The sequence below is a fragment of the Oncorhynchus kisutch genome, linkage group LG25 (genome assembly GCF_002021735.2).
Source record: "Oncorhynchus kisutch isolate 150728-3 linkage group LG25, Okis_V2, whole genome shotgun sequence".
Classification (NCBI taxonomy): Eukaryota; Metazoa; Chordata; class Actinopteri; order Salmoniformes; family Salmonidae; genus Oncorhynchus; species Oncorhynchus kisutch.
Window position 1 is genome coordinate 12,445,185 of NC_034198.2, and position 144,179 is coordinate 12,589,363.

Consider the following 144,179-nt stretch of genomic DNA (forward strand, 5'->3'; position numbering starts at 1 on the left):
CTGAGGTGCACCGCTTGTTGGGAGCAATCTGTTCCTTGCATGTCTCCCCCACTGTGGAGCTGGGACAAGAGAGGTGGGGATCAAAGTTAAGGGTTCATCATCGAGCGAACACTCACCATAACGTTACTCACATTTACCCTTTCACACACACACACGCACACAACACCACCTCTGATGAATGCCAAACAACTAAAAAGCAACTACGTGGAAGCAGTTAACAGTTACCATGTAACACCTCAACAAAATCACAACTCGCCAGTGATAATCTATGGCTGGCGCCAGTGGTCTGAGATTCATGTAATGTTGACGAATACATTCAGTGCCTCAAGTCAATGAAAAGAAAAGACATCTGCAGAGTTTCAGAATGAATCGCACCATGATTCCAGGAATCTAAGCAGAGGCTGAGAGCTTGTTATTTGCCTGGGTGCTTGCCCACTTAGGCATTTGCCAAGGTGTGTACTGTGCTTGGTTTTCACCGTAGAGGAGGCTGTTTATCAGAATTACACTGGGAGGCTAGTCACGTTGTGTGGTTCTTTAATATCAAACTGATATTAAAACTGTCTGCTTGCCTAAGGACCACTAGTCCGCCGGCCCCTGCAACAACACATTGCATGTGTCTCCAGCTGCACGATGGGACGGACACGGGCTCCAGAGTGTTGTAGTCACGTACAGAGGCCGCGGCCAACAGGTCTGTCTTTAGTTAAGTCCTTCTCCTTACACCATTGCGACATAGTAATAATGAACACATTGCACTATGAAAGGCCTTTTGAACATGAATTAATGCTCTAAGTTAACAAGAGCAAAAGAAGGAAGACGCCAGCCCTCGGCCAACTGGAGAGAGAGAGAGAGAGAGAGAGAGAGAGAGAGAGAGAGAGAGAGAGAGAGAGAGAGAGAGAGAGAGAGAGAGAGAGAGAGAGAGAGAGAGTGAGAGAGAGAGAGAGAGAGAGAGAGAGAGAGAGAGTGAGAGAGAGAGAGAGAGAGAGAGAGAGAGAGAGAGTGAGAGAGAGAGAGTGAGAGAGAGAGAGAGAGAGAGAGAGTGAGCATGAGAGAATGAGAGAAAGCTTGTGGGACAGTGTAGTTACATGTCTACCAGAATCACTGTTCAAACAAACAGAACGAACACGTTCTCCATGGACAGTTGCCTACGAACAGTGGTGGATAAGTACTCAATTGTCATACTTGAGTAAAAGTAAGGATACCGCAATAGAAAATAACCAATAAAATACTACTTGAGTAAAAGTCTAAAAGTATTTGGTTTAAAATATACTTAAGTATCAAAAGTAAATTGAATTGCTAAAATGTACTTAAGTATCAAAAGTAAAAGTATAAATAATTTCAAATACCTTATATTAAGCAAACAAACATCACATTTATCGTTTGTTTTTTTATTGACGCATAACCTGGGGCACTCTGCAACACTCAGACATAATTTACGAACAAAGCACTTGTGTTTAGTGAGTCTGCCAGTTCAGAGGCAGTAGTGATGACCAGGGATGTTCTGTGTTTAGTGAGTCTGTCAGATCAGAGGCAGTAGGGATGACCAGGGATGTTCTGTGTTTAGTGAGTCTGCCAGTTCAGAGGCAGTAGTGATGACCAGGGATGTTCTGTGTTTAGTGAGTCTGCCAGTTCAGAGGCAGTAGGGATGACCAGGGATGTTCTGTGTTTAGTGAGTCTGCCAGTTCAGAGGCAGTAGTGATGACCAGGGATGTTCTGTGTTTAGTGAGTCTGTCAGATCAGAGGCAGTAGTGATGACCAGGGATGTTCTGTGTTTAGTGAGTCTGCCAGTTCAGAGGCAGTAGTGATGACCAGGGATGTTCTCTTGATACGTGTGTGAATTGGACCATTTTCCTGTCAACATGTAACGAGTACTTTTGGTTGTCAGGGAAAATGTATGGAGTAAAAAAGTACATTATTTTACTTAGGAATGTAGTAAACTAAAAGTTGTCACAAATATAAACAGTAAAGTACATATATTAAAAAAACGACTAAAGTAGTCATTTATATGATTTTACTTAAGTACTTAACACCACTGTCTATGAATTCCCTCCACTTGAATGGACATAAAACGAAACTTACGCCTGAAGACTCCCACTTTGAGCCCTATGTGATCTTTACCTGGAGAAAAAGGTCATAACAAACCTATGGTAGGGAAGAATCTGAGCAGGATCTTAGCTGCACTGTAGCAATACCCAGTACAGCACTGTCTTCAGGAGCTGGTACTCACAGGCAGCAAAGACCCTGGAGAATATTTTTATTTAACCTTTATTTAACTAGGAAAGTCAGTTAAGAACAAATTATTATTTACAATGACGGCCTACCCCGGCCAAACCCTAACCCGGATGACGCTGGGCCAATTGTAAGCCGCCCTATGGGACTCCCAATCACAGCCGGTTGTGATACAGCCTGGAATTAAACCAGGGTCTGTAGTAATGCCTCTAGTACTCAGATGCAGTGCCTTAGAGCGCTGTGCCACTCGGGAGCCAGAGAAGGCCGTAGACAACCAACTGTGTGAGTTATGACTCGAATAGGGTGTCATTTAAGTTTGACATTACTCTAAGGGTGGTACTAGCACCTAGCAGCTACCTGGGTGAGCTTAAGGTCTCGTGGAGGAGTTCAAAGGGTAAGTGTCTAAGGTAGATGAAACATGTCAACGCAGTCACCCGGGTAAAGCTCCAGCCATCGTTTACATGCTCTCTGAAGACTGGTTTCGTTACACTGAACCTCACAGAAAAATAAGCAAACACACACTCACACAGATCTGCACAAAAACATATATCAACATGCACACAAATCAAATGTCACAGAAACAACAACAGACAAACATGGATGGACACACAATTCAGACAGCAGTGTACACGCTGAGGAAAAGTAGCAGGAGCTCTTCAGGTATTCCACAACAACCACAAGTACTCTTGATGGAGAATCGTATTTGAAAAGCAAAAATGATGACCACAAATGGGTCATAATGCCACTTAGCACCTGTTTACGGTTATAATCTTTCCTTTTTTGCTTTTCAAGCAATGGACATGTGTTTGAGGAGATTTGGCTCCCCCTACTGTATACTTTTTGAGAAGCAACTTGTTTACCCATATCTACCCCAGTTTACCTTGCAGGTACAGTGGAAGAGCTGATCTTATTTATCATCTCCGTTAGGCACCTGTCAATCACAAATGTATTGTCTGTCACCTCCGTTATAGACCATAATACATTTCTGCTCTATTTAGGGTCTTTAAGTGACCGGGTGCAGTGGTGCCTGGAAAAGTGGGTATACTATAATTTTGCACAAAAAAAAAAAAACATTCAGTCACACTCTGAATGACTTGAAATGATAAATCCCATATTGATCTTTCACAGTTAGGCCAACCCAAGCGGTACTGTGCAAGTAGACTAATAGTAGGCCCTACTATTGGAACAGGTAAACGAGGCTGTCAACCGAGTCAGAAATTCACAGGTTTTAGATTTTTCTGGGTTTTGCTCTCAAAGTCACACTTTGTTAATAGAACAACAAAACTGGATATTGTAAATCCATAACAATGCTTAAACCACATCAAATCTAATATATCTAATATAACTCATCTAATCTAATCTATATATATATATACACTCATGTTCAAAAGTTTGGGGTCACTTAGAAATGTCCTTGTTTTTGAAAGAAAAGCATATCTTTTGGTCCATTAAAAATAACATCAAACTGACCAGAAATACAGTGTAGACATGGTTAATGTTGTAAATGACTACTGAAGCTGGAAACGGCAGATTTTTAATGGAATATCTACTTAGGCATACAGAGGCCCATTATCAGCAACCATCACTCCTGTGTTCCAATGGCACGTTGTGTTAGCTAATCCAAGTTTATCATTTTAAAAGGCTAATTGATCACTAGAAAACCCTTTTGTAATTATGTTAGCACAGCTGAAAACTGTTGTGCTGATTAAAGAAGTAATAAATCTGGAGCATCAGCATTTGTGGGTTCGATTAAAGGCACAAACTGGCCAGAAACAAAGTAATTTCTTCTGATACTCGTCAATCTATTCTTGTTCTGAGAAATAAGGGCTCTTCCATGCAAGAAATTGCCAAGAAACTGAAGATCTCGTACAATGCTGTGTACTGCTCACAGAACAGAACAGCGCAAACAGTCTCTAACCAGAATAGAAAGAGGAGTGGGAGGCCCCGGTGCTCAAATGAGCAAGAGGACAAGTACATTAGAGTGTCTAGTTTGACAAACAGATGCCTCACAAGTCCTCAACTGGCAGCTTCATTAAATAGTACCCGCAAAACACCAGTCTCAATGTCTACAGTGAAGAGGCGACTCCAGGATGCTGGCCTTCTAGGCAGAGTTTCTCTGTCCAGTGTCTGTGTTCTTTTGCCCATCTTAATCTTTTATTTTTATTGGCCAGTCTGAGATATGGCTTTTTCTTTGCAACTCTTCCTAGAAGGCCAGCATCCCGGAGTCGCCTCTTCACTGTTGACGTTGAGACCTCCATATAGATATTCCATAAAAAATCAGCCGTTTCCAGCTACAATAGTCATTTACAATATTAATAATGTCTACACTATATTTCTGATCAGTTTGATGTTATTTTAATGGACCAAAAAATTGCTTTTCTTTCAAAAACAAGGACATTTCTAAGCAACCCCAAACTTTTGAACAGAATGTGTATATATATATTTTTGGTGTGTAGTTACCCTTTAATTCAAGCGCACATGCACGAAGCACTGTTGTTTAGTTAGAGGTGTTTCTGTAGCATATGAGGTGGAGCAAAACAAAATGGTCACTGGATTGATGCAAATAATAATGATATAATTCTGCCAAGTAGGCATAGGCTACGTTGTAGCTAGTTCAAATTTGATTGAGAAGGGTATCTACCAGAGTACGGTTAGGCCTATCATTAGCATCTCAATATTTTTTCTGTTCCTTAATCGTTTGAAACCGGGGCTTTTTACGTAATATTACAGTGGCGACCTGTCGTTCAGGGCAGGTGAGCCCCACCTGTTTAGTTTTTAAAAAAGTCAGATGAGAGCAGATACAAATTCATTGCTTTAACTAATTATGACAAACGTTAAGAAAATATTGAGCAAAATCAAGCAGTCATCATGAATCACGTCGACAATCTACTGGCAAATCTTTTTCAATCCTTGTCATATGAAGAGAAATGATAGATAAAGAGTATCGGTACTCATTGGCAATTGGACATGAACATTGCACAACAAGGTGTAAATTGCAAATTCAACAATGAGTGGTTTGGAAGGAATGAATGGTTAACTGCAGGCGTTGCAAAGCAATCACTAGCCTGCTATACAGTGGAGTGGGCGTGTGGTCCAAGTCTGGGTTTAAGGGTCTCTTTTCCAAGCTTAAAAGGATAAACATTCTTGCTGTCAATCCAGCATGACTTCTGCCGCGTTCAAAACACCTGGGAACTCTGAACTGGGAAATCTCATACTTCAGTGAGTTCAAGACAACTGGGGGGAAAAAACTCCGAAGCTCCGACTGGGAAAATACGTTTTAAACAGTCATTCAACTCGGAATTCCAAGTCGGGAACTCTGGCCTCTTTCTAGAGCTCCGACCTGAAGATCACTGACGTCATGATTCAACCTTGTTTTTTCAGAGTTTCCAGCTGTCTTGAAAGCAGCATGAATCCAAAGAATGCCAGACTTTGATGACAAAGTTTGATTACAAAATTTGCCCACAAGGACCTACGTGCCACCTTCCTGTTCAAATGAGCACAGCACAACAAGGTGATTCCAAAAAATGTATTGTATGCTGCTGCATAAATGATGTAATATGCTAGGGAGATACAGTATGTATACTGTAGCTAAGAAAGTAATAATAAGTGCATGTTGTGTAGTAAGCTGTTAGTAGCCCATGTGCCTTACCCTAATAATTTGGTCCCCTTCCCCCTTATAATTTATTCTACTGTTCTGACTTGGTGGTGCACATGTAGCCTATAACCTGTTTTGGAGAAATGCAATCATTGACTATTGTAAGAGCTTTCATTGTCCGCTTATATGCCCCCTTTATTTATCCTAAAGTTCTGACTTGGTGTACAGGAAGAATACTGTAAGAACTCCTGTGTTCTGAATTATATGGCTGTACATTTCAAAAGTGCTGAACAAATAGTTATATTGACTATGTCCATCTTAGCTGGCTCATTAATGTCTTAATCGTAATTGTGGATTATCCGTTCGTCATCCCCTTCTGCCATAGTTTGTGCATCTCAATTACCAGTAGAGGCCACATTTGTTTAAACAAGTCAGCCATATCAGCTATGTTTTTAAAAAAGTCAGTAAATAGGGCTGAATTAATTGTTTCGCTGCCAGACAAGGCTCCGCTCATAGCCAGGTGTAGTGGTGGTAAGGATTCACTCCATGGTGCTGAAAAGAAAGCGCTGCTGTTGGGACAGTTTTATGTAGGCCGTAGACAGTTTGTGGGCACCGCTTGTCACCGTTATAGTGCAATGTATTGTTTAATGTTATAGTGGCTTTTCTGGCATGCAACAAAAATGTGAGATTGCTCCACCAAGATTTACATGCTAAAATTGCCACTGTAATATTATGGAGCATGTTTTACCTTTCTTCAAAGTAGCCTAAATCCCACCAAAGAAACGTGGAGGCAATTATTTTATAAAGACTTCCTCATATGCTTTCTCCTGTTCTATTGGGTTTATTTCTCTCCTTGTCTAGCTGGGAAAGTCATTGTGCTATTCATATTAGCAACCCATGATAGTTGTTGCATCTTTAATCCCACCTCTTTCTAATTGTCTTACGGACATTTCTATCTCTGTCCATGAAACCACTCCCATGTGCGGTGCTCGTTTTAGAAAGGTGTTTTCCCGTAAATTGCATTTTTAAACATTTGCGCATAGGCCCTACCGCCGTGTGCGTGCGCATTGCTGAGCCTGAAATGTTAAGAAATAGTCCCTACTATTTGAGGCTAAATATACTGATCTGTTCCATCAGCCTTATTAATTGATACGGCATCTACTGTACCTCCACTACACTACTTTGGTTGTCACGTGTGCTCCCTCTCCGGCCTCTAGGTTACCAGTCTGCTCGTCATGGCGCACACTTGTCACCGTCGTAACGCGTAATTGCGCATTATGACACTCACCTGGACTCCATCACCTCCTTGATTACCTGCCCTATAATTGTTACTCTATGTGTAATTCTTCCCCAGTCGTCATTGTATCTGTATCATGTCGGTGCGTTTGGGTCATTAATTAATTAATTAATTATATATATGTATTCGCTCCCGGAACTTGCTTCCCGACTCTCAGCGCACATTGTGGCAAAAATGTTGTGTGTATACTCAATTCTAACTGAAAAAAACAAGTGGGTGGAAGGCGTATACCCTCCGCTACACCACTGACTGGGTGGGACTCTTGTATGGGCGTTTATGATTTCAGCTTGAAAGATCTTACAGTACATTCCAGGACAAGCTGGGGAAACATGGGCAAGTTTGACATGGATTCATCCAACTGAGGTCAGTCCCACAAGAGATGGGGTGTATTCTGGAGGCATCCTAGTATAAGTTACAAAATGAGTTATCCAATCTGACATCACTTTATACAAGCAGGGGAAAAGTTAATCCCTGTACCTCGACCTTGTTTTTGTTGAAAATAGGATTTATTTGTTTTTGGTTGAGTAATTGCCTGTGTTTACAAGCCACAGCATTGTTTACAGTGCGGAGTTCCTCCCAAACAGTGTTGCTGGACAGTCAAGTATAGTGAAGATCAAACCTGTAACTTGGTGACCCACACGCTTGCACATATTTGTTCTAACCCAGTACTAGCTTGTCAGATTCAACTCTCATCAAGCACTTGATTAGTTGAATCAGGTGATTCAGTGTGACTGTGTGATTTGTCACTCCCACTCTTACCACTGTCACTCCTAGGGGTTTACCAGGAATAGTGTGTTGCGGTAGTCTGGCTCCTCATGGAGAGGTGTGGCAGGGCCATGGCAGAGAGCACCCCCTCTCCCCGGTGTTCAGGAAATGCCTCTGGGTTATAGGTCCCGACGGCCAAGGAGAGGGCTGGGGGAAACCACAAGCTTAACAGTCTGACCATTAATTTCATTCATCGGTTATCAGTATACTGTTTGAGCGATTTATGGGTACATGAACTGAAATTGAACCAAATGGGAAACCCGTATGGGTTGTCAATAGGAGTTAGGATTTAATTTAACTCTCCTGCTGTGTTCCGGTCGAATTGGAATGATTGGACTGATTTACAAGTTTTCTCTCTGAAAAATATAGTTAATTGAATCTGTCATAAGGTTCCATGACTTTGTCCACACAGGGGATCTGAACACACAAAATATATTTTGATGATTTTCATAACAGTTTGTACACTTGTGGTGTTCCTGGTCAAAAATTACCGGTCATTAGAAATTAATGGGTGAGACTACAATTAGTGTATAAAATTAAGTTCAGGCACATGCCCATTCATCAGGTGGACACACTTCCTCTCCCAGACCCCCACATACATGCATGTGTTTGAGCACACACACCTCACTCCCCTTCTTAGCTTCCATGGCATCCCCCACAGGAACCTTAACCCAATAGAATCCCCCACGGGAACCACACCTGTTAGCTTTCTCAAACAATCGCAACAATGTTTCAATATATATAACTTTTTTCAAAGCTCTGGTACATGAAGCTTTTTTGAGGCCTTGCTCACAACTCATTCTGTGGCAGCACAATGACCAAACGATATACTGTATGTGAGGCTCTTGATCATATCTTTGATCATGACTCTGGTGAGGAGAGAGTCCTTGATAAACTTTGACACAAAGTCGTCTGTGATAAATTAGCACAATGTCTCATCTGAGTATTTGTTAATGTCAAAATCAATCATTATACATTATGCTTTTTTATACTCATGAGTTGCATGAGCTCAGGTCAAGGAGGCCTACAGGCCATAAATTGCAAATAGAAGTTCAAAACTTGTAATGTTCTCAAGAACTTAAGTCGATCAAAAGATCTAACACAACATTAGGTGATATGGATTTATAATCCGCTATAATGGGGCGGTCATTTTGGACCGGGAACACAGAAGGAATTAAAATGAAACGAACACAACAGGAGTGTTAATGTCCCCAACGAAAAATGTATGTTATGGGTGCTGGTGGCATCTTTCACAGATGTCTGTCCCCCCCCCCCCCCCCCCCCAATTCTGTTTGTCCCTGCTCGAGTTGCTGCTGCCTGGTCGACTGTGTGATTTGTCACTCCCACTCTTACCACTGTCTGGTCCATGCAAGAACAAACGTATGCTACAATTATGGCAGAAGTAATCAGATGATATAGATATGCACACAACAAACACATACAACAAAGATATAAATAAGGCAGTGATGAAAAATAACCCTTTATATATTTAACAAGACAACACTTATTGGTTGGATTTACTGAATGAGAAAATGAAACCAATATACTGGGGGAGAACAAAGCCAATAACCTAATCACCTCTGTCCTTGCAGAAGGGACTGACAAAAATTGTCTATCCTCATAGAAAATGAATTCCGGATTGTCACTATAACACACATTTCCTCAAAATGTTATCAGAGGATAAGTATTTGGCACTAACTCCTGTGACTCGGGCCATGTCTGTCTGCCACACCAGATAGGCCCGATGATAGGACGCAGAGACATTCGGACTCTAATACTGTTATCTCCAACGCACCAGCACAGATAGTTTTTTTTCTCGATTGCTTGGTTTGTCCAAACAGAATCAACTTTTTCAAAACGAGTAACGCGCAGCCCTGAACTGAAACACGTTGGTCAAAATGACACATTTAATTTGCAAAATGCATTAAGACTCTCAACATTTAAAAACATCACACAACTACCTCCACCAGAATATACAACTTGTTATCTAATGAAAAGCTATTTCAATCAATCGGTACACAATGGCCCAATAAATACTAGCTACAGCTATCAATATACCCGAGCAGTGTCTGTGGCATTTTGTTGATACTATAATTATGCACCATAAAAGGGCAAGTAAACATATCACAACATGGGCTGTATTATTTGACCAAAGATGACCAATGCAGAAAGAATGTCACTCGAGCATGAATATCTGTCAACAAAAGGCTTTATTTGACCTTTGTAACAGAGCTGAACTATTGACAATCGTCCTCTACGGGCCCCTCTCTCCCTCTCCTTTCCCTCTTGCCTCTTACTTGGTCCATTCTTGCAAACAGCAATCTCAGAGGTGACCTCTTTTTATGCATGAATAAGGACTGATTGCTGATTGAACAATTGTGCAAAGAAGTTTAGCACACGTGCGGAAGAGGTTCACAGTCATGGGAGTAATTTGTATCAGCTGTGACAATTTTTTTTAATGTAGATTTTTTTTGTGTGATTTACTCAACTGAACTTCGCACCTTTTGTAGAGCGTCGTGTTTACTGTTTTGCAAAAATGTGCATTGTGTGTGAAACCACTGAGAAATGACTTACAGTTGTGCTCATTAGGTTATCAAATCAAATCAAATCAAATGTTATTTGTCACATACACATGGTTAGCAGATGTTAATGCGAGTGTAGCGAAATGCTTGTGCTTCTAGTTCCGACAATGCAGTAATAACCAACAAGTAATCTAACTAACAATTTCAAAACTACTGTCTTATACACAGTGTAAGGGGATAAAGAATATGTACATAAGGATATATGAATGAGTGATGGTACAGAGCAGCATAGGCAAGATACAGTAGATGGTATCGAGTACAGTATATACATATGAGATGAGTATGTAAACAAAGTGGCATAGTTAAAGTAAAGTCGATGATATAGAGTACAGTATATACGTATGCATATGAGATGAATAATGTAGGGTAAGTAACATTATATAAGGTAGCATTGTTTAAAGTGGCTAGTGATATATTTACATTTCCCATCAATTCCCATTATTAAAGTGGCTGGAGTTGAGTCAGTGTCAGTGTCAGTGTGTTGGCAGCAGCCACTCAATGTTAGTGGTGGCTGTTTAACAGTCTGATGGCCTTGAGATAGAAGCTGTTTTTCAGTCTCTCGGTCCCAGCTTTGATGCACCTGTACTGACCTCGCCTTCTGGATGATAGCGGGGTGAACAGGCAGTGGCTTGGGTGGTTGATGTCCTTGATGGCCTTCCTGTAACATCGGGTGATGTAGGTGTCCTGGAGGGCAGGTAGTTTGCCCCCGGTGATGCGTTGTGCAGACCTCACTACCCTCTGGAGAGCCTTACGGTTGAGGGCGGAGCAGTTGCCGTACCAGGCGGTGATACAGCCCGCCAGGATGCTCTCGATTGTGCATCTGTAGAAGTTTGTGAGTGCTTTTGGTGACAAGCCGAATTTCTTCAGCCTCCTGAGGTTGAAGAGGCGCTGCTGCGCCTTCTTCACGATGCTGTCTGTGTGAGTGGACCAATTCAGTTTGTCTGTGATGTGTATGCCAAGGAACTTAAAACTTGCTACCCTCTCCATTACTGTTCCATCAATGTGGATAGGGGGGTGTTTCCTCTGCTGTTTCCTGAAGTCCACAATCATCTCCTTAGTTTTGTTGACGTTGAGTGTGAGGTTATTTTCCTGACACCACACTCCGAGGGCCCTCACCTCCTCCCTGTAGGCCGTCTCGTCGTTGTTGGTAATCAAGCCTACCACTGTTGTGTCGTCCACAAACTTGATGATTGAGTTGGAGGCGTGCGTGGCCACGCAGTCGTGGGTGAACAGGGAGTACAGGAGAGGGCTCAGAACGCACCCTTGTGGGGCCCCAGTGTTGAGGATCAGCGGGGAGGAGATGTTGTTGCCTACCCTCACCACCTGGGGGCGGCCCGTCAGGAAGTCCAGTACCCAGTTGCACAGGGCGGGGTCGAGACCCAGGGTCTCGAGCTTGATGATGAGCTTGGAGGGTATTATGGTGTTGAATGCCGAGCTGTAGTCGATGAACAGCATTCTCACATAGGTATTCCTCTTGTCCAGATGGGTTAGGGCAGTGTGCAGTGTGGTTGAGATTGCATCGTCTGTGGACCTATTTGGGCGGTAAGCAAATTGGAGTGGGTCTAGGGTGTCAGGTAGGGTGGAGGATATGGTCCTTGACTAGTCTCTCAAAGCACTTCATGATGACGGAAGTGAGTGCTACGGGGCGGTAGTCGTTTAGCTCAGTTACCTTAGCTTTCTTGGGAACAGGAACAATGGTGGCCCTCTTGAAGCATGTGGGAACAGCAGACTGGTATAGGGATTGATTGAATATGTCCGTAAACACACCGACCAGCTGGTCTGCGCATGCTCTGAGGGCGCGGCTGGGGATGCCGTCTGGGCCTGCAGCCTTGCGAGGGTTAACACGTTTAAATGTCTTACTCACCTCGGCTGCAGTGAAGGAGAGACCACATGTTTTCGTTGCAGGCCGTGTCAGTGGCACTGTATTGTCCTCAAAGCGGGCAAAAAAGTTATTTAGTCTGCCTGGGAGCAAGACATCCTGGTCCGTGACTGGGCTGGATTTCTTCCTGTAGTCCGTGATTGACTGTAGACCCTGCCACATGCCTCTTGTGTCTGAGCCGTTGAATTGAGATTCTACTTTGTCTCTGTACTGACGCTTAGCTTGTTTGATAGCCTTGCGGAGGGAATAGCTGCACTGTTTGTATTCGGTCATGTTACCAGACACCTTGCCCTGATTAAAAGCAGTGGTTAGTGCTTTCAGTTTCACGCGAATGCTGCCATCAATCCACGGTTTCTGGTTAGGGAATGTTTTAATCGTTGCTATGGGAACGACATCTTCAACGCACGTTCTAATGAACTCGCACACCGAATCAGCGTATTTGTCAATATTGTTATCTGACGCAATATGAAACATATCCCAGTCCACGTGATGGAAGCAGTCTTGGAGTGTGGAGTCAGCTTGGTCGGACCAGCGTTGGACAGACCTCAGCGTGGGAGCCTCTTGTTTTAGTTTCTGTCTGTAGGCAGGGATCAACAAAATGGAGTCGTGGTCAGCTTTTCCGAAAGGGGGGCGGGGCAGGGCCTTTATATGCGTCGCGGAAGTTAGAGTAACAATGATCCAAGGTCTTTCCACCCCTGGTTGCGCAATTGATATGCTTATAAAATTTAGGGAGTCTTGTTTTCAGATTAGCCTTGTTAAAATCCCCAGCTACAATGAATGCAGCCTCCGGATAAATGGTTTCCAGTTTGCAAAGAGTTAAATAAAGTTAGTTCAGAGCCATCGATGTGTCTGCTTGGGGGGGGGTATATACGGCTGTGATTATAATCGAAGAGAATTCTCTTGGTAGATAATGCGGTCTACATTTGATTGTGAGGAATTCTAAATCAGGTGAACAGAAGGATTTGAGTTCCTGTATGTTTCTTTCATCACACCATGTCTTGTTAGCGATAAGGCATACGCCCCCGCCCCTCTTCTTACCAGAAAGATGTTTGTTTCTGTCGGCGCGATGCGTGGAGAAAACCGTTGGCTGCACCGCCTCGGATAGCGTCTCTCCAGTGAGCCATGTTTCCGTGAAGCAAAGAACGTTACAGTCTCTGATGTCCCTCTGGAATGCTACCCTTGCTCGGATTTCATCAACCTTGTTGTCAAGAGACTGGACATTGGCAAGAAGAATGCTAGGGAGTGGTGCACGGTGTGCACGGTGTGCCCGTCTCCGGAGTCTGACCAGAAGACCGCCTCGTTTCCCTCTTTTTCGGAGTCGTTTTTTTGGGTCGCTGCATGGGATCCACTCCGTTGTCTTGTTTGTAAGGCAGAACACAGAACATCCGCGTCGCGAAAAACATATTATTGGTCGTACTGATGGTGAGTTGACGCTGCTCTTATATTCAGTAGTTCTTCTCGACTGTATGTAATGAAACCTAAGATGACCTGGGGTACTAATGTAAGAAATAACACGTAAAAAAAACAAAAAACTGCATAGTTTCCTAGGAACGCGAAGCGAGGCGGCCATCTCTGTCGGCGCCGGAAGTCTTAAAGTTATGGTTATGATGGAGATCAAGTGGCAAAGTCAGTAAGAGATGCTGTACTCGGATAAACTCTGCAGAGATACTGTACTCGGATAAACTCTGCAGAGATGCTGTACTCGGATAAACTCTGCAGAGATGCTGTACTCGGATAAACTCTGGTAGATGGGGGGGGGGGGCATTTAAGCGCCACACCTGCACTGTCCTGAAGGCTCCTTGCCCTCTTCTGCCTGGCTGACATGTAGAGGTGACTCAGGGTGCCTGACTCGATGAGATGAGGGCAGTGCAGCTCCCACTGGCTCCCCAGGCACTCCAACACCACGCCAGACAACCCATTGACCATAAAAAGACCGACAACACACTGAGCCAGGCGAGTTGTTGTTTACGTTTCCTGACAGCTCCCACTGCTACGGTATCATGACCTTTCATGGCACATTTTTCCACTGGGGGTCGTCAACCTTTCAGTGAGGCAGCACCCTCCAAGCATTTTGTTGCTGGACTTTCAACACTGTAAATATTTAACTTCATTAAAAGGAGCAAAAGGTGAGCCTAATAAATGAAAAACGCATTCGGGGAGAGAGAGAGCCAGAGAGAGAGCCAGAGAGAGTAGAAAGAGAGAACAGAAGGATGGACGGACAAATAAAAACCTGGTTGGTTGTTATGGACAACCCTTCGCGACAGGAGGTAGAACAGGTCCTCTGGAGTAGCCTTGCTGGGATGACCCGGCACACAACACATACAAAGAAAGAAACATAAGCACACACATGCTAATTGAAAACTCAACTGTAGACACTTATTTCATGTAAACACTGTGTGTGTGTGTGAGAACTCTTGTCTGTGACTTGAAAAAACAAACAAACAAACAAGGTGAGCACTTCAGAACACAACCACCGTAAATCCCCCCTCCTGTCCAGCCCAAATGCTCCAAGCGTGACCATCTCATTAACTCTACAGGTGGCTCTGCCCCCTTTTATGGTGGCCATTGTACTCCACACAAAAGCAGACCGAATGAAAGATAATCATGTTCCAATGTGGCAAGCAGCCTGCTCCATACTGGTTGCATGCAGCTGGCAGCAGGCCCATAGTGGGAGATGTGTCCCAAATGTCTGATCAACTGTCCTCCCTCTGTCTCTGCTTCTCTATGGTTGTCAGTGTGTGGGCCTGGCAGCGTACCAGCGTCTGGGGCTGCCGGGCAGGCTGGTGCCCGCTGGGAGGGTAAGCTGTGGTAGGGGGGGGGCTCATCATGCGTGCGGGACTGTGAAGAGTCAGCTGGAAAAACAGACAGACGGAGGAGGAGGTGTGGTGAGGAGGGTGGTGATGCACAGTGGGGTTTGGACTCAACAGTAACATTGCTACTGTGACAGTAACAATGGCAAACTTTCATTTTAAGTTCAGAGGTGAAATTATGGATTTGCATTGAAATTGTGATAATGTAAAAGCCCCCGAATTACCCGTGTTTAAAAACTTCTCATTTCAACTTGATCTGGTATTCTGTATCCCAATGGAACCTTTTGCAACATATTCATAATAGTTTCCAATCGTTTCCCCTGTGACTCTTCTCTGCTCCTCACAGATTCGCACAGCGTATCTGGAACTGGTCAAAGGCCTAGTTGTCTCTGGGATGGCACTGCCAGTCTCGTTGGGAAAAGCCTGCTGTCAGATCTCTCCAGGTGCCAATCTCCACAACTTTGCCAGTTTCTCAACACCAGGTTGGCGTGGTTGGCATCGATCGTGTCTAGCATCCCTCCTGTTACGCACGGCTCTTGGCTGGGGTACACTGACTTTGGCCCTCCCGGACACAGCATGCTACGTAAAGATTTCTGCTGGCTAAGAACTCTGGGATAACATAGGAGGAGTACCTCAAAGAACCCTGGGCCCTCTGCCAACCTGAACTAATCTCCATACTGTGCCCTTCAAAACCACCTTAGGATAAGAAATGCCAACACTTCTGTTACACAGACATTGGTGACCGCCACAGACACACACACCTGTCCTTATGGTCGTGATGGATATGTCGATGTCCACTCTCACGCCTCTCTCAGCTTATCGCTTGCCCCAGCAGGTCACTGCCAAGCGGGTGACACAGTTTGTGTGGCCTGCTCGTCTCTGACAACCCGTATGTGACAAGGCAGACGGTTGGACACACGTAACCAGTCAAAATCGATTAGATGGATAGAAGAAGAAACAAAATGAGGACCACATGGTTATGATAGAAATGTTAGGCCGCACATCCCTATTCACCCCCAGTCCGCCAACTAGCTACCCCTGTAGTCCTACTTAGGAGTCAAAAAATAAATAAATGACAGAAGTAACTATCAGCACTGGTAAGGATAACACGGTGCTACAACATGTCTCTTACTGTTCCCTCCGGGGACAGACCACCTCAGAATGCCTTGAGAGGAGCCCTCAACACTGACCTTATGAACAACATGATCAGGAATGTGTATTCAGTAACGTAACATTAATAACATCCAATCACAGGGTTCTGTGTGTGTGTGTGTGTGTGTGTGTGTGTGTGTGTGTGTGTGTGTGTGTGTGTGTGTGTGTGTGTGTGTGTCCCTGACTTACATGGACTGAAACCATACGTTACACCCTTATGAGATAAAGGGTTTCCGAAGATTTTTTTTCTCCCATGGAGTTGCATGAGCTGCATCTACACTCTCTCACACACACACACACACACACCCATTGGCAATATATGTGTCATCGTCGTCGCCCTAAGGATTCCCCTTCACACCAGCGATAGGAAAAAAAGGACTGTTTGAAAGTATGACTTGGATGACAAAAATATTTATGTTTAAAACATACTCGGCTGCCCACATGACCATAAACAAACATTTAAAAAAATGACACTGACTGTTTTTTTTCCCAGAGGAATGATACTCTGACAAGGTATCTGGGGACGTATGTTCTGGTGGGATGTGTAATTTAATGGAACTGGTCCATCAAACTATGCCTCTCCATAAAACCATCACTTATTTCATTGTAGGCCAATAGACTTCTCTAGGACAGGTGGACACATTTTCATCTACTTTATGGTAGACTGTCTTTTACGTTAGAATGCACTTTATTTTGGGCTAATTTGTGTCTATTGATAGGGTCTTCATGTGTTGTTCCCCTCCTTGTCACTGTAGGCTAATTGTTACTTTGGGATCTAGGCCAGCACCTAGTCAAAAGTGCCATATAAATGTAATTTGATTATTTCTTTCAGTACCAAATTTCACTACAGTTCCCATACTTATTTCATTCCACTAGCTTCGATGACACCCCCCAAAGAGGACACCTCTCACCAACAGTCCAATGGCCCTTGCTATCCAGAATCATTGGGACATCCCTACCCCATTGAAGTTCAAATTTAAAATGGTTAGGGTAAGGGTTAAAGGTCCAACGCTGTATCAAATATCAAATCAATATCAAATCATTTCTGGGTAACAATTAAGTAACTTAATGTGATTGTTTGCAATTAAAATAGTCAAAAATAGCTTCTTAGCAAAGAGTAATTTCTGAAGCAACAATTTTGCTTGGTCTGTCTGGGGATAACCTAATGTGGTAGTCAAAAAATAAATGTCTGAAACTTGATCCCCTACATACTGGTCTTGACCTTCTCTTCTGCGCTATTCAACCAATCCAGTAAATGTGGAGGAGGAGCTAAGATGGAGTGTTTCCAAAAGCAGAAGTTGTGTCACAGGCTCTCTTTCCATTTCTCCTGAAAACCAGAACATCCAGTTATTGGGGACTCCTCTGTGATGTACCAGGCAGGCCAAAACTATGATGTCACCAAAACAGGCAAAAATGTAAGGTGGTATATTCAAACAGCTCTTATAAATGGCATTATCATTTTCACAGTAGCCTATTATTCCAAACTCACTCAAAATCAAGTTGTTGACTGCACTGGGCCTTTAAGGTTCGGGTTAGGTAAGGGAAAGGGTTAGGGTAGGAGTTAGTGTTTAGGGTAGGGACGTCCCAAGGATCCTGGAGAGCACTTTCCATAGTCCAATGAAATAAAAAGTTGTCCAGGTGTGCTCGGCTTTCGAACCAATCACAAGGAAGAATAGTGCTTCGCAGCGATAGTTCTCCGTCACATTCAAATATCTCTCTTCCTGATTGGACCAGACTGTACTTGCAGTGACGTGACAGTGAGAGGGTTCGATTAATCTCGTCCGGACGTGCGTGTTTGCTAGGTTTGCACCGGCTGAAAGTTGATTTCATTCGATTTGGAAATGGGCTGCCTCCCGGCCGTGATCCAGGTACCCCGCTCTGTACGACGGTGAATTGGGCTCAAAACAAAAGTGACGTATTTAAGTACGTGTAGTAATCAGTATGATTCTGTGTTTTCTCATGCAAAAGGGATTTGCTTAGACAAAAACGCTTTGTCTGCTTTCCCAATAAAAAAATGTTTGAAAATTCCAACATTTATTTTATGGAAAAGATGCACCATGCTGGCTTGTTGACAACATGACGGAGTGGCGCAGATTACTGTTTGATTAAGAGGGCGCTACCGTTTAAGCCCGATGACGTGACGGGCCATTGACCGGTTCAAGCTGAGACAGGGTAAAATAACTCCCTCAATGCCGTTGGAAGCAAAAAGACGAGGGAGGGGGAACTCGAATGGAAGGCGTCGGTGCAACACAGAGGAGACAATCGAGTTTGATAGAGCTTTAAAAAATGAATATATCAGACGTAAAACCAACATTATCAAAATAACATTGTTACCCAGGATACACGGGACTTTTTACAGTATTTGACTGTCCCATATATGTCATTACTACAGGCAGTTGAGCCTTGTTTATATTGTTTTGCAAGCGAGCTTTGAACAGGGTCGGGAGGCCCAATCTGGTGCGGGAAGCGGCCGCCTTCTTCGGAGTGTGTTGTTGAGTGGTTCGGTCTTTTCGCGCACCAAGTAAGTGAGGCAGTTGTATATTCAATGCATTTTTTATGAAATATACAGAGATTTTCAAACCACTTGAAACCTTAAAATCAATGTGAGAATTGGATGTCATCTAATCATGTTGCGTCTGTTAGCTTGAGCCAGCTAGCTAACGTAAGCTAGCTAGCTACTAGCCAAGTAGTTAACGTAAGCTAGCTAGTTACTGTAACTGGCTGCATTATTTTTGATTTTTTTTTGCGAGAATTGTTTACGTTATGTGGCTAGTTAGGTAGCCAGCCTCGACTGTGTCACCCGAAGCTAGTGGCTAGTTAGTTAGTGAACATTAGCTATCTAGCTAATTGATCTAGGTAGCTAACATCGTAACTAGCTAGCCATATGGGTCTGTTTTGGTTGTTGAACACTGAAATACTAACGTTAGCTAGTAGTATGTAGCTACTATATTATCCCAGCTAACGTTAGACACACTATTGTTTCTTTAATACCGTTAGCTGATTGATTTAGTTGATGTTTACCTAATGTTATAGTGTCTAAGTTAATGGGGATGTATTGCACTTAACTGCACGTTGCGTTAGCCACTTCCAGAGCAGTCGGAGCCTCAGTTTGCTGAACCTGAAAATGAAGGATCACACGGTAGAAAAAAAACTGTGGTGAAATGACAGCTTCCAAATAACCCCGTAGTCCAGATTTATTACATGAAAACATTACAGTAGACGTAATTGTTTTGATGAGAAATGGCATATGATGACTGCAAATAATGCATTTCATATTTTGTACTCATCGCAGAGAATATGAAACAGGTGTCACGATGACGTCCAGATTTGGTAAAACCTACAGCCGTAAGGGAGGCGACGGCTCATCATCCAAGTTCGACGAGGTCCTGTCCAACAAGAGAGCCACGCTCAGCACCAAATGGGGCGAGACGACATACAAGGCCAAGGTGAGTTCCAAGCGCCCCGGCCCGAAGACTGAGGTGGCAGAGCAGCCCAAGAGGCCCAAACTCTCCAACGAGAGCTCCGAGGACCCCTTTGGGTTTGACAGTGATGAGGAGTCCAAGACGGTCACCTCTCGCGTCCCACAGGCAAAAGCCTCCCCAGTCAAGCCAGCATCCACAGAACTGCCCCTGACAGGGAGGCCAGGCTTGTCCCTGGTGTCCAGCAGCAGAACCAGCCTTGCTCCAAGTAGAGCAACCTCTAGTCTGGGGATTGATAGAACCCAACTGAGGGTCACCGAGGACACAGCCAGGTTCTTCAACACCACCCCCACAACAGGTAGGAGGACACTCATGTTGCAAAGTGTACTAATAATACATTGTAGAATGCTCGATGGGGCCAGAAGACTTTGGCTTCCAGAGGGTGTAGGGTCGAACACATCTAAATATTGTGCATGCATGGAATTTACCTCTGCCTTGCGATTTGGTAGTTTTTATTTGTTAGAGCTTCTCTGGTGCTTTTGTAGACTTTTTAGCCAGTACTGAAAGTAGTGTTTACCTGCCAAAAGTGGTCCCCTAAAATTGCTTATAGTCTCATATGTGCCCCAAGTCATTGCTGTCTCTCCCTCTGACGTGTGCATCTTGCTAGTTGTCACTCAAATGACAAGGGGCTGATGCTCATTAGCAAGAACCTCAAATTGCTAGGGGTTGGCCCACGAGGGGGAAAATGGCGCAGCACAGCTTCCAGAAAAAGCCACTTTCAAACAAGGGATAATTGCAGCTAATTGAGAAGACAGTAATTCTGCTCATAGGTTATGCATGTATGAACTACACATTGACACACCGAGCCCAAATACTGAGTTGTCACAAGTTCTGGAGCATGTCTTTAAGATGAAATATTGTGTGCCAAGTCAGCCATCCCTAGTTACAATTATTGAAACAGATTGATTTCCTGTAATTCATTAAATGCAAATGAATACAAGGTAATTATAGGTACTAAATATTTTGATTGACCTTAGATTTAGTGATCCAATCCTGAGCAGTAAAGAAGACAGTTCTTCTAGTGAGGTTACAAAATAATATGCATAGTTATTAATTTAGGATGCAATTGTCTCTTCATTTCAGACCATATGTCATCCACCCATCTGATTTAGTCATCGGATTGGTAGCTGACCTCATGATTCAGACGAGTGGACATTTTTTAATGCAACACCCTGCCTTGTAACAATTTACCACTTTGCAAACACTGTTAGCTTTTGACTTTGGAAAAGTTTCCCAACTCTTGGAACAGACAAACCTCTAATCTGTGTCTTTGGAGCAGGCTTCAACAGGCTCCCATGAGTGAGTTTAGCTCACCCTTTGGACTGGTATATTGGGGACAAACTGTCAGCCTGGCAGGCTCTCGTGGATTACTTCCAAAGTGCGTTCGCCGGGGAGATGCAAACCCATCAGAATGTGCAGTCTTTATGTTGACTCGCTTCACTAATATAAAACAAGTCCACCTGACAGGGGTAGCCTCGTTTTTAGAAGGCCGGCATCTCTGTGACAGGTGGTTATGATTGTATTCAGCATTGCTAAAGGTGCCCGCATATTAGGTTGTTTGCCCCTAGCAGAACTCGGGTAGGCGATGCAAACGTCTGTGCCTCGCATACTCCCTAAAGACCTTTCACTTGAGAAACAAAAAGGGGCAATATTGCTGTTTGTCCCTCTTGAGCAACCATAGCAACAACAATAGCCAGAAACCCTTCCTCAAAATGAATCCAAGATAAATCAAGAAATCTGTCATTTTGTTTTTACTGAGGTCTTAGTCGTGCAATTTTACATCTACCTAAGATGTTTGGTACAGTATTTCTCAAGTGAAAAAATGTCTCTCGTTGGATGACAACCGCTTCACTGAAGAATCCCGTACATAGTTCCCACTCCTACTATGCGCCGTAGTACTGTTGGCCAATCACAGACGTAGGGATGCAGGCTTCGCCTACCAAACTTCTAAATAAAACCTGCTGAACACCAACGGACGACTACTATAAATTTCGTCGTAATATATGCGCCAACTGTTTCGACTTGGACGCATGGAACAGGCTTAAGTAGACACGCTGAATGTAATATGCTGCATCAAGGCAGCAACTTGTTGCTCTAATTACGGGCCCGCTTCAATGCAATGCTGCTTGCTGGTGTGTGCCTTGTCCACCACAAAACAGTATCGCATAATTTTACATCCCTGCATATTTGCTGTATGCCCTACAGTTAATTCCCAAAATAATAAGGGATACAAAGTATATTGAAAGCTGGTGCTTCCACACGGGTGGGTGATTCTCATGAAACCAGTTTTTAAAATGTCTGTCAGATTGAGTTGCAAAACCATTATGCATTTTTAAAAATCAACTGTCATCATTCAGGACTGAGATGTAGGTTTTGGAAGTGTCTAATTTTAAATACATTTTCACCCCATTCTCATTACCGAAATGGGTCAAAATCCTTCAGCAAAACAACTTTTGAATAAAACAATGTTGCTGTAGTTTGTCCATAAATCATAAAAATGGTATACTAGTTGAAGTTTACATTTTAAACTCTAATATTAATTACATAGTGTTTGTGGACATGTCATTAAGTAACACTTTCTCACGTTCCTGTAAACTCCAGTCAGTTAAAAAATATATATTTTTATTCACCTATGATGCATCGTCTAGATCAAGTATTCCAAAACTGGGGTATGCGCAATGATGTCGGGGGTACGCCAAATAAAATAAAAAGTCTTTTTTTCAAACAGTCCATTTATATTTTCCAACGGGCTATACATTTGGGTGAGGTTGCCTCGTCTCACTGCCAAAAATAACATTAACCATCTAGTGTAGAGTGAAATAACACAATGTAAATTACCGGTAGCCTAGTCAAATAATTAACATCCAATCACGTTAACTGTTACTCTCTCATGGGAATTCCACTAATAGTTCGGATGTAGCCGAACGTAGCTGCTGCTAATTCCGCTTTAAAATGGATAAATGGTTAAAAAGGTAAGGCCATAGAGACATACCAGTGTTACTGTTAGTACTGCTACTACCAGCAGTACTGCACCTGTCGGTGACAAGTTCAGCTTCCATGAGTACATCCAATGCTATCAGCAGTAATTCTACATTTGTTGTTAGCCCAGCCAGCATGGACACTGACAGTTGTGAATCTGATGCAGACCCCTACTGCCCCCTTACCCGGGAAAGCACAGAACAAGAGACAGGGACGTTGGACCATCGAAGAGGGGCAAATATGATGAACTACATTGATTTGGGGTTCACTTATTAGGAGTAGTGCCTTTCCTCAGCCACCGTGTGTTTATATGTGCAAAAGTACTATCTCACAACTCACCCAAAACATGCAAGAATTAAGACTTGAGTAGTACGACATGTATAAAGGCAACAGATACTATTTAATGAGATGGGGCTAGAAGCATCTTACATGGTGAGCTACCGAGTGGGTAGAACAGGCAAGCCCCATACTATTGTGGAGGACTTAATTCTTCCTGCTGCCGCAGATATGGCTGGGACAATGCTGGTGGAAAAGGCCAAAAAATCTATACAGACAATGCCTTCATCAAACAACGCTGTTCCATGATATATCCGTGACATGGCAGGAGATGTTTTGAAACAATTACTGCTTCGCATGGAAGCCAGTGAATTCTATGCGTTACAGCTGAAGAGTCAGACGTGGTGGGTCTGGCACAGCTCCTGGTATGTCTGTCACATTTATGGGGGGTCAAATTAAGGAAGACCTCTTCAGGAAACCAGGACAACAGGAGAGGATTTTTTTGTAAAGTACTGGACAGCTTTGTGACATCAAATAGCCTTTGGTGGTAAAGATGTGTTGGTATCTGTACTGATGGTGCAAAAGCCATGACCGGGAGACATAGTGTAGTGGTAACGCACATGCAAGCAGTTGCTTCCCACGCCACTTTGGTACACTGCAGCATCCACCGAGAGGCTCTTGCTGCCAAAGGAATGCCTGACAGCTTGAAAGATGTTTTGGACATGACAGTGAAAATGGTTACCTTTGTTAAAGCAAGGCCCATGAACTCGTGTATTTTCTGCACTTTGCAATGATATGGGCAACGACCATGTAACGCTTTTACAACATACAGAAGTGCGCTGGTTATCAAGTTTTGAATTGAGAGACGAGCTTAGTTTTTTTACTGACCATAATTTTCACTTGCATTTCTCACACAACTGGCCAATCTGGGTGATGTGTTTTCTCACCTAAATGATCTGAATCTAGGATTACAGGGATATCAGGAACTATATATCTTTATTTAACCAGGTAGGCTAGTTGAACAAGTTCTCATTTACAACTGCGACCTGGCCAAGATAAAGCATAGCAGTGTGAACAGACAACAGAGTTACACATGGAGTAAACAAAAAACAAGTCAATAACACAGAAAAGTCTAATATACATTGTGTGCAAAAGGCATGAGGAGGTAGGCAATAAATAGGCCTCAGGAGCGAATAATTACAATTTAGCAGATTAACACTGGAGTGATAAATGATCAGATGATCATGTGCAAGTAGAGATACTGGTGTGCAGAAAAGTAAATAAATAAAAACAGTATGGGGATGAGGTATCTAAATTGGGTGGGCTATTTACAGATGGACTATGTACAGCTGCAGCGATCAGTTAGCTGCTCAGATAGCAGATGTTTAAAGTTGGTGAGGGAAATAAAAGTCTCCAACTTCAGCGATTTTTGCAATTCGTTTCAGTCACAGGCAGAGAACTGGAAGGAAAGGCGGTGTTGGCTTTAGGGATGATCAGTGAGATACACCTGCTGGAGCGCGTGCTACAGGTGGGTGTTGCCATCGTGACCAGTGAACTGAGATAAGGCGGAGCTTTACCTAGCATGGACTTGTAGATGACCTGGAGCCAGTGGGTCTGGCGACGAATATGTAGCGAGGGCCAGCCGACTAGAGCATACAGGTCGCAGTGGTGGGTGGTATAAGGTGCTTTAGTAACAAAACGGATGGCACTGTGATAAACTGCATCTAGTTTGCTGAGTAGAGTATTGGAAGCTATTTTGTAGATGACATCGCCAAAGTCGAGGATCTGTAGGATAGTCCGTTTTACTTGGGTAAGTTTGGCGGTGTGAGTGGAGGCTTTGTTGCGAAATAGAAAGCCGGCTCTAGATTTGATTCTGGATAGGAGATGTTTGATATGAGTCTGGAAGGAGAGTTTACAGTCTAGCCAGACACCTAGGTACTTATAGATGTCCACATATTCTAGGTTGGAACCATCTAGGGTGATGATGCTAGTGGGGCGTGTGGGTGCAGGCAGCGAACGGTTGAAAGCGCGGTACAAAATTGAGGCTATGATTAAGAATTTGGAGCTCTTTGTCTGCGTTAACAAGGACAACACACAGGTCTTTCCATCATTGTATGATTTTTTTTTGTGTGCACAGGTACTTTCCCGAAATGGATGACACAAACTGGATTTGTTATCTCTATCATGCCTTGCCTCCAGTCCACTTACTGATATCTGAACAAGAGATCTTTTGATTTACAGAACATGCATACCACTTTGAAGATGCAAAATATTTTTTGTGACACAAGAAATAAGAGTACTGAACTTGAGCACGCATAACTATTCACCCCCCCCCCCCCGAGTCAATACTTTGTAGAGCCACGTTTTGCAGCAATTACAGCTGCAAGTCTCTTGGGGTATGTCTCTATGAGCTTGGCACATCTAGCCCCTGGGGTTCTTGCCCATTCTTCAAGGCAAAACTGCTCCAGGTCCTTCAAATCGGATGGGTTCCGCTGGTGTACAGCAGTCTTAAGTCATACCACAGATTCTCAATTGGATTGGGCTTTGGTCTGGGCTTTGACTAGGACATTTCCCCATAAACACCTCAAGTGTTGCTTTAGCAGTATGCTTAGGGTCATTGTCCTGCTGGAAGGTGAACCTCCGTCCCAGTCTCAAATCTCTGGAAGACTGAAACAGGTTTCCCGCAAGAATTTCCCTGTATTTAGCGCCATCCACCATTCCTTCAATTCTGACCAGTTTCCCTGTCCCTGCCGATGGGAAAACATCCCCACAGCATAATGCTGATGATGTTCTCGGGTTCATGAGAGGTGTTGGGTTTGCACCATACATAGCATTTTCCTTGATGGCCAAAAAGCTCAATTTTAGTCTCATCTAACCAGAGTACCTTCTTCCATATGTTTGAGGAGTCTCCCACATGCCTTTTGGCGAACACATACAGTGGGGCAAAAAAGTAATTAGTCAGCCACCAATTGTGCAAGTTCTCCCACTTAAATATATGAGAGGCCTGTAATTTTCATCATAGGTACACTTCAACTATGACAGAGAAAATGAGGGGAAAAAATCCAGAAAATCACATTGCAGGATTTTTTAAATGAATTTATTTGCAAATTATGGTGGAAAATAAGTATTTGGTCAAAAGTTTATCGCAATACTTTGTTATATACCCTTTGTTGGCAATGACAGAGGTCATACGTTTTCTGTAAGTCTTCAAGGTTTTCACACAGTGTTGCTGGTATTTTGGCCCATTCCTCCATGCAGATCTCCTCTAGAGCAGTGATATTTTGGGGCTGTTGCTGGGCAACACTGACTTTCAACTCCCTCCAAAGATTTTCTATGGGGTTCTGGAGATCTGGAGACTGGATAGGCCACTCCAGGACCTTGAAATGCTTCTTACGAAGCCACTCCTTCGTTGCCCGGGCGGTGTGTTTGGGATCATTATCATGCTGAAAGACCCAGCCACGTTTCATCTTCAATGCCCTTGCTGATGGAAGGAGGTTTTCACTCAAAATCTCACGATACACGGATCAGTCGTCCTGGTCCCTTTGCAGAAAACCAGCCCCAAAGCATGATGTTTCCACCCCCATGCTTCACAGTAGGTATGGTGTTCTTTGGATGCAACTCAGCATTCTTTGTCCTCCAAACACGAAGAGTTGACTTTTTACCAAAATGTTCTATTTTGGTTTCATCTGACCATATGACATTTTCCCAATCTTCTGGATCATCCAAATGCTCTCTAGCAAACTTCAGACGTGCCTGGACATTTACTGGCTTAAGCAGGGGAACACGTCTGGCACTGCAGGATTTGAGTCCCTGGCGGCGTAGTGTGTTACTGATGGTAGGCTTTGTCACTTTGGTCCCAGCTCTCTGCAGGTCATTCACTAGGTCCCCCCGTGTGGGTCTGGGATTTTTGCTCAGCGTTCTTGTGATCATTTTGGGGTGAGATCTTGCATGGAGCCCCAGATCGAGGGAGATTATCAGTGGTCTTGTATGTCTTCCATTTCCTAATAATTTCTCCCACAGTTGATTTCTTCAAACCAAGCTGCTTACCTATTGCAGATTCAGTCTTCCCAGCCTGGTGCTGGTCTACAATTTTGTTTTTGGTGTCCTTTGACGGCTCTTTGGTCTTGGCTATAGTGGAGTTTGGAGTGTGACTGTTTGAGGTTGTGGACAGGTCTTTTATACTATGTTCGCCATTAATACAGGTAACGAGTGGAGGACAGAGGAGCCTCTTAAAGAAGTTACAGGTCTGTGAGAGCCAGAAATCTTGCTTGTTTGTAGGTGACCAAATACTTATTTTCCACCATAATTTGCAAATAAATTCATAAAAAATCCTACAATGTGATTTTCTGGATTTTTTTCTTATTTTATCTGTCATAGTTGAAGTGTACCTATGATAAATTACAGGCCTCATCTTTTTGAGTGGGAGAACTTGCACAATTGGTGGCTGACTAAATACTTTTTTGCCCCACTGTATGTGTTTGCTTATTTTTTTTCTTTGAGCAAATGGCTTTTTTTCTGTACACTCTTCCGTAAAGCTCAGCTCTGTGGAGTGTATGACTTAATGTGGTCCTATGGACAGATACTCCAATCTCTGCTGTAGAGATTTGCGGCTCCTTCAGGATTATCTTTGGTCTGATTAATGCCCTCCTTGCCTGGTCTGTTAGTTTTGGTGGGCGGCCCTCTCTTGGCAGGTTTGTTGTGGTGCCATATTCTTTCCATTTTTTAAATAATGGATTTAATGGTGCTCCTTGGGATGTTCAAAGTTTTGGATATTTTTTTAATAACCCAACCCTTCTCCACAATTTTGTTCCTGACCTGTTTGGAGAGCTCCTTGTTCTTCATGGTGCCGCTTGCTTGGTGGTTCCCCTGGCTTAGTGGTGTTGCAGAATCTGGGGCCTTTCAGAACGTGTATATACTAAGATCATGTGACGCCTAGATTGCACACAGGTGGACTTCATTTAACTAATTGTGACTTCTGAAGGTAATTAGTTGCACCAGATCTTATTTAGGGGCTTCATAGCAAAGGGGCCACCACTTGTCTGTTTTTGAATTTTGAAAGTTTTTGTTTTTTTCACTTCACCAATTTGACTTTTGTGTCCATTACATGAAATCCAAATAAAAAATATATTTTATTTAAATGTTGTAATGCAACAAAATAGTGACAATTCCAAGGGGTTTAATACTTTTGCAAGGCGCTGTATTCACTATTTTTGATGAACAAATTAAGTTTAATGTGTAAGATGGCTAAATAAAGAGCAAACTTGTTTATTATTATTCGTGCCCTGGTCCTATAAGAGTTTTTTGCCACAACCTGGCTTGTGGCAAGTGACAATCTCACACTCATGGCAGGCTTACAATGATGGGAAAAACAGCTGGAGGTTGAATATTTGAAGGGGTATAGGACTATAAAAAGTTTGGGAATCACTGATCTAGAGGATGATGTTACGTTAATTTATTCGCTTAAATGCATTCAGAATTATGTTCTCCAACACTCCCTTTACCCCACTTGGCCTTCTCATTACCAACATGGTCAAATTGGGGGGAAAGTCAGATGTTTTTATTTGAGAATTTATATAATTTCATTTAAAATATTTTTATTTTCAGTGTTATGTTTAACTTTGGCCTTTTTCATTAGGGGATCAATGTAAAAAAAATAAAAAATAAGACAAAATATGGATTTGACTTTTTTGGACTGCGAGAACTGTTACGGTAATGAGAATTTTGTGAATGTTCTTAATGTATAGTATCTGATAAAATTTTTAAAAAAAAATTAAATATGAGTATATATTGTAATCTCAGTGAAAAATGACACTTGAGAAAAACAGTTGTGAGATTGACCCCGGTGTGGTGTCTTAAGTAATTTAGGGGTACATTAAGCAATTAACATCCCATCATGCTTAGGGTCATGTATAAAAATGCTGGGCAGGCCATTCTTTTGGCTACCCTATGGCGGCATAGCCAATGTCCTAATCCACAGGGCACGAGTGGTCACTGAAGGGTTTGATGAGCATGAAAACTATGTACAGTGGTTCCTCGATCAAGTTTATACTGCAGCGCATTAAGGTACATGTCTGGCACATTGCGTCATCACAAGGGGGAGTTAGAAAACTGATAATGCTTCTGTGTTCGGTGTTAACTTTTGGTGCCAGGTGCTAATGTTTCTTTCCTCACTAAATTAATGAGGTGAATGGGTAATTGAAACCAGATAAAAACTGATAATTGTGCACTTGAGTTTGAAGGAACTGAATGATGAAGGGTGATTTGAATTTCGAACAAAGATGTAAGAACTGCTCTTCCTCTGTTTCGCACGCACATCACTTTTTTTAACTGGACTGTAGGCTATCACTTAAAAGAACCGGTACACTATTTTTATTGTATATACACTTTGTTTCCTTTATTTTGGCAGTTACCTGTATCGTATGAAATTGTCCAGTGTTGGTGATCGTGTGCCCGCCTGTTCTTGCTTTTAGCTTATAGTAGTGGAACCCGGTGTGGTCGCCTGCTGCAATAGCCCGTCCATGACGAGGACCGACGGGTTGTGCATACAGAGATGCTGTTCTGCACACCACTGTTGTACTGCGCCACTATTTGCCTACTTGTGGCCCCGCCTGTTAGCTTGCACGATTCTTGCCATTGTCCTTCGACTTCTCTCACCAACGCGCTGTTTTCGCCCACAGGACTGCCGCTGACACATTTGTTGCACCATTCTCGGTAAACTCTAGACAGTGTCATGTGTGAAAAGCCCAGGAGGCCGTCCGTTTCTGATGCGCCTGACACCAACAAACACAGCATGCTCAAAGTCTCTTATAGGTCACTAGTTTTGCCCAATCCAACATTCAATCAATCAGTAACTGAATGCCTCTATCTGCCTGCTTTATAAAGCAAGCCACGTGACTCACTCTGTGAATGGGGTATACCTAATAAACTGGCCACTGAGTGTATATGCTTTCAGTCTATGAGAAATGAAAGTATCAATCATTTGCACATTTAGCAACAACACTGCCACGTTCCTACACAAACCCAGGATATCCTCTAAGTCCCAGTGTTCACTTGTCCACCCGTAGAAACTCATTGTTTGGCTGGCGGGGAAATCAATCCGAGCAGACCAGAGATTATAGGAAATTTTTCAGAGCCAGAACTTGGTAATGATGGTAATACTTATTGAGCTCCATTAAGGATTCATCAAGCTTAGTGTTCGGCCCTTTTTTAATGTGGCTAATCGTTTATAAGCTTAATTTGACCACAAAAAAGGATAACTGAGGTGCTCAGTGATGGTGACGAAGGTGTGATCGTCTCTGCGTTGAGTGCCCAGACACTGAGAGAGGGTAGTCTCAATCCCTCCAAAGGAACGCCTGCATAATGAACAAGGTCTGTTACAGCTCTGGTTGGATTCTAATCAGGCATTTTCTCAGTCAGATGATTTCTCAAGTGCAAAGGATTTGGAAATAATAAAACGTTCCCATTAAAATAATTTACACAGGAGGTAGGGAAATGCCAAACAGCCCGTTCATTAAATGTCTTGGCATTCTCAGCAAAAACCACAACACCATGAAATAACTAGTTATTTTGAAGTCATAAATGTAAAGAGCGAGGATGTACCATCTCTCTTGTGATATGGTTCTTCTCATAGAGTAGGCCTAACCAAGCTCAGTTAAGGTCAGGATTATTTGTGACACAGCTTTTTAATTGTTTGCATATTTCCTTATGTCAGAAATGCAAATAACTAGCTGCTTTGTATGATATCCATCCAAACTTCGCTGAATTCCCTTGGATGAAAAGCTTAAATTCCATTTTGGACTTGTCAGTGATGAAACATCTAGGTGCACCTCTCCAAAGTGTGCACAGTTCCTAGGTAATTTCAATAAACTTTCATGGCTAAAAAAGATTAATGTAATCAATGCAGTGCCTATTAATTTCTCATCGAATCACAGCGTACTTCCATTTTGCCAAAAGGGTGATTTAACAAAAACGCATTTGTGAAAAAAGCACCATCGTTAAACAAATGTTCCTAACCATAAACATCAATACACAGAAGTATATATTTTAAACCTGCCTATTTAGTTCAAATAAATTCATGTTAGCAGGCAATATTAACTAGGGAAATTGTCACTTCTCTTGCATTCGGTGCAAGCAGAGTCGGGGTATATGCAACCGTTTGGGCCGCCTGGCTCGTTGCGAACTAATTTGCCAGAATTTTACATAATTATGACATAACATTGAAGGTTGTGCAATGTGACAGTAATATTTAGACTTGGTTGCCACCCGTTCGATTAAAATACCGAATGGTTCCGTATTTCACTGAAAGAATAAACATTTTGTTTTCGAAATGATAGTTTCTGGAATTTACCATATTAATGACCAACTGCTCCTATTTCTGTGTTTATTGTAATTAAGTCTATGGTTTGATAGAGCAGTCTGTCTGAGCGTTGGTAGGCAGCAGCAGGCCCGTAAGTATTCATTCAAACGGCACTTTACTGCGTTTTGCCAGCAGCTCTTAGCAATGCTTGAAGCACAGCGCTGTTTATGACTTCAAGCTTATCAACTCCTGAGATTAGGCTGGCAATACTATAGTGCCTATAAGAACATCCAATAGTCAAAGGCATATGAAATACAAATGGTAAAGAGATAAATAGTCATAATTCCTATAATAACTACAACCTAAACCTAACTTCTTAACTGGGAATATTGAAGAACTGGGAATATTGAACCACCAGCTTTCATATGTTCTCATGTTCTGAGCAAGGAACTTAAACGTTAGCTTTTTTACATGGCACATATTGCACTTTTACTTCTCCAACACTGTTTTTGCATTATTTAAACCAAATTGAACATGACTAAATAGATTTTATTTATCTATTATTTTAAGTAAAAATAAGTGTTCATTCAGTATTGTTGTAATTGTCCTTATTACAAATATACAAAAAACCTAATCTGTATCGTTTTTTTTTTTGGTCCTCCAATCGGTCAACCTATACTTGTGACAAATACAATTTGATTTGTTTGATGTAGTTACATGCGCCGAATACAACAGGTAGACCTTACAGTGAAATGCTTACTTACAAGCCCTTAACCAACAATGCAGTTAAGAAAAATGTTTTAAAATATTTACAAAAAATAATAATAATAATAACATTAGTGAGGCTATGTACAGAGTCAATGTGCGGTGCACAGGTTAGTCAAGGTAATTGAGGTAATATGTACATGTAGGTAGAGGTATAGTGACTGACTACGCATGAGTAGCAACTTTCAACCTGCTCCACTACAGCCCCGTCGATGAGAATGGGGGCGAGCTCGGTCCTCATTTTCCTGTAGTCCACAATCATCTCCTTTTTGTCTTGTTGAGGGAGAGGTTGTTATCCTGGCATCACACTGCCAGGTCTCTGACCTCCTCCCTATAGGCTCTCATCGTTGTCGGTGATCAGGCCTACCACTGTTGTATAGTCGCAAACTTAATGATGGTGTCGTGATCATGAACGTTGACACTGATAGTCCAAATGTGCACTTTACATTTCCATAACGGGTGTTTGGCTTGCTTGAATGACATCAAAGCAGTATTTATTATAATCCTCAATGTCTCATCTTTCAAAATATATTGTTCTCTTAATTTACAGCATTTGCCTCATTCAGACAATAAAACATTTGCAAAAGTTGCCCAATTAGAGGGAGGGATGGGGGCAACTTGTCGCATGGGGTGCTCAGAATAGCTGTCAGTAAAAATCCAGTCAGAGCTTTGAAGCGCAGAGCCTGAGCTCTGATGTAATTTATATAATGTTACTGTACATCCACTGTGTTCCAATTTAGACACTAATCAGTTTCAATTAGTCTTCAATCTGTGTAAGGGTTAAAAGGATAGTCCAATCCAGAATGAAACTCCTGTCAATTTGGTGATGCGTCAGTGGTCACAACCATTTTCTGTCAAGCTCACTGAGTAAAAATGCAAGCTGAGATCTATCGTTTAGATTTGTTTTTAACATGACTTCAAAAATGTAAGACTATGCAACATGAACCTATTAAAAACAGTACCTTAGCCTACAGCACAAACCTCATTGCTATTGGCCCAATACAATATCACTACATTTTGGCTTTGCTTGAATTGCCCTGCACATGTTTTAAGGACCATACATTTGTTTTTATATAACAATTCAGATTTTTTTTTAATGAGAATTTGAGGTAGGCTATATAATCACACTGGTAATAGAGCATCTGTTGTAGTTCTTGTGAGGCACAGCTAAGTGACAATACATTTGAAATAATTTGCTTTCCTACTCATTCATTGCAGTGCTGGTTGTAGCGCAAGTGTAGGAAAACAACTGCATTTTATGGCTAATAAAATTGAAACTAAAGTCCGTGCTGAGTAAGAACTTAAACATGAGCTCACTCATAAAAACAGCAGCTCTTTGCTGTATTCGTTAAGTTCTCTCGAGTCATGGTTTTAAAAGTTTTTTGAAATCTCACAGTAACAACTTTGCTTTCGCTTGCTACGCTACTGCAGACATGGTAATGTGAGCCATCCGATTGGCCAGGGGTAGGCCCATAGTGCACTTGATTTTCTCTCCGGGTCTGCCGGGAAGGCAGTTTGTACCTTCAGACAAATTAAATGTGAACACTTCGCCTACCTGGCGTGCAGGGCAGCTGAATCGGGTGGACCTACAAGGAATAGCGCGAGACGAATAAATAAAAATAGGAAAGCTTTATCTTTGGTTTTGACAAATGTTTGGAGATCGACTAGGAAATGCCTGGGAGAATGAGCAGTCGATCGCAATCAACCGGTTGGTGACGACTGGTCTATGTTCTATGAGTAGGTAAAACATACATTTTCACCATGATTTAACTTCTAAGTCTAGGGAATCGTGGTATGCCATGTCATCACGGTGCTTAATCATATTCCCTATCACACTTCATAACGCTTTTTGAAGCATTACCTGCACTCCCGATCGCATCAGCTAGGGTTGGGCGGTATCCAGATTTCCTAACGGTGTCTTTGACAAGATATACTGTATTAAACCTTCTGGTAAGCCCCAAACGTCACTTACCAGAAGTACTAAGGAATCTCCGTAGCGGATTTACTACTAAGACCGACAACCCAGCTCATAAAGTTATGTATCTCAAAACGCAGTTTGCGGCATTCACAAAGCAAATATGAGACAATATTAATTCCAGAGAGGATGGCCTCCGTTTCCGATCCCCACCCGTACGGGTAGTAGGCGCGAGCGTTATGACTAGCAAGGCAACGTGCGCTAGCATAGATGGTAACTGACATGGCAGAGAAGTTTCGCTAATACCGTCCTTCACAGAAAGTTGTTAGACTGTTTAAATATTAGTAGGCCTATGTTAATTAATCAGTTATTGATATGACCTCTTGATATAGCTGTAGGCTGCCATGTGATGGTCAGCTCACCATTGACGAGACATGTTGAAATAATGGTAGCCTAATTCAGACCTGCGCCGAGTTGGAGTAGTCAGTTAGCTGAGGTAATGGATAATCAAAGTGAATATGTTTTTGGTTGCAATCAGTTTTGAAATCAGCGTATTTTGTATTGTGGCTATCACAACCAAAGTACTAGGGATAGTGAATTGATGTTAGATTTAGCGTCAGCTAGAAGAGAAGTTGACCTACTACAAAGCTGAACGCTACCAGTATCATCTTGCATTATAAAGTGTTCTAGACTCTATGGACATTGTTTTGCGACTAGGAATTAAGTTTAAACATTTTTACATGCTGTCAGATTATTCAAGTGCGTTAACTTCTGTGCAGCATGAGTGGGGAGCTAACATAATGCAGCCCAGACTCCCAATTCAGGCTAGCAAGATACGTACTATTAAAAATATATATAAATAAATAAAGATTTATTTATTTATATATATTTTTAATAGTACGTATAACAATAAAAAAAGAAATCTGCCTATAAACAATATGTATACTGGTTTATTCCTTGTAGCTCTAAAATGGGGGAAGGGATACCTCAAGTCACCCAAAGCCTTAGGAAGTATATTCCAATTAAAGATCAGAATACACACGCATGACAAATAGTGATTTAGATGTGAGTTGCATTTAAGAGAAATTTGGGATGATAAGGCAGGTCGATTTGTTGCTAAATGACGTTGTGATATCATTGCGTAGCAACGTAAAACTGCGTCATTACGTAGAATACACTAACGTTATTCAAATTGGCTGGCCGTCTCGGTGAAAAATAGGATTTGACATTCGTTTGTTTAGATTTATCACATTTTTATTTGTAAAAGTAATATAAACACAACACATTTTATATGATCAGATATGTTTTATTTTTAAACACATTTAATTATTTAACAATTACACATTATTGAACAGTTACATTTAAAAATATATATATATATTTATCTAGTAAACCTACACATTCTGAACAATTATAGTTTTAAGCAGTGTATTGGTAGTTATCATGCCTGGCTGCAAAAGTGCATTGTGAGTGATGTCACCAGCAGACGCTCAGCTCGTGCACAGGCAGCTGCAGTCAGCCAACAATGATTTGCAATTTGCGGAATTTGCTGCTGGCCGGCTCCTGCCTGTGCACGAGCTGGGCGCTTGCTGCAGACGTCACTCACAATCCACTTTTGCAGCCAGGCATGTGTGTTGACTGAGTGTGTGACAGAGGAAATCGTTTGTCATTTAGAGGGAAAAATGCGTGCATTTTAGTGTTTGAGTCACTTTTCAAAAGTTGCTAAAAGTTCCAAATACAGTTTTTAAAAGTAGCTCAATTTGTTGCTTAGGTGCTGTTTTGGAAAAAAAGTTGCCAGGGTAGTCTGAAAAGTTGCTAAATTGGCATCACTGGATAAGGGGTAGGCTGTGCTGATACAGGCTTGATCCGTGAGACACATTTTGTGACTACATCTCTCAATTTCAGTTTTATGTACCATTTACAAGATTGGCTTTGTACATTTTATTAAATTACAGACTCTGCTTCAAAATGGTATATTATAGTCGTGGGCTCCCGGGTGTAGGCCGTCATTGTAAATATGAATTTGTTCTTAACTGACTTGCCTAGTTAAATTAAAGATGAAGTTTAAAAAAAGTATACACTGCAGTTGGGGGAAACATGGGAAAGTTGTGCTTATTTCAAATGTGTTTCACACTGGCATCTTTTTTTAGTATGCCCATTCATGTTCACACCCTCTTAAGCCTTAGCGCCACCCATCTCTAAGTATTCATGTGAGGCCATATGCTACATTTTGTGTTTTTAAGGTAGTGTAGTAAACAAGGGGTGAAAGTAGTAGCCTACAATAAGGAACATATCCAGGTAAAAAATACGCTATATAGTCATTGGCCTATATCTGAACATGTTCTTTACATTTACTATATATCAAATCAGACCCCAGACACATCTCGCTAAGTGGATGGGTCGCTATTGTCTAGACCTGTTCACACGTTCATGAACTAAAATAGATTGCCACATCACCCCCAGACACACCTGGCTAAGTTTATGGGTCATGTAATCATCTGGCTAAGTGGAGTATTTTGTTTAGACATCTAACGTAAACTCACTCACTTTTGTACATCGCCTTGGTCTGTACAATTGACCTTATTTTAGCGCCCCAAAAACATACTTCCAGATCAACTGTAATGTCAATACCATTGTAAAGCACAATTTCTCCCCTTTCCAACAGAATCAATTACAGGAACTAAACGCTTCCCGTTTAAATTAGATACTAATATGGATGAATGCTTCATGGCAGACAAACTCCTTGTACATGTAATCCAGTGAGTTGTTTTATACGAGCCTTCTGAGTTCTCTTCAACTCTGCGCATTTGCAATCAAACTTCTAAATGGATGTCCTTCTCATACTCTGCTTCTACCAGGCATTCCACTGAGTTCAAAACTCAGTCCACTTCTTCTCTGAAAACACTTGAGCTCCGTTTCTTCCCCATCACGGTCATTAGAGAACGCAGCAATTTCTGGTTCAATGACATTGCTATTATCTTTAAAAACAAATCTGTGTTAGACTACTGATTTAGGGATGCCCCCATTTTATGTTATAGGCAGTAGCCTATGGCATGGCAGACCAATCAGGACTCATCTCTCAGCATGACCAGCCTCCATTATCTCAGCCAATCAAGGCTAGCCAGGAAGAATCCTTTGTTTCTCCATGATAAATAACTAGACTCATAATATATGTGTTGATATTTAGAGATCACCTGCAAATTAAGACATGTGAAATATCACATGTTCAAAAAAAGATTTCTGGGAGAGAAAAAAAACATTTTGAAAACTTAGGAACGCCAACCTTACTCTTCAAGTTTTGGCTCCCGAGTGGCGCAGCGGTCTAAGGCACTGCATCTCCGTGCAAGAGGCGTCACTGCAGTCCCTGGTTCGAATCTAGGCTGCATCACATCCGGCCGTGATAGGGCGGCGCACAATTGGCCCAGCGTTGTCCGGTTTTGGACCCGGGTGGGCTGTCAATGTAAATAAGAATTTGTTCTTAACTGATTTGCCTTGTTAAATAAATAAAAATATATAATAATGGAGAGATCCAGACTCATTTGACAGTAGTACCAAAAGTAACACATTCTAGTATCAAACTGTTTTTAATGATCTAGTATTGAAAAAGTACAGACGTTTCGGTATACAGTGCAACACTGGCCAGGCAACACACAATGAAATGCTAGCTGTTCCCTTAGACTTCGTCATTGAGCCAACAACTATCCATTTTAAAACACATCTCGGCAGAAATAAATATTACAATTTCTTGCAACGGTGGCAAACGCTGTCAGGCGCTGCTCCAGAATCTCCCGTAAGTGTTCAATTTGGTTGAGATTGGGTGACTGAGAGACACACTTTAAACCCCTATGCTCCTTTTGACACCCCTTTTCAAAGTCACTGAGATCTCTTCTAGCCATGGTAGCCAAAATAATGAGTGACTGGGCATTAATTTAATTCAGGAATCACACCTATGTGGAAGCACTTGCTTTCAACATTTATTATTTTTTTACCTTTTTATATAACTAAACAAGTCAGTTAAGAACAAATTCTAATTTTTTGATGACGGCCTAGGAACAGTGTTAACTGCCTTGTTCAGGGGCAGAACAACATATTTTTTACCTACCTTGTCAGCTTGGGGACTCGATCTCGATACCTTAAGGTTACTATTCCAACACAAACATACTTTGTCTCCCTCATTTACTTTGGCAGTTACCTGTAGCAGGTTGACCATGGTGAGATTATACACTCCTAAATTGATACTGCTGTTTTATTTAGGTTGTTTTACAGCTAGCTAGCTACAATCACATGCTCATATTGACTTTGGTAGTATTGTGTGTAGCTACATTTGCTTTCTAGCTGGCCAGCCAGTATGCCCAGAGAGAGCATTGCATTGTGAGTTTTGTATTCAACTTGAGCTGCAAAATATTTCCTAAACTATTTTCACATGTTGCTCCCAACCTTTTTATACCGGGAATTTTTTTTGTTGGCACATGTTATTGTTATTTAACACCGTAAATCATAGGAATGTTTTTTTGGGGGTGTGTTATTGCTTTTGAGGGGGATTCACCAGAATGTGCATGCCTGCATGCAAGTGGTATGTAGCAGCTTATTCAAACTCAACTTCAAGTATAGTTGTTTAGGAAGTCATTGCTGTCCCAAATAAATAATAACCGGTGCCTGTGTTTTCAATGTCCACACCCTGTCTTCACATGTAGGCTAACCCGGTCTGCTCCTGTTGTGGTGAATGAGACCAATTAAGTTGGAGATGTTTACCTGACTCAGCATTGAGATTTTTCTCCAGCTTTGCTAAAAGCTTCGAGGGTGTGCTGCTCCTCTCACAGCCCTAGCAGTAAACACTCCCTAATACATGGTTATCTCCACTTTCTGCTGTGAAAATGGCACCCATGCGGCATTGTGACAGGCATCAACTTTCTTTTTAGAGTACTTCAGCTGCTCTATGCTACATCTGTCAGAGACGGTAACTGCCAAGACTTATGTGGTGCTAATACATTGTTTTTTCTCCTCCAGCCAAGCCAAGCCAACCGAGCTGGTCTAATGAGGGTGCGACTGCAGAGAAACATAGCTACTCATGGTACAGCAATGCCTCGGAGAGCGACAAGAAGCCCATCGCTCAGACCACCACCCTAAAGAGCGAGGCCAAGGACTCTTACGACAACTGGGATGCTGTGATGCTTCTGGGGCCCACCTCGCCCACCCCAGAGCCCACTAGAAACCCCTCAATGTGGGGTGGCGCGGGCAGCTACGGCCTGGGTCTGGCCAGGGAGGACAAGCCATCCCCAGAGCCGACCTCCAGTTACGTATTGGGCCAAGGGGACTTCGAAGTCCCCATTGAGCCCTCCGAGTTCCAGGACCACTCCCAGTCTCTCCTCAGGGCTAGCACCAACTGCCGGACCTACCACCGGCCCAACAAAGGCAAGCAGGCTGGGGACTCTGACAGCACCAGTAGTACTAGCACCAGTACCAGCACATCCTTCAGTAGTGGGCCCGGATCTGGCCCACTCAAGACCAACAATACGGAGAACAGCAACAAGCCGGCGGGCCGTGGGAGGACGAGAGACTACACAGTGCTGCACCCGTCCTGCCTGTCAATGTTTAACGTCACCATTCAGGACCGGATCATGGAGGAATACACCCCCGCTTCCTCCGTGGCTGCCCCCCTGACAGACCCGGGAGAGGCTGGCCGCCTGAAAAAGAAGAATGAACCAGCACCGGCCAAGGCCATCAGGTGACGACCTGCTACGTACTAGTGATTGTTACATATTGCAATATTATTTTGGACAATATTATATCCTTTCTCTCTCTCTCTCTCCCAGGTTCAGACCTACACAGAGCAAGGTCAAGAAAGACACCAAGCTGGACTTCTTTGGCTTCGAGGAAAACGAGGCAGGCCGTGGTGCCAACCAGGAGGGCGGCAGTTCTGACCCTGTGGCATCCGGCAGCTCCAATTACAAGATTAAGTACTTTGGCTTTGACGATATGAGCGGCAGTGACAGCGACGAAGACGAGGGCTCCCACGCCAAAGAGAGGAAGGCTAAGAGGGCTGTAGCCAACGCTGCTGCAGCCACAGCCTCCCTTGCTGCCATGGAGATGAGGGTGGACAGCCCCCTGTCCAGCAGTGAGGAGCTGGACAGTCAGACCAGCAGCAACACAGGTCAGGGACAGGACCTCAGGCGTGGTCAGTACTACCAAACCCACTTGGGAATACACAGTCCGGCATCAGTACAGGGCATACTTAGGCCTCAGGCGAGGTCAATAACACGGACTTCGAGATCTATTCACAGGATCCTCACTAAATGCTAATGTTATGTTATTACATTCCTCAAAAGCTATTTAGGAAAGCGAGTAACGTTTTGTTTCAACCTTCATGGTAGGTCTGTAAGGCCATTAGCGGGGGCAATTTCTGGAGGGGCAGTGTATGGGATGAGCACAAACAAACAAAACTGACAAGTCCTGATAAGAAAACTGAGACTCATCCACACACAGCTCTTTCCTATACAAGACAGACATCTCAGAGATAGATGGAGATATACAGTGCCTTTCGAAAGTATTCCACATTTTGTTATGGTACAGCCTTGGTTAAACCCCCCCCCCCCCCCCCCCCCCCCCTCAACCTACACACAATACCCCATAATGACAAAGCAAAAACAGGTTTATATAAATTTATATAAAATGTAACTGAAATATGACATTTACATACGTATTCAGACCCTTTACTCAGCACTTTTGTTAAAGCACTTTGGAAGTGATTACAAGCCTGGAGTCTTGAATATGACACTACAAGCTTGGCACACCTTGTATTAGGGGAGTTTCTCCCATTCTTCTCTGCAGGTTGGATGGGGAGCAGGTTGGATGGATTGCTGCACAGCTATTTTCAGGTCTCTCCAGAGATGTTCGATCAGGTTTAAGTCCAGGCTCTGGCTGGGTCACTCACGGACATTCAGAGACTTGTCTCCAGGCCACTCCTGTGTTGTCTTAGCTGTTTGCTTAGGGATGTTGTCCTGTTGGAAGGTGTGCCTTCGCCCCTGTCAGAGGTCCTGAGCGCTCTGAGAATCCTGTTTCTCATGGTCAGAGTCCTTTAGGTGCCTTTTTGCGAACTCCAAGCGGGCTGGTATGTGGTTTTACTGAGGAGTGGTTTCCATCTGGCCACTCTACCATAAAGGCCTGATTGGTGTAGTGCTGCAGAGATGGTTGTCCTTCTGGAAGGTTTGCCCATCTCCACAGAGGAACTCTAGAACTCTGTCAGAGACCATCAGGTTTTTGGTCACCTCCCTGACCAAGGCCCTTCTCCCCCATTTTTTTTCTCAATTCTGGCCGGGCTGCCTGTTCTTGGAAGAGTCTTGGTGGTTCCAAACTTATTCCATTTAAGAATGATGGAGGCCACTGTGTTCTTGGGGACCTTCAATGTTGGAGAAATGTTTTGGTACCCTTCCCCAGATCTGTGCCTCAACACAATCCTGTCTTGGAGCTCTCCTTTCCAAATCATGTCCAATCAATTTAATTTCCCACCGGTGGAATCCAATGAAGTTGCATGATCAATGGAAACGGGATGCACCTGAACTCAATTTCGAGTCACATAGCAAAGGGTCTGAATACGTTTGTAAATAAGGTATTAATGTTTATTTTCAATGAATTCTCAAATTTCAAAAAACCTGTTTTCGCTTTGTCATTATGAGGTATTGTGTGTAGATTGAAAGATGAAATAAAAAATCAATCAATTTTAGAATAAGGCTAATTTAACAAGGGGTCTGAATACTTTCCGAATATTATGTGTTTGTGTATTTCGCCGCATGCGTGCATACATGCCAGTGTAGATCTGAATATAGATTTTCAATAATCTATTCTAATGAAATACTTTTGGCTATTAATGACTTGGTCACAAAGATTCACAATTCTATATGTAATTATATAGACTTGGCAATGAACTGTGATGATCTGCCCTAGTCTAACACACGTTTACATTTGGCATGTCCCCTGTAGATGTGATGGACTTCCCAGAGGACAACTCTGCCTCTGTGGGCCTAGAGATGCCCAGGAGACCTCAGGCAAAACAGGTGGAGAAATCCAAGGAGAGCAGGGAGACCAATAGGAAGATCTTCAGTGGCCCCAAAAAGGTAAGCGTGCGGGGTGAGTTCCTATAGAACACTCATCCAGGGTCGCGTTAACCAGGCCACAACGGCACATCATAGCGAAACACTTTGCAACGGAAAACAAAAAAAGAGCACTTTTCATTGGACACGGTCAGGTTGTCCCTCCCTGTTTCAGTCCGTTTGGTGCCTAATGAACTAGACCCAGAACTTTCAGCAGAGGATGAGTAGACTATACCCTGTATGAGCTGAAGAGATGCCAGGCTGAAACAGCTGTTGGATTATTTATATGTGGATGAATGAAGGGATGAACGGTCATTGTAGTCTCAGATGGTTCTCATTTATCAAAAGAACCAGTAATGCCTGTTCTCCTATCGCTTTGATGGACTTGATCTTGAAGAGCTCCACCATTGAATGCTCTGTATATATGGAGATAGTTTAGTTCCCAAAATAAATAGTTTAATGCATATAAAATGTGTTTCCGGATCTTTCTGTAGTGCAGACACTTCAGAACAAACACTAGCTTAGGACAGGGCTTAGACTTAAAGTTAAGAGCAAAGCCTTGTTAAGAATGCGATTTGAAATCATATTGTGGGAAAGCCAGACACATTATATGAGTTGGGTTTGTTAGTAGGGGCTGGGATGATACCAGTATTGCGGTACTCATTAGTATCGCGGCAAGGAAACAAAACACAAAGTGGAGAAACAGCCCCGATGTTGGAAACATCATGTTGTTTTCCAAGCTATAGGACAAATTATTTTTGAGGACCAAAGAGTGTGATGTGCTTTGTTTCCATTGTTGCCATGATCCTTTTTTTTTTTTTTTTTTACCTTTTATTTAACCAGGCAAGTCAGTTAAGAACAAATTCTTATTTTCAATGACGGCCTAGGAACAGTGGGTTAACTGCCTGTTCAGGGGCAGAACGACAGATTTTGTACCTTGTCAGCTCGGGGATTTGAACTTGCAACCTTTCGGTTACTAGTCCAATGCTCTAACCACTAGGCTACACTGCCGTCCCTGCAGTGTATCGCAATATTATTTTCCGTCACAACCCTAGTTGTTAGGTGCAGGTTATAGTTTATACAATGATTCGTATAATGATAGTTTGAAGGCAGCTTGTCATGAATTGTTTTTCTTTGCATTTGGGTTACTACAAACCTGTAGAGTGCCAAGGTGCCTTCCAAGTCTTCCGAGAGGCTTTCTCCACAGTCCTCATCTCTTGCCCTGTAATGTCCTCCATGCAGATAACATAATGGGCGAGCTGAACACATAAAAAAAAACAATAGCCCTCCAAAATGACCTGGGTATTCATGAGTTGTCAAAAGGTAGCGCTTTCGATTGCGACTGGGCTAACTGCAGGGGTAGTGAAGTGGCAGTCTGACGCATGCAGTGGTAATGCATAATTGTGCCGGTTTAGGGTAGTTCCATATGGCACCCTATTCCCAATATAGTGCACTACTTTTGACCAGGGCCTGTAGTGAACTACGTACTGTAGGAAATAGGGTGCCATTTGGGAAGCAGTCTGTAAGAACCCTCCGAAAAACCAATTAAATTTGACGCTTAACAATGAATGTTCTTCTCTTGCAGTTTGTTTACAAATTGCTTTTTAAATTTTTTTAAGGTGGCTGTTTTGCATGATAATCCAATGATCCCGTTTCTTTTTTCGTTCTACTTTTCATTCTGCATAACCAGTTGTGCTTCATGCATTATTTGTGTGTGTATGTTCTGGCCCTCTGTGTGCACTGGATATGCCTGTCTTTTGATGTTGGCTGTCAGATGTTAGAGATTGATTTAATGGCCTTCATTATTATGACATCTGATTAATTCGTGTCGCGCTCTCTCACACGTGTCCCCTCGTTTTTCAACTCTGATTGTTTTGTCACAAATGTTGCGTTATGTAAGTGTGACCATTCTGGAATTGGCACGTGCGTTATGGTCTGTAGAACAGCTTGCAGATGTACTGTGGGTAATTCCTACATGACAAGATTATTATGGACAAAAGAGCAATATTTTTGGTTGTTGTCAAACGGCAGTCTAGCATCAGTCATCGTCCCCAGAATATGTCTATGGGTGTCTGCTAGAATGCATAGACTTCCAGTCGTTGCCCTAACGCTAGTTAGCATTAGCCTGCATTTGGCCGCGCCAGTGTTCTTTTCATCCTTGTCCACTACAGTATTAAATCCCCCTTGTAGACTTTACTCTATAGGTATACTCTTTTTCCTCTAACTTTTGTTTTACGTCAATGAAAAAGGCCTCCATCTTTGCAATCAACAGTAGCCTAGGCCCCTCTCTCTCGCAGCGCACAAGGAGTGCAGACAAAAGCCAGCCATTACTGGCTAAAGGAAACCCCAGGGGGGTGTGTGAGTTTGTAAGATGGTGTAGACATGCGTCATAAAATGTTTGCTTGTCTAAGGCCAGAGCAGGGCTCCTGTTACTGTCTCGGGTGGTGTTGGACCACAACAGCTGATGGCTGGTTGAGTGGTTTGGTTTCACCAGTGTGGTTCTACCAGTGAGTCCCCCGTCTGCAGCTGTAAATGATCCTCAGTCTTCTGCTGAGTGTCTCTCTCTCGCACTCAGCCTCTTTCTCTTTCAGCCTTCTAGTGTTCAAAAGTGGTATGTGTGTGTGTGTGTACTTGCTTGTACTCGTCTCTAACTTCTGAAGAAGGCCTTGGGTAAACATTAATGTATCCATTAAATATCCAATATGTAAATAAACAATTAGTTAAGGTTGGTTCATTTGAGAGAGCTTATTGATAACTGTTTCCTACTATAGGCAGTTGGCTGCCTAGTGATTTGCAACATCAACTCTCCGATGTGAATAGTTTGCAACAGTTTTTCGTTTACAAGTGCTACTGCATAAACGAACTGAAATGCACCAATTGCGCATGCTACACATCATTACTGTACCATAGTATTTTTATCCATTCCAAATCTTTCTATTATACATGACAGAGGGGCGCCACATCTTGATCTTGCCTAGGGCTGCAGCCGAACTGCTAGGACTGGGCCTGACCAACACAATTTGCCTCTAATTTACTTGCATTTGCAGCGGACCTTGGCCTGCTCAAAATGAGCTGCTGCTGTTGGGAAGTCAAAACTGTCCAACTCCTTGGAGCAGCTTGCGATGCGCATTAGCCTCGTTACTTTTTCCTCAAGGTGCGATCTCGAAGCTATCTTTACTCTGTTGTGGAGAAACAATCCCCTCTAGACGGAATAAGCAACACAATCTTCGCCAATTTTGCCCAGTACACTTAGCTGAAATCCCTTATTAGGACCTCGTATCTTTTGCGTGAGTAAAAATAGAAACGCACACCCCCACACTAATTTCCATTTAACTTGAGGATATATTTGCCTTTTGAAGTTAGGAGTATTTCCATCAATGAATAAAAACCATAATTTTTTCAATGGATCGTTGTTTTTTCTCCTGGACAATTTGGCCGGTAGAAATGCTATTTATCAGTTTTACAGTTTTTTTTTTTTTTTATGGCCAAAAGTTGGTATTTATTGGCTAATGTATGTGTCAAACTCATTCAACGCAGGGCCGAGTGTCTGCTGCTTTTCGCTCCTCCCTTGTGCTTGTTTGAATTAAGGTCACCAATTAATAAAGAACTCCCCTCACCTGGTTGTCTAGGTCTTAATTGAAAGAAAAACAAAACCCTGCAGACACTAGGGCCTCCATGGAATGAGTTTGAAACCTTGGTGTGCACAGTGTGTTTGCATGAGAGCGAGTGCCCATGTTTACAGAAAATGCCTTGCTTCTCAAGACTCACTGCCGTGGGTGCGGTGAACCTGCCGGTCTGTGTCCACTTGATTAGAGTAGGATCATGGTTGAAAGTTGAGCTACACTCGGTTCATTGTTTCCTACAGTGCTCTATCCTGTGCCAGCAATGTTTTTTTTCTTCTCTTTTTCTTATTTTCTTTTCATTATTAATATCCCAGCAACAGATTCAGCCAATGGGATTTTTTTTTAAAGCAGAGTGGAGAGGGGCCAAGTTTTTTTTTCTTCTGTACACTCCTGTGTCTGTATACGGTGGGTGCTGGCAGTTGTCTCCAATCAGTCCTGCTGTTTGAGCTGCCCTGGCCGCCTCGTGGTTTAATAGGCGTTCATTTAGACGCGCGCTCCCTCCCAACAGGGCTTGTTTTGTTACGCGAACCAACAAAGACCAATGTTTTCTACCCCATCTGCACTCTATCTCTCTGTCACATCTCCCTCTGACTAATGAAATCAAATGTGCTCTGTTCCAAGACACTGATCATTCCCAGTATTAAAAAAAAATCACCTTGAATTAGGAGAAATTGAATAAACTTTAAATTGTCTGTTGCAGCTGTTTGGAGTATGTGTTGCTCAATGGGTCTCTTTTGTTTGATTTTTGTGTGATTTTTAAATGTGAAGTAACTTCATGGACTTACCTCATCACGGTGTAAGTTTAGTTGTTTTTCTGTTTCCCCCTGCAGTCTCCCACTAAAGCTGTGTACAACGCCAGACACTGGAACAGAGAGCCAGAGGAGCTGCCCCCGCCACCCGTACCCCGATCAACCACTGCACCCGTAAGTTACCTCCTAGTCAACACCAAGGGGTGTCGCTCACCACAGACTCTACACCCCCCCCCCCCCCCCCCAAGCTAGCTAGAGGTATGAGATTTCTGCAGCTCGTGGACACTGCACCCTGCCCATTCTCCCCAGCGTCACTCACACCCTCCCTCCACCACCAGTGATGCTCGTCAGTGTTTCCGTTGCAGTCCTTTAGCTGGGGTGCTGCGACACAGCAAAATCATTTCTGCCACGGTCCAAAAAATATTAAACTATTTCTGCCGAGGTGCACTTTGAAGATTCTGGAACAGTCCATAATTACTCAGAAAACAAAACGACTAATTAATAGAATAATCTGAAACTATTCTACTATGGGGGTTATCTATTTACCTAGTCTGCTTGTGTGTTCTATGGAGATAAATATTCCAATTACGAATGCCATAGGGAGGGAATTCCCAAAATCTATTATAGGCTGCAAAAACGGGCTACATTTTATTTAGTAGGCTGCTCAAACTTTTACCAGCCACACATGTTTACATTTTATATGGCCTGTGTGTACTGTCTAATGAACGAAAGCCTGAATTAATGCAATAATTAACTGTGGAGCCCGACCATTAAATTGGTTGACAGGCTAATATCGGCCGAGTTTCTTATATTTTTAAATAATGTAATTTTTAGCGGCCTTTATTCAACAGATAAAGTGCTGATATTAGAAACATAGAATAAACAAATGCGTCTGTCAAAAAAATGACCGCAAGTGAGCATTGTTAATAGTTTCCTGAAGAGAGTGTTCTACAAGCTGCTCATTGAACATCATTCAGCCCTAGGTTACAACGGGTGGAGATAGAGAGAGTAAGGCTGGTGGTTTGATGGTGAGTAGCTTGCCACAGCCAGCGTATTTGAATAAGTAAATGATCAAAAGTACACTTCACTAAGCAAGTAGCCCTGTCCTCATCACATTCTAACTGGGTTAACGTTGGCTGACTAGCTAGCTAGCCAGCATGTTAGTTAGCTTAGCTAGCTATCTGTGCTACGTATGTGCTAACACTCGATTGCTGGCAAAGTGAGCACTCGTCTTTGATACAAAAGTGACACTGTTATTGTCTGGGCCTATTATGTTAGCTAGTGGGCTTATGTAGGTTGTTTTCCTAAATATTCTATCTGCAAAAAGCAAGACAGTTGTCACATGTCTATCATTCAGGCAATGTACTTGCATTCATGATGAGATCCGTAGCTAGCTAAATTAGAACATGGGACAAAAACCAGTGTGGCAAGCATTTGCCTGCATAAACGTTTTTAGTCAGCAGTTCATGCCATTGTCGTTGAAATGTATAGCCAATACATTTTGTATTGAATAACAGTATATTGTAAATATGGTACCTGTAAAAAGACATTGTCTTAATGAACAGCTAACTTGTGCTTGTCATAACATACTCTCATTACAAGGTTGCCATTGTTTACATGACCTTTGACTGTTGTGAACACTAGTAAATCAACTCAAAACTAATGCTGGTGCTGACACCTACTGGTGACATTACGAATGGCATGTTACTGTATTTCAATGCTTATTTATGAACATCAAAGTTTGTCATGTGCGCCCAATACTACAGGTTACACCTTACAGTGAAATGCTTACTTACAGGCTCTAACCAATAGTGCAAAAAGGGTATTAGGTGAACAATGGGTAAGTAAAGAAATAAAAACAACAGTAAAAAATAACAGTAGCGAGGCTATATACAGTAGTGAGCTGTAGAACCTTTTGAGGATCTCAGGACCCATGCCAAATTTTTTTTGTTTCCTGAGGGGGAATAGGCTTTGTCGTGCCCTCTTCACGACTGTCTTGGTGTGTTTGGACCATTCTAGTTTGTTTGGTGATGTGGATACCAAGGAATTTTAAGCTCTCAATTTGTGAACAGTGCCATTTCAGATTGACTATGTTGAACTCATTCACCCCTTGTGGTGGTTTAATGCAAACACTTTTGCATACTTCTTATCCACTGCTATAGATAGACACATCTTTAATTTGTACCTAAGAAGTTAAACTAAACAAGTTTACCTTAAACAGGTTTACCTTAATGTTGTTTTTATAGTGGGTATCGTTGCTTTTCAGCGGATATCCCGTAAACCCCAAATAAAATGTGTTTAATTTATATTTGAATGCTTATTGCTAATAACATACCTGATAATATGGACCATGCATAGTCTATATACATGGTGCAATATGTTAAATTATTATTTGTCTAATTTCTGGAGTTAAATTATATTTTAGATGGTGTCAGCATCATTTTATTTTCATAAATTTTGGAGTACACACTGCCACACACACTGCTACACATTTTCCAGAGTACACGCATGCTCGTATTCGTCTCTTAACCATAGTTTGGCAAAGAGACCAATACGAGCATGTGTTTACTCTGGAAAGGCCACTCTACTCCAATCGATGTCCCAAATGGCACCCTTTTTCCTTTTGTAGTGCACTAGGGTACCAATTGGCATGCACACGGTCTGATTAATTCACCAAAAGTCATTATAAGCCATTGTGGCACCTTGCCATCCCTGGAATTCATTAGCCTGTTAAAAATACACTGCTCTGAATGTTGAATTCTCAGTCTTACAGATAATGTTAGTCATGTTTTACAGGGCCCTATAATGCCCTCAGACTGCTAGAAGGGACTTGGTTCCTGTGTGTGTGTGGGGGGGGGGCAGGCACACGTGTGAGTTTTACTGCGCCTTATCTCTTACGTAAGGGGCAGGAGGCTGTTGGCTGGCGTTCAACAACATGAATTGCCAGCAGCAGCAGCAGGGCCGTGTGCTGAGCAGGTGTTTGCTTTTGCTTTTCTCCCTCTGACACACTCTTTCTGCCCTTTCCCTGTCTCTCCTACTCTGCCTCCCCTCCCCCTCCTTCCTCCTTTTAACCCCCCTATATCTTCCTCTCTCTCTCTGTCAGGCCAGCCAGTCGAGCGGCAGCAGCAAGGATGCCAACTCTCACAAAGACGACGGCCTGTTCAAAGCACCGCCATGCCCGCCGCCCAAAGTCATCAAGTCTGTGTCGTTCCCCACCGAGCCCTACCAGGACATTGTCACTGCACTGAAATGCAGGAAAGAGCACAAGGAGGTGAGCACCAACACAACACTCTTCTGTTCTAGCCATCAACCCATCACTGTGGTCTGCAACTTGGCATCTATAAAGCTCAGCCTGTAAGTGACTCCATGCTTAAATGAAGGTTGAATAAAATAAAACCACAAGATATTGCCCTGGAACTGTCGATCAAGCCTCAGAGGAGGAGTGCTGATTTTAGGATGAGTTTTTCCTTCCAGATAATAATGAATATGTTTATGGACAGGTGGACCTGATCCTTGATTACTTTATGAATATGGACCCTGGTCTACAATGTTTTAAAAATGGATTTGAACAATGGCACCAATTTCATGGATGATCCATAATTTAGTCCTGATCATACCTACCTGGTTTGGTCAGGTGTAGATCATCTTATTTAAATATAGACTCTTGAAACAAACCACAGTGAATTCTGAGGCCGTGCATCAATTACTCCACCTTCCTATAAGACCATATACTGCAGGATCCCTCAATCCCTAAACAATGGTTCATGTAACCATCTGCAGTTGGTTATTTTATGATGGGGGTGTCTGTATGCTAAGCAGTATTAGCCCCGCTAGAAACTGCAGTGTGGGCAATCGCGTAAGCAGGAACAGCGTAATGGGCATCCCACGTCCTTAAACTCCACCTGCAGTTAACATTTGCTGTTTTTGTGCTTGTACGCTTGGCAGGCTGCGGGCGCATAGCTCTCATGCTAAGAATAGCAGGACTGAGCTCTCTAGCTCGATCTAGTATCTACCTCACCCCTGCTCCACAATTCACTGCGAATCCACAAACTTTTATCCTACTCCCCTCACACACACACACACATCAGAATTTGTCATTAGCATGCTAAGAATTGAAGTGTGTTGTGTAACTAAGGGAAATGTGTTACGCAATTAGTATGTGAGAAACATGGTGATGATGACATGGTTCCTTATTGTTTGTTACATTGCATTAGGGGGACTTGTGCTATGTCTGAAATTGCACCTGATTCACTTATACTTTAACCAGAGCACAACGATATATTGAATAGAGTGCCATTTGGGACAAATACTGTTCATTCGGAAAGTATTCAGACCCCTAGACTTTTTCCACATTTTTACGTTACAGCTTTATTCTAAAATAAATCTACACATCCCCTCATCAATCTACACAAACTACCCCATAACGACAAAGCAAAAACTGTTTTTTACTTTGTCATTACAGAAGTGTTCAGACCCTTTACTCAGTACTTTGGTAAAAATCATTTGGCAGCAATTTCAGCCTCGATTCTTCTTGGGTATGACTTAGCACGCCTGTATTTGGGGAGTTTCTCCCATTTTTCTCTGCAGATCCTCTCAAACTGTCAGGTTGGATAGTGAGTGTCGCTGCACAGCTATTTTCAGTTCTCTCCAGAGATTTTTGATCAGATTCAACTCCAGGCTATGGCTGGGCCACTCAAGAACATTCAGAGACTTGTCCCGAAGCCACTCCTGCATGTCTTGCTTGTGTGCTTAGGGTCGTTGTCCTGTTGGAAGGTGAACGTTTGCCCCAGTCAGGTCCTGAGCGCTCTGGAGCAGGTTTTCATCAAGCGTCTCTCTACTTTGTTCCGTTCATCTTTCTCTCAAACCTGACTAGTCTCCCAGTCCCTGCTGCTGAAAAACATCCACACAGCATGATGCTGCCACCACCATGCTTCACTGTAGGGATGGTGCCAGGTTTCCTCCAGATGTGACGCTTGGCATTCAGGCCAAAGAGTTCAATATTGGTTTCATCAGACTAGAGAATCTTGTTCTCATGGTCTGAGAGTCCGTTAGGTGCCTTTTGTCAAACTCCAAGCTGGCTGTCATGTTCCTTTTACTGAAGAATAGCTTCCGTCTGGCCATTCGACCAGAAAGGTGTGATTGGTGTAGTGCTGGTTGTCCTTCTGGAAGGTTCTACCATCTCCACAGTGGAACTCTGGAGCTCTGTCAGTGACCATCGGATTCTTGGTCACCTCCCTGACCAAGGGCCTTCTCCCCCGATTGCTCAGTTTGGCAAAGTGGGCAGCTCTAGGAAGAGTCTTGGTGGTTCCAAACTTCTTCCATTTAAGAATGATGGATGCCACTGTGTTCTTGGGAACCTTCAATGCTGCAGAAATGTTTTGGTGCCCTTCCCCAGATCTGTACCTCGACACAATCTGGTCTGGGATGTCTATGACCAATTACTTCAACCTCATTGCTTGCTCTGACATGCACTGTCAACTGTGGGACCTTATATCGACAGGTATGTGCTTTTTGAAATAATGTCCCGTCAATTGAATTTACCACAGGTGGACTCCAATCAAGTTGTATAAACATCTCAAGGATGATCAATGAAAACAGGTTGCACCTGAGCTCAATTTCGATTCTCATAGCAAAGGGTCTGAATATTTACATAAATAAGTTATTTCTGTTTATTTTTAAATACTTTTCTACAATCCAGTTTTTACTGTTTTTATGGAGTATTGTGTGTAGATTGAGGTCTTATTTAATCCATTTTAGAATAAGGCTGTAACGCAAAAAAATGTGTAGAAAGGGTATGAATACCTTACGAATGCATTGTACCATGTGATGTAATGAGCCCAGCATGCATTGGCGTGACATCAACACTTTGTTGCAGCTATACACAGTAGTCCAGCATGTCAAGCACTTCAACGACGTGGTGGAGTTTGGCGAGAACCAGGAGTTCACCGATGACTTTGAGTACCTGGCCACTGGCTTGAAGAGTGGCCAGCCCCTCAACACACGCTGCCTTAGGTAAGACTAGCTGCTAGTTAATGCTCTAACTACTGATACGGGGTCAGATTCTTTGGCATCTCATTGATGGTTAAAGATGGAATCCGCAGTAGGGGAAACGACACCACTGTCCGCCCCCATGGCCGTACTTATTGTTTTTGTTTTGTGGACAATGTGGAGGTGAGGAGCATCGCACAACTTGGGAATGAAGATTTGAGTGCATATTCTGCTATTTTGTCAATGACGTCAGGGGAAAAGGTGTTTGCAAACGGATGTGGCAGTTTCACTATCAGACATCCTTTGACATTGATTGTTGAACTTTTACGTTCATGACATACCTGGACCACCTATTGAGATGTGCCTTTGTAAGTAAATGAGGTGAAACGGAGGCTAGAGTTCCACTTTAAGGATTCCAGCTTTAAAATAATGATTAAGTGAAGGTTCATCTGATCCTAGGTCTGCGGTTAACGGCACGGTTTTCCTCGCAGCATGCCATTCCCATCAGACGATAGCAAACTAGACGATGATCTAGCAGAAGAGTGACCCTTCTCTCCCCTCTTCTCTCTTCACTTCAACTTTATTAATCTCTCCTCTCCTGCAGTATCATTAGCCTGGCCACCAGGTGTGCCATGCCCAGCTTCAGAATGCACCTGCGGGCCAGAGGGAAGGTGGCCCAGGTCTTCAAGACACTCAACGATGCCCCACAGCACCCGGTAAGTTAAGGCTGCTCCTCCAGAGATTGTGCCTGACTTGACTTGGTTTCTGTCAGAGCAGTATTGAAGCTCAAACCTTTAACTGGAGCCTGCCAAGTTACAAAAGGCATTGGCGCTTAGTAACACGACCTGTGCTGTTATAGTGACACAACTTAAAATCTGAATATCAGGTTCATGTATCCTTTCTCCACCTCCCTTTTACCTCTCTCCATTACCCCCCCCCCCTCCCAGAACCTCTCCCTGTGTACGGCCAGTCTGATGTACATCCTGAGCCGAGACCGACTCAACATGGACCTGGACCGTGCCAGTCTAGACCTGATGATCCGCCTGCTGGAGCTGGAGGGGGACCACTCTGTGGCCAAGGACAACCAGCTCACTGCCAAGGAGATGTCAAAGGTCAAGGAGAAGATCCGCAAGCTGTGCGACACGGTGCACAACAAGCACCTGGACCTGGAGAACATCACGGTACGGGTTCCCTAGAGAGAGTGTTCCTTAGGTCATATTCAGTAGGGCATGCAACGGAAAACAAAAGTATTTCCTGTTGGGCAAGTTCAGGTAGTCCCTCCCCGTTTCAGGCCAGTTCTTTTTTTGGGGGGGGGGGGGCCTAATGAATATAACCCTGGTCTATGCTTACAGGATGGAGACTAGCTGTAGCTCAAAGCCTCTAGACTCTCTTTCCTCCTCCTTGTTTTCTCCCCGTCTATCTCTATCTCTAACTCTTCTCCTCCCCCTCTGTCCTGCGGCAGATGGACAACTAGAGGTTTAAATGTAGGCCTTAAACCATTATGGATTAGCAGGTGTTGTGTAGATGTAATCTTGGATTTACGCTAATAATCTTCCTGCTTTGGCTCCTCTAATGGCCGTCGCCGCTGTAAGCCATGTTTTGAATAATTATTTCAGCATTGTTTTAGGGGAAAACACTGCTTGATTGATGCGATGAGAGGTCTCTGACTGTCACCAAAAAAACATGACTTTTGTTTGTGAAATGATAACACGTTCCCTTGTAGAGAGAGATGAACAGTTGCCCCTGACACAGAATGGCTTTGCACGTTAGAGCCAATGGAAATAATGTATTTGAATTGGGACTGGCGAAACTGCACAGCATTTCAAACCAGGTTTAATCTGATGACGTGATGACAGGGCCCTTGATATCTGGCTTTTTAGCCTTTTGGTTTCCTTTGCTTCTATAAATATCCTCTCCACTGATTTTCTAGTTGGTGTCCCAAATGTCACCCATAGAGCTCTGGTCAAAAGTGGTGCACTGTGTAGTGAATAGGGTGATATTTGGGATGAAGCCCTATTCTTCATACAGTGCCTTGCGAAAGTATTCGGCCCCCTTGAACTTTGCGTCCTTTTGCCACATTTCAGGCTTCAAACATAAAGATATAAAACTGTATTTTTTTTGTGAAGGATCAACAACAAGTGGGACACAATCATGAAGTGGAACGACATTTATTGGATATTTCAAACTTTTTTAACAAATCAAAAACAGAAAAATTGGGCGTGCAAAATTATTCAGCCCCCTTAAGTTAATACTTTGTAGCGTCACCTTTTGCTGCGATTACAGCTGTAAGTCGCTTGGGGTATGTCTATCAGTTTTGCACATCGAGAGACTGAAATTTTTTCCCATTCCTCCTTGCAAAACAGCTCGAGCTCAGTGAGGTTGGATGGAGAGCATTTGTGAACAGCAGTTTTCAGTTCTTTCCACAGATTCTCGATTGGATTCAGGTCTGGACTTTGACTTGGCCATTCTAACACCTGGATATGTTTATTTTTGAACCATTCCATTGTAGATTTTGCTTTATGTTTTGGATCATTGTCTTGTTGGAAGACAAATCTCCGTGCCAGTCTCAGGTCTTTTGCAGACTCCATCAGGTTTTCTTCCAGAATGGTCCTGTATTTGGCTCCATCCATCTTCCCATCAATTTTAACCATCTTCCCTGTCCCTGCTGAAGAAAAGCAGGCCCAAACCATGATGCTGCCACCATGTTTGACAGTGGGGATGGGGTTTTCAGGGTGATGAGCTGTGTTGCTTTTACGCCAAACATAACATTTTGCATTGTTGCCAAAAAGTTCAATTTTGGTTTCATCTGACCAGAGCACCTTCTTCCACATGTTTGGTGTGTCTCCCAGGTGGCTTGTGGCAAACTTTAAACGACACTTTTTATGGATATCTTTAAGAAATGGCTTTCTTCTTGCCACTCTTCCATAAAGGGCAGATTTGTGCAATATACGACTGATTGTTGTCCTATGGACAGAGTCTCCCACCTCAGCTGTAGATCTCTGCAGTTCATCCAGAGTGATCATGGGCCTCTTGGCTGCATCGCTGATCAGTCTTCTCCTTGTATGAGCTGAAAGTTTAGAGGGACGGCCAGGTCTTGGTAGATTTGCAGTGGTCTGATACTCCTTCCATTTCAATATTATCGCTTGCACAGTGCTCCTTGGGATGTTTAAAGCTTGGGAAATCTTTTTGTATCCAAATCCGGCTTTAAACTTCTTCACAACAGTATCTCGGACCTGCCTGGTGTGTTCCTTGTTCTTCATGATGCTCTCTGCGCTTTTAACGGACCTCTGAGACTATCACAGTGCAGGTGCATTTATACGGAGACTTGATTACACACAGGTGGATTGTATTTATCATCATTAGTCATTTAGGTCAACATTGGATCGTTCAGAGATCCTCACTGAACTTCTGGAGAGAGTTTGCTGCACTGAAAGTAAAGGGGCTGAATAATTTTGCACGCCCAATTTTTCAGTTTTTGATTTGTTAAAGAAATTTGAAATATCCAATAAATGTCGTTCCACTTCATGATTGTGTCCCACTTGTTGTTGATTCTTCACCAAAAATAGTTTTATATCTTTATGTTTGAAGCCTGAAATGTGGCAAAAGGTCGCAAAGTTCAAGGGGGCCGAATACTTTCGCAAGGCACTGTAGAGAGCAGACTGACCATTCGCCTCAAGGCCCCCCCCCCCCCCCCCCAACTGATTTTCATGAATTCAAGCGGTCTCTCTCCGGAATAATCACAGGGACTCACTTTTATATTTCTGTAAGCTTCCATGTTGAGTTAATCATTAGAGAATCTGATTGAAAGTTGGTGGAAGAACTGGCTGACTTTGAGCTCAGTTTGTTTTAATATGTTTAATGTTAGGAGTTAACACTTTCATAATTAATATCTCTATCTATTGACAGTGAAATTCAAGATGTCAGTATTGTTGTGGTTGGACCTGAACTCTACCTACATGCAATCTAGATTTCTCCTGACTCCCATCACTGAGAGGAAGGAAATCTTTTTTCTTCCAATTCCTCACCCTGTTATCATCTGTCATAGTTAGCATATTTGAATCACAACACACCGAGTCAGTCATGTCTACTTATACCCTGTGTAAGTGTATTTTCATTATTCCCTGTGTGTGCTTAGACGGGGCATTTAGCCATGGAGACCTTGTTATCGCTGACCTCCAAGCGGGCTGGGGACTGGTTTAAAGAGGAGCTCAGGCTCCTGGGAGGCCTGGACCACATAGTGGATAAAGGTAAGCTAGACCTAGATATTTACATTTGAGTCATTTAGCAGGCGGTCTTATCCAGAGCGACTTACAGGAGCAGTCAAGGTTAACCCCCTAGACTGTAAGCCGGCGGGGGGGGTCTACTAAGCTAACATATGGAATTATTTTAAGATGGTGATACCAAGGATCGTTTAGCTATTTTTGGTTTTGAAGTTCAGGTGTCAAACTCATTCCATGTTGAGTGTCTGAGTTTTCACTCCTACCTTGTACGTGATTGATTGAATTAAGGTTATTCATTATTAAGGAACTCCCCACTCCTGGTTGCTATGGGAAGAAACTAACACCTGTAGACGCTAGGCCCTCCAAGGAATTAGTTTGCAGGATAAAAATAAAATAGAAATATTTGATTAAACATTGAATTTGTCTTGCCCATAGAAATGCATTTAATAACCGATTCATACATGGCAAAACAGTCAAAAGGCTATATCTTATATTTGAGAGCGATAAGAAAGACCAGGAAATTGTTTTTTATATTTTAACACATTTAACCCCTTTTTTTGGGGGGGGGCACTGAGCTAATTCCATATACACTGAGTGTACAAAACATTGGGAACACCTTCCTAATATTGAGTTGCAACCCTTTTTGCCCTCAGAACAGCCTGAATTCCTTGGGGCATGGACACTTTCCACAGGGATGTTGGCTCCAATACTTCCCACAGTTGTGTCAAGTTGGCTGGATGTCCTTTGGGGGTGGACCATTCTTGATACACAGGGGAAACTGTTGAGTGTGAAAAACCCAGCAGAGTTGCCGGTCTTAACACACGCTAACCCGTGCACCTACTAGCATACCTCGTTCAAAGGCACTTAAATATTTTCTTGCCCATTCACCCACTGAATGGCACACATACACAATCCATGTCTCAATTCTCTCAAGGTTTAAAATACCAGTTTAACATGTCTCCTCCCATTCATCTACATTTGTTTTGTTATTTTACTAGTCAAGTCAGTTAAGAACGTTCTCGTTTACAATGACAGCCTACCCCGGCCAAACCCGGACGCCGCCCAATGGGACTCCCAATCACTGCCGGATGTGATACAGTCTGGATTCGAACCAGAGACGGTCTAAGATGCAGTGCCTTAGACCGCTGCGCCACTCGGGAGCCCTGCAATGATTTGAAGTGGATTTAAAAGGTGACATCAATCAGGGATCATAGCTTTCACCTGGATTCTCATGGAGAGAGCAGGTGTTCCTAATGTTTTGTACACTGTGTACTTCCATAAAACATTTTAACTGGTACAGGGTTACTTTCAGTGTGCAAGATGTGTTCGTGACAGTCTCCCCTTTCCATAGACGGGTCATATTAGTGTGTATCCCAAACAGTTCTGACGCTACAGACAGATGTTGGCAGATCGGCAGTGCCAACTTAAGACAAGTCCCATGACACACGTGGGGGTCGTAGAGCAAAATGGAGTACACAATTGTGTCCGTGACAGTCATCTTTCCCTAGTGGTCATATTAGTTTGTAGACCAAACCGTTTGAACACTGGATGTTTTCGTCAGAATGATTTTCTGGATGTCTCATGGTCTGAATAATACCACCAAAGCTCTGCCACCTTTCACCGCAAATGTGGATGGCCGACATCAGCAGATGTGGCAGTTTGAGACGCAGCTGACGCAACAACAAACAAATATATACTTTGTCATGCAGTGTATGTGGATGCCTGCTCGTCGAACATCTCATTCCAAAATCCTGGGCATTAATATGGAGTTGGTCCCCCCGTTTTGCTGCTATAACAGCCTCCACTCTTCTGGGAAGGCTTTCCACTAGATGTTGGAAATTGCTGCGGGGACTTCCCATTCAGCCCCAAGAGCATTAGTGAGGTCAGGCACTTATGTTGGGTGATTAGGCTTTGCCCGAAGTCGGCGTTCCAATTCATTCAAAAGGTGTTCAATGGGGTTGAGGTCATGGCTCTTCAATGGCGTTTCCATTTTTGGTGTTTATACTCTAACCTGATCGATGGTGTTGAGTGGTTGAACCGACATCTTGTTTCCTGCAGTGAAAGAATGTGTGGAGAACCTAAGCCACGAGGATGACAAGGAGAAGCTGGTGGCATCGCTGTGGGGAGCCGAGAGGTGTCTACGTGTGCTGGAGAGCGTGAGTACACACCCACAGCTTTGTTTTCATGAATTTCTGGACTTTTTGGCGAGTGAAAATGTATTCCCATTCAAAAACGTATTTTCCCTGACCCTTAAGCCTAAAAGTCTGTACTTTCGTAAAATGTTATTTCTAGTTTTCCTACCTTGTCAGGACATTCTGGTTAGGGCTGGGCAACATGGCCTAAAATCTATTTATTTTTTATAATATTCTGTTGCACAGTTAAAGGTCAATTTTTATTTTATTTTTTAATAGTTACAGGGGAGAGGAGGGGGATGAATGAGCCAATTGTAAACTGGGGATTATTAGGTGACTGATGGTTTGAGGGCCAGATTGGGTTTTTAGACAGGACACCGGGGTTAACACCCCTACTCTTACGATAAGTGCCATGGGATCTTTAATGACCTCAGTGAGTCAGGACGCCCATTTAACATCCCATCCGAAAGACTGCACCCTACACAGGGCAGTGTCCCCATTCACTGCCCTGGGGCATTGGCATATTTTTTTTTAGACCAGATGAAAGAGTGCCTCCTACTGGCCCTCCAACACCACTTCCAGCAGTGATGTGTGATGTAGTTGATGTATGTGTGACGTAGTCGTTTTGTATGTGTTTTTATAAAAAAAAAAATATAGATGAAAAAAATATATAGTCTTGTCTTAGTTAGGGTCTGCTCTGTTGTACCTTTTTGGGAGTTGAGACTAACGATACTGAAACTGCTTGTTGTCGGGGAGGAAGAAGTGATCTTTCGTCTCGTTGTTGTGAGTGGCAGGGGGAGGGACTTGGTGTCTGTGTGGGAAGGTGCACACAGCACAGAAGGAGTTAAGGAGATTTGAAACGTTGTGCATAAACATGAATTGAAATGAATTTGATATCGCCCAGCCCAAATTCTGGTGACATGTTAAGACGTAGTTCTGATGAGGTAGGAAAACGTGTGTGTGTGTGTACACACACACACACACACACACACACACACACACACACTACTGTGTTGGACAATACTTCTGACTACTAGAAGGCTGAAATTACATAAATTCATAATCAGGGTCAGGAGTCCCAGTCATAGCCCTTACTATAACTTATGTAAAGATAATTTTCGGTACTATTGTGTACTTTTGAGCCAGTAGTTCTGAAAGTAGCGCTCGTGTCAAAAGTGATCCTCAAACTGCGTACTACGTCATGTGCAGATATGTGCATTGCTCTCTTTCATGCTCTGCTGTGTGCAGCTTGCAAGCTGTCACGCAAATGACGAATGGCTGATTCTCATTGGCTGGAACTCTAATTGCTAGGGGGCTGGCCCACGAGGGGAAATGTAGAGAAAATGGCGCCGTACAGCTTCCAGTAAAAGTCGCTTTCAAACTAGGGATTTCGTGGCTGATTTTGAGGTAAATCAGTAATTCTGCTCATAGATTATGCATGTATGAACTACACATTGACACATCCAGGCCAAAGCGGGAGGTAAAAATAATAACTAGTCGCAAAAATTCCGAAGCGTGTCTTTAATATCAGTTATAAAGTATTGATGGGAAATGTTGATCTTAGTAACAGCTGCCCATGCCCCTCGAACCCTGCAGTTGTGCTCTGTTTCACTTTCAGACAGAGTACAGTGTATATTTAGAAAGCAGGTTGCCGAGGTTAGATTACTGATCAACTCAAGTCTGTGAATCCAATGTGAGTCTCCTATAGGGGGATCTGTGTGCTCTTGATTTGAGTTGGAACTGTTAATACATCGAATTCCCTGTGTAATTAACTTCCTCTGTGTTTTGTTGATTTGCGCAGGTAACTGTTCACAACCCAGAGAACCAGGGCTACCTGATTGCTTACAAGGACTCTCAGCTTATCTGCTCCTCAGCCAAGTGAGTGTCCTGTATGAGCGAGAACGAACACACACACACACACACACACACACACACACACACACACCTGTATCACCAGACGGCAGCATTGAGTTTGATTGGTAGCAGTGCTGATTCAATGCATCAGTTTGGTGAATTTCCCCACCCTCCACAGTTGACTGCGTCAGGAGCCACGGACTCCTATCTGCCTTTACAACTGCAGACTTAGAATACTGCTGCCATCAGGTTTTTTTCTGGATCAAACAGGGGTGTAGGTGGTCGTTGTGGCAGGGTGCGCAGTCAGCCTGTCGTCTTGCCTGCATTTTTAGAGAATTTGAGGCCCACGTTAATAGAGCTGAGAGAGTTTTGCAGTTTTAAAGCAAATGTCCTATGTGTTTTTCCATGCGTGGTCTTTTGCTCAAACAAACATAATAACAAAATATATATTGCTAAATGAATTGATTTGACTGTCTAGCTTTTATTTTGGGGATTGTTAGTGCTCAAAGATTTTATTTAAAAAATAGTTCCATTATCTTTTCTACTTTCTTCAAATGTCTTAAATTTACACTGCTTTTTTCCATCTCAATCCAAGAATTCACAGATTTTTGCCTTTTATATTGATTGAAATGCACATGACTCCTCACTGACAGATTATATCGCAAGGATAATTCATGCACAAACGTTTCTGTATGGAGCCCTATAAGAAACATGGGGACATTTCCATCAGGGCTCTGTTTTGTAGTTTCCACATTTTTTACACTGTCAATCACAGCATCCGCCCTCGCCCTGTCCGTGTTCCCCTCTGTAAAGCAAACTCTGCCACTTCTGTGCCTCCGCTCGGACCCATCAGCCCTCCATCAATACCCCCATTTCTCTCCCCTTGTAAGGGTCAGCCACCCTCCAAGCGTCCCAGTCCCCCACCCGCCTCGTTCCACCACAGCCACTTATCTGTTTAAACTCTTCCGTCCTTAACTGAATTAGCCTCGTCCCAGGCAGGGTGCGTTGACTGCAGCCGGGACCCTGACCGCCCTGCTCTGGTTCCTAACCCCTGCCTCACCCTTGGTGAACTGCCCTTGCACCCCCAGCCAGGAGGCCTCTCCGACTGGGAAAAAGAAAGAACCGCTGTCAGATTTTACACAGAGGATTCACTAGCCGCATTGATCGCTGCTGCGCTAATTCAATTACGGGGGGGGGGGGGAGAAATCAGAGGGGTCGAGCCACACAGCAGCTCAGATGCCCTCATTAACAACCGCCGCTCCCCCCCTCCCCACTCTAATGAATGAACTCTTCCTCCTCTCTCCTCTCTGCCTTAATAATAAATGACCCCCATTATCTCTAATCTCATTATTTTGCTATTTTGCATGAAGCTGTTTTGCTTCTAGTTAGCCATGCTGCCGGCGTGCGCGGCTGTTGCTAACCTTTTTGTTATAGGTGAAATTTACGCTCTGTTCTCTCCCGCTGCACACTGCCTTTTTCAAAGGTATTGGCTGGGATGCTGTCTGACTAATGGTGTCTATATGCGAAGAGAAACACTAGAGACGTGTTATTGCTCTTGTATCTTTTGCGGGCCTGTTTCCCCATGTATACGATCGCGGTTTCTGAACAATACAACAATCTCATAGGAAGAATTGTTGCCCTTTTTGAACTTTTTAAAAAGCTTATTTTCCAGACGCACTGTTTAGTGTTTTAATTCCGTGTGAAGTCCTTCCAGAGCCCACATCCATATACTTTCAGTCCAGTCTTTTGTCAATTAAACAATCCTCCCATCAAATATGAAGACTATTCTTTCCCAGCACAACATCGGCAGGCTATAAGTTCAATGCCAAAATGAGAAACTATCAAGCTTGAATAGACATTGGCATAAGGGACCATAAATGGAAAATGAGCTATATAGCCGAGTACCTTGTAATTCAATACTGATGTTGTGCTTGACTTGATACATAAACTAATTACTCATTGGTGTCGCCATTTTAACCAATCGAGTGTGCTTGCATATACTCCTTTAAAAAAAAACTTAACTTGAAAAACAAATTTTTAAAAAGCGGCAATAGTATTTTGTCTATCTTGAGACGCAAAGCTTTAAAATATTCAGAATTGATCTAAGATAACTCAATAATTTTTATTCGATTTTTGAGAGCTCTTAGTCGCACACTTTTGCATCTAGGATGTTTGGTGCAGTATTTCTCAAGTGAAATATGTTAATGAAATTAACAATTAGTCTTTTGCTTAATGACAACAAACGCCTATTTGAAGAATCCTTACTGTTGTTGACCAATCACCGATAAAGGGGCGTGCACTTTGGCTACCGACCTTTTGGCTTGCCTCGAGAGAAAAAGTGTACACGAACAGGCGAAAAAACCCTTGCCGTAGACCAAAACAAACAAAAATGTCACAATGTCGTTATAACATATGCACAAACTGTTTCGGATGGGAAGCATGCGGGCGTGCTATAACCCATTGCTAACCCATTGCCCATGTGCGTTGTTGACAGGGCCCTGTGGCACTGCGAGGAGATGATCCAGCGCTACAGCCAGGAGACTGGGGTGAACAGTGCCCTGTGCTCAGCGGGCACCGCCCTGCCGTACGCCAGCCACAGCAATGTGGGTAAGGCCGTGGAGGACTGCATGAAGGCCATCATCGGCGTGCTGCTCAACCTCACCCATGACAATGGTGAGCGCTACACACACACACACACTGTATCATCTGGATATAGATTGTCCTGACCGGGCCAATGCCACTGCGGTGGTTGTAAATTATGATGGTTATTGAGTAAATTTGCATACCTAAACTATATATTTTTTAATTGTTTTATTTTTTTATCCCTTTTTCTCAATTTCGTGGTATCCGATTGTCTCATTGCTGCAACTCCCGTACAGACTCAGGAGAGGTGAAAGTCGAGAGCCGTTCATCCTCCGAAACACAACCCAACCAAGCCGCACTGCTTCTTGACACAATGCCCACTTAACCCGGAAGCCAGCCACACCAATGTGTCGGAGGAACACCTAGCGACCGTGTCAGCGTGCACTGCGCCAGGCCCGCCACAGGAGTCGCTAGTGCGCATTGGGACAAGGATATCCCTGCTAGCCAAACCCTCCCCTAACCCGGGCGACGCTGGGCCAATTGTGCACCGCCCCATGGGTCTCCCGGTCGCGACAGAGCCTGGCCTCGAACCCAGAATCTCTAATACCTACACTACGTTGTGCACTCGCCGCTCGTTCATAGAAGTGCTTTAAGATGACACCTAAAGACATTCAGCTTCCCAAAAATGTTATGCACATAACTGTTGAGGTCCCATCGTAACTTTGTTTTACTAGGGTCGGGGCAATACCAGTATCGCTGTACTTGTTAGCCTCATGGCAAGGAGTCCTAACACAAAGCAGGTTTAACTTCTTTAGGAAAACAGCTCTAATGAAACAAATGTTGTCATCATGATTCACATTTTATTTCTTTTCCAAGCTATAGCACAATATTTTACTAACAGCAGGTTTTTAAAGGACCAAAGGGTTTGGTCTACTTCATGTTTTCATTTATGCTATGGAGAAAATATCGCAGTGCTGGTATCATCACAGCTGTATGTTCTACCCCTTGTGTGTGTAGAGTGGGGAAGCACGAAGACAGGCGAGCAGGAGGACATGATCATGACAGCTTTGAACTGTGTGCTCCGCGTCCCACAGTACCTTCATCAGGAGAGGAGGTTCGACATCCGAGTACTGGTGAGCATCATCATTACATTATCACATTGCAGCCATGGCTTTGGTTAGATGGGTTTCCAGGGCCCATATTTATAAAGTGTCTCGGAGTAGGAGATCTAGGACCAGGTCTCTCCTGTCCATGTAATTGTGTTCATTGTGATCTAAAAGGTCACTGACCCTAGATCAGCACTCAAACTCTGAGACGCTTTATGAATACGGGCCCTGACTTCCTAGATTTTTCCTGTTGTTTTTGTCCCCAGTTCGATTACCATTCCTCTGTAAGGAACTTACTTGGATGTGTTTCAACTCGACCTAGTTGATAGATAAGGGTCTAAGTGTAGGGGATGATATTGAAGTGTATGTCCATTTTGAGGTGGGATTGTCTCTGCTTCCCAAATGGCACTCTATTCCCTTTAAAGTGCACTACTTTTGACCTGGACCCATAGAGGGTGTAATTTGGGACACAACTGGTGTCTGCAGGGTCTGGGTCTTAGAGAATGGTACTCTAGGTGTGTGTATGTCTCAAGTGCGATGGTTCTCCATGCAGGGTCTGGGTCTGCTGATCAACCTGGTGGAGTACAGTGCCAGGAACCGCCACTGTCTGATGGAGATGGAGATGGACGGAGGAGCTCCCTTCAACTCTGTCCTGGTGGCTGACAAAGAGGAGCTCAAGACGGAAGGATCGCTCACTGCCATCGCTGCCCTGGTGCAGGTGGGTTAGAGAGCCGATGTGGTGTGTGTCCGGGCGCGCGTGTTAGTGTTCATGGGTCAGGTTGTGTAGAGACCGCGTACATTTTCAGTGAGCGTTATACGATCTCTCTTAGGCATAGATCTGGAAGGGTGGATGAACTGATTACATGCAAGCGCAAACCTTTCTGACCGGATGTGTTTTGCGCCCTCAGCTCTTCCTCCAGCGGGAGCAAGCGGCCATAGCGGCAGAGGCGGAGACGGATGACTTCATCAATGACGTGCCCAAACCCAAGCTGGACCAGAGCGGCGAGTGGCAGGAGTCTGGTGGCGAGATCCAATGGGTGGCCTCGGAGAACAACAACACCAACGCAGTCAGTGAGAAGGAGAAGGCCAAGAAAGAGGAGGAAAATGAGGAGCTAGATCTTACCAAAGGTAACCTACCTGGTTAAATAAAGGCTAAATAAATCAAAACATGTAATAGATCCATACTGACATTAGGTAACTTGAGTAGAACCTATGTTTTGGATTATAAATGAGGCATTGCTGAATCGGATGTTGTCGTAATATTGGCGACTCTTTCTCTTCTCCCTCTGCAGCACTGCAGCATGCTGGGAAGCACATGGAGGACAGCATCGTGGCCTCCTACACTGCTCTGCTACTGGGCTGTCTCTGCCAGGGGAGTCCGGTAAGGCAACTCTCCTGACGTTCTGAGCACCACGGCTTCTCTAAATGATCAAATCAAAGGTTTTATATAAAGTGTATTTCAAAAGGTCATTCAAATGAAGAAGATTAAAAAATATGTAAAAGAAACACAAAAACAGAAGGAAATAAGAGATGAATCCAAGATATAACTAAAAAGTTTTCTGTAATGACAGTTCCATCATTACATAATGGATGACATGGACCTAGTTTGGGATTGTTCACCAGACACATAGATTTAGGCTACGTTTTCCGTACCATTTTGGTCATTTAGCAGACGCTCTTTTCCAGAGGTAGGGAAGGCTTACGAATCCATTGTATACAGATGCACTTGGCTAGTGCTGAGGTCACCCTCAGGTATACCTTTCTGAATATTCTGTTATTTTCCAATGTGCCCAACCTGAACTTCAGATACCCACATCATCATTAAGACACACTCGTCAGCGACGCCTCGTTCGAACATCGGCAGTGAACATCCATCATTTTAAAAGCCTTTCAGGGACCATCAATGTTTTCCTTCAGAATTGCGGTCTTAAAAGTTTCACGGCCCACTGTCGAGAGGAAAATAAAAGCGGAGTTGATTTTTATCCCTGCTTTAATGGCCTTTTTCTCTTTTGAAGATTGTTATTAGCGATTCAATGATGCCTTGAGAGCTTAGTGCATCTCTAGTAATGGACTCTCTCTCACGGTCTCTCCCAATGGGCCGTTAGGTTGTGATTGATTGTGCCACGGTCATTATCTCTCTCTGATAAACATCTACCGATCCCAGGCTGTAGTTTTAATCTGGACAGGGGCTCTGTGTTTTAACTCGAAGGTCACACCTCAGACTTCTGTTTCGTGTAAAACAAAATGGTTGTGGCCTGCCTGGTCTAGCGGTCTAAGCAGCTGCCTATGAAACACATACAGCTTCCAGCATGGATTCGATTCCGGCTCTTGTAGCGCTCTCTCCTACGTTAACTCTCTACCACTGTCCTCTCCAATAAAACACAAAAAAATGTGGGGAGTAGGGTGCCCCACTCCTTTAAAATTAAACCAAAAACTGTTTAGCTTCACTATAGGACTGGATATGTTTTCAATTAAATGAATTCTGAAGTTTTAGCCTTAACTTGCCTGAATACTGCTTTCAAGAGGAAACACCAGCGCAATGGACGGCTGAGTGGATCGGCCGTCCTAGCGCCTCTGACCACAGAACATTTGGAAATCATTTTATTTTAAATTCCCCGACAATTCTACATGCATCACCACCGTTCGTCGACACCCAGCATGTAATCTACTGCACACGGTCAACCTCGGATTTGATGGTTATAGTGACGGCTTGTTTTCCCTCTGAGATGATACGGACATTTGTTTCTCACTAGAATTACTGTTATCTGACACAACATTATGCATCTGCCTGTTGTGGTTTATTTCATCAGAGATTGGAAATGTGAGTAGAACTAACAAAGGATTCTGTGTTGATTCATTTGTCTTCTCTTTCAGATGAATGTGACTACTGTGAGGGAAAACCTGCCCAAAGGAGATTTCTCAATAATGACAGAAATGCTCAAGAAGTTCCTAAATTTCATGAATCTTACTGTAAGTTCTCTCACATTTTAAAAGATAAAATGTCTGCCTACAAGTGTCTGCTTAAAGGTCTTTTATTGTGGCCTCTTTGTGTCATTGAGCTTGTACAGGCTAATGACTAATATCCCAGTCTGGCCCCTGTAGCCTTATATCTGAATAGGGATTTGTGTGGAGAGAGTGTGTGGTAACTGACCTTTGCTCTATCGTTCTATCCCTCCCTCCCTCTCATCGCTCTCTCCACAGTGTGATGTGGGCACCGCAGGGCAGAAGTCCATCTCTCGGGTCATTGACTATCTGGAGCACTGTTAGAGGCCTGACTCTGTGGGGAGGGACTACACTGGGGGCTGACCGCTCGCTCGCCTCACACAGAGACCAAGTCCAGACACACACACACACACAGCCTGCTAATAACAACCACCTATCTTCATCATCGTCAACACCACGTTCACTATACATACTGCAATGGCCTCCCTTCAAACACTGAAGCACTGTTTCAGCATTCCACCGCTCCTATTGTGACGTCTGTTTGGAACAGGAGAACTCTGAGCCGATAACATAAAATAAGGACAACCTTCCGTTTATATTCTAGACGTTCTGTGTTCCAAACACTGTTTAAAAAAAAAAAAATCTGTTCCCTCACAAAATTTTAATTTATGATTCTCAGAATGATATTCATTAAATGCATATTTTTTGGGGTGGGGTTTGTGACCCTTTTTCTTCATTCGATACCCCCAATTGTGCTATTCAGGTTGTACATTTTATATAAACTCCTTGTATCCCAAATCGATATGTTGCCTTCTTTCTACATCTGCCACATCCATCCATTGTTTTTTTCTGCCTGCTGTAAAAGATGTCTCTCTCCCTGCCTCCCTCCCTCTGTTTACTTCCGATTTGTCATCAAAGTGCCTGTGTGCCTGAACCCCCCCCCCCTCCTCTGAAACCATAGAAAGCATTCAGCAATGACCCACACAACTGGAATAGGAACGCAAAGCAAAAGCTCTCAGCCCGCTTTGAAATGCTGAAAGCCCCCAGAGCCCAATGGCCCCACTGCACTGAAGCGCTTTTATTGCCTTCACGACTGTCCTTTTTGTGTGTGTTCTAAAAACCTCTGTCGTTGAGTGGAGAGTGTAAAAAGGTTTTTAGAAATGAACAAATAGATTTTCTTTCCGTTTCGAAGTACATGGAGTGGCGAGGATGAGAGAATTGCTAGTTTGGTGAGCACCTCACCTCTGTCCAAGTCGATACTTTCGGAGATTGTAGTTCTTCAAGGACAAACCTGAAATGGTCCTCATCTGTAGTTTTCACTAACGTGAGAGAACTACATCATTTTGTCTGTAAGCCCCCCTATCATTATTGGTTATGGCCAACGGGAAAGTATGGATGTTTGTCTTTAATTTGTACTGCAGAGACTATTGGGTCTGAATGACCACAGTGCTTCAGCTAGCTGTTAAAGGCTGTAGAACACACAAGTGTTGGTTTTCTGTTTCTGAATAAATACATGCCAGTCTGGCATTAAGTTATATTCTTCTTCCTCTCTTCTATGCTTCAATTTCTTTTTAAGCTTTTCTCCAAAAAATCAACTGGACTTAAAGGATACAGTATATATTTTTGGCTTTTTAATTTAAGCACTTGAATTGATAAGAGCGCTGTTGTTCATGAACTGAGCCTCTCGGTTTAACGATTGCTGTATCCATACTCACTCCGTTCTGAGTTTCATAATGTGATGCCCATTATAAAACCAACCTGTTTAATAGCCAGTGTTCTCCGTTTAGTTCAACTCAGGCTTGATTGGGACTGCTATGGGCTGCATGACGTTGTCAGCTAATTCATTGGTTATATGCTGTTTCCCATAGTTTTCTCCTGTAAAATCCTCTTATCCCAGCTTGAATGCGGAGGTTAGTCGGTCGTGGGGCTGTTTGGGGTTAAGATGTACAGAATTGGGGAAATGAAGTTTCCCCATTTTATTTCCTAAAGTTGCATTCGTTCCCCTTTGTATATTTCCGACATGTTTTTGTTTCTCTTCTAAGACGCGCACGCACACCCACAGCCATGCAGACATTAAAGCTTCAGCCATCTCCATGCACACACCCTCATCAATACTTTCTAAGCTGTTAAGCCTCTTGTATTTCAATCTGATGTACGCTGTAGTCGGGAGCCACACCAGTCGTTTTTTTGTTTTGTTTTTTTAGCTTAATTAACACTTCTGAAGTTTACAAGAGCTTTATTCACAAATCTGGAAATGGATGGAACAATGTAAATACTTTTGTAAATATTGCCTATTGGAAATTTAGAAATGGTAGACTACTTTTCTGAATCCAATCCAATTTATTTTATACAGCATTTTCAGTTGTGTTATTTGAAAGACAGATTTAAAAAGGTGTAAAAAGCCAAATGCAGGAACATGCTCTTTGTACCAATTTCAAGAATGTCTTTGGTTACTTGTATATAATTTTAACTTGAATAAAAATTGCTACTTTCAGTACATCTGTGTCTGATACTTTTGTGTTATGTTTTGGAATAATATATTGCTCTTTTATGCAGCATAAACTGCCCCTATAACTTTCAGACGTGCAAAAGTAGACCGAACTGTGAGGGGGAGAAAAAGTCAGATGCCAAATTGTTAAAATGTGTTTTTACTTGAGCCAGATAATCTACATAGGGTATCAAACACGAATCAACATGTTTTTTTATGAAAAGAAAATAAACAATTACGAAGAACAAACAAATAAAACCAGTTATTTTGTGCCACTAGTTCTCTCCCACAGGTTCATAAACCCTCTAAGCTCTGCCTTCTGGTCTTCGCAGGGCGCACGCATCACGTTCCCACTGTCTCTACATGCGGTATCGTATGCACCTGGCCCAGGTAGCGCAACAGTTGAGTCTTCTGTATCGTTCACTGTTGGCATGCCAGTTGGGGCCGTACGCACTAGCTCGGTGCTCTCAAGTTCAGTGGTGCTGAAATCCGTGCCGCAGGGCCTGTCCTGCAACAACTCGCTGAGCGTCGATATGTATATCTGCGCCATCTGAAGAGTCTCTGACTTGGACAGCTTCTTGTCGCTCTCCAGGTTGGGGATGACGCTCCTGAGGCGGTCGAATGCGACATTGAGCCCGAGCATCCTCCTCCTCTCGCGGGAGTTTGCAGCCATACGCCGACGCCTTTGCGCTCTATCGATGGTGCTCCGGTCCTGCTCAATGTATCTGAGCCCTGGCAATCTGAGCTCCACAATAGCGCACGGGTCACACTTTCCCCTGCGCTCTGCCCTCTCTTCTATCCAACTGGTCTGCACAAGAGCTCCATGTGGACCGTCTATACGATGCGCTTGCACTTTCAAATCCGCACCAGTGTCTGCGTCTCTGGAGATAAATGGCACAAAGAGACTTTTGCGGCGTGGCATTGTCCTGAGTAGGGTGTAGATTCAACGGTGCAGACGTGTAACTGAACTTCTAGACCCGTCCCTTAAAGTTTTGGGTGTGAAGGGGAGCATTTATTGACAAACGCCAGAGCTTGTGAGGATGCTATGGGCGTGGCGAGGGTCGTGTGCACGTAATGAATAGAGTTGGATCCCTTTGATAATGTCAGCAGGAAGTCTATTAACCAAGTTCATCAAAAGTGGATTAGGTCCATCTGAGTGATTACTGGGTGCACGGGGCTTGGCTCTGGGGAGGCGTGTGGTCAGGCCACTTTTAGAGCTTGTTGTCTATTCATTATTTTATTAAGATTTAGGCTAATGGCAGAGCATAGGCTATGGATGTCTTGTTATTTCTGCAAAAAAAAAAAACTGAATTAAAACATACCTTTTTATCATTTATCATTTTTATCATTGCAACCATGGAATAATATAGGCCTTTATGAGATATCCTGACTACAAACACTACAACATCTTCACAAAGTGATTTGCAGGCCTGATATTTGAAATCAAGGGTCTAGCCTCACGCTCACAGAAGAGAGGAAAACCTTGGGTGAAATAATGATACATAAATGTGTCTAAAAAGCGACATTAACAGCAGCCTAATTGACTTGCCACATACGCAGTGCTTAAACTAATCCGTTTACCGGTGCCCACTAAAGAGATGTGACCCGTCTTCTCCGCGCACATTGTAACTGCGGTAACGCTTTTCATACCACAGACTCTCCAAAAACACCATATAAAACAATAACAGGCTACACATGTATTGAAGACTGGTCTGCAAGTTGGAGAGCTTCAGTAACACGTGGTGAGGTTGGGTATAGGCCTAGGAGGTCCTGACAGTTGTTGGCACACTCCGCATATTAAAATTAATGAAGCGTCTCATTGAACCGAGGACACGGGCCTGCGATCAAACCCTGCCGGATGGGTAGATTAGAGCCCCCCCCCGTCACGAGGGTAAATTGGGGTGCATGCATGCCCGTCAGAGCAAGACAAGAAGAAACGAGACCAAATTTCACTGACGGGATTAAAGGTGGAGGGTATAACGGGCATTTTTTTTTCTTTTCAGTGTTTGCCATCGACGACATAAGACTCAAACCGGACGCACGAGCCAAATTGAAAGGAGAGGCACACGCTTGTTAGAAATCATTAATTTGGGCGGCGTGTGAAGTAAAGTAGATCTAATAAAACAAACGCATTCCAATGAACAAATGATTTAACCGTAAATTGTCAAACTCTACTCGATTTAATCCCAAAATATGAATTTGAATAGGCCAAGACAAACAATTGATTTGAGAAAATGTGTTCCTTTCCTATTGGATTAAAACGGATCAAGAGTCTTATTCATGATAGAGCAGGCTAATAAGCTACTACTTTTAGCAAATATTAATTAAAACATCACTATATTCTTCAAACTGATTTGTTTCATTTTCAAAAATTAGCCTAATCTTCAAACAAATTAGTATTTTACTGGGAGAAGAAAAGGGGAGCATTCATCTAGGTCTATTGGACAAAAATGTAGTTCATAATAACAGAGGAAACAGAACCCATTATCGTTGCTATATACAGTAGAGGTTACATGCAATGTTCCCTCCAAATTTGGGGGAACTGAGCCAATTTTAGATATTGTGAGTGGAAATTTGAGCATTGTGAGAATTCTGTGCAACTTCCTCTGCTCGTCAGTGAACACTGAGGCTGTACCCATACCGTTTTAGACAGTAGTCAATGGGCTATTTGAGCATAATGTAGGCCTACCAACAAAACTAATGGAGCAAATCCCATAACATTTTCACATGGCCATAACTTTTGATTTATATGATATAGCCTTCAGTAGCCTATAAGTGGTGTACAGTACATTGCATGGGCTTGACAATTATTCATACTTTTTAAAACTTGGTCTGTAACACCATGGGCCAAGTAGATGACTGTAAATTGTACGGTATTGTGTTGTATGATGCAAGAAACCACTTTACAAAATACAATTAATTATTATTACCATACAGAGAATTAGAGAATTAGACCCCTCTGCATATTGGCTTATTTACACATTCAAGCCTGTCTCAAAATACGACAGTGCCCCTTTAAGACAGAAGCTGTGTTTGAATATTCATAAAATACACTAACCGTACTATTTTTTTATTTTTATTTTTTACCTTTATTTAACCAGGCAAGTCAGTTAAGAACAAATTCTTATTTTCAATGATGGCCTAGGAACAGTGGGTTAACTGCCTGTTCAGGGGCAGAACGACAGATACCTTGTCAGCTCTAACCACTAGGCTACGTGATGGGAGTATATAGTATGCTTATTGGTCATAGTATGGATATAGTTAGTATGCCAACATTTCGCGGATGTCGTACTAAATTCGCCAAAATACGAAGTGTACATACAGTGGACACTTTTTCCGTACTTTTAGAGCCCATAATGCAATTCTTCATAAATGGGCGTGGCTTCACAACGTTTTCAGATTTGAAGAAAATGTCTGAAAATATGCAACTGAAGTCCGAAGAGAGCGGATAAAAATTCGTTGCTCTAACTAATTATGAAACATTTTAACGAAATGTTGAGCAATGTAATAAAGAAATAAGTAACGTTACGAACCGCATAGCATTATAGCAGTACCCAGGTAGCAAAAACAGATTTTATAAACGTTTTTTTAAGGTGTTGGATTGGTTGTCTAAACATTCTGAATGCATTCAGATAAATGTTCTGTTTTGGTTAAAGTGTAGGGGACATATTACATTTTGTAAACGTTTGTCATAGGTGTCATCAACGTTTGGTAAACGTTGGTATTAGTGTAATTTACAGCGTTGGCTATTAGTTCCTTTTTTAAATGTTAATGAACATTGGCAAACGTTTATAATGGTGATTTTACAACGTTGGTTTGGTTGGGTTTCAAACGTCCAACGTTCACCAATGTTTAACAAACGTTGGTTAACGATGGTAATAGGTGTTATATGCGAGGAAATTTCAGCTATATAGGTATTTTTTTTTTTACCAACAAGGAAATTCAAAATACAATATAAAACTGTTAATTACTAACTCTTGATTAACTATGATTGGATTTATAACTATTTACATGACTGAAAAGGGGACTATAATACATAACCTTTTATTTATTTAACCAACAAGGAAATACAAAATACAATATAAAACTGTTAATTACTAACTATTGATGAACTATAATTGGATAAGCAACTAATTACATTACTATTTCCCTGGACTCCATGCTTGTGCTCCTTCTATTTCTTGGGCTTCTGTCTCTCTATTATTTCCGGTGCTGTGGTCTGAAACAAAGTAACTGAGTATTAAAACTCATCATTGGACTAGTAACATTTATTTGTATTTCAATGCAAGGTGACTTGGTCTATGTTACTTTGAAACATCTGTGTCAGAGAACACACCCTGGGCTTGGCTTGAGAAATCCGAAGCAGCAGTAATTTACTTGGCAAAAGGAGAATTATGATCCGAAGAACACAAGGCAAGGAGGTAACGTAATGTTACGGCTGGTCAGCTGGCTGGTTAACTAGCATAACGGTAAAGTTAGTGTTAATAAGCCTAGTTTACTCTAACGTTAGTCTACTTAGCTAACGTTAACGTTACGTTAAGTGAGTCAACTGAGTTAGGTAAGCTAACGTTACCTTGTACTAAAACGTTAACAAACGTAACGTTAGCTAGCTAACTCCAGGCATTCATTTGTTTAATAATTTAACACCAGCACTGATTGCATAATGAAAAGCTAATGTTACATGTTATCACATATACAAATTACCAAGTGACCCGAAGACGTTACTGCAGTGAATTCACTTAAGGGGCAGTAAGAAAAGAGCGTCTTGTCTGCACTCAAGTGGTCGCGCATATCAGCATTCCGCAGACAAGTTGATGGAACTGTGCGTTTTTATGGCAATGGTAGTGCAAGCAAAAGCTCATTTTGAAACCTAGTGACAATGTTTATAAACGTTGGCCAAGAGTTCCCTTTCGTACGTGTCAAACAGTACCAAATCCCTACCTATTGGCTATGTTGACGTTGGACTAAGTTTCAAATACATTACTTTTTAAACGTTTATTTTGAAAACTACTGACAACGTTTATAAATGTTGGCCAAGAGTTCCCTTTCATACGTGTCAAACAGTACCAGATCTCAACCAATTGGCACCGTTGGAATATGTTTCAAATACATTCTTTTTTTAACGTTTATTTAGGAATGTTGAGAGAACGTTGGTACAACGTTTGGTTTTGCAACACCAATATACAACCTTTCCCAACCTAAATCCAACATTGGTTTAGGTTCCAGGAACATTTTGTGTTACTTGGGTATGTACCGGTGTGTTAGCTAGTTACCTATCGTATGTTAACTATCTGCTATCTAACTAACTACCCAACGTTTATTGACTTGATTATTCACATCATTCTTAGCTAAATGGTATAATCATTATGTGTTTCAATGGACATTGTTAATCTATTCAGATTTCAGAGCATATTCGCGCAGAATAACTGATGAATTTACAAACGCTCAACACCCGTTGAATATGGCCGGTGTAAACGTTGGCAAAAAAAGGCGTAATTAAATTATTGCCAGCAGCACAGTTACAGTCACCAACCCCCTGGATAACATGAAAACAGCCTAACCAGATCTGCTAGGGCGAGTAAAATGGTCAGAGTGAGGATTTCTCTCGTTTGTGTCTGGAAGTTGCTAGCCAAAGTTAGCCAGTTAGCTTGGGTGCTTGACTATCGTTGAACGCTCAGATTTTTTATTTATTTTATTTTTTATTTCACCTTCATTTAACCAGGTAGGCCAGTTGAGAACAAGTTCTCATTTACAACTGCGACCTGGCCAAGATAAAGCAAAGCAATGCGACACAAACAACACGGAGTTACATATGGCATAAACAAACGTACAGTCAATACACAATAGAAAAGTCTATATACAGTGTGTGCAAATGTAGTAAGATTAGGGACGTAAGTAAATAAATAGGCCATAGTAGAAAAATAATTACAATTTAACAATTAAACACTGGAGTGATAGATGTGCAGAAGATGAATGTGCAAGTAGAGATACTGGGGTGCAAAGGAGCAAAAAATAAATAATAATAACAACATGGCGATGAGGTAGTTGGGTGGGCCATTTACAGATGGGCTATGTACAGGTGCAATGATTGGTAAGCTGCTCTGACAGCTGATGCTTAAAATTAAGTCTCCAGCTTCAGTGATTTTTGCAATTGGTTCCAGTCATTGGCAGCAGAGAATTGGAAGGAAAGGTGGCCAAAGAGGAGTTGGCTTTGGGGGTGACCAGTACCTGCTGGAGCCCGTGCTATGGGTGAGTGCTGCTATGGTGACCAGTGAGCTGAGATAAGGCGGGGCTTTACCTAGCAAAGACTTATAGATGACCTGGAGCCATTGGGTTTGGCGACGAATATGAAGCGAGGGCCAGCCAACGAGAGCAAACAGGTCGCAGTGGTGGGTAGTATGTGGGGCTTTGGTGACAAAACGGATGGCACTGTGATAGACTACAGGATCAACCCTACTCCTCGGCCAGAGCATCCAGTGTGTGCTCTGAATTTAGGAATGGACAATCTGACAATGTTCTGGATTTACAAACGTCCAGAGCGTACTCTGGAACTCCAGATTAAATTGACAAACACACCCAAAATCATAAAATGTTTAGCTAGTCATTTGTTATGCTAACAAGCTAGCAAGAGGTTGCATAGCAACAGCATCAACTTCCGGTAGACAGGCACATTTCTGGTAAGCTCAACTGAAACGATACATTTCGTTTACAGTATACTAAAATGAACTAATAGTATGGAGTATATACTAATTTGTATGTAGTACACAGTATGTTAGTATGGGTATTCGAACACAGCTAGAATCTTTTTACCTGACTGGCTTTTCAAATACAGTGCTTTGCGAAAGTATTCGGCCCCCTTGAACTTTGCGACCTTTTGCCACATTTCAGGCTTCAAACATAAAGATATAAAACTGTATTTTTTTGTGAAGAATCAACAACAAGTGGGACACAATCATGAAGTGGAACGACATTTATTGGATAACAAATCAAAAACTGAAAAATTGGGCGTGCAAAATTATTCAGCCTGACATTCAGTGCAGCAAACTCTCTCCAGAAGTTCAGTGAGGATCTCTGAATGATCCAATGTTGACCTAAATGACTAATGATGATAAATACAATCCACCTGTGTGTAATCAAGTCTCAGAGGTCTCTGATAGTCTCAGAGGTCCGTTAAAAGCGCAGAGAGCATCATGAAGAACAAGGAACACACCAGGCAGGTCCGAGATACTGTTGTGAAGAAGTTTAAAGCCGGATTTGGATACAAAAAGATTTCCCAAGCTTTAAACATCCCAAGGAGCACTGTGCAAGCGATAATATTGAAATGGAAGGAGTATCAGACCACTGCAAATCTACCAAGACCTGGCCGTCCCTCTAAACTTTCAGCTCATACAAGGAGAAGACTGATCAGAGATGCAGCCAAGAGGCCCATGATCACTCTGGATGAACTGCAGAGATCTACAGCTGAGGTGGGAGACTCTGTCCATAGGACAACAATCAGTCGTATATTGCACAAATCTGCCCTTTATGGAAGAGTGGCAAGAAGAAAGCCATTTCTTGAAGATATCCATAAAAAGTGTTGTTTAAAGTTTGCCACAAGCCACCTGGGAGACACACCAAACATGTGGAAGAAGGTGCTCTGGTCAGATGAAACCAAAATTGAACTTTTTGGCAACAATGCAAAACGTTATGTTTGGCGTAAAAGCAACACAGCTCATCACCCTGAACACACCATCCCCACTGTCAAACATGGTGGTGGCAGCATCACGGTTTGGGCCTGCTTTTCTTCAGCAGGGACAGGGAAGATGGTTAAAATTGATGGGAAGATGGATGGAGCCAAATACAGGACCATTCTGGAAGAAAACCTGATGGAGTCTGCAAAAGACCTGAGACTGGCACGGAGATTTGTCTTCCAACAAGACAATGATCCAAAACATAAAGCAAAATCTACAATGGAATGGTTAAAAAAATAAACATATCCAGGTGTTAGAATGGCCAAGTCAAAGTCCAGACCTGAATCCAATCGAGAATCTGTGGAAAGAACTGAAAACTGCTGTTCACAAATGCTCTCCATCCAACCTCACTGAGCTCGAGCTGTTTTGCAAGGAGGAATGGGAAAAAATGTCAGTCTCTCGATGTGCAAAACTGATAGAGACATACCCCAAGCGACTTACAGCTGTAATCGCAGCAAAAGGTGGCGCTACAAAGTATTAACTTAAGGGGGCTGAATAATTTTGCACGCCCAATTTTTCTGTTTTTGATTTGTTAAAAAAGTTTGAAATATCTAATAAATGTCGTTCCACTTCATGATTGTGTCCCACTTGTTGTTGATTCTTCACAAAAAAATACAGTTTTATATCTTTATGTTTTGAAGCCTGAAATGTGGCAAAAGGTCGCAAAGTTCAAGGGGGCTGAATACTTTCGCAAGGCACTGTACATCTTGAAATGTAGCCTACATGTTTTGTGCTCTTGTAGGAAGCTGACCTATACTTATCTATAACCGGGCTAATAAATTGCTAAATAGCAAAGAATATCAGCAAATGTGCACATGCAAGGCTCTGATCTGATCTGAAAAGTGGATTCACTCATGGGCGATTGAAAGACCGCTGGTGCTATGCCCCGGCCAATAGAATTCTACTCTGTTGAGCTCTGGCTCTACCTACAACAAAATCACAGAGTCAGTCTTGCAATGTTAGATTTGTTTTGGTTTGTTGCATTGAAAAGGGGCTGATATAATGTTGATTCGATCCCTGAAAAACGTTGATAGTGCAAACTAATGGGGCGAACTCGGTGAAGTTCAATATCTTGCCCCTGCGCGGCATGGCATTTCTTCTGTGGCGCAGTCCTGGAGGAAGTGCACGGCCGCGCACGTGCACCGTTTAGAATGAGCATTGGTTATATGGCACCTTTTATAAAATATAAACTTGCCAGGCTATTACCTGATCATTTGTATAGGGTCAAAATGTTGTAAATTGGATTCTGTCTATAATCCGGGGCCCACTTATAGAGATAGATAGAGGAGCCATCTTTGTACCTGTGCCATTATAGCGTCTGTGACCACATCGGCCACACCATTAATGCAATCTCTATTTTGAAGTAGTCAATTTTCTTCTTCAAGATTGACTGTTCCCTCCTGATGACTCGGTTGGACATGATTTCAACAGGGTCACCAGAGGGGGATCACCCAATGAAGTTGGACGCTTTGAGGTATAATACGAACTGGAGACTGCGCCGAAGATGTCGACTGTTGTTTTCAAGGTAATCTACTAAATCTTCTCATATGCCAAGTTATGGACCTTCTCTATCTGGGTTGCATTCGGTTTATACGGGCCACATTTTATATTCCTCCAATGTCGGCCATGTTTTTGGAAGACGTGATGACGTTGTCGCTGCTCACGCTGCTCACCGAATGCTAGTGCACATGTCGTGCACTAGCATTCGGTGAGCAGCGTGAGCAGCGACAACGTCATCACGTCTTCCAAAAACATGGCCGACATTGGAGGAATATAAAATGTTACTATCTTCGGCTGTGAGTGTTGGGGGGGGGGGGAATTTGGCCTCAGCGACAGTTATTATAATAATTGAATGGATGTTTTGTGCACAGAGGTGATGAGTAAAGTGTCTTATTAGAAATGTTCAAATTGGACAAATTGCCTTTCTGGGCCGGGCGTCAGTTAAACTGCAGTACCGACGCAAAACTGTAGGAGCAGTCGAAACTGTAGGAGCAGTTAAAACTGTGTTTTTAGGCCGGAACCCTGGCCTCTTAGTTGGAAGGCCCACACAGTTTACTTCATTAAAATGGTGGAAACCCTCAATGGCTCTCCCTATGTTAATACTGCCCTTTGACCACTAGAAGCCTCTATCATTCTCTATGAGCCCACTTCATTAATAGCTTAACACCCAATCTGTAGGCTTCGTGGAGGTAATTATGGATCTTATTAAATTATTATCAGATTAGGCTATGGTCACTGAAGGAGGGGTGGCCCATAGGCTATGTGGGTACAGAACATGTCTGGCTATCACGTAAAATGTTTACCCTTCCAATTTGATCATAATCGTGGACTGTGGATATTCTGTCTCATTTCCAAATTCTTCACTTACATGAGTAAATAACCACTTTCTCCATTCTACACTGAGGTGAGGAGGCTATTTTGAAATAGCTTTTTACACAATGTCTCACACTTCTGTCGCTTGTAACTAATTGGCGAACCCTTTCCATGAGGACATACAATGTAACTGCACATAGCAATTGTATATGGATCTCCTTTCTATTGGACCTGTACATCGCCACCGCTCGTCCTTGGTACCCTGTCAAAAAAAAAGAAAAACACAAACGTTTAGCATCTGGGTCATTGTGAACCAAAACAGCCCAAAGACGTTGATGTGTTGAAACAGTACCAGACTAGTAGGTCTATAGACAAGAGAGGATGGGGAGGTTCACTTCTAGAAGCCATTGACGTGAGTGGTCATCCTCAACCAACCCCCCCCCCCCCTCTCTGCTGGTGTCATTTGTTTCATTTCACACCAGAGGGCCTTCCTTTCTCCACCATTGGTCGCCTCGGTGGTCGCCTCCCTACAGGTCCAATTACCAATCATCGATTAGGCCAACCAGGCATGTGGGCTGGGGAACGCTTAATCAGCCGTGCCACTCCTCTAATGAAAAGAGCTGCCTCCCCTATCGCCTCCTCAGGGCTCCAGCTGGTCTCACATAGGAATGTGTGTGTCTGTGAGTGAGCGAGTGTGCGTGCGTATGTGTGAGCAAGACAGAGAGAGAGAGAGAGAGAGAGACAGCTAGAGAGAGAGAAAGAGAGAGTATGAGCATGCGTCTAGTCTGTATGTGTGACTGTGTGTTTGTACATGCGTGTGGACGGCCATCCAGTGCATGCCAAACCAGTAGAAGGCACAGCCTATATGAGCAGCTTGCTTAGCGACGCCTGCCATGCAGTGCTATTGTGTTGCTTAGCAGTGATGCGTTCCTGATTGATCTTTGAGACTGTGCCTGGGTGACCAGGGGAGGACCAACCCTCCTATCCCCTGGTCCTCACAACTGTCCTTCCCAGCCCACAGCAGCCCTGTTCTGGGGAAAGATAATTACTTTTTCCATTCATGGTGACATAGGCCCTTTAGGGTTGACGCAGCAAGGCAGGCAGGTTGTTCTTAGCTGATATTTCAGCTTTGCCTGTTTTGTTCTAACCCCAGGTAATAACATGGTGGTAATATTTACCCTCTCAACGAGTGGTTGTGTAATGTCTGTATGGATTCTATGGTGTGCTATTGTAGTATTTATATGTTGTGTACAGAAAATGAGAAACAGTTTAGCTGGCCGGGCCAAGTCCTCAGCACTGGGATATTAAGATGTGTTTTTATCCGACTGGTAGAGATGGGAGACGATCCAATAACGTTTTATGGAAGCCTTTTCCTACATCTATCATTTCCCTTTCTGAATTTTGGCACTGTCTCTTTCTAGCACTACAGAGTGCAATACAGCCCAGGAACGCTTTGGTGACTGTAGTACACTAGACTAAGCAGAGGACACACAGGCACAGCGTTCTCTCCTGTTGCTATCTGTGAGCAACAGGTGTTTGATAACGTGTGAGCATGATGTGTGAATCACACCTCTAACAATTAGCAACTACTGAGTTATCAGTGTGCCAAAGAAATAGGCATTGGGATTACTTCCAAGTACATGATGAAAAATGTCTTTGTTGCAAATGGCACCCTATTCCCAATGGTCCCTGGTCAAAAGTAGTGCACTAAATAGGGAATATACTGCCATTTGGGATGTAGACAATGGCTTGGATACAGGGTTTCGAATCAGAACACTGGAGAATTTTCTCAGTATTGTTGTTTTAGTTCCAAGAACTGGTAGACTTACATGAAGAAATGTGATTTCTGCACGATTCGAAGGGCATGATTATTTTAACAGTAGTGGTGAGGCAGTGAGTACTCAGAAGGTAGATGAACATCTCTGTTATCTCTCAGAACATCATGAACCGCAACTGTTATTGCACCTTTGGGGAAAGAGGGAGAAAAAGACAGAGAGAGAGAACCAAAAAGGACATGACCAGAAGGTCTTACTTACACAGAAATGAGACTTCACGATGGCTGGATCTCTTGTTTCCGCTTGCGTGCATTTATCAAATACCATTTATTGTCCCTAAAGTAGATTTTCTTTGAAAACACAAATAAAGAAGCCCAAGAGGCATTTTACGTTTGAAGGCTTTCATACTGTTATGCACAAAGAAGTCAAGGCTACTTTGAAAACACATTTCTGTTGCAGTTTAAAGAAGATACTTGTATTTAAAATGGAAATAACATGATTTATTATAAATGGGGAACACTGCATATTGAGAGCTAGAGGTTGCCAGATTGGAGGGTTTATTTACCAGCCTGTGGGCATAAGGCTGCTGCTCACTGATGGTGGGGAGCCAATTAAATTTGGGATCAATATTTCCTCTTTCCGCCAGAGCTCTGCTGCTTCTTTCTTTCTGCTGCATGCACTGGTTGGTCTCTCTCTCTCTCTCTTCTCTTTTATTCTGTCTCCCCACTGCTCTCTCTCTCTCTCTCTTCTCTTTTATTCTGTCTCCCCACTGCTCTCTCTCTCTCTCTCTTCTCTTTTATTCTGTCTCCCCACTGCTCTCTCTCTTCTCTTTTATTCTGTCTCCCCACTGCTCTCTCTCTCTCTCTCTCTCTCTTTTATTCTGTCTCCCCACTGCTCTCTCTCTCTCTCTCTTTTATTCTGTCTTCCCACTGCTCTCTCTCTCTCTCTCTCTTTTATTCTGTCTTCCCACTGCTCTCTCTCTCTCTCTCTCTTTTATTCTGTCTTCCCACTGCTCTCTCTCTCTCTCTCTTTTATTCTGTCTCCCCACTGCTCTCTCTCTCTCTTTTATTCTGTCTCCCCACTGCTCTCTCTCTCTCCTCTTTTATTCTGTCTCCCCACTGCTCTCTCTCTCTCCTCTTTTATTCTGTCTCCCCACTGCTCTCTCTCTCTCCCTCTCTTCTCTTTTATTCTGTCTCCCCACTGCTCTCTCTCTCTCCCTCTCTTCTCTTTTATTCTGTCTCCCCACTGCTCTCTCTCTCTCCTCTTTTATTCTGTCTCCCCACTGCTCTCTCTCTCTCCTCTTTTATTCTGTCTCCCCACTGCTCTCTCTCTCCCTCTCTTCTCTTTTATTCTGTCTCCCCACTGCTCTCTCTCTCTCAATTCAATTCAAGGGCTTTATTGGCATGGGAAACGTGTTAACATCGCCAAAGCAAGTGAGGTAGATAATATATAAAGTGAAATAAACAATAAAAATGAACAGTAAACATTACACATACAGAAGTTTCAAAACAATAAAGACATTACAAATGTCATATTATATATATATACAGTGTTTTAACAATGTACAAATGGTTAAAGGACACAACATAAAATAAATAAGCATCTCTCTCTCTCTTTTTTTTCATTTTTTACTTTCCCTCTCTCTCTCTCTCTCTCTCTCTCTCTCTCTCTCTCTCTCTCTCTCTTTTCCTCACATCTCTCCACCTATCTCTTTTTTCTTCATTTTTTACTTTCCCTCTCTCTCGCCGCATCTACTCCTGAGAGACGTACATGATTACTGTAACATATCTGCTTTAGGATGCATCAAGGAGTCGCTAATTTGCAAAGCACTTTTCAAGTCTGTATATCATCCGCAGGGATCACATTTCTGCTTGCTTTCCAACTATTATTATGGCAGTGACCATGTATTAGTAACAACGTGGATCGATGGCATTATTATTATTAAAAGTGTGGAGGAGACATGTGAGTGTACGCGTGTTTATTTGTGTGTGGGTGTGTAGCCTTATTTCTGTGTGTTTGTGTGGGTGCAGACAGTGTGATCATGGCTGACTGCTTGTGGTTTCTGAGTGCAGTCATCTTAGTAATCATGTGAGGTAACTCAGTCAGTGAGTGAGCACAAAATGGATCGGGTAACAATACCCTGGGAAATATTCTTATCTTCACACTTGAGCATTTTGCCTGTGTTGTGCTTAAGCCTGGCACTGGAATATCAGAATCACATTATTGCTTTCTCCAAATAGTGTGCTGGGTACTGAGCTGAATCTCGTAGAATTGGTAAACGTTATTCCTGGAAATGCACACCGAGTGCGCAAAACATTCTGTTTTGCTCTACGACCCCCACAAGCATCACGGGACTTGTCTTAAGTCAGCACTGCCGATCTGCCAACATCTGTCTGTAGCGTCAGAACTGTTTGGGATACACACTAATATGATCCGTCTATGGAAAGGGGAGACTCTCACAAACACATTTTTCTCTAAGACACCTCACAAGACTCTTCTGAAGGTAGCCTGTTACCAGGTAGCCCGTTACCAGTTAAGGACATGAATGGAAGTATGCACTGTGTACAAAACATTAGACTGACCAGGTGAATCCAGTTGAAAGCTATGATCCCTTGATACCAGTTGTTAAATACACTTCCAACTGTTTCCCGTGTGTATCAAGAATGGTCCACCACCCAACAGACATCCAGCGAACTTCACACAACTGTGGGAAGCATTGGAATCAACATGGGCCAGCATCCCTGTGGAACGCTCTGGACACCTTTGTAGAGTCTATGCCCCCAATGAATTGAGGCTGTTCTGAAGCAAAGTGTTCTGGGGGGAGAGCAACTCAATATTAGGAAGGTGTTCTTAATGCTTTGTCCACAGTGTATCAGTAATGTGCTGGCCTCTGTTCCCCAGTAAGGTTTGGGAATTTGTCTTGTGCAGATAAATGCAAGTGCTTCACGACGAGGTCTCTGGAGGCTGTTTAAAAATGAATGAAGAGTCAGCTTCATCTTGGTCTTTCCCTAATGGCAATCTTTAATCACGGAATCATACACAGACACACACTGTCCGCTCGCACTTGCACACACTCACTTACACGCAAATTCATACCCATACGCACTCACGTGCTCTCACACACGCACGCACACACACACACTAAATCTGGAGCGCACCCACAGGCAGGTACATATGAGTAAAAGGGCCCACGCATCCCTGTGAGGCTGGATCTGTCTAGGTAGAAGAGAGAGATTGGACTCGCTGCGATCCCATTTTCACAGCGCCGAAGCTGAGCTCTACTCACTGACGCATTAAATATGCATGAGGCTGTGCTGTATGAAACCGATACTAAACTGGAGGACTGTCTCCTGTTCTGCTCACCAACAAATCTCACTCGGCTCTAATCTGAAGCCGAGTGAGTGAAGGGGGGGGGGGAGATACACACAGTACACACTGCTCTTTGGTGCCCGCGGACTGTGGCGCACAGTGGGGGTCTGTGTCCCACAGTGCCGGCCTACCATGTTAACACACCAGGATAGCTAGCCAAGCCTTTCCTTTCAGAGCGCACATGGAGGGTGACTAATCCTCCAGATTACATGAATTGCTCGTGTTAATGTGAGCATGTGTTCTTTACAAATGCAAAATGTGTAAAAGTACAATCCTACTCTTCTTTGGAGTTTGGTGTGTGGGGATGAAGAAGTGTTTGAATGTGTGTGTGTGTGTGTGTGTGCGCGCGCGGCACGCACGTTTATGTATGTTTGTGTGTCATTAAATGAATTGTGATGAAAGATGCTGAACAGAATTAGGTAAAAAGGGATTATAAGTACTCTGCGCCGTCGGCTTGGAATGCCTTACAAAGTACTTTTAAACTGGAAGAACTTGTCCCGATTGGTGTTTTTAAATCATCGATGAAGGATTTTGAGACTGATTTCTTGACCTGTCAATGTTTTTAATTTCCTGTTTTATGATTGTGTTATACTCTTGTGAATTCTATGTTGTTGTTTTTTTACTAGATTGACTACAGGTAAAAACTACAGGTAGGGCTTTATTGGCATGGGAAACATATGTTTATATTGCCAAGGCAAGTTAAATAGTTAATAAGCAAAAGTGAAATTTACAATAAAACATGTATAGTAAACATTACACTTAAAGTTCCAAAAGAATAAAGATATTTCAAATGTCATATTATGTCTATATACAGTGTTGTAATGATGTGCAAATAGTTAAAATTAATACACATAAATCAAGGTTTTATTTACAATGGTGTTTGTTCTTCACTGGTTGCCCTTTTCTTGTGGCAACAGGTCATAAATATTGCTGCTGTGATTGCACACTGTGGTACTTTCTGTTTTCTCATGATTTGGTTGGCTTTGTTATGGAAGGTTTAGGAATCACTTCCCTTTAAGTGGTTGTAGAATTTAACAGCTCTTTTCTGGATTTTGATAATTAGCGGGTATCGGCCTAATTCTGCTCCGCATGCATTGTTTTACATTGTACACTGAGGATATTTTAGCAGAATTCTGTATCCAGAGTCTCAATTTGGTGTTTGTCCCATTTTGTGAATTCTTGGTTGGTGAACGGACCCCAGACCTCACAACCACCATTAAGGGCAATGGGTTCTATAACTGATTCAAGTATTTTTTAGGCAGTTCCTAATTGGTATGTCTCTCACTCTCGCTCTCACTCTCACTCCCCTCCAGTGGTGCAGCACAGTGCTATTCTACCGGGAGGAAGTGATGGGAAGCGATGTGTGTGTTTCTGACAGCTCACAGTGAAGCCCCGGTACAGCTGGGTTCAATGTGTTTAGTAGGCCATTAGTAGACCTCAGACACATCTGCACAGCTAATGATATTAGCAGGGGAGGCTAGCTATTCAAACAGGCAGTTAAACTACTGACATTAGCAGGGGAGGCTAGCCATTCAGACAGGCAAGAAAACTACTGACATTAGCAGGGGAGGCTAGCTATTCAGACAGGCAAGAAAACTACTGACATTAGCAGGGGAGGCTAGCCATTCAGACAGGCAAGAAAACTACTGACATTAGCAGGGGAGGCTAGCTATTCAGACAGGCAAGAAAACTACTGACATTAGCAGGGGAGGCTAGCCATCCAGACAGGCAAGAAAACTACTGACATTAGCAGAGGAGGCTAGCCATCCAGACAGGCAAGAAAACTACTGACATTAGCAGGGGAGGCTATCCATCCAGACAGGCAGGAAAACTACTGACATTAGCAGGGGAGGCTAGCCATCCAGACAGGCAAGAAAACTACTGACATTAGCAGGGGAGGCTAGCCATCCAGACAGGCAAGAAAACTACTGACATTAGCAGGGGAGGCTAGCCATCCAGACAGGCAAGAAAACTACTGACATTAGCAGGGGAGGCTATCCATCCAGACAGGCAGGAAAACTACTGACATTAGCAGGGGAGGCTAGCCATCCAGACAGGCAAGAAAACTACTGACATTAGCAGGGGATGCTATCCATCCAGACAGGCAGGAAAACTACTGACATTAGCAGGGGAGGCTAGCCATCCAGACAGGCAAGAAAACTACTGACATTAGCAGGGGAGGCTAGCCATCCAGACAGGCAGGAAAACTACTGACATTAGCAGGGGAGGCTAGCCATCCAGACAGGCAAGAAAACTACTGACATTAGCAGGGGATGCTATCCATCCAGACAGGCAGGAAAACTACTGACATTAGCAGGGGAGGCTAGCCATCCAGACAGGCAAGAAAACTACTGACATTAGCAGGGGATGCTATCCATCCAGACAGGCAGGAAAACTACTGACATTAGCAGGGGAGGCTAGCCATTCAGACAGGCAGGAAAACTACTGACATTAGCAGGGGAGGCTAGCCATTCAGACAGGCAGGAAAACTACTGACATTAGCAGGGGAGGCTATCCATCCAGACAGGCAGGAAAACTACTGACATTAGCAGGGGAGGCTAGCCATTCAGACAGGCAGGGGAACTATTTACATTAGCCGTATCTTTACAATTAGCAAGGTAGGTTAGACATTCAGACAGGCAGGAAAGCAGATGAAAGCAGGTCATGGGCAGGACAAATTAATCCATGTTCAACACCTTCAGGCGTTAATGCAAACACTTCGAATCCCTTCTCCAATTCACAGAACAGACTTCATTGAATTCTGCATTTTCATGTTTCTCATGTGCTATTCAGTGTTGGAAGGCCTTACTGTAGAGTAGATTCCATGTTGTAATTCATTTCAAACTACTAGCTGTTTAAATAGTATACGGTCTTCAGCCTTGGGGTAGAATCAACACCTACCTGGTTACCATATTCTGCTTTCATTATCCCCTCATATGCAGAGGGCTCAATATAGAGGATTCCTACAGCAATGTAACGTAAATTACTGGGAAAGCTGTGAAATCCTCATCTCGGGTTGATAAGGAGACACAACACACTATTCTACCCACATTTCATCAGCAGCACACCTCTAGCATATTCCCACAAGAGGACAATTCATTTCAGAACAAACCAAGCCTCTGCAGCTTCCCCCACCACAAATCATTTCCAAAAGGAGGCCGGAACACCAAGGACCCCTATTTGCATCCTCCTGGATAATTCACTCAGATCCATTTTTTTGAGGAGTGCATTATTTTCCCCGTACCATCGATCACTGTATGTCTGTGGCAGAGATGGACTATATTTAGGGTACTAGACAGATGAACAATACCACTAAGTGTGGAAGGATAGATGGATGGACTGGGCTGTGGATGGATATATGGATACTTGACTGTGTTCATAGATGAATTGCAATAAAGGGGACTGTGTTGTTTAGGGCAGATGGATGAGTCACTCAGAATGAATGGTTGGATTGTGCTTTGGGTAGAAGTGTGGTTGGTAAATCGTTTTGAATAGATGGATGCACCATGCTGAGCTATGTTTGCGTGGTGGAACACAGGTTCTTAGTGTAGGACGGATAGAGTGGAAGAACTCCACTACAGGGATGTAGGTGGTAGAAACAGAGAGGACATAGACTCGCTGCTTAATTCCTCTGCCTATATGCAGTGAGCTGTTGCATAAAAAATAGTTTGGTGACAGCAGTTTTTTTGGAAAGGTTGTTTTCGTTTTATAACCTGACCCTTTCATCTGTGTCTCGCTGTGTTTCCTAAACTAACGTAGCACCTCCTATTCGGATCTGTTAATTATGGATAAAGCTAGGGCAGATGGGAGAGAGTTTAGAGCTGGCGCCTCATATACGTCAAGTCCTATTATCAACCCTGTCTGGTGTGAGAGGAGGACTCGACCACTTCTGTTGAGCAGGGAGACGGGTACACTGGCTTCCAAAGAGTAGGAAACATGCTCAGCAACACACCCTTCTCTGTGAACCTCTCTGTCCATCCTTCTGTTTGTCCGTCCGTCCGTCTGTCCGTCCTTCAGTCAGTCTGTCCGTCTGTCCGATATGTCTGCCTGTCTGTGTGTCTGTCCTCCTCCAGACTCATTCTCCAGTTTTCTGGCCGATTTCACTCCAGTGAACATGGGAGAAGGGTTCATTTGAAATTCATCTCCACCTTTTTCTTTCTCATAAAAATGTGGTTTGCTGTTCAGGGTGTCGACCAAAAATTTTCAGACAGGGGAGAATACCAATATTACAGGAAAGTCAGACATTCAGTCAGTCAGATTTCCAAGGTATCTGTGAATCTTTTGAAGTAGAAAATGTCCAGTCTAGATCAAATAGTAGCATTTCTATACTAACCCCGGTAGTATTTTCTACCAACCTCTAAAGAATCTAAAGCTGACATTTTTTGTTTGATTTTAAAGGAATACTCTATAGAACTTTTAATTCTTCTTTAATCTCACTCCCAGCATATCCCTGTACTATATTTCAATAAATAATCCATGGAGACACTTTATGATAGGACAAGGGCTATTCCTTCAGTGGGCTCTGCCGATGCTGAAGAAGTTCCACATCTGTCACAAGCGGGGTGACGGGAGGACCAGAGATACAATACATATACAAAAGTAGGTGGACACCCCTTCGAATGAGTGGATTCGGCTATTTCAGCCACACCCGTTGCTGACAGGTGTATAAAATCGAGCACACAGCCATGCAATCGCCATAGACCAACATTGGCTGTAGAATGGCCTTACTGAAGAGCTCAGTGACTTTCAACGTGGCACCGTCATAGGATGCCACCTGTCCGACAAGTCAGTTCGTAGAAATTCTGCCCTGCAGCTGCCACGGTCAACTTTAAGTGCTGTTATTGTAAAGTGGAAACGTCTAGAAGCAGCAACGGCTCAGCCACCAAGTGGTAGCACACACAAGCTCACAGTTCGGGTATGCCGAGTGCTGAAGCATGTAACACGTAAAAATTGTCTGCAACACTCATTACTAAATTCTAAACTGCCTCTGGAAGCAACGTCAGCACAAGAACTGTTCGTTGGGAACTTCATGCAATGGGTTTTCATGGCCGAGCAGCCGCACACAAGCCTAAGATCACCATGTGCAATGCCAAGCGTCGGTGGAAGTGGTGCAAAGCTCGCCACCTTTGGGATCCAGAGCAGTGGAAAAGCATTCTCTGGAGTGATGAATCAGGCTTCACTACCTGGCAGTCCAACGGAAGAATCTGGATTTGGCAGATGCCAGGAGAACGCTACCTGCCCCAATGCATAGTGCCAACTGTACAGTTTGGTGGAGGAGGAATAATGATCTGGGGCTGTTTTTCATGCTTCGGGTTAGTTCCAATGAAGGGAAATCTTAATGCTACAGCATACAATTACATTCTAGATGATTCTGTGCATCCAACAGCGAGGTCCATACAGAAGTGGTTTGTCGAAATTGGTGTGGAAGAACTTGACTGGCCTGCACAGAGCCCTGACCTCAACCCCATTGAACACCTTTGGGATGAATTGGAACTCCGACTGCGAGCCAGGCCTAATCGCCCAACATCAGTGCCCAACCTCACTAATGCTCTTGGCTAAATTGAAGCAAGTCCTGCAGCAATGTTCCAACAAAGCCTTCCCAGAAGAGTGGAGGCTGTTGTAGCAGCAAAGGGGGACCAACTCCATATTAATGCCCATGATTTTGGAATGAGATGTTCGATGGGCACATGTCCACATACTTTTGGTCATGTTGTGTATATACCGTCCAATTTAGAGCCAAGCTCCAGCTTTCTCTCCCTCCCTCTCACTCATCCTCATACAGTATTAACAGGGCTCCGTTGTGTTGTAATCACCCTCTCCATCATCCTAGACTCCCCAGTGTGTGGCCGTCAGGCAAAACCGGCACCCCATGGATGCCAAATTTTAGCCCAAGCGTGTCACTGGCCCACGAGCTATGATTTACATTTACATTTTAGTCATTTAGCAGACGCTCTAATCCAGAGTGATTTGCAGTAGTGAGAGTATACATTTTCATACTTTTTCCCGATGATGGCACTTGTTGTGTGTATTGGGGCACACCCAGGACAGGCTGACTCCATTTTGGGGATCTCTGGGATGATTTCATCAATTATCCATTGGATGGTGCTGTGTCCCTGGGAAACTGCGTAAAATCACAGAAGCCGGGCCCACCAAACACAGGGGGATAAAAGCTAGTGAATGCCAGGATGTCTATTCTTTTCAGGTGACTCATAAGAAATATCCTGACAATATATTTACCACAGTGTTCTTTTTCAAGGTTCATTTGATTGACTGACTTCCCCATCATTTAGCTGAGCAGTGGTGTAAAGTACTTACAGTTTAAGTCAGAAGTTGATATACACCTTAGCCAAGTACATTGAAACTTTTTCAAAATTCCTGACATAACCCTAGTAAAAATTCCTGTTAGGATCACCACTTTATTTTAAGAATGTCAGAATAATAGTAGAGAGTGATTTATTTCAGCATTTCTTTCTTTCATCACATTCCCAGTGGGTCAGAAGTTTACATACACTCAATTAGTATTTGGTAGCATTGCCTTTAAATTGTTTAACTTGGGTCAAACGTTTTGGGTAGCCTTCCACAAGCTTCCCACAATAAGTTGGGTGAATTTTGGCCCATGCCTCCTGACAGAGCTGGTGTAACTGAATCAGGTTTGCAGGTCTCCTTGCTCGCACATGCTTTTTCAGTTCTGCCCACACATTTTCTATGGGATTGAGGTCAGGGCTTTGTGATGGCCACTCCAATACCATGACTTTGTTGTCCTTGAGCCATTTTGTCACAACTTTGGAAGTATGCTTGGGGTCATTGTCCATTTGGAAGACCCATATGCGCCCAAGCTTTAACTTCCTGACTGATGTCTTGAGATGTTGCTTCAATTATATCCACATAATTTTGCATCCTCATGATGCCATCTAGTTTGTGAAGTGCACAAGTGCCTCCTGCAGCAAAGCACCCCCACTACATGATGCTGCCACCCCCGTGCTTCACGTTTGGGATGGTGTTCTTCGGCTTGCAAGCATCCCCCTTTTTCCTCCAAACATAACTATGGTCATTATGGCCAAACAGTTCTATTTTTGTTTCATCAGACCAGAGGACATTCCTCCAAAAAGTATGATCTTTGTCCCCATGTGCAGTTGCAAACTGTAGTCTGCTTTTTTATGGCGGTTTGGAGCAGTGGCTTCTTCCTTGCTGAGCGGCCTTTCAGGTTATGTAGGTTATGTAGGACTCATTTTTCTGTTGATATAGATACTTTTGTACCTGTTTCCTCCAGCATCTTCACAAGGTCCTTTGCTGTTGTTCTGGGATTGATTTGCACTTTTCACACCAAAGTACATTCATCACTAGGAGACAGAACAAGTCTCCTTCCTGAGCGGTATGACTGCTGCGTGGTCCCATGCTGTTTATACTTGCGTACTATTGTTTGTACAGATGAACGAGGTACCTTCAGGCGTTTGGAAATGGCTCCCAAGGATGAACCAGACTTGTGGAGGTCCACACTTTTTTCTGAGGTCTTGGCTGATTTCTTTTGATTTTCCCAAGATGTCAAGCAAAGAGGCACTGAGTTTGAAGTTAGGCCTTGAAATACATCCACAGGTACACCTCCAATTGACTCATAAAAACGAGTTTTAATGACTCCAACCGAAGAGTATGTAAACTTCCGACTTCAACTGTAAGTAACAAGACTTTATAGTATTACTTATGTAGGTTTTATGAGTATCTGTACTTTACTTTACTATTTACGCTTTTACTCTTACTTCACTACATTCCTAAAAAAAGAATGTACTTTTTTACTCCATACACTTTCCCTGACACCCGAAAGTACTAGTTACATTTTGAATGATTAGCAGGACTGGAAGATGGTGCAATTTCTTTGACGTAATTCCTTCCCTTGTAAATTGTTTCTGACTGTTGCCCGTGACTATCCATAAAAACATTTTTTTGCCATCTGGTTCGCTTAATTTAAGGATTTTGAAAAGATTTATACTTTTACTTTTGATACTTAAGTATATTTTAGCAATTACATTTACTTTAGATACTTAAGCATATGTAAAACCAAATGTTTTTTCTATTAAGGTGTCCTACTTTTACTCAAGTATGACAACTGGGTATTTTTTCCACCACTGTAGCCGAGTAAGTCCTTAGAGGTCTGTGAAGTGATGTGAAGACCTTAGAAAGGCTCTGCTCAAACCATCATTACATTTCAACTGCTATTCACCTCATAATGTGTGTGTGTGCACTGGTTTCCCTCAATGAAGACCTTCAGTAGGAATTGATGTGGATCAAAGAATACATGAATACATACTCCTAACCTGTTGTGTACATTCACTACTTCCTTTCTAGTGAGTTTTTCCTAGCCACCGTGCTTCTACACCTGCATTGCTTGCTGTTTGGGGTTTCAGGCTGGGTTTCTGTACAGCGCTTTGATATATCAGCTGATGTAAGAAGGGCTATATAAATACATTTGATTTTAACCACTTTCCAACAACAACAGACCTCTTTCTGGGTCTGAACCCCCATTGTCCACCTTCCTTCTGAGGTGTGCACTTGTACACTTTCTCACATTGATGTAACAATGGTGAAAACTCCCTCAAGCCAATGCTTACATCAATCCTATGCTTTTAAATCCATGATGGGGAGGTTTGCGAGTGCACACTCTTTCCACCCTTTTGGATTTGTCATCCTCTCATTCAGAAGACCTCTGGGTATGGACCAGTTGTTCCTGAATTGCTCTTCGGGGCCAGTAGTGGGCACTATATCCCCACAGGCAGTAGAGCTCCACAGCTCCAAAGCTCCAGGACTGTTGGCATGAATTCCTAGACGCAGAAGGAGGAGTTGGCTCCTCGCTCACAATGGTCTTGTTGGATCTCTGTCTCATCATACTCATATAGATTAGATTCCCATACATATTCAATCCGGACAGGATGATGGAGAGATAGATTACAGCACTGTACTATCCAATGAGTAAATGATCCACTATAGACTATACCTCTTGGTGATAGTCTCACAACCAAATGCCTGCCCCCGAGGATGTTTTTGCAGGATTTCATTTTCAGTTCTGCTTCTGAATCATCATTCAGAACTAAACATGCCTTGAGTTGGTGAGGGTTAGGTTTGCGTGTGTGTGTGTGTGCGTGTGTGTCCTTTGTGTGCTTGCATGTGCGTTTGGTTGTTTGAAGAGTTGTTTTAAAAGTGTGTGAGTGTCGGAGGTTCCATCACACGTTAGACCCATCATTTCTTTCACCTCCATCTGCAACTAATGTGTGACGGATGTTGTGTATGTCAAAGGAAAGGTTCAACACACAAGGGAAGGAGATGCACTCTCCTCAAAGGAGAGAGCAATATTTCCATCGCTCTCTCTCCATCAATACAGGGATGTGATCATTATTTTCATTACATTTGGGGGCAGGCAGGCTATTTGAAAAGGCAATGCACTCAGAATATTTGACAAGCGAGCAAGAATTCAAAGGCACAGGCTCTGTGATGATGATGTCCCACTCAGTATTCAACAGCTCTGGTATTGGATTGTGCCACTGTGATTCCACTTCCATCAGACCCATCTCCCCCCCCTCTCCGTTCCCATCATGCCGTGCCACAGCCCTGCCAACTACATTTTCTGAAATCAATTTCAGTGGCTGTCTAAGTGTGATGATGCAGCCTATAGCCTGGCCTCATTACCATTTTAAAATGTGTTTAAAATGTACTTTCTAACAATATGATCATCTACAATGCTTAAAAGTATCTATCAATGGCTGCGTTTAGACTGGCAGCCCAATTCTGATATTTTTTTGGACCCAATCTTTTCACATCACGTCTTTTTCAGAGCTGATCTAATTGGTCAAAAGACCAATTAGATCAGCAAAAGACCAATTAGTGAAACAAAGATGAGAATTGGTCTGCCTGTGTAAACGCAGCCTATTTGATGCAGCTCTGTCTTTTAAACTAAAGCGTACTTGACTAAAATATGCACATTTAAACAAATGAATGCAATTAACTCATATCACGGTTTCCATTGTATTGCCTGTTCTAATTCACAAAGTAAAGCGTAGTGTTGAATAGTTTTTACAACTCGTTCCCTAGCAGTTTGTTGTGTCCTGTATGTACAGGCAGTTTATGCTAGCTTTCCTGGGTGACTCCTTAGTCCTGCCAAGCGGGAGAGTTAGGCTCGGTTTAGAGCTGGCAAAAGGGTAATCCCTAGGTAAACTGTTTAGCATTTAGACCTGGTCTTAAACCCCATTAACTGTATCTACATTTGTATTTGCATGACAGGAAACTCATGTTAATGCAAAGTCTAAATGCCCACAAAGCATATTGCATTGCATTATATTGCATTGCATTGCATATGCATATACTGTATGTTCGGAATGTAAACAGATTTGCCTACCACCTCCAGAGGTGAACGAGCTCGCATTGTTTTCCTTTATCAGCTCAGTGTAAATGCAATCAGACCAGCCTGACCACGTTCAGTGGTTAGCGTCATCAGTGCCTCGCCTAAAAATATTCCAGCGTTATTCAAACTCCGCCTCAGTGTTCCACCTATTGAAAAAGAACAAGGGCAGAGCAGACTGTCGCAAATGAAAATGTGGTGTCAGCGCTTAACCACCAGATTTACTAAAATGTATCGACGGCGGCTCGTTATTTATAGGCTACGGGACAGGTGGCATATAATTTCTGTTTAATGGTTTTCAATTTCGTCTTCATCATCACTATCACACTATAAGGCCTAACCGTGTCTCTTTCCCCATCAGACTTTCCCCATCAATTCATTTCATACACGTGTCTTTACATTGTCCGATAGGCTACAGGTAATGTTATTTCTGAAATGCTATTTTGCTAGGTCTTTTTGAGACAGTATTTCTACATATACAGTGCATTCAGAAAGTATTCAGAACCTTTGACTTATTCCACTTTTTGTTACGTTACAGTTTAATTGCCTAATGGATTAAATTGTTTATTTTCCTCACCAATCTACAAAGAATACCCCATTGTTTGCAAATGGATAAATAAAAAATATTACATTTACATAAGTATTTAAGACCCTTCACTCTACTGTGATGCTACAAGCTTGGCAAATCATTATTTGGGGAGTTTCTCCCATTTCTTCTCTGCATGTCCTCTCAAGCTCTGTCAGGTTGGATGGGAAGCGTTGCTGCACAGCTATTTTCTGAAGAAATTTGATTTGTCACCTAAAACACTCACAAACGTTTACAGATTCACAATCGAGAGCATCCTGTCGGGCTGTATCACCGCCTGGTACGGTAACTGCACAGGCCTCAACCGCAAAGCTCTCCAGAGGGTAGTGCGATCTGCACAATGCATAACCGGGGGTATACCTGCCCTCCAGGACACCTACACCACCCGATGTCACAGGAAGGCCATAAAGATCATCAAGGACAACAACCACCCGAGCCACTGCCTGTTCACCCCGCTACCATCCAGAAGGCGAGGTCAGTACAGGTGCATCAAAGCCAGGACCGAGAGACAGAAAAACAGCTTCTATCTCAAGGCCATCAGACTGGTGAACAGCCATCACTAACATAGAGAGGCTGCTACCAACATAGACTCAAATCTCTGGCCACTTTAATACATTTACTTAATTAAGGTATCACTAGTCACTTTAAATAACACCACTTTAATAATGTTTACATATTATGTTACACATCTCATATGTATATACTGTATTCTATACCATCTACTGAATCTTGCCTATGCCTCACGGCCATCGCTCATCCATATATTTACAGTATATGTACATATTCTTATTCATCCCTTTACATTTGTGTGTATAAAGTAGTTGTTGTATTTGTTATAATTTGTTATATTACTTGTTAGATATTACTGCATTGTCGGAACTAGAAGAACAATCATTTACTTACACATCTGCTAACCATGTGTATGTGACCAATAAGATTTTATTTTATTTTCAGGTCTCTCCAGAGATGTTCGATTGGGTTCAAGTCCGGGCTCTGGCTGGGCCACTCAAGGTGTCTTAGCTGTGTGCTTAGGGTCATTGTCTTGTTGGAAGGTGAACCATCGCCTGGTCCTGAGCGCACTGGAGCAGGTTTCATCAAGGATCTCTCTGTACTTTGCTACGTTCATCTTTGTCTCGATCTCACTGGCGCCGGAGAGGATGGCTGCCGTTTTATTGGCTCTGAACTAACCGTGCTATTTTGTTCGTTTTTTTGCATTTTTGTAACTTATTTTGTACATAATGTTGCTGCTACTGTCTCTTATGACCGAAAAGAGCTTCTGGACATCAGAACAGCGATTACTCACCTCGAATTGGACTAATAATTGTTCTTTAATGAGTCGGATGGGAAGGATATACAAACACCCGAACAGGCCCTCATCCCGTTATTCACTGTAGAAAGAAACTGGGATTTCGCAGAAAGAGATCGGGGTACCTTGTGAGGATCAGGCGACGAGTGGATAATCTGCCTTTGCCATCCGTACTGTTAGCCAACATTCAATTGCTGGAAAATAAATGGTTTGAACTAAAAGCACGTATATCCTACCAATGGGACATTAAAAACTGTAGTATCTTATGTTTCACCGAGTCGTGGCTGAACTGTCAGAAGGTGAGTGTAGCTGGTGCATGAAGTCAGGCGCAGGAGAGCAGAATCAGTGAGCAACGTACTTTACTCAACAAGGCACAAGGTAACAATTACACTTGACCAAAACAAGACGGTAAAGATAATGCACGGGTGAACACAGAGCCCATCACAAAACCAGCCATCAAAATAAACCTAACTGAACATGTAATAATCCCGCACAACAGCATGGGGGAAACCGAGGGTTTAAATACAGGAACAAATAATTGTGAAATGGAAAACGGGTGTGTGAAAACAAAGACAAAACCAAAGGAAAAAGAAAAGTGGATTGGCGATTGCTAGTAGACCGGCGATGCCGAGCGCCGCCTGAACAAGGAGAGGCACCGACTTCGGCGGAAGTCGTGACATGAACGACAACATTAATAACATACAGCTGACGGGTTATACACTATCGGCAGGATAGAACAGCATCCTCTGGTAAGACACGGGGCGGGGGCCTATGTATATTTGTAAACAACAGCTGGTGCACGATATATATATATATATATATATATTAATACACACCGGTCAAATGTTTTAGAACACCTACTAATTCAAGGGTTTTTCTTTATTTTTACTATTTTCATCAGGTAGTAATCAAACAAGTGTTAAACATATCAAAATCTATTTTATATTTGAGATTCTTCAAATAGCCTCCCTTTGTCTTGACAGCTTTGCACACTCTTTGTATTCTCTTAACCAGCTTCGCGAGGTGTGCCTTCCACACCCTGGAATGCATTTCAATTAACAGGTGTGCTTTCTTAAAAGTGAATGTGTGGAATTGATTTCCTTCTTAATGCAATTGAGCCAATCAGTTGTGTTGTGACAAGGTAGAGGTGGTATACAGAAGATTCTGTAAAAGACCAAGTCCATATTATGGCAAGAACTGCTCAAATAAGCAAAGAGAAACGACAGTCCGTTATTGCTTTAAGACATGAAGGTCAGTCAATACGGAACATTTCAAGAACTTTGAAGGTTCTTAAAGTGCAGTCGCAAAAACCATCAAGTATTATGATGAAACTAGCTCTCATGAGTTTAGGAATGGAAGGAATGGAAGACCCAGAGTTACCTCTGCTGCAGAAGATAAGTTACCTGCCTGAAATTGCAGCCCAATTGTATTAGTCACATGTGCCCGACAGTGAAATGCTTACTTACGAGCTCCTAACCAACAGTGCAGTTAAAAAAAATATGGATAAGGATAAGAGATAAAAGTAACAAGATTAAAGACCAGCAGTAACAGACAGACAGTAACAGAGTTCAAGTAACAGACACGTCAACGTCAACTGTTCAGAGGAGACTGTGAATCAGGCCTCAGGGTAAAATTGCTGCAAAGAAACCACTACTAAAGGACAACAATAATAATAAGAGATTTGTTTAGGCCAAGAAACATGAGCAATGGACCGGTGGAAATGTGTCCTTTGGTCTGGAGTCCAAATTTTTGATTTTTGGTTTCAACCTCTGTGATTTTGTGAGACGCGGTGTGGGTAAATGAATGATCTCGGCATGTGTATTTCCCACCGTGAAGCATGGAGGAGGAGGTGTTATGGTGTGGGGGTGCTTTGCTGGTGACACTGTCTGTGATTTATTTAGAATTTAAGGAACACTTAACCAGCGTGGATACTACAGCATTCTGCAGCGATACACCATCCCATCTGGTTTGGGCTTAGTGGGACTATAATTTATTTTTCAACAGGACAATGACCCAACACAACACCAGGTTGTGTAAGGGCTATTTTACCAAGGAGGAGAGTGATGAAGTGCTGCATCAGATGACCTGGCTTCCATAATAACCCGAACCTCAACCCAATTGAGATGGTTTGGGATGAGTTGGACCGCAGAGTGAAGGAAAAGCAGCCAACCAGTGCTCAGCATATGTGGGAACTCCTTCAAGACTGTGTAATGGGTGTAAGCGCTCCTGAGATCTAGTTTGGTGAAGAAGCGCGCCCCGTGCATTGACTCTATCGCTGTGGCTATGAGCGGTAGCGGGTAACTATACCTCACCGTGATCTGATTTAGACCCCGGTAGTCACACGGACGCAGACCTCCCTCCATCTTCTTCACAAAAACGAAACTCGAAGAGACGGGTGAAGTGGTGGACCGAATGTACCCCTGACGCAGGGATTCGGAGAAATATGTTTCCATAGCCTCCGTCCCCGCCTGTGAGAGGGGATACACGTGACTCCTGGGAAGTGCAGCGTCTACCAGGAGATCTATCGCACAATCGCCCAGTCGATGAGGTGGTAATTGAGTCGCCTTCTTTTTAGCGAAGGCGAGAACCAAATCGGCATATTCAGTGGGAATGAGCACGGTGGAGACCTGGCCTGGACTCTCCACCATAGTAGCACCAACGGAAACCCCAAAACAACTACCTGAGCACTTTCGCGACTACCCCGTGAGAGTCCTCTGTGGCCAAGAAACAGTGGGGTTATGACACGCTAACCAGGGTAGGCCCAGCACTACGGAAACGCAGGAGAGTCAATAAGGAAAATACTAATTTTCTCTGTGTGACCCCCCCATGCCCAAAGGAGCGGTGACCTCCCTAATTAACCCTGACCGTAATGGTCGACTATCTAAGGTGTGAACGTGGAAGGGCACATCCACGGGAACAATGGGGGTCCCTAAACAATGAGCTAACGCTCTATAAATAAAATTCCCAGCCACGCCTGAATCTACGAGCGCCTTATGCTGGGAGTTTTGGGGAAAACTCAGACACAAACATATGTGCAACAGAGGACTCTGGGTGAGAATGGTGCCAGCTTACCTGGGGTGACGCCAGAGCGCCCTGCCTGCTGCCTTGATTCCCAGAGGAACCAACCCGGCACCGACCAGCAGTGTGACCTCTGCGGCCACAGATGGTGCATGAGCGGAAACGCCCTCCTGTCTCCCTGCCCCTCCCAGCTCCATGGGTATTGGAGAGGGGGTGCGGGAGGATGGAGCCACCAGACCCCGATCTGGACGTCTGCGAGTAGCCAGCAGGTTGTCCAGCCGGATGGACAGGTCCACCAGCTGGTCGAAAGTGACGGTGGTGTCTCTGCAGGCCAGCTCCCGACAGACGTCCTCGCGCAGACTGCAGCGGTAGTGGTCGATCAGGGCCCCGTTGTTCCATCCCACGCAAACTCCTGGGCGCTCCTCGTCTCCTGCCTCAGATGGTAGAGGCGCTCACCCGCCGCTGCCCTCGGGCGGGTGGTCGAAGACTGCCCAGAAATGGCGGGTGAACTCCTCAAAATGGTCCAACGTCGCATCTCCCTCTCTCCACACGGCGTTGGCCCACTCCAGGGCTTTCCCGGTGAGGCACGAGACGAGGGCGTACACCCTCTCATGGTCCAATGGAGCTGGGTGGACCGTGGCCAGATAGAGGTTTAGTTGAAGGAGGAACCCCTGGCAGTTGGCAGCACTCCCGTCGTACTCTTGTGGCAAGGAGAGATGAATCCCACTGGGCTCAGGCGGGAAAGGGGCGCTCAGGAGAGACCCTGGTTGTGCTGGTGGAGGCGCTGGAAGAACTCCCTGTCTCTCCCAGAGGTCCATTGTCTGGACAACGCGATCCATGGCGGCGCCCAGATGGTGAAGCATAACCGCATGCTCCTGGACGAGCTTCTCCACCTCCATGGCCGGGGTACCTTCTCCTGCTGACTCCATAGGTGGTCGGGGATTCTGTAATGGGTGCGTGTTGGTGGCAGGGAAGTCAGGCGCAGGAGAATCTGAACTTGGTAAAAACAGAGTTGTTTAATCAATGCTTCACAAAACTCCAAAACCAAAATTACAAAATAATACAAAGTGGGTACAAAACACGTCGTGTGCCAACACATAATACACAAACATACAATCTCCGACAAGGACATGAGGGAAAACAGAGGGTTAAATACACAACATGTAATTGATGGGATTGAAACCAGGTGTGAAGGAAGACAAGACAAAACCAATGGAAAATGAAAAATGGATCAGTGATGTCCAGAAGGTCGGTGACATCGACCGCCGACCACCGCCCGAACAAGGAGAGGGACCGACTTCACCGGAAGTCGTGACAGACTGTTGGAAAAGCATTTCAGGTGAAGCTGGTTGAGAGCATGCCAAGAGTGTGCAAAGCTGTCATCAAGGCAAAGGTCGGCTATTTGAAGAATCTCAAATATTAAATATGTATTTTGTTTTGTTTAACACTTTTTTTGGTTACTACTCGATTCCATGTGTGTTTTATCATAGTTATGATGTCTTCACTATTATTACTATTATTACTATCACTATTATTACTTCACTATTCTACAATGTATAAAATAGTACAAATAAAGAAAAAGCCTTGAATGAATAGGTGTTCTAAAACTTATGACCGGCAGTGTATATATACAGTTGAAGTCGGAAGTTTACATACACTAAGTTGACTGTGCCTTTACACAGCTTGGAAAATTCCAGAAAATTATGTAATGGCTTCAAAAGCTTCCGATAGGCTAATTGACATAATTTGAGTCAATAGGAGGTGTACCTGGGGATGTATTTCAAGGCCCAACTTCAAACTCTGCTTGACATCATGAGAAAATCATGAAGAAATCAGCCAAGACCTGTCTGTTTCATCCTTAGGAGCAATTTCCAAACTCCTGAAGGTACCACATTCATCTGTACAAACAATAGTACGCAAGTATAAACACCATGGGACCACGCAGCTGTCATACTGCTCAGGAAAGAGAAGCGTTTTGTCTCCTAGAGTATCTATATCCAGAGTAAAACGAGTCCTATATCGACATAACCTGAAAGGCCGCTCAGCAAGGAAGAAGCCACTTCTCCAAAACCACCATAAAAAACAGACTATTGCACATAGGGACAAAGTTTGTACTTTTTGGCGAAATGTCCTCTGGTCTGATGAAACAAAAATAGAACTGTTTGGCTATAATGACCATTGTTATGTTTGGAGGAAAAAGAGGGTGGCTTGCAACCCGAAGAACACCATCCCAACCATAAAGCATGGGGATGGCAGCATCATGTTGTGGGGTGCTTTGCTGCGGGAGGGACTGGTGCACAACACAAAATAGATGGCATCATGAGGAAAACGGAAAAATATGTGGATATATTAAAGCAACATCTCAAGACATCAGTTAAAGCTTGGTCGCAAATGGGTCTTCTGAATGGACAATGACCCCAAGCATACTTCCAAAGTTGTGGCAAAATGGCTTAAGGACAACAAAGTCAAGGTATTGGAGGGGCCATCACAAAGCCCTGACCTCAATCCTATAGAAAATGTGTGGTCAGAACTGAAAAGCGTGTGCGAGCGAGGAGACCTGCAAACCTGTCTCAGTTACACAAGCTCTGTCAGGGGGAATGGGACAAAATTCACCCAACTTTTTGTGGGAAGCTTGTGGAAGACTACCCAAAACATTTGACCCAGCTAAACAATTTAAAGCCAATGCTACCAAATACTAATTGAGTGTATGTAAACTTCCTACCCACTGGGAATGTTATGAAATGAATAAATGCTGAAATAAATTATTCTCTACTATTATTCTGCCATTTCACATTCTTCAAATAAAGTGGTGATCCTTACTGACCTAAGACAGGGAACTTTTACTAGGATTAAATGTCAGAAATTGTGAAAAACGGAGTTTAAAAGTATCTGGCTAAGGTGTATGTAAACTTCCGACTTCACCTGTACATATACACTAATCTATGGGTTTCACATGACTGGGAATATGCATCTTTTGGTCACAGATACCCCCCAAAAAAGTTAGGGTGTAGATCAGAAAACTGATGTGACCACCATTTGCCTCATGCAGTGCGACACATCTCCTTCGCATAGAGTTGATCAGGCTGTTGATTGTGGAGCGTTGTCCCACTGCTCTTCAATAGGTGTGTGAAGTTGCTGTATATTGGCGGGAACTGGAACCCCCTGTCGTATACGTCGATCTAGAGCATCCCAAACATTTCTGGTGAGTATGCAGGTCATGGATGAACTGGGGCATTTTCAGCTTCCGAGAATAGTGTACAGATCCTTGCGACATCGGGCCGTGCATTATCATGCGGAAACACGAGGTGATGGCGGCGGATGAATGGCACAACAATGAGCCTTTGGATCTCATCACAATATCTCTGTGCATTCAAATTGCCGTTGATAAAATGCAATTGTGTTCGTTGTCCATAGCTTATGCCTGCCCAAACCATAACCCCACCGCCTCCATGTGGTACTCTGTTCACAACGTCTGCCATCTGCCCGGTACAGTTGAAACAGGGATTCGTCTGTTAAGAGCACAGCATGCCAGTGGCCATCGAAGCTAAGCATTTGTTCACGGAAGTCGCCGACAACGCCAAATTTATGGACATTTCTGCAGTCAGCCTGCCAACTGTACACTCACGCAAAACTTGAGGCATCTGTGGCATTGTGTTTTGTGACAAAACTGACCATTTTAGAGCACAGAATTTCAGAGAAATCAGCTTTTAGTGCATATGGAACATTTCTGGGATATTTTATTTCAACTCATGAAGCATGTGACCAACACTTTACATGTTGTGTTTATATTTTTATTCAGGGTACCAAAACTTTACATGTTAAGTTTATATTTTTGTTCAGTGTACATACATACATACATACACTGAGCGTACAAAACATTAGGAACACTTTCCCAATATTGAGTCGCACCGTCTTTTGCCCTCAGAACGGCCTTAATTCGTCAGGGCATGGACTCTATAAGGTGTCGAAAGCATTCCACAGGGATACTGGCACATGTTGACTCCAATGCTTCCAACAGTTCTGTCATGTTGGCTGGATGTCCTAATACCGTACCCCGTTCAAAAGCACTTAAATCTTTTGTCTTGCCCATTCACCCTCTGCACACATACACAATCCATGTCTCAATTGTCTCAAGGCTTACAAATCCTTCTTTAACCTGTTCTCCTCCCCTTCATCTATAATGGTTGAAGTGGATTTTAAGTGACACAAGCTTTCACCTGGTCAGTCTATGCCATGGAAAGAGCAGGTATTCCTAATGTTCTGTACTTTTTTATGAAATGAAATGACCCTGACACAGCACCCCTATTTATTAGGCCTATGTTTTTAGGGACAAGACAGTTATTCTACCTATCTTCCTACAACAATATAATGCAATAACACATTTTTGTTTTGTTTTCAAGTGAGTACACCACTCTAGGCTGTAAACTGCAGTGAATTTGTAGAGTTATTTGAATAACCGTGAGCCCTGCGTTTTGAAAGCAGTAAAATCACTGGGAGAGCCAAGCCAGGATAAAAGCTATATTGCAACCTATGTTCTGATAATTGCACATCAATGGTTGCACATACAAATATTTAAGGGCCCAAACGCAGGGTTGTTGAGTGTGGCCCTACTAACATTACAAGTAGCCTATATGCAAACAGAAAGTAAGGAAAATGGAGCAAAGCAATTTATTGACAAAATGAATCTTGCATCTATGCTATATCTGACTTATATCTAACTTTATTTTGAGTTAATGTGGACCCATGGACTCAGATTTGAGCGCTGGGACTCGGGCTTCAGCCACAGGGACCCTCAGAGGTAGTAATCACTTTGTTTTGGAGGTGTTCAGAACAAGGATAAGGGCAGGGAAAGCTTGTTGGACTCTAAGAAAGCTTTGTTGTATAAAATGAGCTCCCGTTCAGTCATTAGCCCCCATTCCACTTTTAGACATCAATTTGGCTGCGGCGTCTGTGGAACATTGATAACAATGGCAATGACGCGACCAAGTGATGGAGGTGCAACCCATAGTACTTTGTCAATACTGGTGACTGTGCTACTCTCTCTCTCTCTTTCTCTCTCTGCCTGTCTGTTTTGTAAGTAGTGTGCCCTATCTATGTAGGCTGAATTAGGAATTTATATCACGTTTCAGGTATGACCCAGATGCAGACCGTGTCGAAGAAGCAAAAGTTTATTCCTAATACAAGGGCAGGCAAACGACAGGTCAAAAGCAGGCAGGGGTCAGAAATCCAGAGAAAGGGCAAAGGGTCCAGAACGGCAGGCAGTCGCAGAGTCAGGGCAGGCAGGGGTCAATAATCCAGAGAGGGTGCAAAGGGTCCAGAATGGCAGGCAGTCGCAGAGTCAGGGCAGGCAGGGGTCAGTAATCCAGAGGTGGGGCAAGGTATAGAACGGCAGGCAGAAGGGTCAAAACCGGGAAGGACTAGGAAACAGGAGCAAGAAACAGACAGGAGCAGGGGAACAAACGCTGGTAGGTTTCACAAACAAAACTAACTGGCAACAGACAAACAGAGAACACAGGTATAAATACACAGGGGATAATGGGGAAGATGGGCGACACCTGGAGGGGGGTGGAAACAGGCACAAAGAAAGGTGAAACAAATCAGGATGTGACAATTTACATGGCTAGAATATTCTTCTATAATATAACATTTCTTCTGTTGGGAAGAGAATAGGATGTTATGCAGAAAATATATTGGTAGGACAAGGCTGTGTATGTTTGTGCACATGAAAGTCAATGATTTATGTTTACTATAGATTCATGAGGCAATAGAAATGTGATGTGACTAAAAATGAAAGGGTATTTGGTTGACTAAAATGGCCCACTGTATTCGTTATTTTGACAGTAGCTAGACTAAATCAATATTCAAATGACAAAAATGTGACTAAGACTTAATGGTATTTTTGTCAAAATGACTAAGACTAGACTAAATCTTAAAAAGAATGTCAAAATGAACACGGCTTTGTTCTTATATCATTAACACTTAGCTCTAATTATAAGCAAGTGCAAGGAAATGAGCTGCAACGAGGTAGGCCTATTCGTTCAGCACTTTTGAAATAGACAGCGACAGAAATTCTGATAGATGTTAGTTCAGAGAAATTCAGCAAGATGTTGAGGCCTTAACTTTACTCTCCTTTTAAGTTACCACAGAGAGAGACAGAGAGAGAGAGACTGACTCAGCGGTTATCCTACCATTTGAAGTATTTTATTGTATGGTCTTTAGAGGAAGGAAATTGAATCACGAAGAGCCACTTTTTTTTAGACAATCTGCTGACGGACAGACTGTCCATTCCGCAAACAAAACAAACCTCGCAATATGAACTGGTATTACATGTGTCTATTACTGAACTCTTTGTTGAACAAAAATATTTGAATGGGGAAAGACTGTCACTTACAAACATGTTTACAGATGGCATCAGCGCTCCAGGACTACGACAATGGTCTAGAGGGTCTCTGGGACATTATAAGAACATATGTAAATCATATGTATGTCTCCCTCCCAAGTGGGATACATACATTCAAAATTGTTTGAATTGACGGCTGGACATTTCTATAACAGACGCATTAGTGTACCAACCTCACCGCAGCCATGCTAACACAAATCTGAAAGGCTTTGATCATTTTCTTTTCTGTCTGTGAGGTGTAACGTAAGCCCCTATGCAAGACCTTAATTGGAATCATTTCATACCTTACACAGTTGGATGTTGATGTTGTGTTTTTATAGTTAATTCTTGGTTTCTTATCTTTCCAAAAGAAGCCAGAAAATAAACGAAGTATCTCTTTTTAAACCAGTACTGAGGGAACTGAAGTGGTATAGTTGACATAAGGAACGAGAGTCTAGGGAGTATGTTCATCTTTATCACTTCTGCTCGTCCCCATAGTGATAAAGGTAGAACTATCCATCTCTTCAGAGGTTAATGTCATCCCTAATGGTTTTTAGGAGACCGGGTCCATTTAGATCAAATATCTTATTGATCGGTGACCTGATATTTATCCCTAGGTATTTCATATCTTGTGGTTTCCATATGAAGGGAGCAGTACCAAGGTGGGTTGGAAAGGTGTGATGGTTCAGAGGAAAAGCCTCACTCTTACAACTCACTTTATATCCAGAAAATTGGCCAAATGCTCTTATGAGCTGTAGCACACTTGGTATCGAACAGCTGGAATTTGACAGTGTCAGTAAGATATCATCAGCAAATCAAATCAAGTGTTATTTGTCCCATACACGTGTTTAGCAAATGTTATTGCGGGTGTAGAGAAATGCTTGTCCTTCTAGTTCCGACAGTGCGGCAATATCTAACAAGTAATATCTAACAATTTTACAACAAATACCTAATACACATAAATCTAAGTAAAGGAATGGAATGAATAATATATACATATATGGACGAGCAATGTCAGAGAGGCATAGACTGAGATACAGTAGATTGTATAGAATACAGTATATACATATGAGATGAGTATATGTAAACATTATTAAAGTGACATTAGTAAAGTGATGAGTGATTTGTTTATTAAAGTGGCAATGATTTCAAGTCTGTGTATGTAGGCTGCAGCCTCTCTGTGCTAGTGACGGCTATTTAATGATGTGATGTCCTTGAGATAGAAGCTGTTTTTCAGTCTCTCGTTCCCAGCTTTGATGCACTTGTACTGACCTCGCCTTCTGGATGATAGCGGGGTGAACAGGCAGTGGCTTGGGTGGTTGTTGTCCTTGATTATCTTTTTGGCCTTCCTGTGACATCGGGTGCTGTAGGTGTCCTGGAGGGCAGGTAGTTTGCCCCCTGTGATATTGTGCAGAATGCACCACCCTCTGAAGAGCCCTGCGGTTGTGAGCGGTGCAGTTTCCGTACCAGGCGGTGATATAGCCCGACAGGATGCTCTCAATTGTGCATCTATAAATGTTTGTGAGGGTTTTAGGTGACAAGCCAAATTTCTTCAGCCTCCTGAGGTTGAAGAGGTGCTGTTGCGCCTTCTCCACCAAACTGTCTGTGTGGGTGGACCATTTCAGTTTGTCTGTGATGTGTACGCCAAGGAACTTCATTTGTGTTCCGTCGATGTGGATCGGAGGGTGCTCCCTCTGTTGTTTCCTGAAGTCCACGATCATCTCCTTTGTTTTGTTGACATTGAGAGAGAGGTTATTTTCAGAGCACTCACCTCCTCTCTGTAGGCTGTCTCATCGTTGTTGGTAATCAAGCCTACTACTGTTGTGTCATCTGCAAACTTGATGATTGAGTTGGCCACACAGTCATGGGTGAACAGGGAGTACAGAAGGGGGCTGAATATGCACCCTTGTGGGGTCCCAGTGTTGAGGATCAGAAAAGTGGAGGTGTTGTTTCCTACCTTCACCACCTGAGGGCGGTCCGTCAGAAGGTCCAGGACCCAATTGCTCAGGGCAGGGTTCAGACCCAGGGCCTCGAGCTTAATGATGAGCTTGGAGGGTACTATGGTGTTGAATGCTGAGCTGTAGTCAATGAACATCATTCTTACGTAGGCATTCCTCTATCCCAGTTGGGATAGGGCAGTGTGCAGTGTGATGGCGATTGCATCGTCTGTGGACTTATTGGGGCGGCAAGCAAATTGGAGTGGGGGACAGGTAAGGTGGAGGTGATTTGATCCTTGTCTCTCAAAGCACTTCATGATGACAGAAGTGAGTGCTACGGGGCGATAGTCATTTAGTTCAGTAACCTTTGCATTCTTGGGAACAGGGACAATGATGGCCATCTTTGAGCATGTGGGGACAGCAGACTGGGATAGGGAGAGATTGAATATGTCCGTAAACACACCAGCCAGCTGGTCTGTGCATGCTCTGAGGCTAGGGATGCTGTCTTGGCCGGCAGCCTTGCAAGGGTTAACATGTCCGGCAGCCTTGCAAGGGTTTGAATGTCTTACTCACGTCGGCCACGGAGATGGTTGGTGCATATAGGTTGGTTTTGAAGTCATGACCACTCAAAATGATACCACTTATATCTTCCTTAGCTCTAATAGTGCAGGCAAGGGGCTCTAGTGCCAAAATGAATATGCTTGGGGAGGCCAGTCAGCCCTGTCTTGTAGAAAGGAAAAGCTGAAAGGTCAGATATTATACCATTAGTTTTAATTGAAGCAATAGGTTGACGATAGTGTCCTAATCCACTGCATAATAACAGGCCCAAAACCAAATTTAGAGAGTGTGTAAAACAGATAAGGCCATTCTATCCTATCAAAAGCTTTCTCTGCATCCAACAATACTGCTGGATGCTGGAGAGAGCCAGCCCCTGACTTGCTTACAATTTATGTTAATGAGGGACTGTGTTGTTGCAGAAATAACTAGGCCTATGCAAATGGTATGGTATGTTATGAATTATGAGATATGAATAATGAGAACTTTTTTATTCAAGTAGGGTGTCCTAAAATAAAATTTGAGCACCTGTCCCCCTGAAAGGTCTGTGCATGGCCCTGATCCCTGATGTTTTCCCGAGCTTTCCAATACCTTTCTGATGCATTTCAATCACCCCAAAGCATACTTCCTTCAGACTGGAATATGCCATTACCTGATTTGGTGTATCTTTGTGCCATAACTTTTACTGAGATAATGGCAATAAGGTCAGATTCAAAAGGTTCATAACATCCTTTTAACATATTTGTTTCTGACACACCCAAGTGTCCTAAATAGAGAACCAGACATTCAAATAGCTGGATAGTCAATGTTAATAGTATCTTAAATATCATGTATGAATACATTTCATATCATGTATTAGGCCTATGAAGCAATTCGCCAAGTGATTTTGTTTGACAAAAGTGTCTCCCTCAAAAATGAAACAGTGGTAGTCAATCATTTGTCTTATAAGATGGAAATGGGAAAATACATTGAAATAGCCTCATGTCATGTATAGGCAAGATTTAATTCACGACTTGAATTATGACCACAAAACAAATCTTAAATGGGAGGGAAGAGTGAGATCCGAATACAATGCAGACACAATCCAGAGTGCATGTATTTTTACCACGAGGTGCAATTGCAAGAAAATACAAGGCCCATGTTCGCAATGTTATCTTATCACAGCTGTTCGGATAGGGATCATGCAAGGTGTAAATGGGGTCTTAGCTGCAGTAGGAACCCTATTGAAGGGCTGAGCTTCAGACCTACTGTCATCCGCCGGGGGGGGGGGGGGGGGGGGGTTGTAACCTGGATATTGCTGCTATGGACAACTGTTTTCAGGACAAGCCATGTAATCCTGAAATTCTTCAACTGCAATAAATTCAAGTACAGTTTTTCTACAACCATGGGATTCCACCTATCACCTCCCTTGGCAAACTCCGGGTCTGCTAGCCGCTACCAGCTTGATTAGTCACTTTAGTATTTAATCAGGCTAATTCTGGAGCTAATTGACTCATTAGACCTGGATCCGAATGGACCAGAGATGGTATTTTCCAGAACCTCGTTATCCTGCCTGCCTAAGTAGTTGCCTATACATCACATGGTATTGGGTGCTAGGCTACTTCGATGTGTGTGCTCGCCACAGTCCTATCTGTGCGCATGCTTGCTATCTGGGAAACCTGGGCTCACAGTCAGATTCTGCCTGGGGAGTCTTCGTAATGATCTGCTGCAGTGTTCCCGGTTGGCTGTGCAGCAGGTGGCAAGAGGGGAGCAGAGTGGAGGGAGCCTGTGTGGGCAGAGTGGCATGGCTGGCAGGCTTTGGAGTATGAGTCAGCGGAGCGGCGGGGAGCGAGAGAGGGGGAGAAGAGTGAGATGGGGGAGGCGTGCGAGGACAGGGAGGGTGTGGAGGGAAGGAGTAATGAGGAGAAGGAGTGTGGGGAAAGGGAAGAGAGAGAGACAATGAGAGAGGAAGAACTCCGCTGTGTGTTGTATGAGCAGCTATGATAGCTTTAACAGCCAACTGGCTGACCTTTGCAAATGGGTTCAATCATCATGTGATGAAATGCTGAACCTCCACCTCCTCTCTGCATGTACACGACCCAGTATACTGTCATAATGATTTACATGTGTGTGCATTCTTGTGTGTGGGTCTGCCTGTGTGTGTGCATTCCTGTGTGCCTGTGTGTATGTGCATGTGTGTGTGGCAATGATGATTGTTTACCTTACCGGACAGCGTATTCTCATACATTATGGCAGGCCATGTACATTTTGTGTGAAATTCCATTAATGGCAGTAACAATACGTGGCTACACTCTATTTGTTAAGATAATTGCTTTGTTTGCTGTTAATTCATATGCCTTGCGACCGTGATATACAGGCCTAAAGGCCCAGACAATGAGAAGACAGTGGCAGAATAAATTCAACCACACCTTTTTGTTTTTATCACAAAACAGGATAGCAACCCCGGTCCGGTGAAGTCCACCACGCATATTGCAAGGGACAGACAGGTACATGACCTACATGGTTAAGCAATTTCATGTTTCTGAATGTTTCGGACCACGAAAAAAACGTTGATTTTATTACCACAGAGAGTTACTGCAAGTCGCAAAGAAAACAGGAACAGCCTCCACTATTCCAGCGCCATCTCAAATTCAACATTTCATCATCAAATCACCTCTGCTTAGTTTAATACACTGACAAGTAAAAGATACCAAAAACAATTTAGTCCAACTTAAGCTAAATATGATGTGGCTGCCCATGGTTCCGGATTCTGCTTGTGCCCGTGCGTGTGTTTGTGTGTGTGTGCGTGCGTGTTCATGCAAGTAGAAAAACATGTTGTCTCACCCTACTTGTAGAGAAACACCAATGCCATCCTCTCATGTTGACGAAACGGTCTATCACTCTGTCATACACTACATGCTAAAATGCTTGCTCGCTAGCCTAACTTCCATTCATGGGCAACATTAGCTAGTTAACATTAGCCTTCTACATCTAGCTACTGCATATATTAAACTTCCAGCCTCTCTGGCCAGGGGCACAACAATGTATGAAATAATGGTTGGATCAGAATCGCTGTTATAATCATTGGCCAGTACAGAGAATGAAGTAAAACCACAAGTCTAAATTCCTCATCTCCATCCATGGCTAATGTAGGAAAAGGCCAATTTTAGCTAGCTAGCCACCGGAGGACAACACAACGAGATGAAACAATTGAAGTTGTTTTTGTTAATGATGTATGCTCTCAAAGCGATTTGATAGGAGAGACACCAAATCCCAGCTGGCTTCCCTTGAACACAATTTTTGTTGTTGTTGCCAGGACCATTCACAGCTGAGCTCGTTAAGTTTAGCTCAACGCTGATTGGTTAATTTTTTAAATACTTTTTTTTGTCAAGTTAGGCCAAATGCTTTCTGGCTTCCCTTGCAATCAATGCTACGGGCAAAAATGTCATACTTGTTTGGACCAGACAGTATCGGATAGATGGCCGACACGTAGAGAGACAGAGGGGCGCTGTTTCGCTCGCTCGGATGCGTTCCCCTGTGAGATACATTCAGCTTCTTGCGAATTGAAGGACAATTATGACAAACAGAGAGCACGAAAGATATATTACTTAGTTTTTTAAATATATTTATATACATTTTTGGGGGGGCGTCCATGAATACACGCCACTGATTAATGCCAAATCCCCATAGCGCGGTGGCTAGTCGCAGATCTTAGTAGCCTACCATCAGTTACCATACAGGTTAACACCTTCAATCATGCTTCCCCTTTTAGGTGTGAACTTTTTTAAAATTTTTTACATAAACTGAATCTATTGCGTTATTTAGGATGTTTAATACAGAAGTGTATACTTTACTAAATAAAATAAATTGTTTGAACAACAACGTGCAGAAAGTGTAGTTTCATGTAAAACAATTTTCCAAATAATGTGCCTTCCCCGGGATTCGACCCAATTCTGTGGTGCTGAGACCCCAACTCTACCTTCTGAGCTACCGTTCAGGTGGCGCTACATAACAACAACAAAAATCCTAAATACATTGTAAGGTGTCAAGCAGCGGTCGTGTTTGAAAGCAACTTGGAATCACCGGAACCACAGTAAAATCTGTGGGATCTCGGATCAGAAAAACCACGTGATCAGAAGCTTATGACACCATTGATCACGTTACGATCAATGTTACTTTGAAACGAGCATCGGTACATTGTGTCGGATCAGTAGTGGTTTGAAAACGGCATCGGAGCTCCGGTATCAATCGTCCTTTCCTTGCTGCAATGTCTGCCACTTGCAGGACTGGGCCTATTTGTTAAGAGTTTGTTATGGTTAGCTTGTAGCTAATTCCAGCGCTATTATGCATGTCTTCTATTGCCATATTATCAGTAGCCTAATTCATTTCCACACATTGAGTGTTGTTAATGACCTTTATTGGAAGTGTTTATCACATGCTACCGCAGTGATTTGTAAGGCATTATATGCTACTGTTATTAGCAGGCTGCCATAGGTAGAATTTCTGTCATTTCTTTAACTTTCCAGCCTGCTCTTGTGCGCTTGCACATGCGCAGTAACTAATTGCCTTAGATAAGATCTGTAGCCAGGCCTGAGGGCAAATACATCTTAAGTGCCTACCCTAGCCTTCTGTTTCTCTCCCTGGTGATTTGATATATTCCTGCCGTGTGAATATCCAGTGTTTGCATGTTCTATTGTAGCAGTCATTGTTAGAAAAGCATGCTTTCTATTTGTACATCTCTTTTGTTATTGTATTCTTAATTATGTAGAGTTCACTTTTACTATTGCATGATGTGTATTTATCTCAAGAGTCTCTTGTAAATGGATCCTAATGACTGTATTGTTTTGCCTTTCCTTATAACCACAACAACCATGTAAATGGAATCTGGTGTGTGTGTGTGTGTGTGTGTGTGTGTGTGTGTGTGTGTGTTGGTGACCAAGTTACAGTGATAGGTCTCAATATCAGGTTCTAACCGGACAGCTCCTATAGTGGGCAGAACCAAAACAGAATCAGAATTAAGTAGATAGTGGGTGAGGGCATACTGTATACAGCCAACCGCTCAGACCAACTCCAGCTAGCCGTTTATTCATGTTCCTAGTTCTCGCGGGATTTAGCAACCAACAGTTTTTTCAAGCTGCCAGCATGTCAGGCAGTGTGTGTGTGTGTGTGTGTGTGTTGGGGCCCAGCAGATGGCAGCGTGAGCATGGCTCTAATGGGATGAGATTGGCTTTCTCAGGGTGACGTGACAGGCAGCGGAGGCAACTTAACAGCTCAGGCTTCTGCTTCCTATCCCTGATTCTGCTTCCTGACCCTGACCAATCACATTGTCACTAAACTGGGCTGACTGAAGTTCCTATAGCCCTGAAGGCTAACATGGGCTTTAACATGGTCTTATACAGCCCTTTATAACGCCCCCACCCCTCCCCTATGGCAGTTTTACCAGAGGCTGCCTGGCTGCCTTTATCTGTGTCTGTTGACTGACAGACAAACCTCCAAAGCTCCATCCATCCTTGTTTCACTATTCAAACTCCAAGAAAGTAGATGTTTGTGGAAGCCTATAATCCATTCCATACAGTGATATTATTCTTGTAGAATTGGGAGAGGGAAAGCACATGCAGGGGGGGAAAGGGGAAAGCACTTACAAATGAAGGGTATACTCATATAGTGCATGAGGATGTGTGAAATGTACTCCTCGACCTTACGTATCCCCGCCTGCGCCACCGAATAGCTAGCTTTTCGCGTGTTCCTGACTGGTAAGACACTTTAGGGGGGCGGTCATGTGTGCTAGGAAGGCAGAGGTCCAGTTTCTGAAACGGGAGGAAGTCCTGGGTTTGAGCTGAAAAATGGGAGGTAGTGATACTCGCTAAGCAAGCAAGTGACGTCCTTAACTCTTAACTCCTAGATGTTCATTAAATACTTTCAACATTTCAAGCATTTGTAGTCAACAGTATATACTGAACAGTATATATACACAACACGTAGCAACACGTAAAGTGTTGGTCCCATGTTTCATGAGTTTAAATAAAAGACCACAGAAATGTTCCACACTCACCAAAAGCTTATTTCTCTAAAATGTTGTTCACAAGTTTGTTTACATCCATGTTAGTGAGCTTTTCTCCTTTGTCAAGATAATCCATCCACCTGACAGGTGTGGCATATCAAGAAGTTGATTAAACAGCATGATCATTACACAAATGCACCTTGTGCTGGAGACAATAAAATGGCACTCTAAAATGTGCAGTTTTGTCACAACAATGCCAAAAATGTCTCAAGTTTTGAGAGAGTGCGCAATTGGCATGCTGACTGCAGGAATGTCCACCAGAGCTGTTGGCAGATAATTAAATGTTAATTTATCTACCATAAGCCGCATCTAATGTTGTTTTAGAGAATTTGTCAGTAAGTCCAACCGACCTCACAATCGCAGACTACATGTAACCACGCAAGCCCTAGACCTTCACCTGCAGAATCGTCTGACCCGGACAATTGTCCACCCGGACAGTTGATGAAAATGTGGGTTTGCTCAAACTAAGAATTTATGCACAACCTGTCAGACACCGTCTCAGGGAAGCTCATCTGCGTGCTTGTTGTGCTCACCACGGTCTTGACCTGACTGCAGTTTGGTATCGTAATCGACTTTAGTGGGAAAATGCTCAACTTATATGGCCACTGGCACGCACGCTGGAGAAGTGTGCGCTTCATGAATTAATCCCGGTTTCAACTATACGGGGCAGATGGCATCGTTTGCTGATGCCAATGTTGTGAACAGAGTGCTCCATGGTGGCAGTGGGTTTATGGTATGGATAGGCATAATCTACGGACAATAAACACAATTGCATTTTATCAATGGCAATTTTCATGTTTGGGATACTCTGGATCGACGTGTACAACACTGTGTTCCAGTTCCAGCCAATGACCAGCAACTTCGCACAGCCATTGAAGAGGAGTGGGACAACATTCCACAGTGTACAATCAACAGCCTGATCAACTCTATGCGAAGGAGATGTGTTGCACTGCATGAGGCAAATGATGGTCACAACAGATTCTGACTGGTTTTCTGATCCACGGCCCTACTTTTTTTTTTTTAAGGTATCTATGACCAACAGATGCATATCTGTATTCCCAGTCGTGAAATCCATAGATTAGGGCCTACTGAATTTATTTCAGTTGACTAATTTCCTTATACAGTATGAACTGTAACTCAGTAAAATATTTCAAATTGTTGCATGTGCGTTTTATTTTTTTATTCAGTATAGATAGGGTCATGTCAGATGAGGCAGGTTTAACATGCAGCTCCCTGCCTAGTCCTTCACAGTAAATCACTGTGCATCGCACAGATCGACAACTGTCTCTCCATAGGAAATCCTATGTCAGACAGAGCCACACACAAGGTGTGGATTCTAAATGTTTTGGGGCTTTGAAAAAACGCTATTATACATTGGCCTGTACAGAGCGATACAAATGGTGTTGAGGCACTTGAGGAAAAATCCTTATTTCCTTTCTGGGATAAGGTGGGGAACTGGGATTCCCAGAGAGGCTGAGCAACCTCTCTGCTAAACCCGCCTTGGCTTTGATTCCCTCCATGTGTGCGTGTGGAGACATACTAAACACCACAAAGTAAGCACATAACAACAAGCGATGGCCTGTGCTGGTGTCTGCTGATCTGTATTACTCGGAGGATAATATATAAGCAATTAGTGCAATTACTCTACCTTTTGATGCATTTCAGTAAGGCATAATCACCTAAGCACTCAACGTGGGAGACGCCATTCCAATCTCGCCAAATTCAGACAGCCTTTGACATATTCCAACAGTCGGTGTTGTCCCAATGTACCCACGCAGGCGTAAACCATAATGAATCAAGTAGGAGGAACCAATACACTTTCATTTCTGAGAGAGCAAGCGAGAAAAAGAGAGAGAGAGGGAGATGCAGATGCATATTACATTTTTTTTTTCTCAATCACTTTGGTGCAACTTCCGCAAATATGTGGTACATTTTCAGAACTCTTGGCACAAAAATCTAAACCGATCATCAAAATGGCCAGCCTGGTCTCATAGACCAGAATAAACACAGTAAACAAAATCCGGGACATTCAAATTAGTATGGCAGGTTTGATTTGGTTAAATAAGACATAAGGTTACTTAGGGGTGGTTGGTCGGGGTGGATGGATAGTCATACAACCTAAAGGTTGCGCTTTCAAATCTCATCACGGACAACTTCAGCATTTTAGCTCATTAGCGACTTTTCAACTGCTTCCTACTTTGCAACGACTTAGCACTTTAGCTAAACCTTGTCCTAACCCTAACTCCTATCCTTAACCCTAACCCCTAGCCTAGCTAACATTAACCAGCTAGCTGGCATTAGCCACCTAGACACTTGGAATTGGAATTCATAACATATCATACGTTTTGCAAATCCTTAACATATTGTACGTTTGCAAGTTCGTTACATATATACTCAGCAAAAAAAGAAACGTCCCATTTTCAGGACCCTGTTTTTCAAAGATAATTTGTAAAAATCCAAAGAACTTCACAGGTCTTCATTGTAAATGCTTGTTCAATGAACCATAAACAATTAATGAACATGCACCTGTGGAACGGTCATTAAGACACTAACAGCTTACAGACGGGAGGCAATTAAGGTTAAGGTCACTGTCATTGCAGGAAATCTCAATGCTGTGCGTTACAGGGAAGACATCCTCCTCCCTCATGTGGTACTCTTCCTGCAGGCTCATCTGACATGACCATCCAGCCTGACAATGCCACCAGCCAAACTGCTCATTCTGTGTGTGATTTCCTGCAAGACAGGAATGTCAGTATTCTGCCATGGCCAGCGAAGAGCCCGGATCTCACTCCCTTTGAGCACATCTGGGACGTGTTGGATCAGAGGGTGAGGGCTAGGGCCATTCCCCCCAGAAATGTCCGGGAACAATCAGGTGCCTTGGTAGAAGAGTGGGGTAACATCCCACAGCAATAACTGGCAAATCTGGTGTAGTCCATGAGGAGGAGATGCACATGGACAGTACTTAATGCAGCTGGTGACCACACCAGATACTGATTGTTACTTTTGATTTTGACCCCCCCCCTTTGGACAGGGACACATTATTCAATTTCTGTTAGTCACATGTCTGTGGAACTTGTTCAGTTTGTCTCACTTGTTGAATCTTTTTATGTTCATACAAATATGAGTTATATATATATATATATATATATATATATATATATATAGAGTACCTGTCAAAAGTTTGGAAACACCTACTCCTTCAAGGGTTTTTCTATTATTTTTTACATTGTAGAATAATAGTGAAGACATCAAAACAATGAAATAACATATGGAATCATGCAGTAACCAAAAAAAGTGTTAATCAAAATATAATTTAGATTGAAGATTCTTCAAAGAAGCCACCCTTTGCCTTGATGACAGCTTTGCATAGTCTTGGCACTGGATGGAATTGGATGGAAACCTAGATGTAACCACCTTTCAATCCACAGTTTTCATGCAAGTAAAGTTGTACCATTTAAAAAAAAATCAGGACAGCTGTGATGTAAACAGGACGTTTCGGTACAATTTTAAGATAATTGTATAATTTGCCATGATGGGATCTTTTTGTGTCTAAAATGTATAATGCGACAAATGGTGGTGGAAACACTTATGCACAAATACTGATATAATAACCATCATATCCATATAATTTATAGATCAGCAGGTAAGGGTTCCCTCGAGTGGCTAGATGTTTTTTACCTTTTGGCCATCAGATTGGCCAGCAATGCTCCTTATAGGACACATCACTCCTCTCTATACTCCTCTGTAAACTCCTCTCTTTACCAGTCGCAAGACCCACTGGTTGATGCTTATTTATAAAACCCTCTTAGGCCTCACTCCCCCCTATCTGAGATCTCTACTGCAGCCCTCTTCCTCCACGTACAACACCCGTTATGCAAGCCACATTCTGTTAAAGGTCCCCAAAGCACACACATCCCTGGGTCGCTCGTCTTTTCCGTTTGCTGCAGCTAGCGACTGGAATGAGCTGCAACAAACACTCAAACTGCACAGTTTTATCTCAATCTCTTCATTCAAACACTCAATCATGGACACTCTTACTGACAGTTGTGGCTGCTTTGCATGATGTATTGTTGTCTCTACCTTCTTGCCCTTTGTTCTGTTGTCTGTGCCTAAGAATGTTTGTACCATGTTTTGTTCTGCTACCATGTTGTTGTTGTGTTGCTACCAGGCTGTGTTGTCATTTGTTGCTGCCTTGCTATGTTGTTGTCTTAGGTCTCTCTTAATGTAGTGTTGTGTTCCCTCTCTTGTCGTGATGTGTGTTTTGTCCTATATTTATGTTATCTATTTTCAAATGTTTAATCCCAGCCCCCGTCCCCGTAGGTCTTTTTGCCTTTTGGCAGGCCGTCATTGTAAATAAGAATTTGTTCTTAACCGACTTTCCTAGTTAAATAAAGGTTCAATAAAATAAAATAAAAAATATAATAACCATGATACTGAAGCAAACTTGGAGCAATGATGTGGTATGTGGTCCTCCCATTACAATTTAGGAAAGCATGCAGTTTATTAGGCTACAGATTAAATAAATTATAATGAACTTCACAGGGCGGTGAAAATCCAGGAGCTAAATGCTCCTTTCCAATAAATATCGACGGTCTTATTCTGGTGACATGATGATTGATGTTTCACTGCCGTTTGACAAACACATAATATCTATAATTATCTCATAATGTAGACTAGCCTACCTGCACAGCCTACCCGCTCAAATATCGGCCAGCTGTTGACTAGAAGGCATGTGCCTAATCTGGTTTTGGCACACTTGCGATTTACCACAACAGTTTTTGTGACAAAACATACACAGCTATCGGTAGAGTTGAAAATGTGATGGAAACACATTGAAGTTTCGATTTTTATTCGGTACGTGTAAACTTAAGCGAAAAAATGACATTTTGTGTGCACTATGTCATCACGCACTAATCTTGACCTCTTCTCTGCAACAAGTCAGTTTGGTGAAAACTCGACACTGGAGGGAAAATTAACATTTTCTCTATGCGGGTTTCAGAATATTTGCATGAACATGTGTCGCTCATTGTTTGGCAACATAGCTACTTTGGCAAATTTTTCAGGTGTAAGTGGTATATTTTCGAATCTCAAGTACAAAACTCTAAACTGATAACATTTGTAATGCCCCCTATCTTATGTTCAGAACCTTTGATTGTCCATTCATTGGGGTTTCGGTAACGCATCTCCTAAGAAGAAGAAGGATCAGACCAATATGCAGCGTGGTAAGTGTCCGTCATAATTTATTGACTGAACGCACAAAACAAAATAACAAAGTGAAATGGAAGAAACGAAACAATTCTGTAAGGTGACATACACTAAACAGAAAACAACCACCCACAAACAAGAGTGGGAAAACAGGCTACCTATGTATGGTTCATAATCAGAGACAACGATTGACAGCTGCCTCTGATTGGGAACCATACCAGGCCAAACACATAGAAATACCAAACATAGAACAAAAACATCGAATGCCCACCCCAACTCACGCCCTGACCAACCTAAAATAGAAACATACAAAAGTAACTAAGGTCAAGACGTGACAGTACCCCCCCCCCCCCCCCAAAGGTGCGGACTCCGGCCGCAAAACCTAACCCCATAGGGGAGGGTCTGGGAGGGCATCTGTTTTTGGTAGCGGCTCTGGCACGAGACGTGGACCCCACTCCATCATAGTTTTGGCCCACTTAAGTGGCGCCTTTGGAGCGGCGACCCTCGCCGCCGACCTCAGACTGGGGACCCTTGCAGCGGGCCCTGAATAGACGGGAGATTCCGGCAGCACCGGACAGGCGGGAGACTCCGGGGGCGTAAAGTGCGGCTCCGGCAGCGCCGGAGTGAAGGGCGGCTCTGGCAGCTCCTGACTGGCAGGCGGCTCTGGCAGCTCTTGACTGACGGGCGGCTCTGGCAGCTCCTGACTGACGGGCGGCTCTGGCAGCTCCTCACTGACTGGCGGCTCTGGCAGAGCTGGACAGGAGGGAGACTCTGGAGGCGCTGGACAGGAGGGAGACTCTGGCAGAGCTAGACAGGAGGGAGACCCTGGAAGCGCTGGACAGGAGGGAGACTCTGGAAGCGCTGGACAGGAGGGAGACTCTGGAAGCGCTGGACAGGAGGGAGACTCTGGAAGCGCTGGACAGGAGGGAGACTCTGGAAGCGCTGGACAGGAGGGAGACTCTGGAAGCGCTGGACAGGAGGGAGACTCTGGAAGCGCTGGACAGGAGGGAGACTCTGGAAGTGCTGGACAGGAGGGAGACTCTGGAAGCGCTGGACAGGAGGGAGACTCTGGAAGTGCTGGACAGGAGGGAGACTCTGGAAGTGCTGGAAAGGAGGGAGACACTGGAAGCGCTGGACAGGAGGGAGACTCTGGAAGTGCTGGAAAGGAGGGAGACACTGGAAGCGCTGGACAGGCGGGAGCACCTGGAGGGAGGAGATGGAGAGACAGCCTGGTGCGTGGGGCTGCCACTGGAGGCCTGGTGCGTGGAGAAGGCACCGGATGGACCGGACCGTGGCGGCGCACTGGAGGTCTCGAGCACCGAGTCTGCACAACCTGTCCTGGCTGGATACTCCCCGTAGCCCGGCAAGTGCGGCGGGGTGGAACAGAACGCACTGGCCTGTGCTGGCGAACCAGGGACACCTTGCGTAGGGCTGGTGCCATATACCCCCGGGCCAAGGAGACGCACTGGAGACCAGATGCGCTGAGCTGGCTTAATTTCTCCTGGCTTAATTTCTCCTGGCTCGATGCCCACTCTAGCCCGGCCGATACGAGGCACACCGGGCTATGCCTGCGCAATAGGGACACCGTGCACCTCATGGCATAACACGGTGCCTGCCCGGTCCACCTCTCGCCACGGTAAGCACGGGGAGTTGGCTCAGGTCTCCTACCTGACTTAACCATCAAATGCCCACCCCATCGAATGCCCACCCCAACTCACGCCCTGACCAACCTAAAATAGAAACATACAAAAGGAACTAAGGTCAGGACGTGACAGTTTAAAATACGTGACAGCAAAATAAAAGTTTTCTATGAAATACCATGAGAACATTTAATTTAGTCACCAATATATTAGATAATGCATCCAATAGCAAAAAATTCAAGATACATTTAAAAACTGTTCTCAGAAATAATAGTAAATGGTAAATATAATATTCCATACAGTATTCGACTAACTTAACATGCACAATGTTTTAAATCATTTGTATCCAGTGACAGGTTGTGAGCATGTTGAGGAATATGTCACTTACAGTTTCATTATCCTTCTACAGTTATGCAGAAAATGTTATTATGTGCAGTCAATTGGTGCAAAAGATGGAGACTCATGAGCGACCAGAAAAAAACACAGACTAAGCATTTTAGAAAACCAGGTACCAAGAGGAAGTGTTTTTCCATTTTGTTTTGGTAGAGATATTCTTGAGTTTGCTAGCAATTATACATATTTGAGTATTTTTTATTGATGAACATATGACTTTTCTATACACAACATCTGTCTTGGCTGACTCAACAAGTAGAGCTCTTGGGGGAGTTAAAGGAAAAAGCAAGAACACTCCGAGATCACTGAAGCTGGAGTCTTATATCGCCCTCTCTAACTTTAAGCATCAGCTGTCAGAGCAGCTTACCGATCACTGTACCTGTACACAGCCAATCTGTAAATAGCCCACCCAACTACCTCATCCCCATATTATTACTTACCCTCTTGCTCTTTTGCAGCCCAGTATCTCTACTTGCACATCATCATCTGCACATCTATCACTCCAGTATTAATGCTAAATTGTAATTATTTTGCCTCTATGGCCTATTTATTGCCTACCTCCCTACTCTTCTACATTTGCACACACTGTACATAGATTTTTCTATTGTGTTATTGACTGTACGTTTGTGTAACTCTGTTTTGTTGTGTTTGTTGCACTGCTTTGCTTTATCTTGGCCAGGTCGCAGTTGTAAGTGAGAATTTGTTCTCAACTGGCCTACCTGGTTAAATAAAGGTGGGGAAAAAAAGATATTGCTTATGCTACGTATTCCAAACTGTATCAGACATGCATGTGTCCTGTTCTGGACTATTTAGCAGGAGTGTGGGGTGCTAAGAGGTATCTCAAAAATGAATATGTCTATAACAGAGCAGTACGTTACTTTTTTAGGTCTCCACAAGTTTGCACCAACAGTGCATTTGGAAAGTATTCAGACCCCTTGACTTTTTCCACATTTTGTTACATTACAGCCTTATCCTAAAATGGCTTGAATAGTTTGTTTCTCCCCTCATCAATCTACACATAATATCCCACAATGACAAAGCAAAAACTTTTTTTTTTCAACTTTCTTGGCAAATGTATAAAAAACAAAAAACATAATTATCACATTTGGATAAGTATTCAGGCCATTTACTTAGTACTTTGATGAAGCACCTTTGGCAGCAATTACGGCCTTGAGTCTTCTTGGGTGTGACGCCTGTATTTGGGGAGTTTCTCCCATTCTTCTCTGCAGATCCTCTCACGCTCTGTCAGGTTGGATGGGTAGTGGCACTGCACAGTTATTATGTTCCATCAGTCCGGGCTCTGGCTGGGCCACTCAAGGACATTCAGAGACTTGTCCCGAAGCCACTCCTGCGTTGTTTTGGCTGTGTGTTTAGGGTTGTTGTCCTGTTGGAAGGTGAACCTAAGGATGGTGCCAGGTTTCTTCCAAACGTGACGCTTGGCATTCAGGCCAAAGAGTTCAACCATGGTTTCATCTTGTGCTTTTTACTGAGGAGTGGCTTCCATCTGGCCACTCTACCATAAAGGCCTAATTGGTGGAGGGCTATAGAGATGGTTGCCCTTTTGGAAGTTTCTCCCATCTACACAGTGGAACTCTAGAGCTCTGTCAGAGCGACCATCGGGTTCTTGGTCACCTGCCTGACCAAGGCCCTTCTCCCCCAATTGATCAGTTTGGCAGGGCGGCCAGCTCTAGGAAGAGTCTTGGTGCTTTCAAACTTCTTCCATTTAAGAATGATGGAGGCCACTGTGTTCTTGGGGACCTTCAATACTGCAGACATTTTTTGGTACCCTTCCCCAGATCTGTGCCTTGACACAATCCTGTCTCGGTGCTCTACGGACAATTCCTTCGACCTCATGGCTTGGTTTTTGCTCTGACATGCACTGTCAACTGTGTGACCTTATATAGACAGGTGTGTGCCATTTCCAAATCATGTCCATCAATTGAATTTACCACAGGTGGACTCCAATCAAGTTGTAGAAACATCTCAAGGATAATCAATGGAAACAAGATGCACCTGAGCTCAGTTTCGAGTATAATAGCAAAGGGTATGAACACTTATGTCAATAAGGTATTTCTGTTTTTATTTTTAATACATTTGCAAAAATGGGATATTGTGTGTAGATTGAGGGATGTTTTTATATTTTTGAATAAGGCTGTAACATAACAAAATGTGGGAAAATGCAATGGGCCTGAATACTTTCTGAATGCGCTGTATACTTGCAATAACTGGGGACATGGGCTGGGAACCCTGTGAGGTGAGATGGAAGGCGTGTATGGTGAGACTTTGGAATAGACTGTTGGATATGCCAACTGCCCGAAGAGCCAGTCAAGTTTTTCAATGGGATCTCTCCATAGGGGGAGCCGGGGCAACTGAAATGTCCGACCTTTTCCAACAGTGAACACCGGTACGAAAACCAAATTAAGGGAGACACAGATATGATTAAAAAACAACAGATGGTGCAACATGAAAAAAACATGGGTGGAGGAGATTAATCATGGACCCAAATTGAGAACCTTTTGCTTGATTAAAGGTGAATTTGTGTGTGAGATATATATTATGTATAACCTACCTAAAAGCAAGAGAGTGCTGTGTGCACATGTAAGATCAGGGATATTGCCCCTGCATATTGAAACAGGTCAGATCAGGGATGTTGCCCCTGCATATTGAAACAGGTCAGATCAGGGATGTTGCCCCTGCATATTGAAACAGGTCAGATCAGGGATGTTGCCCCTGCATATTGAAACAGGTCAGATCAGGGATGTTGCCCCTGCATATTGAAACAGGTCAGATCAGGGATGTTGCCCCTGCATATTGAAACAGGTCAGATCAGGGATGTTGCCCCTGCATATTGAAACAGGTCAGATCAGGGATATTGCCCCTGCATATTGAAACAGGTCAGATCAGGGATATTGCCCTTGCATATTGAAACAGGTCAGATCAGGGATATTGCCCTTGCATATTGAAACAGGTCAGATCAGGGATATTGCCCTTGCATATTGAAACAGGTCAGATCAGGGATATTGCCCTTGCATATTGAAACAGGCCGGTATTGTGGTATAACGGAAGAGGAAAGACTATAGAGAAATAGAGAATGAAAGCCTTTTTACCACGATAAAGCCCATCAGATATACCCTGGCCTTATGTGGCTGAGCGATGAGGAGAAACTGAAATGGTTTTCTGTCCATTGTGTATTTCCGTTTGCGGAATATTTAGATAAAGCCTAGAACAAAATAAAAAGGGCTACCTATAATTACATTAGAAAAATATTTAGCTTCTATGTGGCAAATGGCACATGTATGACAAATCTGCAGAAATAAGTGTATTGTAAAGCATCTGGCTACTGTAAATAAAATCTTGCATGGTGTTGTATGCCATTTCTACCCAATCCAACATTGTTTTCTAAGTGACTTGTCTACTGATACAATATCGCCTGTCTCTCTGCTTGACATTCCTCACCTTACAGTGTATCAATGAAATTCAGACAAAGAGTCAAAATATCTTCTTAAATGCAACACAGGTATTTTAGCAGTGCACTGTACACTACACTATAATTCCTAATGGTAGCACGTAGTGCGCCCTATTTCCGGCTGGTGTCATGGCAGCGCTAGTGTCAAACACACTTTAGTTTGAATCGTGTAAAAACTGTTGCAGTGGCATTTTCCAGCCCTAACTTCAGGTTCGGCAATTTATCTGCATCCGGAGAGTATTTTTCCACAATTTGTTATGTTACAGCCTTATTCTAAAATTTAAATTAAAAAATCACCAATCTTTTCTTTGGTATTGATGAGGATTTTTTTCTTCTCTATTTTAGAATAAGGCTGTAACAAAATGTGCAAAAAGGGAAGGGGTGTGAATACTTTCCCGAATGCACCGTAGGTCCACATTTTGTTATTTCGTTTCTGTAAGCCATTTAAGAAACTATTAACGGACTACCATTGGAATTGGAGTTGATTGCAAGGCAATACATAAAAGAGTGTAAATGCACAACGTCAAGCAACCACATATTTCGCCATGGAGCGCTTTCCGATTGGCCAGTGAGGGGCCACGCCTCGACACACCCACAACTAGTTTATTCATCAAAACCCAGCCCTTTCGCGCCAACGTCAGCAAGTGCGCCAATAATTGTAATAGTGAAAATAGCAAAAAGATTTCTGACACACCCCTGAACCTATAATTTTTTCTAGTTTTGCATATTTTTGATACATATTTTTGATACTGAATGTTACTGATCTTCAACCAAAACCTAATATAAGATAAAGGGAACCTGGGTGAACAAATAACACAACAATTACTTACTTATTTAATTTATTTCGTAAACATAGTTATGCAACACCCAATGAGTATCCTTTTATTGGTTATTTGTAAACTCAGGTTCCCTTTATCTAATATCAGGTTTTGGTTGAAGATCTGATAACATTCGGTCTAAATTATTTTTGCAAAAATAGAAAAAATCTGAAAAGGGGGCAAATACTTATTTCACGGCACTGTACACGGCACTGTACTGCCTTATGTGTCAATTTAGGTTACCATAGCATTTCAGTGGCTGATCGGGTACATGAGAAGCCAGTGTGAAAGACTGCAGTAGTTCACTCAATCTGTCTGTCAGTCAAAGACAAAGTAATTCCTCTGGCCCGTTCCCCAGCCCTCCCTCTAGGCACAGGGCAGCAGTAATGACTCCTGTTTGTGTCTGGCCCCCAGCTCTGTGAGCCTAGTCCAGTGCCCCTAGCTTCATGGGCACGATGAAACTGTGCACTCTGAATCATGGAGAAAAAGGTTATAATCTTGGGTCCTGTGTGAGGGTGCCCCCGGTGTCCTGGAGGATCAACATGCAGGGCTGGAGATATCCGCACACACACACAGACATACACACAAACTCTGCCATGGAGAGTCTGCATTTTTCCTCTGGGACTTCAACACACTCATCATGGTCAAGCTCTGTGGTCACGTCCTTCCTCTTCTTCCTCTTACTTTCCTTCTTCCTCTCTAATGCTGTATTTCTTTGTCTCTCTGCACCACTACTTTTTCTCTCCTCCCTCTTTTTCAGCATTTCCCTCTCTTTTTCTGGGCTGGCAGTCTGATAAAGAACTCCCAGAGGTTTGGAATAATCTACTGCTGTGCTGTGGTCAAAAGACAAAATACTGCTTCAGTGAAGAAGGGAAAGGAAATTGTGCTTTTGTGAAGAGAGGACATTGACCTTTTGCTAAAACACGGATACTTTAGCGTGGGTGGAGGGTGGATATTACTGATACAGTATTATTCATTTTAATAACGGGAATGATATAAAGTTAAGTGCTACGAATGCTAATATCTCCATTGGAAAGAATCTGAACAGAGCAGAGTGGAGCAGTGGGCACACTCCATTGGCTGTCTTCTGAGAGACAGAGAGGAGGAAGTTGGCAGGCTTGATGAAAGAGTGAGAAGGGGATGAAGGGGTAGTGGTGTCCCAGTGCAGCTTGCAGGCTAGAGCTGACTGACTGCTGCATGCTGGAGTGGGAGGGGGGACCTTCGGCTTCTCTCTGTGTTTCAGATAGAAAGGCTGTTGTGCAGCAGCCAGTGTGTTGTCCAGGTAGAAATGGTCAGGATTGTTTCCTAGCCATGTGACCTGACTAGCACTATACCATTCTCTAACTAAGGCCCTAAGGTGTTTTCCTTAGTCAGGATAGACTCCTGGCACTAGCTATAAGGGATGTGATTGGGAATCCACAGTAGGCTATAATTTGTTGTTCAAAGTTTGGCCGCATCTAACAAGTTTGTTTTGGTAGCACTCTATTGTTGTTATAGTGAAGAAAATAGCCATTTTCTTCCGTGAGTCAATACAGTATTTCTGGTCAGGTTTCTGCTTCATTTTCACGGCCCTAAACTTGCTGACCCATCATTCCCCGCTGTTGTGCAGGACAGTGTCTTCCTCCAGTTAGTGTAGCGTTCTCCCAAAATATGCTCTCCCTTCAGCCCACAGAGCCTTCAGAACAATGATGGACAAAGAGGACAGCTTAGGGATGTCCCCAGTTCTGTAGATATACAGTACCAGTCAAAAGTTTGGACACAAATGAACTTTTAACAAGGCACACCTGTTCATTGAAATGCATTCCAGGTGACTACCTCATGAAGCTGGTTGAGAGAATGCCAAGAGTGTGCATATACATATTGAAATCGAAGGGGAAGGGATGTCAAAGGAAGGGCATTAAATATTATGTTTATTATTGAACATGTTTGAGGTTTTAAACATAAATAATTGCTTGGAACACCAATACTTACACCTATCACTGAATTAAAATAAACATAAAAAATTGTCCACACTGACAGTTGAGTCCGTGCTATCCGGAATCCTTGGGACAACCTTGCACCATTGAAGTTGACATTTAAAATGGTTGAGGTTAGGATTCGGTTTGGGTAGGGGTTAAGGTTAGGGTTTAGGGTAGGGACGTCCCAAGGATTCCCGGAGAACACTGACCCTGACAGTGAACAGTTCAAAACCCATAATACTCCCTCTCAGTAGGGTGAGAAATATGCCTATGCATGTAGAAAATATTAGTTGTCTCCTAACCCTATGTGAGTACAGTTGAGACTAATTGAATCAGTGTAAGACAAACTTGCTTTCGGCAATGCCTTGTCTTTACAGCAGATTTGTATTAACCTGGGAGCTCGACCTACAATGGAGTGGGTTTATTTTCCCTTTGCCTGGCCCTTCCAGTTGCAGATGACATTTATTTTTTTAATGTTACCATTCAGCTCTGTAAATGTATCACTCGCTGCAGGTCAAATGTGGGCACAGAGAGGCCATTTATTAGCTCTCTACACACATGAAAATGCGCACACACACACATGCGCGCATGGGAGTATGTGCACCACACACACACACACACACACACACACACACACACACACACACACACACACACACACACACCACCTGCTCTTAGCCACATGCCTGTTTTTCCATGTAGTGAGATTGGCAGTGATCGTGGCGAGGGACTGACTACCTGTCAATCTGACACGGCTACACAAACACGCACACACACACACACAGCACTCCACGCTTTCCCAGCGAAAATGTCACTAATGAATTAGGCTGCCATGGAGACTACAAGGAGACTGCCTATATATTGTGTTTAGAGCAGGGAGGCCGCTCTGTGAGATGTCTGTGATTCCTCCATCCGTAGTCATTCACATTCCTACCTCTCATTCCCCAGGGAAGAAACTGTATGTATTGTGTTGTTCAGGTGTCGTGAGCTATACTTGACAATACTGAACTCCTGATGCAATCAAGTGCTGAATTTGTCCCATTACTCTCTAGCAACTGGAGTTCACTAACAGGACAACACTATTTTCACAAGCAATGAATCAGTCACTCACTGGCTTGTCAGCAACAGTGTTCTGATTTATATACACCAGGCGGGGTATCTGTTTCAGTCATTGCACTGTCAAATTGTTGTTGTCATGAGCAGCATTTAGTGAGTTTAAGACACATTCATACATTTGTAATCAAAACAAGCTTTGATGCAAGCTATTCATTGTTCAGTTAGTATAATCCCTGTGCCTATTTATTTTTTTCTGAATTCATCATCACCCACTCTCACTGCTCACTGCTGGGTTAGAGAGGTCTGGCTGTGGCTGTTGTCTTTTAACCTTTTATTCCCTGCTTTTTCAGCCAGAATTACCCTTTATTTTAATATAGTCTGCCTCCATAATGATGGTTACAATATACACCATAAGTAAACAAGATTGCCAGCCATATCAAATGAGCCATTTCATTGTTATTGTCATCCCACTAATAACACTACTTCATTTCTCTTAGCATAGGAGCTTTTAAGAGGCATCTTTTGAGATGAAAGACTAAATGTCAATGTATTTACTATTCCCTCACATCTAGTCTTCATCCCTCGGTCTCTCTAGTGTCTGCGACCCGGGGACGCATGGTAAATACTAAGCATAAACCCCCGTTGCGGTCTTTCTTAGAAAAGTGTTTGGGTTAGATCAAACGGAGCAAAACAAATAGGATTCCCATTTTCTTCTCAAACGTTTCATTAGCTTTCTGTGAGTACAGGGCTCTACATTCAGCTCTCCAAAAGACCCACTCGTACTCCTCATGTTCAGGGGTGAACAACCTTGCTGCTACTGCTAGACAAGCCTATACGATACTTTACAAAAACACAGAAACTTGTTATACAAAAGGCAAAGAAAACTGGAGCCTATTCAATTGAACATGGTAACTGGGTTTCCGTGATAAGACAAAACTAAATAGTTTGGCATCCATGTTGCCCTCAAGTACTTGGAATCATTTATTCAACGAAACAATGTTGAGTGTGAAACAAAAACTCAAATGCATGTTGATTCATATATTTTCTCACTGAGAGGAGAAATGTTTAGTTTTTTAAATTAATGCCATAAACCCATTACAGTTTTTTTCAATTGCTAACAAGCATCGGTCAATACTGAAGCCACTTTTTCTAAACTCTTCACACAGTCTGCATTATCAACATGCATCTTGGCCAAACAGTTAATCTCACCTCCAAAACTCAATCAAACCATCAAAACACTTCATACATGTGTCACCATGTGGCCCTACAGGGGGTGTAATATCATGGCTCCCCCCCTCTCTCACTCTCCCCACTACAAGTTCTATGACTTTACGACAGGTCAGAAATACCTGGTAGAAACTGCCATGCAGGATTGAGGGAGAGAGTCTACCAGAGCAAAGAGATTATCTTAGTTCAAAACTCCTAATCCGCAAAATGGGAGAACTAAACAATATTTCTACTTTTGAGAATGTGGAAATTGTCCATGGACACTTAAAACTTCGGGGGCAGCATTTTCACTTTTGGATGAATAGCGTGCCCAGAGTGAACTGCCTGCTACTCAGTTCCAGATGCTAATGTATGCGTATTATTATTAGTATTGCATAGAAAACACTCTGAAGTTTCTAAAACTGTTCGAATGATGTCTGTGAGTATAACAGAACTCATATGGCAGGCAAAAACCTGAGAAAAAATCCAAACAGGAAGTGGGAAATCTGAGGTTTGTAGTTTTTGAACTCACCCCTATTGAATACACAGTGGGATATTGGTTATGTTGCACTTCCCAAGGCTTCCACTAGATGTCAACCGTCTTAAGAACGTTGTTTCAGGCTTCTCATGTGATGTGGGACCGGATGGGAGCTCTTTGAGTCAGTGGTCTGCCTACAGCCTCGTTCTCAGTCATGCGCTTTCACTTGAGAGGTAGCTGTCGTTCCATTGCTTTTCTACAGACAATGGAATTCTTCGGTTGGACGATTATTGAACTTTTATGATAAAAACATCCTAAAGATTGATTCTATACTTAGTTTGACAAGTTTCTTCGACCTGTAATTTAACTTTTTGAACGTTTCGTCCGAATGGACCAGATCGCGCATTTGGATTTGTTTACCAAATGCCCTAACAAAAGAAGCTATTGGACATAAATGATGGACATTATCGAACAAACAAGCACTTATTGTGGAATTGCGATTCCTGGGAGTGCATTCTGATGAAGATCATCAAAGGTAAGTGAATATTTATCATGCTATTTATGAATAATGTTGACTACAAAACATGGCGGATATTTCTCTGGCTGGTTTGGGCTCTGAGCGCCGTTCTCAGTTGAAAAAAAATCTGACACAGCGGTTGCATTAAGGAGAAGTGTATCTATATTTCCATGTCTAAAATTTTTATTTTCATCGACATTTATAATGAGTATTTCTGTGAATTCATGTGGCTCTCTGCAATATCACTGCATGTTTTGGAACTACTGAACGTAACACGTCGATGTGAAATAAGATTTTTTGGATATAAATATGAACTTTTCCCGAACAAACCATAAATGTATTGTGTAACATGAAGTCCTAGGAGTGTCATCTGATGAAGGTCATCAAAGATTAGTGATTCATTTTATCTCTATTTGTGCTTTTTGTGACTCCTCTCTTTGGCTGGAAAAATGGCTGGGTTCTTCTGTGTGTTGGTGGTGACCTAACATAATCGTTTGTGGAGCTGTCGCCTGTGGAACCCCAGTCCTAGACAGGTTAAGGGACAGTCATGATGAGTGTGTTTCATTTGGTGATCTCATGAGGACAGGAAACACACATAACTGTATCTCTTAAAGTGTACATTTCCCAACTGTCAGGTTTACATCTAACTACTGCGAAACGTATGTGATTAAACATTAAACTATTTGTGAAAAGGTGTAATGTGATGTTAACCTTCTAAATGAGAGTACAGATTTTCATATAAAGATTAACTAGTCAGTGGCCACACCCCCGTGAGCCCAGACATCACATTAGGCGTCTACCATGTCAACAATGGCAATTTCCTGCGCATCTGATAATATTCTGCCTCTCCCTCCTGTGGGAGACAACCTTTGGATCCTACTGAAAAACACAAAGAATCAATATATTTAAAAATGTCAGTACATGTAAAAATGTGAACATACTGTATTGTACTGTAATATGTAGTTCAATTATCATTGAAGGATGCACATCTCATCTTTTGTTTTGCCGGAAAATTAGTAATATTGATGCAAACGTTGAACGCTGCAGATTTGGTTGCACCCTTAAACCGGCCTCTCTCAAAGAGAGAACATAGTTTACAACATGATCAGTAATTGTTGCCTTTATCTCATCAGAAACCACCGCTCTTGGTCTTCCTCAACTTTGTCCTCCACACTGTGTCCCTCTCCCTGCCACTCTTCTTTCCCCACCAACCTGTCTTCCTTGATCCATGTTTCCAAACTAAATCATTCTGAAGCCATCCTCTTTGTCTGTTTGGTAACAAGACTAAAAATAGGACACTTCGGTCGGCATTCAGCTGAAATTGCAATCAGCTGTGTTTGGAATAATTCAATATTCTGCTGAGATTTTCTACATGTTTCAATCTGGTTACTCCAGAAATGCACGACATTTGCCATCATTCTATTTTGAATGTGTTTTTAACAGTTTTGGAAACAGTGTGTTTGCATTTGAAAACGTGCTGCAATATATAGTTTTACAGGTGGTGGAGTATGAATGAGAAAAGAGTTAATGGATTTTGGAGAATGTGGTCATTGAATGCATTTTGTGTGAAAGCAATGAAATATTATTCACAGTTTGGTCCACATACATTTCTGTTTTACTGACTGTGTGAGTTTTGACAATGTGACTTCCGTTTTGACCAACGCATGTTAGCAATTGAAAAAAACAACAACTGTAAACTGTATTCATCCCCTCTGGGGTGATAGATTTGATTAAATATCTCTGTAATTTAAAGATGATCTAGCTAACAAATATACAGTACATCAGAAGTCTGTGTTTGAACTGAACCAGAACGATATCATCTGTTAAGCAGACTATGACAACGAGCGACGCTAATCTGAAGACTACATATATCTGCTCACAGCTCTCCTCTTATCAGCGATGACAACACATGCTCTATTCATTATGTTGCTTCACAGACTAAATCATCCACACACAGTTTGACTTTTTCTGTCTTAACACAACTGGTGTTGTAGGGAGTACATTGTTCCCAGGGTTTCCCTTGAGGCCTTCACACTGCAGTGACAAGGGTAGGGAGTTAATTGTCTGTGTGTGTGTGTTTCGGTTGCTGAAGCCCCGTAGTTGTTTGTTTCAGAGATGAGGCTTAGAGAAAGAGCCTTAAGTCTCCTTTAATGGCTCTGTGTTGATGTTTTCGGGGGCCAGGTGGTTTATGAAAGATAGCCTGGTGCATCAGTGTGCAAATGTGTGCAGTCGCTGCAGGAGCTCACGAGTCGGGAGTCACGTGCTCCATGTGCAATTAAATGTCAATCAATAGCTGGCGCTCTCCATCACTCTGGATTAGTTGTTATGAAAAGGCAGAATAATAGATAGAGATGTAGGGTCTGATTGAAAGGAGTGTGTGTGTGTGTGTGTGTGTGTGTGTGTGTGTGTGTGTGTGTGTGTGTGTGTGTCTTAGACCATAAAGGCAACACTCACAACATATCCTTGTTTTACTTACTCCTCCTCCCCGGGCACTTTAGCTTCTTTCTAGTTGTTTGTTTTGCCATCAATGTAGAATTCCCCCCTGTATTTGCGATAAAGGTTTATGAAACAGTGGGTGATAAGTTTAACTCCCATTAAGTCACAGACAAGGGTTACACTAGGCTAATGACATACTTAACAAAATAGTCAGGCGTGCTAGATATCAGGCTCCATAAAAACATGGAATTAGCATGGAATTCTGCCACTGTTGTGCCTGCATTGCATATTATGCCACCACTGTCATTTCACCATCATACATTAGTAACTACATATTAAGATTCCTGAATTAGATACGGCCATTTGCCCAATTAGCACAGTATGACATATAGCCCTTTAGGTGTGGGCGGAAGTAAGGAAACGTCCACCATTCTAGATGGCTCAGTCTGTGGATTAGGGGGCAGAGATGATTGACAGGCTAAGAGTCTGAAAAGGCCCCCGGCAGGAGCATGTGCAGTGTTATTCAGTTTGACTCAGCAGCTCCATTTCACACTCCAGGGGTGGATACTTGCTGATCCCTCCTGTTCACTTTCCATTTTTCATTTTCCAAATGCAAAATGCATCACAGCATCCTCACTGGCAGTGGCATGGCACATTGTATGAATCAACATATGAGTGAGTGTGTGTTTTGGGTTTGTGTGTCTGGGAGACAGCCTCTGACGTGGCATGGCGTGTGTGTGTGTGTTGACTGAGAGAAATCTCTGTCACTGGTTTTCCTGGCCCGCTGCACACATGGTGTAAACACGAAGCATCACTCCCTGCCTACTGTACACACACAAACACCAGCCAGGTTGCTCAAGATCCAATGAGAAATCAACGTCCATCCGGGTCGGGAGATTTCCTAAAAACGGACCACTAGGGGCAACAGTGAGCGATATTAACTACAAGTGGGCTTGAGGTTTGCTAGGGCGTTGTGGATGGGCGTAAACCGCAAGCACAGCCTCCGAGTGTCGCATGTTCAATCCCAGTGCTAGGCACTCCTTTAGAACATTTTTGTTTTAACCCTTTCCCAAACCTTAACCTTAACCATTTGGAATGAAAGCCTGAACTTAACCATCAAGTTGTTTTTGTTTTAACCCTTTCCCAAACCTTAACCTTAACCATTTGGAATGAAAGCCTGAACTTAACCATCAAGTTGTTTTTGCTTTAACCCTATAGCAAACCTTAACCATTTGGAATGAATGCCTAAACTCAACTTTTGAAATATGACATTTATGGACAAACGCCGGATTCTGAAGTGAGACAGAGCTTGTTACACACACACCACCCTCGCCACGCTGCAAGACTAATCTCCAGTCACCAGGGCAACCAAAGAGAATGCAGCGGGCTCAAAAGAGAGACACATAACTAGCAGGGTTCACAAACAGTGGCAGCCAATAGGCAGTGGACTTCACAGAGTGGTGTTTCATGAAGTCTTTAACTGTACCCTTACTTTCAAAAAGTCAACATTGATTTACCACAGACACACCACACATCTCTCACTTCTCCTGTATTCTGATTCTTCTTCTTGACACCATCCGTCATCCAAATACACCTGTTAACAACCAAACTATTTTATTCATGTCCTCTTTTCATGTGGTATCTTTGAAGTGTTCTCCGGCTGAACAGTGGGGGTTTTCAGAGCATCGGATCAAGGTGCTGGATCAGAGTGCTGGAGTTTCATCGATACTGCACTGCTCCCGGTGCTCTGGCCCTCGCTGACTCACTGACTCTACTCGGCCCACATATGTGGAACCCACACTGGACTGCTGTGGGGACTAAATGGAGGCAGATTAAACAGCCTGCTCAGAAGAGCCCATCCGGCCAGCCCCAAATCACAACCTGGCCACCACATCGAACGGCAGGCAAGGGACTGCGATTCCTCCCTGCTTGTCTACTCGACTGCTTTGCTTGGGGCTGGAGCGCGGCTAGCCTTTAAAATGGCTTCCACTTGGGTCACCTTTGATGTGAATGTCAGCTCTTTGTCCAGACGAGGCCTTGTTGTCTGAGAATTTGGGAGTGAGCATCGTCTGTCCCGAACCTCATCACTCCCTGATTAGGAAGTGAGCATGAGGTAGTCTGCAGAGTCCAATTTCAATCAGTTTGCATCGGCTAAAGCACTCAAGTCACTCCATGCCTGAATGAGAGGCACTCACACATGCAATGTTCCCACACAATTACATGTATATTTCAATGTATATTTAAAACAGCAGTTGTATGTCTACATTGAACATGCATCAACTCACTGACCCATCAGCAATTTTAGAGGACACACAAGCAAACCTCTTGGCTTTCTTGTTCCGGAAATGGCATGTCATCAGAGAGAGAACAGGCTGTAGAGGCACTTCTTTGTCCTCACTGTCCTCTGGATGTGGTGAAAGTGAAGCGAAAAGAACCCGCTGTGATGAAAGGCGGGAACAACCCAGGGAACATGGTAGGGTCCACGGAGTACACTCAGTAGTGATCTCTTTCTCCTCCTCGCTCTCTCTCTCTCTCTCCTGTATTTTATCCCTCTCCTCTTTCCCACTCTCTCTTTCTCTCTTTTATCTGGCACATGCAAAGTCACTCCTTTTTTCATCAGTCCGCGTGTTCCCTTTTCATACATAGTGCCTTCAGCAAAGATAATGGCAACGTTTGTAATATCACACAATATTACTGTCGATAGTGGATCAGCAGGCGAGACATTGTTTGGTGGAGTTCAGGCTTGTGCATCTGCCGCTGGCAGATCTGTGTAGTCTTCCATGTCAAATCCAAATACACTCAAACTAAACTCACCGCATGCCCACTCAAATGTTCGCACAAAGTTTACGCAAGAGTGACCTAGTGATTCCCATTGAACAGCTACTTTTCTGCTGCTGCCCTATTGTCAAAACGTCTCTTTAGGAAGACGAGCAAGCTTATAATACTGCAGACACATCAAACACAGATTTGATGGATTTTGGGTAGTCATCATATTTGTGGTTGAGGCATAATGGTTTGTACCCTCAAATACTGCTACCACACCATCAGCAATGCAAACTGCATTTGCAAAGGGTTACCACGGTAGAACATGGTTGCATATCACAGAGAAGCTTAAATCGGTGCTCTCTGTGCTTAGTAAGAGAGTGAGAGAGCGGAGCTGGAAAGAGGGAGAGATTTGAGAGGGAGGGAGGGAGGGAAAGAGAGGTGTGGGAAGGGAGCTGTTAAAGCTGCCAGGGAGTGGTAGTAGGATAAGGGAAATTAGATTCAAAGTACCTTCTCTGTTGTCAATAGCGTTGCTGCCTGTGTAGTGGGTTGAAAGTAGAGGTCGGCCGATTAATCGGAATGGCCGATTAATTAGGGCCGGTTTCAAGTTTTCATAACAATCGGAAATCTGTATTTTTGGACACCCGATTTGGCCGATTTCTTTCTTTCTTTATTTTTTCTTTACACCTTTATTTATCCTTTATTTAACTAGGCAAGTCAGTTAAGAACACATTCTTATTTTCAATGACGGCCTAGGAACGGTGGGTTAACTGCCTTGTTCAGGGGCAGAATGACCAATAGTCCAATGCTCTAACCACCTGATTACATTGCACTCCACGAGGAACCTGCCTGTTACGCGAATGCAGTAAGAAGCCAAGGTAAGTTGCTAGCTAGCATTAAACTTGTCTTATAAAAAACAATCAATCAATCATAATCACTATGTCACGTTCTGACCTTTATTTCCTTTGTTTTGTCATTATTTAGTATGGTCAGGGCGTGAGTTGGGTGGGCAGTCTGTTTTTTTTCTTCTATGTTTTGGGGTATTTCTATGTTTCGGCCTAGTATGGTTCTCAATCAGAGGCAGGTGTCATTAGTTGTCTCTGATTGAGAATCATACTTAGGTAGCCTGGGTTTCACTGTGTGTTTGTGGGTGATTGTTCCTGTCTCTGTGTTTGCACCAGATAGGACTGTTTTGAGTTTTCACATTTCTTGTTTTTGTTAGTTTGTTCATGTGAAGTGATTTATTAAAACATGAATCAAAACAACCACGCTGCGCTTTGGTCCGCCTCTTCGTCAATGGAAGAAATCCCTTACACACTAGATAACTACACATGGTTGATGATATTACTAGTTTATCTAGCGTGTCCTTCGTTGCATATAATCGATGCGGTGCGTATTCGCGAAAAAGGACTGTCTCGCTCCAATGTGTACCTAACCATAAACATCAATGCCTTTCTTAAAATCAATACACAAAAGTATATATTTTTAAACCTGCATATTTAGCTAAAATAAATCCAGGTTAGCAGGCAATATTAACCAGGTGAAATTGTGTCACTTCTCCTTTGTTCATTGCACACAGAGTCAGTGTATATGCAACAGTTTGGGCTGCCTAATTTGCCAGAATTTTACATAATTATGAAATAACATTGACGGTTGTACAATGTAACAGGAATATTTAGACTTATGGATGTCACACGTTAGATAAAATAAGGAACGGTTCCGTATTTCACTGAAAGAATTGTTTTCGAGATGATAGTTTCCGGATTCGACCATATTAATGACCTACGGCTCATATTTCTGTGGGTTATTATGTTATAATTAAATCAAATCAAATCAAATTTTATTTGTCACATACACATGATTAGCAGATGTTAATGCGAGTGTAGCGAAATGCTTGTGCTTCTAGTTCCGACAATGCAGTAATAACGAACAAGTAATCTAACTAACAATTCCAAAAAACTACTGTCTTATACACAGTGTAAGGGGATAAAGAATATGTACATAAGGATATATGAATGAGTGATGGTACAGAGCAGCATAGGCAAGATACAGTAGGTGATATCGAGTACAGTATATACATATGAGATGAGTATGTAAACCAAGTGGCATAGTTAAAGTGGCTAGTGATACATGTATTACATAAGGATGCAGTCGATGATATAGAGTACAGTATCTACGTATGCATATGAGATTAATAATGTAGGGTAAGTAACATTATATAAGGTAGCATTGTTTAAAGTGGCTAGTGATATATTTACATCATTTCCCATCAATTCCCATTATTAAAGTGGCTGGAGTAGAGTCAGTGTCATTGACAGTGTGTTGGCAGTAGCCACTCAATGTTAGTGGTGGCTGTTTAACAGTCTGATGGCCTTGAGATAGAAGCTGTTTTTCAGTCTCTCGGTCCCAGCTTTGATGCACCTGTACTGACCTCGCCTTCTGGATGACAGCGGGGTGAACAGGCAGTACCTCGGGTGGTTGATGTCCTTGATGATCTTTATGGCCTTCCTGTAGCATCGGGTGGTGTAGGTGTCCTGGAGGGCAGGTAGTTTGCCCCCGGTGATGCGTTGTGCAGACCTCACTACCCTCTGGAGAGCCTTACGGTTGAGGGCGGTGCAGTTGCCATACCAGGCGGTGATACAGCCCGCCAGGATGCTCTCGATTGTGCATCTGTAGAAGTTTGTGAGTGCTTTTGGTGACAAGCCGAATTTCTTCAGCCTCCTGAGGTTGAAGAGGCGCTGCTGCGCCTTCCTCACGATGCTGTCTGTGTGAGTGGACCAATTCAGTTTGTCTGTGATGTGTATGCCGAGGAACTTAAAACTTGCTACCCTCTCCACTACTGTTCCATCGATGTGGATGGGGGGGTGTTCCCTCTGCTGTTTCCTGAAGTCCACAATCATCTCCTTAGTTTTGTTGACGTTGAGTGTGAGGTTATTTTCCTGACACCACACTCCGAGGGCCCTCACCTCCTCCCTGTAGGCCGTCTCGTCGTTGTTGGTAATCAAGCCTACCACTGTTGTGTCGTCCGCAAACTTGATGATTGAGTTGGAGGCGTGCGTGGCCACGCAGTCGTGGGTGAACAGGGAGTACAGGAGAGGGCTCAGAACGCACCCTTGTGGGGCCCCAGTGTTGAGGATCAGCGGGGAGGAGATGTTGTTTCCTACCCTCACCACCTGGGGGCGGCCCGTCAGGAAGTCCAGTACCCAGTTGCACAGGGCGGGGTCGAGACCCAGGGTCTCGAGCTTGATGACGAGCTTGGAGGGTACTATGGTGTTGAATGCCGAGCTGTAGTCGATGAACAGCATTCTCGTATTCCTCTTGTCCAGATGGGTTAGGGCAGTGTGCAGTGTGGTTGAGATTGCATCGTCTGTGGACCTATTTGGGCGGTAAGCAAATTGGAGTGGGTCTAGGGTGTCAGGTAGGGTGGAGGTGATATGGTCCTTGACTAGTCTCTCAAAGCACTTCATGATGACGGATGTGAGTGCTACGGGGCGGTAGTCGTTTAGCTCAGTTACCTTAGCTTTCTTGGGAACAGGAACAATGGTGGCCCTCTTGAAGCATGTGGGAACGGCAGACTGGTATAGGGATTGATTGAATATGTCCGTAAACACACCGGCCAGCTGGTCTGCGCATGCTCTGAGGGCGCGGCTGTCTATGATTTGATAGAGCAGTCTGACTGAGCGATGGTAGGCACCAGCAGGCTCGTAAGCATTCAGTCAAACAGCACTTTCGTGCGTTTTGCCAGCAACTCGTCGCTGTGCTTCAAGCATTGAGCTGTTTATGACTTCAAGCCTATCAACTCCCGAGATTAGGCTGGTGTAACCAATGTGAAATGGCTAGCTAGTTAGCGGGGTGCACGCTAATAGCGTTTCAAATGTCACTCGCTCTGAGATTTGGAGTGGTTGTTCCCCTTGGGAACAGGGCCGCGGCTTTTGTGGAGCAATGGGTAACGCTGCTTCGAGGGTGGCTGTTGTTGATGTGTTCCTGGTTCGAGCCCAGGTAGGGGCGAGGAGAGGGACAGAAGCTATACTTTTACACTGGCAATACTAAAGTGCCTATAAGAACATCCAATGGTCAAAGGTATATGAAATACATATCGTATAGAGATATTGTCCTATAATTCCTATAATAACTACAACCTAAAACTTCTTACCTGGGAATATTGAAGACCCCTGTTAAAAGGAAACACCAGCTTTCATGTGTTCTCATGTTCTGAGCAAGGAACTTAAACGTTAGCTTTTTTACATGGCACATATTGCACTTTTACTTTCTTCTCCAACACTTTGTTAATGCATTATTTAAACCAAATTGAATATGTTTCATTTTATTTGAGGCTAAATTGATTTTATTGATGTATTATATTAAGTTAAAATAAGTTAATTCAGTATTGTTGTAATTGTCATTATTACAAATAAAAACATTTTCCTTGAGGAGCTCAAACTGAGCATGTTATGTCTCCATGAGACACCATCCTAACAGACTTCATTCAATGAGCCATTGAGTCTTCACATAGGAATGAATGGTGTCACGCGATCGATGTCCATTCATACAGTTGAAGTCGGAAGATTACATACACTTAGGTTGGAGTCATTAAAACTTGTTTTTCAACCACTCTGAAAATGTCTTGTTAACAAACTATAGTTTTGGCATGTCGGTTAGGACATCTACTTTGTGCATGACACAAGTCATTTTCTCAAAAATAGTTTACAGACAGATTATTTCACTTATAATTCTCGGTATTACAATTCCAGTGGGTCAGAAGTTTACATACACTAAGTTGACTGTGCCTTTACACGGCTTGGAAAATTCCAGAAAATGATGTCATGGCTTTAGAAGCTTCTGATAGCCTAATAGACATCGTTTGAGTCAATTGGAGGTGTACCTGTGTATGTATTTCAAGGCCTACCTTCAAACTCAGTGCCTCTTTGCTTGACATCATGGGAAAATCCAAAGAAATCAGCCAAGACCTCAGAATTGTTTTTGTAGACCTCCACAAGTCTGGTTCATCCTTGGGAGCAATTTCCAAACGCCTGAAGGTACCACATTAATCTGTACAAACAATAGTACGCAAGTATAAACACCATGGGACCACCCAGCCATCATACCACTCAGGAAGGAGTCGCGTTCTGTCTCCTAGATGAACGTACATTGGTCTGAAAAGTGCAAATCAATCCCAGAACAACAGCAAAGGACCTTGTGAAGATGCTGGAGGAACAGGTACAAAACTATCCATATCCACAGTAAAACGAGTCCTATATCGACATAACTTGAAAGGCCGCTCAGAAGGCACTGCTCTAAAACCGCCATAAAAAAGCCAGACTACAGTTTGCAACTGCACATGGGGACAAAGATCATACTTTTGGGAGAAATGTCCTCTGGTCTGATGAAACAAAAATAGTACTGTTTGGCCATAATGACCGTCAAACATTATGTTTGGAGGAAAAAGGGGGATGCTTGCAAGCTGAAGAACACCACCCCAACCGTGAAGCACTGGGGTGGCAGCATCATGTTGTGGGGGTGCTTTGCTGCAGGAGGGAATGGTGCACTTCACAAAATAGATGGCATCATGAGGAACGGAAAATTATGAGGATATATTGAAGCAACATCTCAAGACATCAGTCAGGAAGTTAAAGCTTGGTCACAAATGGGTCTTCCAAATGGACAATGACCCCAAGCATACTTCCAAAGTTGTGGCAAAAAGGCTCAAGGGCAACAAAGTCAAGGTATTGGAGTGGCCACCACAAAGCCCTGACCTCAATCCCATAGAACATTTTTGGGCAGAACTGAATAAGCATGTGCAAGCAAGGAGGCCTGCAAACCTATCTCAGTTACACCAGCTCTGTCAGGAGGAATGGGCCAAAATTCACCCAATTTATTGTGGGAAGCTTGTGGAAGGCTACCCAAAATGTTTGACCCAAGTTAAACAATTTAATGGCAATGCTACAAAATACTAATTGAGTGTACGTAAACTTCTGACCCACACTGGGAATGTGATGAGAGAAATAAAAACTTAAATAAATCATTCTCTCTACTATTAATCTCACATTAATCTCACAAAATAAAGTGGTGATCCTAAATGACCTAAGACAGGGAACTTTTACTAGGAGTGTTATTACGTTACAAAGTGTTTTTTTTTATGCAAGAGAGGCTGCTAGCAAGCTTTAAAGGGTGACGCCCAACTCGTACACCTGGGTGTCCGTGTTAATGTCCAAGTAACTATTTTGTAATATATTGTGAATATATTGGACGCTATACAGTATTTGTACAAACGGAAGAATAAATGTCATCTCATGGTTCAAGGTAGTTGGGCGGTTATTACAGTAATGCTCTGTCATGGTTCTATTATCAGCCTTTTGAACTGTTGTCTGCTGATGTGGTCATGATAAAATGGCAGCGCTTGCTATACAAAAAAAAACTATGTGAATGGTAGTGTGTTCATAGAGGAGATTGAGATACTGAATAGTGTTTTGTTATATTGTGCAATATCAATGATATTTTTTATTATTTAGTCAAATTCAATCAGATTAATTTCCTATTTATGTAAATGCGTGTGATTCCTTTTCCCCCACTAAATTTCTGATTAACATTCTACTGCTCTCAGATCTCCAGTCTGAGGGTAGTAACACCTGCAAGTCGTTATAATCTCAGAGGTGATCCCCACTTTACTACCGCTGCGTCCGTGTTACCGGCGGAATACATTACTGCTCAGACGCTGTAGGGAGGGAATGGCACTGCGATTCCCATAATCTCTAGAGAGACGTTTTACTCTCCAGTCTATGTCTGCATCATCATGTTCTCTCTGGGGGTTAGTGTGTGCGTGCCTATGTATATGTCTGTGAGGGCACAGATGCAACAGCAGCACCCATAACACTGGATGTTAGGCCATCCACAGATATACTGGTTGTATTTATGGATGTATTGTGTCTCAGTCAGAAGGGTTTCTAACAGCCTGGTCACCCTGCTATTAACTGACTGAAGAGAGGCAGGACTTCCAATATGGCCATCTACTAATAACATATCACGACCTCTGATGGGGTACCATGTTTTGACTTCATAGCCTTG

General features: G+C 43.1%; 2 protein-coding genes across 5 annotated transcripts; one reads left to right on the forward strand and one right to left on the reverse strand.

Annotated features, from left to right (window-relative positions):
• The first annotated feature begins 7,253 nt into the window (after positions 1–7,253).
• waplb (WAPL cohesin release factor b) lies at positions 7,254–68,836 on the forward strand. 4 transcript variants are annotated; one of them, XM_031805215.1, is made up of 20 exons: positions 7,254–7,481; positions 19,599–20,083; positions 39,024–39,741; positions 39,830–40,191; positions 41,994–42,127; positions 46,557–46,649; positions 49,579–49,746; positions 52,351–52,487; positions 53,068–53,179; positions 53,411–53,644; positions 56,599–56,710; positions 58,742–58,839; positions 60,617–60,693; positions 63,164–63,342; positions 64,270–64,385; positions 64,912–65,076; positions 65,267–65,486; positions 65,651–65,739; positions 67,233–67,328; positions 67,560–68,836. In XM_031805215.1, exons 2-20 carry the CDS (start codon positions 19,621–19,623, stop codon positions 67,623–67,625), a joined length of 3,639 nt encoding a protein of 1,212 aa, XP_031661075.1. In that variant the 5' UTR covers positions 7,254–7,481; positions 19,599–19,620; the 3' UTR covers positions 67,626–68,836. The 4 variants fall into 4 exon arrangements, with proteins under 4 accessions (XP_031661075.1, XP_020315836.1, XP_020315837.1 ...); XM_020460247.2 differs by lacking the exon at positions 7,254–7,481 and adding an exon at positions 18,071–18,827; XM_020460248.2 differs by lacking the exon at positions 7,254–7,481 and adding an exon at positions 18,476–18,827 and having other exon boundaries at positions 39,830–40,167.
• Positions 68,837–69,703: 867 nt separating this feature from the next.
• Positions 69,704–70,778, reverse strand: atoh1c (atonal bHLH transcription factor 1c). The gene has a single exon (XM_020460415.2). It carries the CDS (start codon positions 70,709–70,711, stop codon positions 70,052–70,054), a length of 660 nt encoding a protein of 219 aa, XP_020316004.1. The 5' UTR covers positions 70,712–70,778; the 3' UTR covers positions 69,704–70,051.
• Positions 70,779–144,179: the final 73,401 nt, after the last annotated feature.

Excerpts from the sequence above, each read along its gene's own strand:
- atoh1c (XM_020460415.2), bottom strand. The coding sequence starts at position 70,711 with ATGCCACGCCGCAAAAGTCTCTTTGTGCCATTTATCTCCAGAGACGCA.
- waplb (XM_031805215.1), top strand. The coding sequence starts at position 19,621 with ATGACGTCCAGATTTGGTAAAACCTACAGCCGTAAGGGAGGCGACGGC. Across the intron at positions 53,180-53,410 it reads ACGATGCCCCACAGCACCCG|AACCTCTCCCTGTGTACGGC; the intron begins GTAAGTTAAGGC and ends CCCCCCTCCCAG. Across the intron at positions 53,645-56,598 it reads TGGACCTGGAGAACATCACG|ACGGGGCATTTAGCCATGGA; the intron begins GTACGGGTTCCC and ends GTGTGTGCTTAG.